The sequence below is a fragment of the Mustela erminea genome, chromosome 7 (assembly GCF_009829155.1).
Source record: "Mustela erminea isolate mMusErm1 chromosome 7, mMusErm1.Pri, whole genome shotgun sequence".
NCBI classification, from domain to species: domain Eukaryota; kingdom Metazoa; phylum Chordata; class Mammalia; order Carnivora; family Mustelidae; genus Mustela; species Mustela erminea.
In genome coordinates this window covers 95,591,717-95,735,895 of record NC_045620.1, presented here as the reverse complement: position 1 = coordinate 95,735,895, position 144,179 = coordinate 95,591,717, and positions in this window count along the sequence as shown.

Here is a 144,179-nt window from a genome sequence, read left to right as displayed (position 1 = left end):
AATTGGAGATTTTCAAGTCAAGATTTTAAAGTATCTAGCCATATGTTATTTACAAGGGCCATCCCATATCTTCTAATAGATCCAACTGCAGCATTCCTAGCAAGACTTGCGAGCTTGAGGCTGTACGTTTCCAAGATGGCTGTTTCTGCTATTTCCAATCTAACTACTCATGTCAAAGGCATATGCCAGAACCAAATTAAATCAGTCTATGGGGCTAAAACTTGGTAGACAAAACCAACTAAACATACCTAAAGAAGATTTAGCCCAACGTGGTCTAGTATTAGCTGGGAAAAACACACACACACACACACACACACACACACACACACACACACACACATATATATATGTATGTTTTATATTTGATATATATGTATGTGTACGTGTGTGTGTGTGTGTGTGTGTGTGTGTAGGACAAGATCCTCCTGCTCTGATCCCAAGGTCTTACCTGCTAGTAATAACTGGTTCAAATCCAAACTTACAAAGAAAAACTGAATCTGTTCCTGATTTTAGGGACCCTCTGGTCTAGCCCAAATTTGTAAGAGATATTCAGGTCTAGAAGAGGGAAAAGACATCCCACTGTCCTCTCCAATTTTTGTACAAATATTCAAAAACTTCCAATAAATGGAATCATGAAAAATCAGGACATCACCTGGCCTTCTGCTTCTTTAAGTAAGTTGCAGGAGTTAACAGAATATTTGAGGATAGAACTGATCAAAGAAAGTGAAAACTCCAGGTAAAACTAATGGTTCTCTAAATTAGACTATTAGATAACTCATGAAATAAAAGTTAGCCCACATGTAAATGAAAACGGGTAAAGGTATTTGACAATATTATAAGGAAAAGTACTCTTGGAAAACTAATCGCCCAGCATTTGTTCAATCACATGGAAAAAGTAAACAAAATGATGCCTTTTTCCTAAATGAGAGTCATCCAAAGAAATAGTATATCCTCTGTGTCTACAATTACCACTATCTTCTAAAGGGAAAATATCCAAACAATTAAAGGGACAAAGGATCCCTTTCCTAGTGGACAAATGAGCAATAATTCAGTCACTAATCCTACCACCATTCTGTCACCTCTTCCTTAAGGTAATTACACTGTGTTAGCAGAAGCAATTTCAATCATTCCTCAAAAACCTTTATCACATCCTTTTCTGTTTCCTTAAGCCACTCAAGTAGTCAGAATGGTGGGAGATTTGTTATCTACATGAGGTGCTGTAAATGTGAGAATATGGTTTCTCTCTGGAAATACCAGAAGAATCCTCAGCCATTTGATGACACAGATTGATTACCCACTTTCTGATACTGTCTCAGCTGGTATGTTAGACCTTAAACCTGTCCCACATAGTCTCTGAGACAAAGATGCCCACATGTGGGATGTATACACAAACTTCTGAAAGTCTCAAATGAACTGGTTGTGCTTTTGTGAAAACTAGTCCCATACTCACTCTCTTTATACCTCCAGAAAGGACTCACTGTCCTCTGTGTTATCTCTAAAAATGTTACTTCAGTCTGTCAAATACGCAAATGGGTGAGGTGATTGCTCTGCACAAGACTTAAGAGGTATTGCTATGTTTGTACTTCTTTACTTCCCTGGAGTGCCAACCCTCATATCATCCTCATATCATCATATGTACATAGTAGGAATTCACCATTGTATATAGACAGTACTTTCATAAGGGTCTAAGAAGTGCTCTCTTACTTTTTTGGCATAATCTTAGAGACAAACTCCAGTTTTGTCACACTCAAGTGTATTACCTCGATCATGGCAGTATGCAAGGGAAAATGGAAAATGATGACTGGATATGGCCATCTCAGGTAAGCTTATCTCCCATTCATAACTTACCTGAGATGGCCAAATAATGTATAGGGTTAATTTTTCATGCTCAAGTTTATAATTAACAAGTACAGGCAACTTTTCTCCAGGATAAACTACAGGAACTACTACATGCCCTTCAGCTTAGAGATTTGGTTTACTAGAAATGACACCATCGTGCAAATACTCTTAACCTTATGGAAACTGATAAACATAAATACTGCAGGGAATCTCCAAAAAACAGAATCTTGTCACATTCCTCAGTTAAAAAGACATTTGTAGACCTCATCAAAATTAAAAATGTTTGTTCTGTGAAAGATCTTATGAAAAGGATGGATTGACAAGCTACAGATTGAATAACAGTATTTGGAAAACCACATGTTCAACAAAGAACTTGCATCTAAGATGTGTAAAGAACTCTCAAAATTCCCTAGTAAAATAAATAAAAACAATCCAATTAGAAAATGGGCAAAGATGCAATAGCTTGGGTGAATCTATAAGAAATTATGTCATGTGAAAAAAAGTCAATCTAAAGATTATATCAGGGAGATCATATGATAGTTGTCTTTCTCTGCTTGACTTATTTCGCTATGCATGATATGCTCTAGTTCCATCCATGTTGTCGCAAATGGCAAGATTTCATTTCTTTTGATGGCTGCATAGTATTCCATTGTGTATATACTGTACTTATCATATATGTGGGTCTATGTAAATATATGTAAATATACAAGTTACATACACATATGTATGTAAATAGGTACTATATAATTTCACCTATATAACATTCTTGAAATGAGAAAAAAATATAAAAATGACTATTCAGAAATATAGAAAATATATTAGTGACTGCTACAGGTTCAGACCGGGTGAGTGGGTAGAGTGGGTATGGAAGTAGAGAACTGTCACTACAAAAAGGCAATGCCAGAGATCCTAATGGTCACAGAACCCTGACTGTATTAATATCAATATCTTAGTTGTGACTTTGTACTAGAGTTCTGCAATATGTTACTACTGGGAGAAACTGAGTAACAGGTACACAGAATCTCTCTGTAGCATTTCCTACAACTGCATGGGAATAAACAATTATCTCAAAAAAATATTGTTTTACATATTGCCTTGAAACTGTTACCATGCTACATCTTAGAAATATTTTAATCTAATTTTTGATTTTACCCATATTCCAATCAAGAATTTCTCAAGCCAGTAATTTAGGAGTCTTGAAATAAGATGAAGGCAAAATTGTCTACGGAGATTGAAACTTAGACTGTAATTTCAGCTATGCTTATGGTCTGATAATTAATGGGGGCTGTTAAATTAAGCAATTAATTATGGCTTTAGAGACTTATTATTAATAATCTCTGTTCAGTTCCAGTTCTTTATTATGGGCAACAGAGTCATATTTAAGTGTTTTGGCTGACCTTCCTTTTTATTTAGCAGATATAAGGTTATTAAAGTAGTTATGAAGAAATATGACATCTTTAGTTGATCTGATAATTCGTATCTTTGATTCGCTAAAGGAATAATTATGCCAGCTGACATTCAGACCAGTATGCAAAGGAAGAGGGAATCAGTACCCTTACAAAAGGGTAATGCAATGCTATAGAAACAAATTATCTTGTTTAGGGGGACTATAAACATGACTGGATGGCTAAGGATGTAGTGACATTTGTGGTTTGATAGAAAGAATGTGCTTACTTCTACCATTTAAAATATAGGTTCAAATTATCTCTGATCTTTCTGATATTAGGAATTTGAGAGGCAGGGTGGGGGGTCGCAGCAGGTAGAGAGGGAAAAAATGAAACAAAATGGGATGGGGAGGGAGACAAACCATAAGAGACTCTTAATCTCAGGAAACAAACTGAGGGTTGCTGGGGGGTAGGGGGGAGGGATAGGGTGGCTGGGTGATGGATACTGGGGAGAGTATGGGCTATGGTGAGTGCTGTGAAATGTGTAAGCCTGATGATTCACAGACCTGTACTCCTGGGGCAAATAATATATGTTAATAAAATAAAGTAAAATATAGGTTCAGCTAAATATCAAACTCTGAAGGAATTTCTTGCATAGAGAAATGCAAAGGCCAAAAATAGCTAAAGCAGTCTTAGCATACAAATATGGTAAGAGAGCTTACTCCACCTGTTACCAAAACTTACTACAAAGCTACTACAATTTAGACAGTTTAAGATTTGTACACAACTAGACCAAAAGGGAAGGCATCTGTGTTGAGTATACAGCTCTTTTATTCTCCTTTTTCCTCAACGGCTTCTTGCTTTCTGCCTTCTCTACTTTCTCATCTTCCTTATCTGTGAATATTGAAGCACCCTGTCATTTAGACTTGAGACACTTTTTCTACACTCGTTTTTAGATAATTTCAGTTTTCTGGCCCTGAAAAAAAACACCCCCAATATTAACAGTGGTTTTCTTTACTCATAGGTTTAAGATAATCACTTTTTGTTTTTATAATTATTATAATATAAAAATAGTTATTTAACCAAAAAATGAATATCATTCATAACAATGACAAAAAAAGGAAATGGAAAGGTATTTTGGTTTGATAGTTCCAACCTAAGAGGAATACAAATGGTTAATAAACACATAAAAAATACCCAGTTTTCCTTTTTTCCTGCTTTTGTTTTAATCCTAATTTTTTTAATTTAATTTTTGTTCCTGTATCACTGAGGACATTTGTTCTTGCATTCTGTTGACAATATTAAATTGTTCTCTAAAATACTCTGTAATCATATTTACAGGTACTACTCTTAATCTTCAAAATTATTCTCCTTTTCCTTATAATGTAGTTTCTGCATGCTGACTTTTCCTGTTTATTCACCTTCCAGCAGAGAGAAAGAGAGAGAGAGAGATAGAGAGAGAGAGAGAGAAAATGAGCGAGAAATCTATCCAGACCATATAGTGGCCAAAAGAAATTGTGTGGCTTGCCCTTGGCTTCTCTCTCTGTGCATTTGGCATTATTCTAATCCTCTTCTCAGAATTACAGCCAGGAAACAGCTAGATATAGGCACATCCCTTAGCTAGTTTCCAGTTTCAAGGCAAAAGCAGAGAATCTGCCAGACTTTCATCTAGCATAGTCTTAGTGACCCAAGACAGATCTTCTCTTCCTTACGCTCTAACTAGGGCATTCTTAGCAGTTAAAATACATTAATAAAAGCAAATAATCCCCTCAAATTTAGCTTCCTTATGCAGTATTGACATGATTCATTTTTTGTTCTCTATTACTGTTAGATTTTATTATCAGATTTTTCTTTTGATTATTTTCAGTCTATTTCAGCTGTAATACACTTGTAAATAACTTCTTATCTGATGTACAGGTATAAGTGGAAACATTTTTTTATTATACAACACTCAAATTTAAGGGTATTTTTTTCTCACTACATTTGTGTTCATAGAATGGTGATGTCATTAGATTTACTTATGGAAGTATTTCTGTAGAAATATCAGATTTAGTTCATTTTATAATCAATCAATACCATTATTCACTTCATTTCCCCCCAATTCTTTTCCGACTTTGTTACAGAGCTATGGGAGATGAGAATGGCGCAGTAGTTCTGGGGCAACAGTCCTGTACTTGTTTCTCTCAAATGCCTGGAAACATTCTTCCTCCCTTTGCTAGCCTCTGGATTTGGAGCCATTATAGTACAGCAAAAAGAAAATGACTGTTCAAAAAATTGTAGCTGTGCCACTTGGTCAGCCTTCAATGGGCAGGCTATCTACTTTTTCAGAGTCTGTTTACTCATCTGTAAGAGAGAGATAATCCCTTTGGGGACTGATGAAAGGATTACTTGAGATGGCAGCTAGGATCCAATGAATATAATTTTCATTTTTTGATTCCCTGAACATCCAAAACAGCTCATTGTCTTAAAATGTGAAAGTGATTAGAATTGGAAAAGGATAAGCATTAGTGATCCTTTATTCTTCAACCTTAGTATTTGCTTTCCAAAGAGATGGGCAGAATAAATGTGATAAACAGGAGCAAGAATTCACACGTGTACTATTCCCTTTTCCTTTCCCAGTTCCCCTCCTTGAACTGGCAAACATGTATTTGCCTCTGAAAACTGCTTAACGCTTCATATGCCAGCAATGAAATCTTCACTGAGTGCCGAACATGTACAGCTCTATAGTAGTTTTAGGGGATTTTGAACAGTACGCAATGTTCAGCACAAGTAGTCATAATCTCTTCCTTATTGAAGACAAATATTGAATGGGGAAATACACGTTAACCCAGAAATTACACACACAAATATAAAATTACAATTTTGACAAGAGCTGAAGAGAGGTTCGTGACCTTTTAAAAACTACAGTTTGGGGATATGACCTAGTGAGAGAGGTATGGGAAAAGTTTTTTTTAAGGAAGTGTTTTTTGCCTTGAGATTTGACTGTTCTGAAGATTTAAAGACCAAAATTCAAAGAGGAAAAAGAGGCAGCAACATGTTCAGTGGCTCCATGGTGCAAAGGAGCATTCCAAATTAAAGAGCCAGAAGGATTGACTTTACGTCTAGAAAGGAGAGAAAGAAGAGGAACATGATATTGGATGAGGCAGGATAGCTTTTTAAAGAGCATGTCTTACAGGCACTTTCAGAATGTCACAGTTACCTATCACAGTGTAACAAACCGCCCCATAACTTAGTGGTATAAATCAATAACAATTTTATTATGTTTCAAGATATTCTGTATCAGTGATTCAGAAAGGGCACAATGAGAATGGCCCTCCTCTGCTATGTTATACCTGGGATGACCTGACTGAGGGCTGAAATGGCGAGGCCTAGAGGATCCACTTTGAAGACAGTTTCTTTGTTCCCATATCTAACATCCTGAGCTTGTACAACTGAAGAATGGCTGAGCTGGAGCTGTCAAATGGTGTCTAAATGTGGGCTCCCTAGTATTAGCAGTCATAGAATTGTCCAATTCTAACTTATCACCCTCGTACTCGAGAAGCAATTGTTCTACCAACAAGAAAGCTGCATAAGGTTATATAGCCTAGTCCTGAAAGTCACACAATATCCATTGTAATGTATTTTATGAGGTGAAAAATCACAATCTTATCAAGGGCAGAGAATATATACTCCAGTTCTTGATGGGAGGACATCAGAGTATTTGTGGCCATTTTAAAAATCACCACACAGGGCATGTTAAGAACTCGTTTTTATCCCACAGACAGTGGAAAGAGTTTGAAGGATGGGATAATCATGGTCAGGTGGGTGTTTTTAGAACTTTGGCTACAAAGCAAGAGACAGATAAGAGGAGGGCTGGAGTGAAGGTAACTGGACAAGATGGGTGTTCAAGGAAGCAGTACAGGCAAGAAATAGTTCTGGCCTAGACTATAGTGGTATTGGTGAAGATAGAGAAAACAGGACTCAGAGATATTTCAGAGGTTAAATCAGAGAACTGGATGGTGAATTAGGTAAGAAAGGTGAGAAGATGGGAAGTGACAAGAAACTACTACGCTTTTTGAGATGTACCGAACTGGATAAATGACAGGTCCCCTTCCTGAGATGAGAAACAAGACTTAGCAATTGCATAATATTACTTGGATTGGTTATCATTTTGGTGAAAGCATATGATTCAGATGTTGTTCAATGACACACTGAGTATTTTTTGAGAATCTACTATGTGAACACCAGTGTAGTAAGACAGGAATTATAGATAAACTTCTAATTAAAAAATTAACATGTAGTTAAGATGTGGACATGAAATGTTCAGAAACACTAAGTCAAAATAATCCAGTGAATATTGTAATGTAATGCTTGTGTAATCGATTGGAGTGGTAGGAAAGTCTACTATAGGCTACCAGGAGTAGATAAGTCCAGTTCCAACTGGTCATAATTATGGGACAGGTTAGGGCACAGATGTTCAGTGATACACATATTATGTAATAAAAATGTAGAAAATCTTCCAAGTAAATTGTTATTACATATATTTTCATAATAACATGACATTATTGTAAACAGTGTGCTTCTGTTTACTATTAATAAAACCAAGTGCTGCTTCTAGATTATCACAATTCTCTCCAGTATAACCTCTCCTTATGATCCTTAGGTCACTTTAGTTTATGGCTGGCACTATAAGAGAAGCTCTTCAATGGGGATTCAGTATACTTCCAATCTTGACCTTTCCCGTAAAATCAATCACACTTTCTAGAGATTTCTGAAATTTTATAAATGACCTTGTGACAGAAAAGTGCTATATTAAATGCTTTTACTAAGTGGAAGATGCAGATAATAAGGTCTAGAGCAGTGCATGTTGTGTCACGTTATTGGGTCATTAAGTCAAATTAGTGAGCCATGGCCAATACTTAACAAAATGAAGTAGAATATGAGAGAATAAGAAATAATAACAAAAATGGGTGCAAAATAATAGAATATATTAAAATGTGTTGCTATTTCTACTATTCACACAAAATGTTTTCAAAAGCTGAAGTTGATATATAAACCTTGACTCCATTAAAAACAAAAAAACAAGCTCAACATTTCACCAAATTTCCATTAAGCATTGACCTTATGTGTCCCAGGCTGGATTAATTTATAATTCAGTTAGTCCCACCAGATGCATTAACAATCTTTCCTAATATTTCATATGATTCATATGGGAACTTCTCTCTAAACTTTGTATTTAATACTAATAAACTAATTTTCTATTAATGTTGGTAGGTTTTAATTTTTTCATACACTGTAATGGAAAGCATTTTTGTAGAACATATCAATATCCTCAGAAAAATGGTGTTATTTCAGGGCGGGGAATTTATTTAGTTTTATTTGTATACCTAATACCCAGCTGAGGGCATGATGAATTGTGGTAGTTTAAAGCATGTTTGTTAAGGCCATTGAATAAGTGGATTGATTCATCAATAACATACTAGGACAACTATCATTTTGTATAATCTTTCAGCTTCAACATAACAGAAAGAAGCTGGTGCTTAAGGGGCCTGGCATGCTTTTGTAGAAGCTCTTCCCCTCTGTGATGACAAATAGGTTAAGTCTGGCTGTACGGCAACACATTATTCTCCTACTTCAAATCACCTGCCCCAGGATTCAGACTGTCCCTTTGAGACTATTATTCCAGTCCTCTGGTTCACCAATTTAGAATGGTGTCACTATTTTCCAAGTGGCTAATGATACATATTAACCAATGAACTTGTTGGTATCTGGTCTGAAACTCTCTAGAGCAATCAAGCTGTGTTCAGAAACCCATACTTCTACCTAGTGAGTCAAGCTTTGTTCACCTCCACTGCTCTTTAGGAATGGGGCAGCAATAATGAATCCTCAGGTAGACACTACACTGAGTTGCTGTGGCCAGTGGTTTTTGGAAATCAGACTGCAGAGAAGTATGCAGCACCAGTCACAGTGTGATCTGCAGGCTCCCGAGGAATTCTATCCACCCGGACTGAATTACGTGGCCTGCTATTCCATGGCAGTTTCTCAGCTACACCAGCCCAATAATCCTACCTGAAATCTTATCGTCACAGTGACTTCCCATATTTAAGTATTAAATTCAGGAAATTTCTCTAAAATGTCACCTTTATAATGAATGCATCTACCATTTGAGAAGGATCTAAACTTCACTGTCTGGTTTACCTGCTTAAAGACTTCATCAAATTAACCACTTTTCATTTTGGAAACAAAGATGAGAGGCTGGCTAGGTGAGAGTCACTGGAGAGAAACTTGTGCTTGTATTCACAATAAAGAAAACCAGATCCTCCATATCTAAATATCTCAAAAATACTCCTCCTGCCCTTCTGGCCTTATTCTGAACTCAAATATTAGGGTTTTGTTTTTTTATACTGGAGTTGTTTCTTAATTCTCTTTCACTGACAGATCAGTTGTTCAGAGACATCATTAAAGACTTATCTATAAATAATGCTGCAGAGAACTTAGGTCTCTTTTAGAAGCCTGGATTCCTGCAACATCAAAAAAAATGATTTTATTTGGGGAGATGGAACTACAGAGGAGTTGATTTATCTAAAAAATTTATCAGAACACACACTGAAACGATACCTTTTGAGATGAGAAATAAGGATTTGACATTTTAATTGGTATTCCTTGTGTTCATTGGGTTAACATTTCTCAAGATATCAATCTGTTTTAGTGACAGAAAATTCAACTAGATCAAAATGACAGGGTTTGCAGCAGAACTATAAATCTGGCAGTAGTTATGTTCGGGTTCTTTCCGACAGTGGTAGTAATTTGCTTTTATGTCAGACAATCTCAAGGATATGGTCATAATGGGGTTCTAGTGAGTTGTTGGGATTCTGTGCGGCAAAATGGAACATGAATTAGCTGATATTTTCTATGCTGAAAGTATCATTCTTATTTGATAGAATGTTGATGGATTGGCAAGGAAGACACAGCTGGGCTTTTGGAACTGTAGATGTGGTATTTCGCCAGGCTTCTTCCTTTACTATCTCTTTGACAATATCTTGAAGGAGACTGGCTTCTAACAATTAAATTATTTAGGACAATGCTTGATTGGATTGAAGTCCTAGGGATTAATGAATTTACAGAGGGTATATCAGTGAACCTTGAGCTGCAGGGTGCATTTCTTCTATTTTCTGAATGCTGAAATGGCATTTGGGAGACATTATTTTTGTTGAGCTTTAGAACTTCCAGTAAAAAAATAAAAATCAGAAGTTTTATTAGATACCTTAGTATTGTCAAAATTCAGCCTCAATCAGAAAAAAGTGGAATGAGTGGGATGTTCTTTAAAGAACTGGATATAATTTTAGATGTTTTTATTTGTCTATATTTTATACCAATATATTTAATAAAATATTATTTCTTAAGTCTACTACACACCTGACAAGATAAAGGGTCTTGAGATTTTGAAAATAATCTATTTTCTTTGCATGTATTCCTACCAGTAACTTGAGGCAAAGGGTAGAGAGGAAAATGAGTAACTTATAAATCTCTCAAGGTCTGTTCAGTATTCTGCTCTGTAAGGTAGTTGTTAATGTATATTTTATTTATTATGATAGAGTTATCTAAGGGAATTTTCTTAATTGTATGATTTTCATCCATCATCATTCTTAGAAAAGTCTCAACTACATAGTGAAAAGTTAGCATTTGGTGGGGCAAAGATTAATATGTGATTATGTGTATTTTTAAAGGAGATTTTGCTACAGCACTTGTTTCTGCAGAATATAAAGATGAAAGTAAACCTGTTGACAGAAAAAAATCTAGAAAGAGAGTTTAGGAGACACAAATTTTTAAAAATGGTTGAAAGTGAACTGAAACTCTAGTTAAAGATGGGGAAGACTGCACAAGAATGTTTAGAGCTTCTCCTTTCTGACACCTGCTAAATGACAAGGGATTTTTTAAGTTACATATTCTCGAAAGACTAAAAAAGGTGACTAAAGACAATCCCAACCACAAAATGTCAGAAGCTAGAAAACAGATGCATAGTGGCAATTACTTAGTAGAACTGAAAAAACTGAATCCCATGCTTGAAGTAGGGAAATCTATTAAGCAATATATATCTACAATGGGTTAACCCCCCAAAGTGTGATAAACTGGAAGGACCAGTTACCTTTGGAAATGGTGATAAAAATGGGATGAAAAAAAAATGGGGTGAAAAACAGGAGGGCTGGTTCAATCTCTGTTTTAAGAAACAGATCCCCCCTGGGACTAATAATACATTTTATGTTAATAAAAAAAATTTTAAAAATTTTAAAAAAAGAAACAGATCCCATGACCCCTTTCAAATTCCACACTGCCCAGACATTCCCTCCTAAATCTCTAATTCTCTGAAAAGAATAAAACAACCTGCATGACAGATTGGAATAAGTTATTTGTATTGTCTACAAACAATCTTGGGGAAACAGTAAAAATCCAAAAGATCTAAATTAAAATTGCAAATACAGAGCAAATAATTTGTCATAAAGGAAATACCAGAAAGTCCAAAAACAAATAGATGTACTACTTTATTGGTTATTGGAAAAATACAAATTAAACTAACACTCAGATACCACTTCAATTTTATTTGGTGGGAAATATGATGGTTAACTTCTGGGGCAGTAGTAGAGAAAGTACTCTTAAAATGCTGGTGGGATTGTTAATGAGTGTGGTCAAGTAAAAGAGACTTCCTTCCTAGATTACAAAATACAGTATTCTCAATTCTGCCCTATCTCTGTAGCCAAAGAGACTACAACATTGACGCACAGAGGCATTCACTAGGTATCTGTTTTGGACTCGTTCTCAGTAGTTCTGAAGTCAACCTTGGTGTCTATCACATGAAAAATGGAATGTATATTTTGACTAGTTTATATTCATGATATAAGTGGGATCATATAGTATTTGTTCTTCCGTGTGTGGCTTTTTTCACTTAGCATAACATCCTCCAAGTTCATCCATGCTGTCACAAAGAACAGGATTTTTTTTTAGGGTTGAATAATATCCCACTGTGTATATGTGTGAACACACACATGTGTGTGTGTATCTCACATCTTCTTTATTCATTCATCTGTTAATGAACACCTCAGTTGTTTCCATGTCTTTGCTATTACAAATTATGCTGCAATGAATATGGGAGCATTAATTATGTGCAGCTCTTTCTAATTAATCATACCTTAATAAAAATAAAAGTGGAATATGCCTGTCCTTGAGTATCACAGAGCTGTCAGAAGAAACTAAGTAAATCCACCTTAAACATTATGGAGAGTGAAAAATAGGAAACAGAATGAGACATACAGCACAATACCAATTACTACACTAAAACATATGTAAACCTAAAATAATACTAAGTACAGCATTTCCATGGATTAAAAATACACATGTATAAACAGAGAAAATGTGCCTGTACAAGAAGAAATGGTGAGGTTAGAAATAGGACTGCAGGTTCAGGATGATTGAGAGAAACTAATATATGATGATATTGTGTCATTCAAAAAGGATGATGACTAGCACAATTCTCAGTTCCTGGAATCCTTTAGCAACAGTAAAAAGCAAACCACTAAATCTCACCAGAAGCAAGGGGAAAATGCCCAACACAATAGTTAACACATAGTTGTTGCTCAATAATTGCTTCTTCAATTGAATGAATAAATGAATTTTTGAATGGACAAATAAAAATGAATAATATGCAGTCTATATGTTATGCAGCTTATTATATTAGATAGGAAGTAGGTATAAAAATAGAATGCAATCAAAGAACACTTCCCCCTCTCCTACACAATCCAAGCAGATGTGTGCTACAATGATTGATCATTGGTTTGGACTAGGGCTTAGTTATGATTATTTATGAAACTGAAAGAAACATGCAGAATTGATTCAGATGATGCCGATTGTGCTGAAAAAGCATGAGGCTGGTTGGAATTAAATTCATTACATGAGTTTCTGACCATCCTAGGGGCCCTTAGGTCTAATCATAAGAAAAGGAGACGATGATCAATTTAGAAATCTCTCTAAGGCAAACATATTTCAGTGGGAAATACATTTTCCTATCCACAATGTTTAGTTCAGCATAATTAACATGAATAATTCAGGACAATTTCCTGATACTTATTATATTTGAGAGCTTAGCTGGATCTTAACTGCCCTCAAAATGTAGTCAGAATGTAAATTTCTCAGGAAAGAGTGGGAAGTAGGTAGTTTGATTAAAATGTAATATGTATTTAGAATTAACAATATTCAGGGTCTCAACAAAATGACCTTAACAGTATTATTTTACAGAAATACATTTGCATAATTGTTGCAATGACATCTCCCTCTCTTCCCAGCTCGTCCCCCACATCTCCTTACATATTCAATTTCTCCCCTGATCAATAGGCTCTCATGGAAAGGAACATGGCTTATTTTATGGTTCATTTTAAGTTGAATGCCAACTAAATGAGGGAGTGTGATTTTAGCTCTGCTTTTCTAAAAATGAGAACATTGAATCAATTACGTGTACCGGGTCATGTCTGCCATATTTATTTCATTTTACCAGACACCTTTGTGAACATCCAAGTTAGTTCCCTCTTACTGTATGTGAAACCCAAAAAGAGGCATTAGATCATAAGATAGGTTATAAAAGAATAGAATTTATATGTTAACATGAGATTTTTAAAATTTCAAGCTCTCTGAATCAACTTGAAAGCTTTTCAGTATGAAACAAAATATCTGAATAGAAATTTTGACAGCTGATAAATGGGAGCAGAGCTACAACTAAGTGTTTTCTCTGATTTAAGGATGAAGAGATTTTTCCTTCACTGCCCTCTTATATTTTGTGTGGCAACAGTTAAACATTGCTTTGGCTTCAGAGAATTTATCTTGATGTGATTTTGGAGAGCCAGAGAGTAGAGTCTGGGGCTCTGTGAAGGTGGACATTGCAGATGGCAACCATAGGGTCAAAGAAAGGGGGAGGAGCCAGCGGCCAAAGTATCAGCTGCCAGCCCATTCATGATCAGCTAAGGATAAGATACTTTTTAATACCACTAATACTTTAGTTAAAAGTTATTCTTAACTACTATATTTTCACTCCCTAATATATTAGGTATTTCATACTCTTGGGTATAAATGTAGCTAGCTACATAGTTCCCCTAGAGAATTTACTGTTTATATTTGGTCTTCTTTTTCCACCTGGAGTTCATCTTTTTCTTTTTAATTTAGGAGAATTGTTTGCATGTAATATTATCATTAATTATTCCCATACATATTGAAAACATGTTTCTCAGTTTATATTTTACCTTTTTCTTTACCGTATTTGTAGAAAGACTGGATGTATTTGAAGTGTTATATAAAAATATTTATGGTTCTCTTCATTGTATTGGTCCATGCTTACTCCTGGAACTTCTGTGGTTTCATTTTTATCAATAAATATCTCACTTGTTTATGGTAAGTTATTAGTTATGGATTTAGTGGGCTTGAAATACAATTTTATCATACAAGGTCTTAAAAGAAATCTCTGGAATAATTTTAGATTTACAAAAAATATCCAAAGGTGGTGCAGAGAGTTCTCATGATATACTTTGTTCAGTTTTCCTTAGTGTTGACATCCTATATAACCATTAGTATACTTGACAAAATCAAGAAATTAACATTGGCACAATATTTCTAACTAAATTATAGACTGTTGAGACTTCTTCGGCTCCATCTTTATATTTTTTACTCTCTTGTATGTGTCTGTCTACTTCTGTATCAACACTAATGTTTTCATTATTGGTAATTCATAAATCATTTTATTGTCTTATGGAGAAAAAATAAATTATTCTTCTTGACAAATTTTGCTTACTTGTTCTGAATAATGGGTTTATTCTTCCAAATGGACTTTAAAAATACAGAGCAAGATTTAAGAAAATGTAATACTGAACTTCAACTTTTTCCCTAAAGATTAATTTTGGGAGGATTAATATCTTTAAATGTTTTCTTAATGTATATACTTTGAGCCTCTTGGTACAGCAAACCCCTGCTTAGGTGTGAAATAGTCTCTTTTCTTTGTTTTCTGGAGTCCAGTCCTTCTTGTTCTACTATTTTATGGAGGAAATGCCACTGGTCCCTCTCCCTATAGCCTACGAGCTGACTCAGCTCTATATCCACCAAGGGGTTTCTTAAATCTCTGCCGCTTCTCCCACACATTCATCTTATTCTAATGTGATGGTTTTCAGTGAGTGTCTTTGATGTCACCTCTGGACCTTTCTATATTAAGCAGAATATAATCAGGTCCAAGAGACAGAACTATGGAAAATAGCCTCTCTTGTTTACTTTATAATAAATCTCAAAACAGGTGGTTCTACAATTATCACCAAACACCCAGACTCCTAATTTACCCCTTTCAGTACTACTGTCTTCAGGGTCTGCATACCCCTTCATTGTCCAAGACGGATGCTGCAGTTCCAGTATGTTCACACTAATATCCCAAGCAGGAAGAAAGGGAGTATCATTTTTTTCTCATTGGTCAGAACTTAGTCATACAATCATTCCTAACTAACTGGAAAACACTGGGAAAAACACTCTTGGAACAGGGACAGTATCTACCATGATTAGCTTAGATAAACTGGGGGTCTGGGAACAAAAAGAATTCTGTTAACAAGTAACAATAGGAAGCAAGAGGTGTTGCATAAATAATCACCAATGCTATTAGTGTCTCTGAACACACACGCACATACACACACACACACACACACACACACACATTTTTAAAATATTTTATTTACTTATTTATTTTAGAGATAGAGAGAAAGAGAGAGACGTGAGCAGGGGAGGGATAGAGGGATAGAGGGAGAAAATCTCAAGCAGACTCTGTACTGACTGCAGAGCCTGACAGAGGGCTCTATCTCACAACCCTGAGATCATGAACTAAGCCAAAACCAACTGAATCAACTGAACCACTCAAGTGTGCATATATATATATATTTAATGACCATTCTATACAACAGAATGAAAAACTGTCTTACAATATAGAGTTTCTATTCCATTTCTCCTTTTTGCTCCCAGTTCATTCTCATGACATCTCACTTGGGGATTCTATTTTAATCTAGATATAATTTTTTCAGCTTCAGCCTAAAGTATCTTCGTTTGATACTAACAAGTTCTTTGGGACATCCAAATTGTGATTAATTATAATTTTTATGGGTTCACTTTTCTACTGCTATAGAGGATTAAAAGGATAAGATTTTTTACAATACCAGTGCTATAGCCATACCTTTTAGAGTAATGAAGCCTGTAGAATCAACTATAAGCTTACATTCTAAGTGTTTTTTATTGATATTAGGAATGTATACTTAGACTAAATCCCTTTGCATTTGGAAGGTGCCTCCAATCCCATTAGGAGAAGCAGAAAAGAGAGCATGGGAGCACAGCTCGCTTCCTTATGTCCCTTCTGTCTGAGAAGTTACTCATTTATTACCAATCAAGACTAATTTTGAGGAAATGGCTTCATGTGAGATTCAACTGCACATCTTCGAAACAAATTCCCAGTTTAAGCAGAATTACTGATCCAATCACAAGCAATGTTTGGCCAGAGCAGGATGCTTCACATGGGCAGTAGAGCCTACTAATGGAAAAGGACGCACCTTTATCCCAAGAGAAAGGAGGCAAAAGCTGACCCAATTATCTCCATTTATTACTATTAACAGTGCCAAAGAAACCGCCTCATTTCCCTGGAGTAGAAAGAGTAAGGGCACGGTAAGGGCAGGAAATACACAAAATCAATCTGGCTACTCACAGGGGGAAAGTATTAGAGTACAGGAAAGGACTTCCCCTCCAAAATTTTATAATTTCAGAGGCCAGGCTCCTCCCTCTTGGTGGTACATTTCCATAAAGTTGCTATTTCAAAAGTAAGGTATGTTATGTACATATCAGGCATACATACACAATTGGTCTGGCCGTTAATTGAATGAAGGCATCACAGTATCACTAAGATGGCTTTTGATATTATCTACTCCAAACTCTGAAGTTTACATAACTTAAGGTCCATAAGCTTACCTGACCATCTGTGTCCCTGTCTCTCAAACTGACTTGCCAATCAGTGCAAAACCTAGACCAGGACTTGTGATCATTCCCATGGTAGTGCTGTCTTCACTATAGAATACAGAAACTGTTTTGTTTTGTTTTGTTTAGGAGGCAGGTGGTGGGGGAGACAGGAGGGACAAAGGGAGAGAGAATCTTAGGCAGGTTCCAAGCCCAGCACAGAGCCTGATGTAGGGCTTGATCTTGTAACTCTGAGATCATAAGCTGAGCTGAAATCAAGAGTCAGATGCTTAACTGACTAGGCCATATAGGTATCCCTTATAACTATTAATAACTGTCTTTAAAACAAAAATGTGAATGATTGTTTCAAATTAGTGCTACTATTTTCAGGTTTTATTCTTTTTTTGTTAGTTTCTTGAATATGGTCATATATTTATCTATACTTTGCTTTGTATTGTCTCTATGAGAAAGACCTGGTGTGTATCAGATGGCCAGTACTGTTCTCCAGGACTGTGAAACTTTTGTGCAGAAGTCTTTTTTTTAATCACAGTTCTGCTTAATATTGTCTAACCCTAGGAAATAAGAAAATAAACTATGGGATGACCCTTTTTACTACAAAAGCAGTTTTGACTAAAGTAATCTCACACTTTTAAGAAACATCTAGTACTGAAGGAGCACCTGGATGGCTCAGTCGTTAAGCGTCTGCCTTCCACTGGGGTCACGATCCCAGGGTCCTGGGACTGAGCCCTGCGCTGGGTTCCCGGCTCGGCAGGAAGCCTGCTTCTCCCTCTTCCACTCCCCATGCTTGTGCTCCCTCTTTTGCTGTGTCTCTTTCTGTCGAATAAATAAATAAAACCTTTTTAAAATATCTGGCACTGAAATAGTGGTATATCTAATACTGCTATAACTTGCTGAACTAAGATTGATTAAAGCATTTGGAGCAATGATATAGAAGCCCACAATTCTAATATAGCAATCTTGGAAATCACTGAGACAACAGGAAACAATTCCTTGTTTTGTAAATAAGCTGGTGGTAAGCAGGCCCCAGCTTCGGAAAACACGAAGAGAGGAATTTATGGCAAGAGGATGTAGGCTAGTCATAGTTTAGGGCTGCTGTGGTCTTCATGCTACTAATTCCAAGGATTCTTTAGGAATTTATAATAAAAACATAAGTGACGTGAGAGCCTAGAAGCAGGAAGTCTCTCTCAAAGGAATCACGAAGTCTAGTCCATCCTGAGCTTACACTGACGCTGTTTCTTGCCCCTCTGTCTACTACACCTCCAATAAAATAGGGTTTATCTAAAAAAGCCTTACTGACAGAATGACTAACTGGTGCCTATTCTTCTCCACTCCTATCCATCTTCTTCTCCCTTCCCTTACCATATTGCCTTATTCCATGGAGCATTTGATCTTCACCGAGATTCTGGACTAAATGCCTATCTCTTGCCTTTTTAGTATTAATACTCAGATCCCTGGAGCTAATACAAATTTTACCAAACCTTCACCGAGAAGATATATGTTCCATTTAGTATGTTTGTGAATGTGAGTAACAGAAACAGAAACATAAAACAGAGTGTTCTTAGCTCACATAAACACATGTGGAGAGATGAGGCAGATTTTAGAACTAGGTGATTGATGGACTAAAGCACATCCTTAAGGTCTCAGGTCTCTGGTGTCACCTGCCACTCTGCTATTCTGCTTCTTGTGGTTCTTGCTAATGAGTAAGAAAGAACTGTCCCTGAAGAATACACTCAACTTCTCCTTTTAAGTCAGTAGCCAGAATTTAGTCATATGCTCATTCCTAAACCAGCACCTGGTAAAGAAAGATTAGGAATCTCTATAGACTAAGATTTCTCAACCACAACACTATTGACATTTGAGCCCAAATACTTTCATTTTATGGGGAACCACCCTACATGTGGCATAAGGATTAATAGCATCCCTGAATGCTACCCACGAAATGCCATACCTATGTCCCCAGTGTGAAACACAAAATATCTCTAGACTTGCCAAATAACCCATAAGGAAAACAAAACAAAACAAGACAAAAACTGTCCCTGGTTTTTAGGAAGTGCAGCTTTTGACTAATAAAACTCATTCCAAGAATTAAAGATGAACTAAATTTCCATTGTAGCACCCAGCTCTGTGAGAGGGAGATGACTACTCTACCCAGGGCAAGATTCTTTTAGAATAAAAGAGAAGAGAATGCTGAAATGTGGATAATCACAATGTAAGCTACATGTTTAAAGTAAGTCTTGCTTTAATAACACTGACGATCGACCTGCCCAGTCAGGCTGCTATCCTTTGTCTTACTGGCTATCAAAGAGAAAGGCCCATAATGATCAAGAACTAGATGGAAAGAAGGAAGCCTTAATATAGAAGGAAGCCTTGCTTTTTACGAAAGATCTCATTTCTGTCACTGTCCATATCTGCTCAGTGGGACTACAGCCTACAGCTCCCTCCTGCCTAAACAAAGTAAGCAGTTGTCAGTTATCTACATTAACACATGACTGTTAGCATCTGAGATCTGTCAACAGCTGCAGGATTTTCAGAACACTGGGATGAGTTTGGAATAATGATAAAAATTGTATCCTTTGAACAAACCGGATCACTTGGTACTTGAACTGACCTGTCCTTTTGTGTTTCTATCTGACCAAATATCCACTAGCAGGATCTGTCTTGAAGTCACTGTGAATCTTTTGCTGTGCCCCTCATTTAGGTGTGAGGGTGTACCCCTCTCCTCAGGAACCCATGAACAATACATAAGATGTCCTCTAATTTAATTTACCATAAAGATGACAAGTAGATGATCCATGCTAGGGGCTCCTGGGTGGTTCAGTCAGTTAAGCATCTGACTCTTGGTTTCAGCTCCGGTCATGACCTCAGGGTCCTGAAATTAAGCCCACCTCGGGCTCCATGCTCGGTGTGGTGTCTGTTTGTCCCTCTCCCTCTGCTCCTCCCCCTGTGCTCTCTCTCTCTCACAAATATATATATATATAAAATAAAAAAATATATAAAATATATATAATATATATTATATATATGTAAAATATATATATATATATATTTTTAAGAAAATACATGCTTCAAAACCCTCAGATTGTTTTTCAGAGTCCATAGTCTCTCATGGTTCACCTCCCCTTCCAATTTCCCCCAACTCCCTTCTCCACTCTAAGTCCCCATGTCCTCCATGCTATTTGTTATGCTCCACAAATAAGTGAAACCATATGATAAGGTGGGAGGTTGGGGTACCAGGTGGTGGGTATTATAGAGGGCACGGATTGCATGGAGCACGGGGTGTGATGCAAAAATAATGGATACTGTTATGCTGGAAATAAAAAATAAAAAAAAATAAATGAATAAATTTAAAAAAAAAAAAAAAAGAAAATACATGCTAATTATTTTGGTGTTTGCTGGAACATAGTTCAGGATAAACCCCACTCACAACCTGTGGAGCATTATTACACACTGGCATTGTGTTCTTTTGTGAGCCTTTCTTAGGTACTGGACTGAATACCTGGGGCACAGATTTCTGCTTTAATGTTAGCAGATGCAGTTATTAGGCTGCTTGTCTCTGGACTTATTGTCACTTGAATCTCATGTTGATGATCCTGTTATTTTAAAACAAGTAATAGTCTCAGTTAAAGAATGCTTTTGCATTGTTTTAACAACTGGAGTTGCAAATTTGCGCATTCATTTATTCATTCACTCATTTATCACATATGTATTTTGTAGGCACTGTGTAAGTTCCTAAGGTTATATTGATAAAAGCATGATCTCTGCTATCAAGGAACTCAGGGTCTAATGTGGTACAAAGTGCATAAATAAATATATGATTCAAAAGTGTCATAAGAGGAACCAACAAAATATTGTCAGAGGACAGATGCAGTAAACCACTAAGAGCCATGTGTAATTCAAATTCCTAGCAGGAAAGAGGGCATATTCCAAGAATTAACTGAAAAGAATGTAAGAGAAGTGACTATTTTCAGAGACTTGGACTGGATTTGGAGAAACAGAATACAATGGTGAGGCATCCAGGGACTAGCAACGGTGGAAGCCAAAGGGCCCAAGAGGAGGGAGGGAAATGTCACTGGAACTCACAAACACTGAAAACACAGGAAAGTGACTCCCACAGCACCTGAGGCCTTGAGCAGAAGAGCAAGAGGAAGGCACCACTATCCAAACTGTGGTCCAGGAGGGACACAGGTGGGTGAGGGGGCAGTGGTAGAATAAAGAGTCTGACCTTTTGCACTTCCTATGTTGATTTTATGTTGCTGCCTCTCATTGGCTATATCCTACTAGAAAAATGAGAGCATCATGATATTTTTAGAAATCAGCCTCTTGGCAGACAGGGAAAGAAAAAAAGGCAAAAATAATAAATCTGTTGCATGCCAGCAGGATGGGATACATGGAGAGGATGCCGCTGGTTGGGCACAGGCAGCTGAAGCCAGGTTGAGAAGGGCTCTGGGCTCTCATTTCACTTCATTTACTAGAGATGAGAAGACATTGGCAGAGTGAAGAAAATTTGGTTTCTTCCTTCAACTTTTCTCCCTCGTTACACAACTAACCTCAGCAAAAGATTGTATGTATATACATATGCATGTGTGCATTTTACTTTCTCATTTGCATTAGGAAAGATTTTTCAGAAGTTAAGGTGATTTTTTTTTAAAAAGGCTTTTTTGAGAAGACTTGTAATATTATTTCATAGAAGCAACTAATATATCTGCAAAGAAAATATTTTTAATAAGCTAAAATGTAACTGACCAAGATAAGTAAGTTTATAATCATACAAAAATTGCTTTATTGACTTTCAGGTTCCTAGAGAACTCATAAGAGATTAGTAAGTCTAATATCAATGCAGATCCTGGTTTTCACTTCCTCATATCACATATTAGGTTGATCAGAGACGCCCAGATGTTTCAGGTCCTTATTAAAATTACAGAGGCTTAGTGTGCTTTGAAACATGCTATTTTGCCCCCACTCCCATTTCATCTGGGCTCCAGACAACTGAGGTTTTTTTTTTTTTTAAATGCTTAGAATAATTGCCCAAATACTTATGTATTTCTATCAGTTTTTATAATTAGGTTGGCTTTTTTCCCTCCAAGCTTAGTTGGAAAAATAACAAAGGATGAGCTGTTTGTGTATCATTAATCCGTATCCTCATTAACTAAAGTAAGATCTTTAGTCAACAGGAAGCGATTGGGCTAATGATGGTTTCTGGCTGTTTGATTGTTTATCACTCTTTCTGTCATTTTTCACCCTCTACATCCCTTTGATTGAGCCAATTGTGAATATAAGCAATCAATAAAACTCCAGGTGCCATGATTTGGCACTTCTCTTGCATATATTATGCGAAATGGGGGAAATGAAACTGTAGTATAGTTAATCAATAAAGAGTTTAAGAAAAAGAAACACAACAAAACCTCTGACATTTTCCAAGCCAACATAATGCAGCTATATTTTGTGGGTACGTATCTATACAGAATTATGCCTGGAGCATTATTTTGGTAGAAAAAATACGTAATATAAATTCAGAAGAGTTCTACTTTAGTCATATACAGATTATGTATCCCATTAGCATCAATTTCATCTAGAAGTCATGTGCGTATGAGCGTTTTTAGCAATTGACGAGTTCTGAACAGTTTCAATAGATCTTATTCCTTTTCACATACTAATGAGGAAAAAATAGTAACATTTATTTTGGTACCTAAGGTATCAATCAGCCAGTAAGTATTTGCTAAGCATGTTACCCACTAGCTTATATGCAATAGAAAAATAATTTTCTTTCATGATTCCTCTCCAAAAAAAATGTATTACAGAGGCAATCTGAACCATTAAACTCATGCAAATGCTAGAAAATATACCAAATTATTAAATATCTTGAAAATTCATTTTTAACTTTATTTTTAATAAAAAACTACATATATTTAAGTTGCATGACATGGTATATATATATATATATATATATATATATATATATATTCATTGTCTAATAATTATTACTGTCAAGCTAATTAACATATCCATCTCCTCAGATGGTTACTTTTTCTCAGTGAGGGCACCTGAAATCTACTTTCTTAGCCAATTTCCATATCCAGTAATTATTCACTTTAGTTATCATGCTATACACCTATACAACTAAAACTTTCTGTCCTTTGACCAACATCTCCCCATTTTCCCTACCTTCCCACTCCTGGTAACCTGGTAACCACCATTCTACACTACACCATTCAACTTTTTAGATTCCCCTCCTTATCTGTAGCTTCACTCCAAAGTTTTAGCTACCCTCAATCAACCACAGTTCAGAAGCATACGATTCTCCTTCCAACTTATTGGCAGAAGGTCAATAGTAGCCTAATAGTACTAATAGTACATCACAATGTCTGTTATTCACCTCATTTCGACTCAACATGTAATCATTTTATCATCTCACATCATCACAAGAAGAGTACAGTACGATAAGATATTTTGAGAGAGGGAGACCCCACATTCACATATTTTTATCGTAGTATGCTACTAATATTTATCCTGTTCTATTATTAGTTATTGTTGTGAGTCTCTTGCTGTGACTAATTTATGAATTAAATTTTATCATAAGTCTGTATGTAGAGGAAAAAACATAGTATATATAGAGCTCAGTGCTATCCATGGTTTCAGGCATCCACTGGGGGTCTTGGTACATATCCCCTATGTATGTTACTATTGTAACAGCCAGTTCCTAAATTAAAATGGTTCAGCCTAACATTTTTTTTTTTTTACTTTATGATAGTGTGAAAGTGATACACATTTAATAGAAACTCTATAGTGAGTTTTGAATTTTTATCTTTTCCCAGGCTATGGATATATAGTACAATAGTCTCTCCTGATACTAGACAACTATGGTGAGCTGCAGGTCCCAGTCAGCTACACAATCATGAAGGTCAACAACCAATATACTTACAACCATACTGTACCTATACAACCATTCTGTTTTCCACATTCAGCATAGTATTCAATGAATTACATGAGATACTCAACACTTTATAAAATAGGCTTTGTGTTAGTTGATTTTGGCTAATGTAAATGTCCTGAGCACATTTAAAGATGATCTAGGCTGAACCATGATGTTCAGTAGGTTAGGTGTATTAAATACATTTTTGACCTACAATATTTTCTACTTACGATGGATTTACTGGGATATGACCCCATTGTAAACTGAGGAAGATCTGTATCAATGGGATAATGCAGTGTTTTGTTTTGTGTTTTTCTTTCTGGCTTAGGACAATATCTTTCATGTTCATCCACATTGCAAATGGTAAACACATACAATGGAATATTATTCAACCTCCAAAAATAAAATGAATTTTCTTAACTTCAGGTATAACACGGTATGAAGGTAGTTTTAAATGAGTGCTAATAAATAACTAATAAGACAATGAAGAGAAAATCACCAAAGTTACATAGTGTAAGGTGAACATAAACATCTCTTAATATATAGTGATTAAATTTTGGAGCTCAGCAACGAAAGATGTCAACAGGAATATCAGGGGTGCATCCTTGGTTTTATGATCTGAGCTTTAAAAACTTAACCAGTTTTGTGATCAGAAGTTTTTCACTTATAAATAAACCCTTTAGATTCAGAAGGGAAGAAAACATTTTGGTCTCTGAGTCAATTAAAAGCCTGTAACCTGTAACTATATTATGACACTGTCTGGAACACAGAATTTAGAGTCAAGGTTGAGTGTTAAAGTCTGCTAATCTGACACTCAACATCATCACTGGCACCTCTGTGGCTTCTTGTCCCTCTTTACCCTACAGAGTAGAGAGCTCAGTTTGAGAAATGGTGTCACTGATATGGATTTTTTACACCCGGCCCTGTTAAACTTGAAGAGCCCACCTGAGACCTGCTCCTGAGTAGTGACTCTGTCACCATCGCTGTGTGAATGACAAGGATAATAGAAAGACACTGAGAAAGCAGATGTTGTTACACTGTCCTTGCTATGTGACTTGGAAGCAGGGAAGAAAAACAACCGAATAGCAGTATCTGCTGAGCACCTGGGGTTGATCTTGATTGTGCCCAAGAATCCTCTCTTCACTGCAATATAACTGGGACAGAACAAGCCAAAGCAGCCTGTTTCCAGTCAGTTCTGCTTTAAAGGGTTCAGTGAGCTGTGTTCTGGAGTTCTGTTTCCTATTTCTTAGTGAGCCCCAAATGTAGACTTGTAAGATTATGTAAGAATCTTTTAATTATGTGCCTACCTCCTTTCTTGGTTTTTCCCTTCTTCCTTTTTATCCCCCTTCTTTATCTGTTCTACATCCAAATTATGCTGTGGATTAGAAACTGTAAAAACACTAGGGATTCAGAGGTAAATAAAATAAAGCCTCTGTCCCCTTGGAGCTAGTGAGAGGAAATAAACCATGTAACAAACAAATAAACGTAATATAGTGATATGCATTAAGGAGAAAAATAAAGGAGATGAGGTAATAGAAAGTGTAGATGAGGTTGCATGGGCTTCCTAGGGTTGCTATAACAAATTACCACAAACTTGGTGGCTTAAAATTACATAAATGTATTTTTCCATAGCTCAGGAAGTCAGAAATCCTAAACCAAACTGTTGTCAGGGCTGTGCTCCCTATAAAAGCTTTAGGGGAGAATCTTTCCTTGCCTCTTACAGTTTCTGCTGACTCCACATGTTCCATGCTTGCATTTGCATTACTCATATCTGTCTCCATCTTCCCAGGGACTTCTCCTCACCCTGCTATATATTCTCCCCTTCTATCTCTCTTAGGGACACTTATCACTGGGCTCACTTGGGTAATCCAGAATGATTTCATCTCCAAAGACGTGTTTTCCAAGTAAGTTCACATTCACAGTTTCTAAGGATTAAGATGTTGACATATCCTTTAGTGGTGCCAGTGTTCCACCCACATTAGTGGTCAAGAAAGGCCCATCTGATAAGTTGGTCAAGGAAGGGCTTTCGGAAGAGACCAGGATAAACTGAAGAAATTAACCCAAATGAAACAGTATGAAACAGAAAATATATAAATCTCATTGTTCATTCAAGAAGAAATTTATATCTTCACTGATATTACAAAACATCTTTGAAATATTCCAAAAGGAGTTCTATATTCTCTTTTAACTCTCACTTTATAAAAATAAGGGATTATTGTTCAACATTCATCTACAAATACTTTTATGCTAGTTTCTAGAATTTATCGTGGGTTACCACTACTGAATTAATTCCAATAATATATTAGTTACCTGTCTAAAGCATTAACAATTCCACCTACGGGGACCTGGAGTAAATGAAACTACTGAAAGTTCTTGAATTTTAATTTGATATTCAAATTTTAATGCAGTTTTCTACCACAAGAGGACTTCCCTCATGCTACCTCCAATCCTATGCTTAAAATTTTCTTTTTGCATATTAATATCATCATTCTTCCAAAAAATGCATGTTTTCTTCAAAAATCCATGAGATATAAATGTAATGTGGAGCTACCAACGGAAAACAATTAATAAAAGGTGGAAATGTTCAGGGGGTTACAAGGGATGAGAACAAGATGAATGAGCAGAAGGACCGATTATTTTCCAAAATAAAATTAACCAACTTTGAAATGTGACTATGAACTGACCACGACGACTGCGGATTTGAAATTCTGGTGGAAAATGTCTTGCTAAATTCAGGGAGAAAAAAAAAAATATATATATATTTAAATATATTTTATAATATATAATAAAATATATATTCAAATAAAATATTATATATTATATAATAAAATATATTATTATATGTTATATAATATATTTATTAATAATATATATTTATTGATAAAAATATTATATATCATTACATAATATAAAATATATATTTATTATATATATTTATATTTAAATATATTTTATATTTATATATTTATATATTTTATATATAATAGTATATTATATATAATATATATGTAGTATATATAATATATATTTATAATAAAATATATATAAATAATATATATTATGTATTATATTTATAAATATATATCTAAATTTATTTAAATTGAATTTATTTAAATTTATTTAAAATTATATATAAATAAAATATATTATATTTATATTTATATTTGATTATTTAATTAATTTATTATTTATTCAATTATAATAATTCATATTAATTATATTTATTTATAAATAAATAAATGAATGAATTTTAATTAAAAGGGATTATCATTTCTGCTTTCTAATAATTTGTCATACTGGAAGCAGAACAATTTTCTTACATGGCAGAAAACAATAGGAGGCAGATTGGTTTTAGATTTTTCAAGAAAGTTTTTTTACTCATTGAAATAATATTTTACCCCTGACCCAGCTGTAAGGCATAGATATAAGCAGGTTGGTTAACTCTTGTCCTTCCCTTTTCACAGATTCTGCAGGTCAATGTCCCATGCACCTGCTGCTTCAGGCAGCCCAAATTGCAATAAACAGTATTCCCAAAGTGAACAAGACCATAGGTTTTCTCCCCTAATTCTGGTATTTTAAGTAGCTGATAACACACAATGTTAAAGATAGAAGGTACCTTCTACAATGTGTATTGTAGAAAGAATACATAAAAGAATAATAAGTAAATAAAATAATAAAAAATAAGAAGAAAAATAAGTTTGGTATTCAAAAGTCAGAAACTTTGACTCCTAAATATGTTTCTGAAATTCAGTTTCCACAACTGTAATGTGGCAAATATTTATCTTCACAGATGTGTATCAATATACTTTTCCTATTAATAACATTAAGGATAAAGATAAACATTTTCAATGTATTTTAGTGCTGAGAGCTCCCTAAATGTTGAAAGGCTTCTCAACTTTCCATTTCTCTTTCATTATATCTTTCTTTTTCAATGATTCCTGGATGCCCATTCATAAATCATGCTCATTTTTATTTTTTCCAACTAAGTTAATGTCCTTAACATTGATTAGAATTTGTGATTGTTAAGGTCATCTAGGTGAACTGTGGATATAATGATTGGCATTAAGGACTGAGTTCTATAGATCTTTAATGCAGTTTCATTAGCCAAAAGTACTCTGGAGAAGAGCAAAGGACCAGGCACCTTGGAAGACTATTAAAAAGAATCAAATAGGGGGAGGAGTCAAGATGGCGGAGAAGTAGCTGGCTGAGAGGACATCAGGTTGCAGGAGATCAGCTAGATAGCTTATCAAACCATTCTGAACACCTACAAATCCAACAGGAGATCAAAGAGAAGAAGAGCAGCAATTCTAGAAACAGAAAATCGAGCACTTTCTGAAAGCAATGGTCACAGTCGCCAAACTGTGGAAAGAGCCAAGATGCCCTTCAACGGATGAATGGATAAAGAAGATATGGTCCATATATGCAATGGAGTATTATGCCTCCATCAGAAAGGAGGAATACCCAACTTTTGTATCACCATGGGCAGGACTGTAAGAGATTTTGCTGAGTGAAATAAGTCAAGCAGAGAGAGTCAAGTATCAGATGGTTTCACTTACCTGTGGAGCATAAGGAATAACCTCAAAGACATTGGAAGATGGAGAGGAGAAGTGAGTTGGGGGAAATCAGAGGGGGAGACCAACCATGAGAGACTGTGGACTCTGAGAAATGAACTGAGAGTTTTGGAGGGAAGAGGGGTGGTGAATGGGTGAACCTGGTGGTGGGTATTAAGGAGGGCATGTATTGCATGGAGCACTGGGTGTGGTGCATAAACAATGAATCTTGGAACACTGAAAAAATAAAATTAAATAAAAAAAAAAGGAATCAAATAAATATACTACAGTATTAATAACTATAATCAACATGCTATACATTAGAACCCCAGAACTTACTCATCTTAAAACTGGTATCCTTTGACCAATATTTTCCCATTTCCTCTAATCCTCAGCCAATGGCAACCACAGTTCTAGTGTACTCTGTTTCTGTGCATTCTATTTTTTTTTAATTAAGATTTGACATATAAATAGTACTATATAATATTTGTCTTTCTCTGTCTGACTTATCTCATTTAGCACAATGCCCTCAAGTTTCATCCATGTTGTCTCAAATGGCTGAATTTCCTTATCTGTAAGTGAATATTCCATTACATACATGTACATGCACACATACACACATTATATACACATACAATTATATGATTACATATAATATTTTCCTTATCTACTGACAAACACTCAGGTTGTTTCTATGTCTTGGCTATTGTAAATAATGCTACAATGAACACAGCAGTGCAGTTATCTCTTTAAAATAGTGATTTCATTTCCCTAGGATATATACCCATAAATAGGATTGCTAGATCATATGGTAGTTCTACTTTTAATTTTTTGAGAAAACTCCACACTGTTTTCCATAATTTTAAATTCAAAATAATTCCACAAATTGTTATAATTTACATTTCCACTTTTTCTCTATATCCTTTGCTAGCATGTGTTACCTCGTATCTTTTTGATAATAACCTTTACCAGGTATAAAATGTTATCTCATTATGGTTTTGATTTGAATTTCACTAATGATGAATGATTTTGAGCACCTTTTCTTGCACCTGTTGACCATTAGGGTATCTTCTTTTGAAAAACATCTATTCAGATCCTGTGTGTGTGTGTGTGTGTATGTGTGTGCGTGTGTGTGTGTGTGCGCGTGCACGCTTTTTGAGTTGTATGAGTTCCTTATATATTTTGGATAGTAAGTCCTCATCAGATACACGGTTTCCCAATATTTTCTCCCATTCTGTTGATTGTCGTTTCATTTTGTAGATTATATCCTTTGCTGCCCAGAGCTTTTTAATTCCACTTATTTATTTTTGTTCTGGTTGTCTGTCCTTTTGGTGTCATATCCAGAAAATCATGGCCAAGAAGAATGCAAAGGAAATTTCTCCCTATGCTTTCTTCTAGGAGTTTTATGGGTTTTTTTTTTCAGTCTTTTTTTTTTTTTAATCCATTTCAAGTTAATTTTGGTGAGTAGTGTAAGACACTGGTTCAATTTCATTCTTTTGCCTATGAATACCTGGCTTTCCCAACATCATTTATTGAAGGGACAAACCTTTTCTTATTTTATATTCTTGGCATCTTGTCAAATATCATTTGATCATATGTAAGGGTTTTTTTGTTTGTTTTTTATTTTTTATTATTTATTTATTTATTTATTTTTGGAATCTTGACTCTGTTCCATTGATTCAGGTGTCTATTTTTTTGCTAGTAGTAAAACTGTTTTGATTACTATAGGTGTGTAATAGTTTGAAATTAGGACTCTGAGATGACTCCAGCTTTGTTCTTTCTCAAAAAAGCTTCAGTTATGCAGAATTTTTTTTGTGGTCCCATAGAAATTTTAGATTTTTTTTTTAATTTCTGTGAAAAATGCCATTGGAATTTTGATAAGAATTGCATTAAATCTATTAATTGCTTTAAGAAGTATGGACATTTTAATAATATTAATTCTTCTGATCCACAAACATAGCATACCTTTCCATTTATTTGTATCTTCTTTAATTTCTTTCATGAACGTCGTATAGTTTTTGGTGTATTTTATGTTGTATGCTTCAATTTGTTAGGAGAATAGATCTTAAATATTTTCAGTACATATACAAAAGGTATCTAGGTGAGGTGACAGGTTTAATTTTCTGGTGGTAATCATTTCATTATATATATAACAAGTCATTTTGTACAATTAAATTTATACAATTTTATTTGTCAACAATACCTCAATAAAGCTGGAAGAAAGAGTCAAATGTACAATCATTGAGAAATGACGTTAGTCATTGAGTTGAAAGGAGCAGATGAAAGTAAAAGCTATGAGGCTATTTTAAAACAAAAATGGGCAAGACGACAAAGAAAATCACCTGAAACAGTATCATCCTCAATTCAGCACTGGGGCGGCACTCCATCTTGGAGGAAATTCTGGCTGAGGTTCTCAACTTACAAAGGAAAAAAAAAAAAAAAATTCATTCCAGATAGCTGCTTCTCTTGCCTTTTTGGATTTACCCTAAATCAACTATACTGCTCTCCCACCTAGTGGCTTTTGTCAGACATCAAACACTCTTCTATTAAAAGCCTTGATTAAAAAAAAAATTAAAAAGGGAATCTATGAACAAAGTGGTAAAGAGTCTACAATTATCTATTAAAAATTAAAATTTTTGATCAGCAGAAGATTGTCCATACAAATCATATTTATTTAGTCCATTCAGTCCAAAATCACTTGGACTGAATTAGGCTTAAAATTTACAGGCCTGTGTCTTTTTTTTTAAAGTATTTTATTAAGAAATAATTTTAAGTATCTATTACTACATTTAATATAAAAAAATTATTGAAACTTCCTACTAAAAAAGGGCTTGATGATACATTTCTTACTGTCACCTCAGTTCCTATGCTGATTTACAAAATGAGGAGATACAAGAAAAGTTTGTGGTGGAAGCCAGATGAGAGTCATCCAAATGGCAGTGACTTTCAGAATTTTTTTATTCTTGACAGAAACAGATTACAGAAGATGCATCATGGCTGAAATATAATTAATCATCTTGAAAAGAAGTGTCACTTTAAACAAAGTAACTGGAAGAAATCTTGACCATGAGAACTGATCTTCACCCCAACTTCACCCAATACAATCCCAGGAGTTTAGGGGATATAAGGCTAGAAGCAAGAACTAAAATCACACTTTTATTTTCTAATATTAGGTACTAAAAAGTAATGGAGCATCAGCAAAATTTTGAAAAGAATCTGTGACCCCAGAATTCCATACCTAGCCAAATTATCATTTACATGTGAAGACAGCCAAATGAAATTTTCAGAAATTCAAGTCTCAAAACATTAAATAACTGACCTATCCTCTCTGAAAAACAAGGCACCCTCTGAAGTACTACAGGTAAGTCTGGTGGTGGATATTAAGGAGGGCACGTATTGCATGGAACCTGGGTGTGGTGCTAAAATAATGTATCTTGGAACACTGAAAAAATGAAATAAAATAAAAGTTTAAAAAAAGAAACCAATAAAAATAAATAATAATAGGAAAGTCATGTTATAATAGGCCAAGTCTTGAGAGATGAACTTTTTTTTAAAAGATTTTATTTATTTATTTGACAGAGAGAGACACAGTGCTAGAGGGAACACAAGCAGGGAGACTAGGAGAGGGAAAGAAGGCTTCCCACCAAGCAGGGAGCCTGATGAAGAGCTCTATCCCAGGACGCTGGGATCATGACCTCAGCCAAAGGCAAACACTTAATGACTGAGCCACCCAGGTGCCCTGAGAGATGGGACATTTAAACATAAAATAGGTACAGGCTTTAAATGAGAGAAAATAAAAAGTATTATTTTCTTCAACTTACATATAAAGAAATTAATAAAGTTCATAGTGTTCTGATTGATTTGCCAAAAATATGTACCCTATTTTGAACATGTGAATAAAAACAGAATATAAAAAAGCAGAATTCATGACAAAAACAGTGAGAAAAAGAGTAATAATTTATTGATATTAGGTACAAACCATAATAAACTCTGAAGTCATCTGAGTATATTTAAAGAAAATGTGATATGAGTACAATTTCCAAGCAGCAATACTTGGAAAACATGGGTGACTTAAATGAAAATGCTCACGTTCCATGAAAGAACCATCCCTGTAGAAGTATTATACCCCCCCCCACATAATCTTGATCTGCAATATAAAAATGTTAGAATATACAAGGTAAGAACTAAGGCAAGAGAAAATGATAACAGCACAAGATGAAATTGGGTGCTGTTGGCGACATGGCTGGGAATAAATGCTATTTTTCTCTGAGAAGTGATTATAAAACAAGGCTGACCTGGATGCCATCATAAGTAACCAACCTGAGCCCAGGGTAACCAACCTGAGCCCAGCACTGAAAGACCTGAAAGGATCATGTGGGAGCATAGGGAGGGGATATGGGAGTTCTCAAATAAATAAATAAAAATAAGGAACGGACTCTATCCCATAAGTCTGAAAGACAGATAATAGCCTATAAGTCAATTATTATTTAAGGCAGCTTGGGTTTAGTGTGTGAAACATACTATCAGATATACCAGCTTATCTGAGGAGAGTTATCATTTTTAACATAATCTACAAGGTTTATAAGATCTGCCTCATGCTAGCTAATTCTTCTAGGTCACCTCACCCTAGTTGGAAGTTGCCCTTGCCTTCTTTCAGATATTCACGAGTATCTCTCCTTTCTACCATACGATCTTTTTTTTCTTTTTCTTTTTCTTTTTTTTTTTTTTAAAGATTTTATTTATTCTTCAGAGAGAGAGGGAGAGAGAGCGAGCACAGGCAGACACAATGGCAGGCAGAGGCTGAGGGAGAAGCAGGCTCCCTGCTGAGCAAGGAGCCCGATGTGGGACTCGATCCCAGGATGCTGGGATCATGACCTGAGCCGAAGGCAGCTGCTTAACCAACTGAGCCACCCAGGCGTCCCCTTTTTTTTTTCTTTTTTAAAGATTTTTTTTATCTATTTGAGAGAGAGAGCATGAACAAGGGGGAAGGGCAGAGAGAGACATAGAAGCAGACTCCCCACTGAGCAGGGAGCTGGACACAGGGCTCTATCCCAGGACCGCTGGATCAAGAACTGAGCAGAAGGCAAATGCTTAATCAACTGAACCTTCTAGGCAGCCCTACCATACAACCTTTATTTTAGTAAATTATTTATTTATTTATTTATTTATTAACACATAATTTATTATTAGCTTCAGGGGTACAGGTCTGTGAATCATCAGTCTTAACACAATTCACAGCACTCACTATAGTACATACCCTCCCCATTGTCCATAACCCAGCCAGCCTATACCTTCCCTGCTACCCCTCAGCAACCCTCAGTTTGTTTCCTGAGATTAAGAGCCTCTTTCAGTTTGTCTCCCTCCCTGGTCCCATCTTTTTTCATTTTTTCCCTCCCTGCCCGCCATGACCACCAACCCTGCCTCTCAAATTCCTCACAATAGAGAGATCGTATGATAATTGTCTTTCCCTGATCGACTTATTTCGTTTAGCATAATAGCCTCTAATACTATTCGCGTCATTGCAAATGGCAAGATTTTTTTTTGATGGCTGCATAGTATTCCATTATATATACCTTATATACCATATATATATATATATATATATATATATATATATATATATACCACATACACACACACACACACACACACACCACTTCTTCTTTATCCATTCATCTGTTGATGGATATCTAGGTTCTTTCCATAGTTTGGCTATTCTGGACATTTTGCTATAAATATTAGGGTCCATATAACCCTTTGGATCACTACATTTGTATCTTTAGGGTAAATAGCCAGTAGTGTGATTGCTGGGTCATAGGGTAGCTCTATTTTCAATATTTTTTTTTAAGATTTTATTTATTTATTTGACAGAGAGAGATCACAAGTAGACAGAGAGGCAGGCAGAGAGAGAGGAGAAAGCAGGCTCCCCGCTGAGCAGAGAGCTGGATACAGGGCTCTATCCCAGGACCCTGGAATCATGAACTGAGTGGAAGGCAGAGGCTTTAAACCACTGAGCCACCCAGGTGCCCCTATTTTCAACGTTTTGAGGAACCTCCATTCCCCTTTCCAGAGTGGCTGCACCAGCTTGCATTTCCCCTAACAGTGTGGGAGTGTTCCCCTTTTTCTTTTTTTTTTTTTTTTTTAAGTTATTTATTTATTTATTTATTTTTTAAATTTTTTTATTTTATTATTATTATTTTTATTTCCAGCATAACAGTATTCATTATTTTTGCACCACACCCCGTGCTCCATGCAATCCGTGCCCTCTATAATACCCACCACCTGGTACCCCAACCTCCCACCCCCCGTCCCTTCAAAACCCTCAGATTGTTTTTCAGAGTCCATAGTCTCTCATGATTCACCTCCCCTTCCAATTTCCCCCAACTCCCTTCTCCACTCTAAGTCCCCATGTCCTCCATGCTATTTGTTATGCTCCACAAATAAGTGAAACCATATGATAATTGACTCTCTCTGCTTGACTTATTTCACTCAGCATAATCTCTTCCAGTCCTGTCCATGTTGCTACAAAAGTTGGGTATTCATCCTTTCTGATGGAGGCATAATACTCTATCCCCAGGGGTACAGGTCTGTGAATCACCAGGTTTACACACTTCACAGCACTCACCAAAGCACATACCCTCCCCAATGTCCATAATCCCACCCCCTTCTCCCAAACCCCCTCCCCCCAGCAACCCTCAGTTTGTTTTGTGAGATTAAAAGTCACTTATGGTTTGTCTCCCTCCCAATCCCATCTTGTTTCATTTATTCTTCTCCTACCCACTTAAGCCCCCATGTTCCCCTTTTTCTGCATCCTTGCCAACATCCATAGTTTCCTGCCTTGTTAATTTTAGCCATCTGACTGGTGTGAGGTGGTACCTCATTGTGGTTTTGATTTGTATTTCCCTGATGGCAAGTGATGTGGAGCACTTTTTTGTGTGTCTTTTGGCCATCTGGATGTCTTCTTTCCAGAAATGTCTGTTCATGTCTTTTGCCCATTTCTTGATTGGATTATTTGTTCTTTGGGTGTTGAGTTTGAGAAGTTCTTTATAGATTTTGGATATTAGCCCTTTATCTGATGTGTCATTTGCAAATATCTTTTCCCATTCTGTTGACTGTCTTTTGGTTTTGTTGACTGTTTACCTTGCTGTACAAAAGCTTTTGATCTTGATGAAGTCCCAACAGTTCAGTTTTGCCCTTGCTTCCCTTGCCTTTGGAGATGTTTCTAGGATGAAGTTGCTGCAGCTGAGGTCAAAGAGGTTGCTGCCTGTGTTTTCCTCAAGGATTTCGATGGATTCCTGTCTCTCATTGAGGACCCAGGACCCTGGAATCATGAACTGAGTGGAAGGCAGAGGCTTTAACACATCCATTTTGAGTCTATTTTTGTGTATGGCATAAGGAAATGGTCCAGTTTCATTTTTCTGCATGTGGCTGTCCAATTTCCCAGCACCGTTTGTTGAACAGATTGTCTTTTTTCCACCGGACATTCTTTCCTACTTTGTCAAAGATTACTTGACCACAGAGTTGAGGGTCTATTTCTAGGCTCTCTATTCTGTTCCATCAATCTGTGTGTCTGTTTTTGTGCCAGTACCATACTGTCTTGATAATGACAGCTTTGTAATAGAGCTTGAAGACTGGAATTGTGATGCCACCAACACTGGCTTTCTTTTTCAACATTCCTCTGGCTGTTTGGGGCCTTTTCTGGTTCCATATAAATTTGAGGATGATTTGTTCCATTTCTTTGAAAAAAATGGATGGTATTTTGACAGGGATTGCATTAAACATGTACATTGCTTTAGGTAGCATAGACATTTTCACAATATTTGTTCTTCCAATCCATGAGCATGGAATGTTTTTCCATTTCTTTGTGTCTTCCTCAATTTCTTTCATGAGTACTTTATAGTTCTCTGAGTACAGATTCTTTGCCTCTTTGGTTAGGTTTATTCGTAGGTATCATATGGTTTTGGGTGCAATGGTAAATGGGACTGACTCCTTAATTTCTCTTTCTTCTGTCTTGCTGCCGCCCTACCTTACAACCTTTGATCATACTGTTTCCTCTGCATAAAACCACATTTAATGCTGCTGACCTCCTACTCCCCCACCTGGACCTCTTTAGCTCACCCCTACCCATTCACCATTCCAAAATAAATGCCATTAATTCCCAAATAAAGACTTCTTTCACCCCCAAAGGAGACCAGGTCTCATCCCTCCCTCACATACTCCTTATCACCTTATATTTAGGATAACTTTATGGGTATCATTACTTTCCTTACCTTTATAGTATTCATTACTTTCAAAATCTCCTTCTCATCAAATTATACATAGGGACCATATACATTGGATGTAATTTAATCTGTACAGCTTAGAAGAGGGCTGGTACTTACTAATCACTCTATAAATACTTGTTGGATGATAAAGAACAAATAAAAATAAAGTTACAGAGAATATGCCTAATGTAATTATTCATGTCAAGTAAATAGGTTCAATTTAAACCTTCCTTAAAGAAAAATATACATTTGTTCCCTCAGTGATCAAGTAACATTTTAAAGTTTTATCAAATTAAAGCCAAGAAGAAAGCCTCCATAGATTCTGAAAAGCAGAAATGACAGTCCACATTTCCCTATCACATGCTAACAAAGTTTTATCAAAATTGTTGGAATTTCTTCAATGAAGAAGTGACTGGGAAGGATTTAAATAATATGACTGTACTTGGATATATCCATCAAATGCCACATAAAAATCAGTAAATATTTCTCTGTAGAAAATTGCTATTCTATATTTTCTGACCACAGAGAGTAATACAACTAAGAAAAGGTTAGTTGTAAAATAAGGAAAAATACATAAACATTAAAAAAGAAGAAAAAAATACATGATAATACAATAAAACTTCTAGAAGATAACTTTGGAAAGTATTTGCATAATTTGAGCCAGCAATGACTTTAAAATAAGACCAGAAACCACTGACCATAGGACAGACTGATAAATCAGATTATATTAAGATTAAGGACTTTTATTCATCATAAGAAATAACCAAAAGAATTAAAGACAAGCCACAGAGAGAGAGAAGTTATTTTCAACATATATAATTGACAGGAGCTTATACCTAGAAAATATTGAAGAATCCCACTAATGAGAGAAAGACCCAAGCTTTTTACAAAAGAAGATATACAAATAGCTAATAAACATAAGAACAAAAAAAAGTTGATCTCCAGGGTAATGCAAATTAATAATACCACAATGAGGTAACTCTGAATGCCCTCCAAAATGGATAAAATTAAGAAAACCAGTAACACCAACTTTTAGTGAGGATGTGAAGAAATTATAGCTCTTATACATCATTGGTAGGAGGGAAATTTGGCATAGTAATTGTAAAAATGAAGCAACATTAGGGAGTTCAACATATGGATGTCTTGTGGCCACACTATTTCACTGCTATGTAAATACCCATAAGAACTGCAGCAAATGAATGTGCCAAAACACATGAATAAGAATGTTCAGAAGTGCCTGGCTGGCTTAATTGGTTAAGCATCCCAAATCTTGATTTTAGGTAAGGTCATGATCTCAGGGTTACAGGTGTGAGACTGCCTGCAATCAGCTCCACACTGGGTGTAGAGCATGCTTAGGATCCTTTCTCCATTCTCTCCCCTTTCTATTCTCTCTTTCTAAAAAAAAAAAAAAAAAAAAAATAGAAGAAGAAGAAGAAGAATATTCATAGTCAAACTATGTGTAATAGCCTAAATTAGAAACAACTCAGATGTCTGACAATCGGATATATAAACTGTGGTACATTCAGACAATTTAAAACTATGCAGCAATGAAATACTCTCACCCGAAACAATGTAAATGAATCCCATCAATATGGTATTGAGCAAAATAGCATACACATACTTTAGATCATATGATTCCATTTAATAGGAACATAAGTGTGTTCATTCTGTTATACAGTTTATACATACACATATGAATTTCATTATTCTTAGTATTGCCATATTTTATTTATTTTTTAAAAGATCTTATTTATTTGACAGAGAGAGAGAGAGATCACAAGTAGGCAGAGAGGCAGGCAGAGAGGGGGGAAGCAGGCTCCCCACTGAGCAGAGAGTCTGATGCGGGGCTCAATCCCAGGACCCTGAGATCATGACCTGAGCTGAAGGCAGAGGCTTTAACCCACTGAGCCACACAGGTGCCCCAGTATTGCCATATTTTAAATTAAAAAGTTAATAAAAGAAACATGCATACTTTTGCACACAGACACCCTATGCAAATACAGAACTCCTGGAATTCATGGTGGAGATTGCAAACCTTTTAAAAATTATGAACAACAACAAAAAATTAAACAGCAAAACCTATTCGATAAAACTAAAACTGTCTTCAGAAGAAAATTCAATTCTGTTAAAAAAGATAGTTTAAGAATAAACTTGGCGGGATGCCTGGGTGGCTCAGTTGGTTAAGCGGCTGCCTTCAGCTCAGGTCCTGGGATCAAGTCCCACATCAGGCTCCGTGCTTAGCAGGGAGCCTGTTTCTCTCTCTGTCTCTTCCTGCCACTCTGTCTGCATGTGCTCGCCCCCTCTCTCTCTGACTAATAAATAAATAAAATCTTTAAAAAAAAAAAGAATAAACTTGGCAGGGGCATCTGGGTGGTTCAATGGGTTAAAGCCTCTGCCCTCGGCTCAGGTCATAATCTCAGGGTCCTGGGATGGAGCCCCACATTAGACTCCCTCTCAAGTGGGGAGCCCGCTCCCCTCCCGCGCCTGACTCTCTGCCTACTTGTGATCTCTGTCAAATAAATAAGATAAAATCTAAAAAAAAAAAAAAAAAAAAAAGAATAAACTTGGCATTAAATTCACACAAAAACATGAGAAATCAAAATATTTTAAATCATTGATAATATGTCCAAAAGCTGATTCTATCAAAAGACTATTAAAATAGGGACGCCTGGGTGGCTCAGTTGGTTAAGCAGCTGCCTTCGGCTCAGGTCATGATCCCAGCGTCCTGGGATCGAGTCCCACATCGGGCTCCTTGCTCAGCAGGGAGCCTGCTTCTCCCTCTGCCTCTGCCTGCCATTCTGTCTGCCTGTGCTCGCTCTCTCCCCCTCTCTCTCTCTGATAAATAAATAAAATCTAAAAAAAAAAAAAGACTATTAAAATAGATAAAACTTAAGAAAATCAGTGAAAGAATATAGAGAGGTATCAACATCTGCTTCTACATTCAGAATTATTTGTATTATACAATGTACCCTGCATTTTGTGCTTGTTAGGTTTTGATTTTAGGAATATGCTGGATTTATAAAAAGAAGGAGGAAATTTTATTTGGATTAATAGAGATTTTAAATTAAATAAGACAATTTACATGTAAGTAGAGACTTAAATTTAAATCAAAGTTTTAAATTAAATAATAGCTTCTACTTGAATAGAATTGTAAGAAGTACTAAGTCAATGTATATTAAAATAACTCAAAAAATATATAAAAGTACACTCACACAATAATATCATTAACATTCCTACACTTGGAAGAAAAAAGAAAACCATTTTCATCATTCAGTGATTGTTTTTCTAGATGTTTCTGTTTGCAGATATACACATAGTGTACATGTATGAGTAGAGACAGAAATTGCCTAAACAATACAGGAAAACTTCTATAGCTTTGCACAGACATATTTGTATCATAGGAAAAACGCAGTTTCATGTATTTTTCACAAAGTACTTTAAATTTCCTGCTGCTTAAATTGCAAGAAGTAAAACAAGGCAAAGTTAAATTTAAAAAGAACTGCTGAAAAAATATATATATATAAATTAATATATAACTTATGTATTTATATATAATTTATATATAAATATGTAGATATTTATATATATAATATTATATATAATTTATATATAAATATGTAGATATATAAATTATATATAATATTACAACAGATAATACTACCAAAATATCCATATAAAATTCTAAAAAGAATATGAAACTAAAAAATATGAATCATGGTTTTAGCTTTCCAACTTCACATTTTAAAATTGCTATATCATAACTTAATGAAAAAATTAAGAAATTAGCATTCTTACAGTCTTTGCACTGTTTTTGCCATCTACAGGTTTTAACTTTTCCTCATGATTTTTGTTTTTTAAGGTTTCTACCATTTTACATCCCACTCTGTAACTATACTTACCACCAATATTAAGACAATTCTATATTCAATTGTACCTAATTATACCCAGTTATACCCAGTCCTTTTACCTAGCTCCTCTATTTTCAATTTTATTATCCCAAGTCTTAACTCAATATCTGTATTTTGCTGTTAGTATTTTTAAAAGAGTTTACAACAGTTATGCTCTTTTACATACCACATGCTAAAGAATTCCTATAACATGTAGAATGACCTCTTACATTTCTCTATTTGAACATTACAGGGATGGTTCCACTGTTTTCTGTTATTAATCTTTGACCCAGCTTCTCAGCTCATATTCCCTTGCTTGGTTTTGCTGATGACTAGGCTTATTAAGATGGACACTTTATCTCCTGAATTTAATTTGCTTCTGTTTTTATTCAACTTAAAAAAAGTAACTTGGTTAGTGTAATATTTTGACCACATTTTCTTTCCATCAGCGCTTTCTACATACTACGTCTAGCTTAGAAGTTGCTCTGTGAATGTCTATGCTTTGGAGATGTCCACAGAGTAACTATTATCCTTGGGTAATGACTTAATTTTCTGCCTTGATGCCTGGTTTTCTTCTTCTTTTCCTCTCTGGATTTTAATAATTTAACCAAGTATTTATCAGTGCAAACTGGTCTATATCAAGTTTTATGTAATTTAGTGCCCTATTGATAGGACTTATTTATTTGTTTTTTCCTACTATATATTGGTATATTTTAGGTGCTACTTGTTGGGTTATTGATTTAGGAACACCATTTTTTTTTTCTGTATCATTCTATTAATGCAATCTCTAATTTTTTATAGTGATCTCATGTCTATTATTATAATCTCCCTGTGGCTATGACAAGCATTCTTTCTATGGGAGTAATTCAATATTCAGTCTTAAGCTGATAGAGTAGGCAATTAGTTAGACATGCGGTAGAGGTAAGGATGTTGAGTAAGAGGTTACATAACAGGAACCTGGGGGCACAGCATCACACATTAGATTAGGAGCACAACATTCTGACTCTGTGGCTTTTAAGACCCTGAGGCTAACAGACCAAAAGCCAGAGGTGCGGAACTAGACTGTGCCCCTCCTCTTCCACCTCTGCCCCAGGGTAAACTCCAGATTCATTATAATGCATTTGCATTGCTATGTAGCCTGGCCCACTGCCCCTTTCCTGCTATGGGGAAAGCTATCATTATGGTTCTAGTACAAATTTTGTGGGGTCAAAAACTCCCCCTGCCAACCTATGGAGGAATCCTCCAGATGATTGGAAGCAGCCTCCATTAGAGACCATCCTGTCCATGACCCTAGACTCCACTCAGATAAAAGGAAATGACCCCTGTAGTCTGAGGGCAGCAGCCACCTCTGGGCCTGCCAGCTCTCCCACCTTGAAAGTATACGGTCCTGAACAGATTGCTTTGCTGTTTTCCTTCTGGCTATCTTATTTGAGTACAGATCCTCAGATAAATCTTTTGTGGGGAATTTAAGAACCAAGACCTTCATTCACAGAACACAGATTCTCCCGTAGTTCAATTTAATTCTGTATCTTTATACTATCCCTTCTCTCTTCATACTGTTGATTTATGATCTCACTTTTTATTTCTTTTACAAAATTATTCAAGTTTTCATCCATTTCTTCAAAATAATGACACTTGTAGGGGTGTATCTCCATTCCTCAGGTTATAATAAATTCCAAATACATTTTGCTACTTTCTTCTTTCATTTTCTTCAATCTTAACCACTTTTTTGGTATAATTTCCTAGTCTTAAATTACTGTGTTTATTTCTCTGTAAAAGGTATGGTAAAATTTTTAATTTCTGTGTTTATTTCTTTTCTCTGTTAAGAGATAGTCCTAAAGTCCTAAAGCACTTTGTGCTAAAAGTCCATCTGTTTTACTGGTTTGATCAAAGTACTAGATCTTGGGTCTACTCGTCTTTGCATTTCTCACTCCCACTCCCACCCATGGTCACCTCTTCTATTGGATCTTGCACAATTTAAAAAATTTTACACTTCTCTATTGCCTTCGCATTGCTTATTTCTCCTCCTTCCTTTCTGTGAACAGTTTCCTGATCTCTAGAGAAGTGAAATAAATATTTGAAGAGAATCTGTGCTCTTATCTTCACTGCAGCATTATTCATGATGATGAGGGAGCAGAAGGCTGGCTGAGGACAAAGCAAAAGTTGGCACCTTGCACCCCCTCTCCACCAGCTCCCCTCGGTAATATGTGTGACATTCCTCAGGCACCTTTGGCTACCCTAAAAGAAAAACAAATAGTTAACTTGCAGAGATCACAACCCTGCAAGGCAGGAGTCTCCCTTGGTTTACAAATGTCCTAGAGATTTACAACAAAGAAGTTACCTTATCAATAGCTCAATTTCCAGAGACACATAACTCAGTTCCTCAAGCCTTAATGTTGCCCTCCCCTCCATAAAAACTGAAGGAGGCTGAGGCAGAAGGAAATGTAAATAAAGTTAAACTTCTAAACCTAAATCTCACTAACAAGGACGCTTGATAGCAGGAATGTGACATTCTACCAGGAAACTCCCAATTGTCCTCATGTTAGTGCCTCATTAGAGGAAAAACGGCCTTGACTTGATAATAACCAGACCTTCAATATCCTGACAGTCTTCTTTACCCTCTTAGCCCTTCTGAACGCCCTCTTTGTCTTCAGCTACCCAACTCCTGTGTATATACTCAGCCACTCCTCAGGATAGCGGGTCAGCAGCTCTTTTTGCCCATGAGTCCTGTCCCTGTGCTTTAATAAACCACCATTTTGTACCAAAGATGTCTCCAGAATTCTTTCTTGGTCATCGGCTCCAGACCTCACCCCACCAAACCTCACCTAGGTTCTAGAACTTCATTAATGATAGCCAATGAAAACAAACTACATGTCAATGATGGATGGATAAACAAATTTCCTTAATGGACTATTATTAAGGTTTAGAAAGAAGATATGGTCATTTGTGACAACACGGGTGAACTTGGAAGATTATCACTCTAAGTAAAAAAAAAAAAAGCCAGACACATATAATCAAGATTTGATTATATGTGGAATGTAAAAAAGTTGATTCATAGAAGCAGAGAGTAGAACAATGATTACTAGAGGTAGAGAGCTGTTGGTCAAAGTTTACAAAATTACAGTTATGTAGAATGAATACGTTCTAGTAATTTAATGCACAGAATGAAGACTATAGTTAGTATTGTATTATATACTAAGAAAGTAGATTTTAGGTGCTCTTACTGTAAGGACCTATTTAGCAAGAGGCTTTCATTAAAGTTAAACTGTCCCTGCTCCCCATTCCCCAGGGGATTCACTTAAAAACAAGTCCGGGAAACCAGCTCCAGGTAACAAAGCCCAGATACAAGGGTGGGTGAGGCCAGGTGGAGACCTCCGATTAGTGAGGGGATACATACTGTCTCCCTATTTACCAAGGAATATGGGCCCCGCCCTTTGGGAGCCCTTTTGGCACCAGTCCTAATCAAGGTGAAATAGGCTGGTTCAAATGTCTACTAGGGTAAATTGTAACTCAATTGGTCACCTAGCATCACTGTGGAGTTTCCTGTGTGTGTTACAATCTCATTGGTCACCTGTGCGTGGCCAGGCCCAACCGCATGGCCTTTGCCCTTAAAAGCTAGTCTGTGAAACAGAGAAGGGTTGCCCTCTCTTGTAAGAGGTGCATCCCCAAACGTTCCATTAGATTCTTGAGGCTTGGTGCGAAATAAAGCTTTGCTTGACCTTCGCTTTATATCAGTCTCGCTCCTTTAATCACAGACCCATTATTGGGGCATAACATTACCATAGGCACACAAAATGGTAACTGTAACTAAGTAAGGAGATGGATATTTAATGACTGTGACTATAGTAACCATTTTACTATGTATATCAAAACATCATGTTGTACACTTTAGATATACACAATTTTTATAAACGAACAAACAACATAAATATATATTTTTTAAAGTTTCCTTGATTTCTCACTTTAGCTGCCTGGCAGAAGCTATGAAATGGGGATTCTCTCCACTGCGCAACAGACTTACATTTCTATTACAAAGGAAGAGGTGAGCTTTCTAAGCTGCTCCTCTCTAGTGTACCTCCCTGTCAATCCAACTATTGTGCTTATGGGACATTGCTCTTAGCTGTATTGCAAACCATAGTCTCTCTCCTAAATTTTTTGCATCGTCCTTGAAACATTCTCTGTTTTCTACCTTAAAAAAAGAAAACCGAAGTATTCGTTGCATCACTCACATTCTTCCTTGACATTATCATTCAGCTCTAACCTTCCCTTCTAGTTTGTTTTACCTACTCTTAAAGTCGAATTTTTCTTTTTTTTTTTTTTTTAAGATTTATTTATTTATTTATTTGACAGACAGAGATCACATGTAGGCAGACAGGCAGGCAGAGAGAGAGGAGGAAGCAGATCCCCTGAGGAGCACAGAGCCCGATGCGGGCTTGATCCCAGGACTCTGGGATCATGACCTGAGCCAAAGGCAGAGGCTTTAACCCACTGAGCAATGCAAGCACCCCAAAAAGTCGAATTTCTTGAAAGAAAAGTCTATATGCATTTTATGTGTCTCCCTACTTCCTATTCATTATCAAATGCCACTAATCTGGCTTCTGTCTTCACTGATCCTCTAGAAACTTCTATTTTTAATGTCCACCAACACTCATGTTTTAAAATTCAAAATCAACTTAAAAAAAAAAAAAGATTTATTTATTTAACTGTGAGAGAGATCATGTAAGCAGGGGGATGGGCAGAGGGAGAGGGAAAGAAATCCTCAAACAGACTCCCCGCTGAGCACAGAACCCAAGGTGTGGCTCAATTTCAGGACCCTGGGATCAGGACCTGAACCAAACCAAAAGTCAGACCTCAAACTGACTGAACCACCCAGGTGCCCCTAAAAGCAACTTTTTAAACTGTTGCCCTGCCCATTGTCCTTTTATTAATGTCTTCCCTTTGTATGATTTCTCAGATATCACACCAATTTCCTTCCTAACCTTTTTGTTCTACTTCCTCTAAATCACCATTTTCTTATGTCCTTCTTGTAGTCCTTAAATAGCAGAGTTCATCATTGTTTTGTCTTAAGTCTTCTTCTCTTCAAACTTTACACACTTTTCCTAAGTCATTGCATTAATCCCAGTGTTGGTAACTACTGTGGCTATGCTTAAAACTCTAAAATTTCTTTCCAACTTGAGGATCCAATAACCACTTTATATTGATGTCCCCAGTTTTATGAAACCACATGGTTCAGGTGCGGCATAACTAAAATTACACATCATCTCAAAACCAAATTTTTCTCTAAAGTCATGATAGTCACTAGTATGTTTTCATCATCTATTAATTCCTTATAAACATTCAATACAGTGCAGGCCATCCTCTGCCTATGAAATCAATAACAAAGTCCTCTGGATTCTACCTAGAATAACTGGAGGCTTTATATATATTTTTCTACACACAATAAAAACTCTAGTTTAAGTCTACATAGGCTTTCACCTAAAATATTGCAATAGCCTTTTTTTTTTTTTTTTTTTTTTTCAGATACAATGTCTCTGTAAAGTTCATTCTCCTTACTGAAGCAAGAGAGATGTTCCAAAAATAGAACCTATATCAGTTTGGGGTTTCCTTTTGCTTTTATGTTAAAAAACAAGCCATTCCCATGCCCACAAGATGTTCACTGCTGACTACTATAGACATGCCTCCCAAATCTCAGGGTAGCTTCTTCCTTGTTGCCCTTTCCAGTGACCTTTCTTTTCATCTACTACAACATGCTCTTCCCCTCTTGAGATCCTTACATAGACTCTTCTTTTGGCTTACAGTTCTCTTAAACCATCCATACATAACACACACCAAAATTAAACCCCTTTTCACTCCCATTCAGCAAGTTAAAATCAGTGCATTTGTCAAATCTTACCTTCAGCCTCACATATTCAGAGAGCATTTATCTGCCCATCCTGACTAGATGAGCCCTCCTCATTATGCTCTTCCACAGCACACTGTGACTTCTAGAAGTTATCCCAGGTCTAGTTAAATGTAATATAAAAATATGTTTCGTGTCTGCTTCTCAATTTAGACTATGAGTTACTTAAGAGGAGAAACAAAGTCATCGTCTTGGATATATTCTCAGTACAAAGAAGAGCATCTGAAAGGCAGGCATATAATATGAATTTGTGAAATGTAGAAATAATAATTTAGTGTTTAATAGATAGCCATCACTTTCCTGCTTTTGGAAAGCAAGAATACCAGCAGTGTCTCTCTACCTTCTGGAAATTACCCTCTACTCTTACCGTAGGCAAAGCTTTTCCATTGCTATAAAGGTCAATAGTTAAGGCATCATTCTAGTGTTACTTGCCATTGGATTTTACTGTTATTTCAACAAATCAATACATTCTGATATAATAAAGAATGCTGAATTAATTAATTTTCCATATAGACTCTAGGCAGTGGAAAAAGTCAATTTCTTGTAGTAAAAAAAAAAAGTGGGGGAGGGGGGTATTACAGACATGGAAAGCTAGAAATATATGTCACTTCAATAGCTGAATAGTTATTTAGTTTTAAGTAAATGAAAATACAGAATCCAATGGCTTAATTACTTAAAACACTTAAGGCAATTTCATTACTTTTCCTAATTTATTTATAATCAAGTTATTTGCAATCCAATTTTATTTAAAAGAAACACATCGAGGATTTTTCCTCTATCCAAAACTAAGTTTTATAAGACTTCATCTTCAGAAGGAAGATTCAGTGTTAGTAGATATATAACATTTATATATTAAGCCAAAATGATGTCTACTCTCTCTCATTTTACTCATTTTCAGTTAAAAGCCATTTTTTTTGTTTTAATTTGATCAAATTGTTAACATTGGTTTCACCTTCTCCAAATACATTAACCTGGCATAAATAGTATGTCTTTTAAATTGATGTTGCTTCAGTTAATGATAGGGACTATTAACAACTACAGTTTTAAGAAGTGCCATTAGGTAATGAATTGGTCCTTTTCTCGGTTTTAGAAATGGCCTTGGGAAGGCTTATCATGATGAAGTCAATGATTTCTTCTTAGAATGAGGATTAAAGAGTAATGATAATTTTTGAGGATAATAAAGACCCAGAAAAGTATAATAATAATGTAAAGTAACGACAATTTTTGACAATAATAAAGTAAAGACCCAGAAAAGAATTTATCTGTAGAAATATTAGGAATATAAAGAACAACAGAAGATCCAAATAGTGTAACAAGAAACTGTAACAACGGGTAAATTAGGAAGAGAAAAAAAATCAGTGGGTTTCCCATGACTGTAGAGTAAATCACTCAGTGAGCAGAATTTATGACACCCCAGACTCCATTGCTAACCTTTTTAAAAGGCAAAATAATCTTCTTCTTAAATTTGGGGAAAATTTACATCTTTAAAAGTTTAAATTTAAATTTGTTTTCTCCTCTGACTTCTGTTTCATTAGTAAAGGTAATGATAATTAAGTTGCCAATCTGTCTAGTTTGGGTGACATATACATATAAATTCTTATAGGTATAAATATATCACATATTGTATTTCTATCAAGAAATTGTATTATTTCTTTATATAGGCCCTAAATAAAGTATATAAGATGGTAATGATATTAGGATGATAATAATGGTAAGAGATTAACATCCATAAAGAAAATATTGTTGTTAAAAGTTGTTCTAATAGAAACCCTAAATCATTTGATTCTTACAATAAGCTTATGGGGAAGGTAACATTACTATTCTCATTCTTTTATATGAACACCTAACTTCAAAGATATGCCCAAGGTCAAGCAGCTGTTAAGTATACCTACAAATACATTCATGTTCAATGAATATTTTTAAATGCCTATGCTGTGATATGCTATGCTATATAAGTTCACACATTGTCTCTTTTTATCCTCTAATACACCAAAGAGGGAGATAACATTTAATCCTGACTCTTCTAACGATGAAATTGGGGTATAGAAACATTTAAGCAACTTACCCAACAAAGACTAGAGGGACCTGAACCCAACATCCAGACTCAAAACCTGAATTCTTACTTATTACTATGCAGCATTGTCTCCAGATATATTTCAAATAGTACTGGGTTTTCTAAAGTGATGAAACACTAGTTATCACATTTTTGTTACAGTGAAATCATATTCAATAGTATTTAATGATCTACATAATGATTTTCTGCTCAACACATGCTAAAAGAAAGCAAAGGTTTTAGATCTGTTCATTAGGTAGGACCATTGCTATATAATTCAAAGGTTCAAAAAGAAAAGAAAATCTCTAATCATGATCTGACTTTTTATTTTTCAATATGCCATGAAAGTTGGCCTTAAGAAATCTGTTTTAAGGCAAAGAATCAAAATGTTCTCATTCAGTGTTTTCTTAGTTTGTTCTTTAAGTTTTAGATAGCTTTTAGCAGTTCAGCAGAAAAAAGAAATTATAATATTTGGGAGTAAAGTTGCTAAACTGTCCAAACTACAACCCTGTGTTATCAATGAACTGGCCCTGAATTCAAAAATTTGAGAAGAGGTTCTATCTGGAAAGGATTAGCTGAGGCCAACTTCGTCAGTCATTGCACAGTCCCACATGTGCCTTATGTTGATCGGAATTAAAGAAGAAAGTTAAAGGAATGGTGGCATGGAATGGTAGAATCATGGAGTAAAAACAGCATTTGACTGAGTATTCCAATTCTGGTTCTCCTTCTAACATGGTCTTATAAACTGTCCAGTCTAAATTTCCCCAAAGGCTAAAACCCAAGAATCCAAGTAGACTGTATTTAAGGTCACATACTGCTTAACAAATTATGTTTCAATAGCAATGTCTGTATTATTGGAGATGAGATGGCTAATTTCCATCCTTCCAGCTTTAAATGAAAATGGACAAGTAATCTGACATATGTAGGCTTCAGTTTTCTGGTATGGAATGTAAGAAGTAAATCCAATCTCTCGTATGCCTCTCAATCGAGCTGTGCAGTAGAAATATAACATGAGCCATCGCATGGTTTTTAATTTTTTAGTAGCTACATTAAAAAAGAAAAAGAAACAGGTGAAATTAATTTTTATAAGATATTTCATTTTATTCAGTATTATCATTTCAGCATATAATCAATATAAAAATACTGATGATATAGTTTATATTCTTTTTATGACACTAAGTCTTTGAATTCTGATATATATTTTACATTAAGTCTCATCACAATTCAGACTAGCCACACTTGAAATGCTCATGAGCCACATGTGACTACTGGCTACTAGTGGCTAGAATTAACTATATAATCTATCACAGGATGTGACAGAGATAATAATGCAGTTAGTATTATAATTGCTTTTATAATCTGCCATATCTTATTTATACCCTTTACTACTATGGCATTTAAAGGAAGAAAACACAAAAATAGAAATGATAACTACAGCTTGGAGTTTACCATTTTAAATTAAACATAGGTATAATACCACACACTGAACGTGAGGGGCAATAAGTAGAGAAGATGGAGGTTAGGCTTTAAAATCTGAAAAACCTGAAACAAGGCCAACCTTCCTCACATAGGAGCTGCGTACATGTATGCATATATTTGTGTGCATTTCTTTCATACAGTACTCCCTCTCTGAACTATATTTCTCTCATTTGTAAAGTGAGAATAACAACATTTTACATGCAGGAATGCTATAGTGATTGCCTGGCATATAAAAAAAAATTCTCCTCAAATATGATTCTCTTCCCTCAGCATACTGTCCCATCTCTTGCATTTGATTCAATCTTTGTCACTCTCCAGGATCTTACAGCTGCCTACAGAGATACCAAGCATAGTTCAACAAGTATTATATCACAAAATTTAAATACATTGGCACTTTGTTTCATGTAATTTAAGAGCTGACGGGTGTCCTTTATTTATATATAAAAATCTATGTAACTCCATCAGCCAGTTAATTTTATGAACTGCCAGAGAAGTTAGCAGTAATAACATTGATACTGATGCTAATCCTTACCAACACTGAAGGTGTACATATCTATATCTATCTGTCTACCTACCCACTTACATACCTACGTACAACTCTATATTGGGAATTTTGCAGACATTTCATTTGAATCACAAAAATAATATGGTGATATGACTATTGTGTTTTCATTTTATTAAGTCAAAAATGGAGTTTTGCACTTTGTGAATTTGCTAAATAACAAGTCTGCCTCTGAGCTTGTGAAGTTTGAATTTCGTCATGTTGTGTCTCAAAATCTGGACAAGAATTGCATCAAAAGTATCTTACTTTTTCCTAGAATCATAGAATGCTGAGGGGAAGATAGCCTAAAAGCTCATTTTACTTCAATTTCTAATTCAATAGTGGAATCTACCCTTCAACATTCTGGACATTTGGTGATCTAAGAAGAGCCTAAAATTATTTTGAAATCAGACGAGGAAGGTCTTGTACTAACAGCTATCTATACAAATATTTTATAATGGTTACAGTCCTTTCAACAGTATGCCTGATACTAGTACATAGATTAAAAAATTAAGAATATAATGCATAATCAAGAAACAAACCCAAGGAATATATGAACTTAATACATGCTGAAGTTAGCAATTTGAGTCTATGAGGATAAAATGGGTTTTTGATACAGGGTATCTCTTGCTGGAGATTATTATTTGAACACTTCTGCTCAGTCCCAGGCATTTTCTATGCATTGTCTCATTTGATCTTAACAATGACCCTAAGGTTTTAAGTATGAATATTATTTGAAATTTACAGGTCAGATGAACAGCTTGGAAAGGTTGAGTGACTTCCTCGTTCTCATGAAGATAAAAATTGCAGAGCTCAGGTCCATACCCATATCTCTCTGATAATAATTTTTTTTTTTTAAATCAGTGAGATTTCTTCCTTATGTCTTAAAGAGAATTCTGACTGCCCCTTGATACATAACCTTTTATAGGCCACTTAATTTTCTGCTTCTTTTTTAAAATAAGTTTTGTTTCTCTTTCTCTCATCTCTTCCTCTTCACTTCTCTTGTATTTCTTCTCCTCCTTCTTTTCGTTCTTCCAATCAATCTTCTCCCTGAACATGACTGACCTCACCGACCCCATCACTTCCTGTATCTCCTACAGAAGTTAAGGGTTTTGGTGGTGATGGTAGTTGGTGTTAGCTGGGGATACCTTCCAGACATCCTAGCTATGTTTTTTTCTTTCTGTGTGGTAAACCACATGTTGGTAGTTTCCCTCCTCCAATCAGTCTTGCTCGTATTTGCCCGAGATATAAATATGAAGTTTCTGGCATGAAGATGGTATGCTACATTGTATTTACTGAAAAGGACCACACGTTTGTTTTTTTTTCCAGTTCATATGCAAATCCAGAGTCTTGGTGAGTCCCCTAAAGACGGGAAGGTTATTGCCCTCCAAGTGAACCTGGATGCATTTTTCTCATTATTCTATGAATACAATGTGGCATAAGTGACTGTGTGAGACGTCTGAGAACTGGTCTTAAAAGTGATACAGTTTCCAACAGACTCTCTCTATTGAGATAGAGCCTTTGAGGCTTTGAGCCACCAAATAAAAATTCGGCTGCTGTTCTGGAGAGAAAATGTGGAAAGAACACCCAGCTAGAAAGGGGTTTATTAAAGAGGCCTCAGCTTTTCCAGTTTAACCGGCTGATTTTATCTTCCCATCCCAAGTATCAGAGGCATAAGAGAGAGAGCCTTCAGATGAGCCCAGCCCTGCACTGACTGCAAACACATGAGACCCTGAATGAGGACTACCTAGCCGAGCTCGTCAACTTGAGAACTATGAGACATAAAAAAATAAAATGGCTGGTATTTGTTTTAAAGCTCTAAGTTTGGAGTTGATTTTTTTTATGAACCAATAGATAACTAGAACATATAACAACTTCCTAATATTCATGGTGGGATATAATTTTTAAAATATATATAAATTTCCCATTATTATTTCCATGGAAATTTAGGAGAAGTGGAGTTCTTTCATTTAAGGTCCACATTTTGTACTATAAATCTCTCTGGTTTATTTTGTTAATTAGGTTAAAAAAAAAAAGCTACTGATGCATTTTTCATCTGGCTGTCATTGAATGGTACTTTGCAGACTTTGCACAGCACTCATGTGGTTTCATAATTAAGCTTTTTAAATTAATTAAGCCAATAAAAACAATTAAATCACAGAAAGACTTCCTGGGTCACTTGGTCCGAGTTCCTTCCCACATTAATAAAGTTTTCAGAGAGAAGGCAGTGACCACCAAGTGTCAATATGTTCAGGAGATTTCAAGGTCTTGGAAAGAGAATGAGGATCTTAAATTATGCCACCTAAACTTATGAATTCTTCACAATTTGGGGGACCTACCATGTATACTTTTTCACTAAAAAGTATCATAAAATATTGAAGATGAAAGGTGATTTTTATAAACACATGTGTTTATGAAATCCAATGGAGTCATACATTTATTTTTAAGTCAAAGAGACTAAGAGAACAAATCTAACATTTCTATTCAGGTTGGTGCAAAAGAGTAACTATAAATGTTTTCTGATCCTGGCTAATAAATGACAGGACTTCAAACTTCCACACAGTGAGTACTAAGTATCCTTTTCACCCTTGATCTGCAGCTCCAACTCCGTGCTTCCCACTGGACATTCACAAAAATAGAAGCCCCTGCATTTTCATTTACGCTTTGTCTGCTTAGGCTGCTTTATTCATACAAGTGTAGCACAAGGCCTATTAAGTAATACTCAGGGAATGTTAGATGATGCTGATAGTTATGATAACAGCTATGATGATAATAGAGTGTTTTTCTTAAGTCTTTAGAGTTTTAAGAGTATAATTTATCTGGTTCATTTTTTAATTTTCAAGGTAGATGTTCGGAATTTATAGAAATTTCTCAAGCTGAAAGAGCCTCTGATGTTCAATTTACTTGATGAATATTGCATAGAAATATAAGATTGTACATTAAAATATAGTAAGTTATGTAATACATAAAATATATCTGGTAAAAAGTGTACAATGAAATATCATTTTCTCTTATATAATTTCACTCATCATTCCAAATACTAAGGACATTCCTCTATTCGACTATCCTGAGATTTTAAACTTGCAACTAAAAAGACACATGCATTAAGCTGTCCAAGAATTATCCATTAATAGATTGAAAGAGACCACAGTTCTATGGGTCCCAACAGTTTCTGAAGTGTGCATAATGGATGCCAAGACTAAAAGACTGTCCTCTGACCTAAATAAACCTGAAGCATTAATTTTAATGGAAGTTTCCACTACAAATAAACAACAATGAAGTGAAGAAAGAATGTGGCCTTCTTTAATTATAAATAAATTATAACTGAATAATGCAGACTAAATTACACAGGCAAAAATACCTTTTCCCAAGAAGAAAAAATACCTTTGAATACTGAAGTAAGTATGGATATAGTTCCCAGGAATGTTAGGACAGTCACAAAATTCCTGCTTATAACTGCAACTTTAATGATCGATAAGCGTCCTTTTTTTATCTATCATTTTTTATATCTATCAACTGAGATAATTAAATGATCCAGTTTACTTTTCATTTCATTTCCAGCACATTTCATTTATATCAATATTCAAACACCATACAGTACTAAAATGATACACCCTTAATTTAAAAGCCAACTATAGCTTGCCTTCAGCTCAGCTCAGGTCGTAATCTCAGGGTCCTGGGATTGAGCCCTTGGTTCTTGGGCTCCTTCCCTAGGGGGGAGTCTGCTTCTCTCTCCCTCTACTCCTCTCCTATCTCGTGTGTTCGTGCACGTGCACTATCTCTCTCAAATAAATAGAAAAAAAGAAAAAGAAAAGATGAAACTCATTATTTATCAAGAAAACTACAAAAAAAGTTCTAGGAAATTATGAATGTGATTAGCTAAATCCTTTAGTTTGACTCAAATATTACCCAATACAATGTATTTTATAGAGCCTGAAAAAGAATGCTCAATTCTTTACACTTCTTCCTTATTCCCACAATTTTCAATTAGACAATGCCTGTTTTAAAAGTCATTTTAAAATTTTAAAATTATTTTTTGTAAGGTTTAAATCATCTATTTGAACCCTGAACATTTCTAATATTCTATAAGCATAATATTTAATAATAGCTTAATTTAATTAAGTTATTTTAAAAAATAATGTTATTCTTAAGATTAATTTATGGACAGAATATTCAAATACTCAAGTGATTCATTCCAAATAACTCTGTCTAATGGAGCCAAAATAAAGAATTATTGAATTTTTGATGTTTTCTAATTATTATTTGCTGAAGAGTAGATGATATAAAAAACAATTTATCAAATGGTTGGGAATAATTCACTAGGTTAAAGAAAAACAGGGAAAGATAATATAAGTACAATGATCTAGTTTCATCATTAAGAACAATAACCCTTATTAGACTATACAGAGAGTAGTATAATCTTAGAAGCTTTTAAGTCTCATGAGTGAGAAAAAATGGTATCTGCTAATGCTTATATACGATGGACCCTAGTGCCACCAGGGTCTGTGTGAGGATAAAATTGTTTACCAGAAAAATTGTGAAAATCTGTATGGTTCTAAAATTTAAAGTCTAAATTTCAACTTCTATTTTACTCAATGTTTCCTCCTGATGGGAATATGGATAGAGTAAAGAAGGAAAATGAGATTAGATATATTTGATATGGAGAATGTCTAACTTATAGATACATAAACCATTCACTAATTCAACAAAGGTTATTGAGAAACTATTACATGCAAAAACTGCATTAGAATCTACTGAAAATATTTCTTTCCATTAACTGAACCCAAACATCCTAAAACTCATGACATTTTTTCTTGGAAACATCTAATAGAGATCATTCTTTCATTTCCTGCTCTTCGTGCACTAGGATGAAGACACAGTTTGCTTTTTATGTGAATTCAGAACACTATCCTATGACTACTGCTCAACATTCTTTCTTTTCTTCAAACTCAGACCTACTTATTTATTATAACTGGTGATCTCAACAATTCAGTCAATAACCTTCCTATTTTCCTCTCCATTCTATTCGTAATTTCTCAGCAACACGTTAGTAACTCATTTCTCTTAACCTCATCATTATCCGAGTGGAAAATTCAGTAATACTGCATTGTTCTTTTTCATCACATGTCATTTCTGCTTCACCTTGGATCTACTCGGCATGACTATTTTTTATAAAACATCCTCCTTTCCTTTCCCTCATCCTCTACAGTTACTGAAATTAGTTTTAACCTCATTGAACTCTTTATTTTCTAAATCCATCAGTTACAATATAACCAAAAGTCCTTATATCTCAGCAATTTCTTTGGCTCTTATTTTAATTCTGCCTTCCTAGATATTCAGAATGTACTAAATCATAGATTTTCACAATGCCTGTCCTGATAATCTTCAGATCTAGTGCAAGCTCACTTCTCCTTTCAATGCCAAGCAGTAGTGTTCATGGCCATAAACCTTCTATTTCATTTATCTTTGCCCTTGCTAGTGCTCAGAAATGTTTCACTTCCTCCATCACACAAAAAGCATTACATACAACTAATCAAAATGAAAAAGACTGAATTAGCTCAATTAAATATTGGTCTAGATGGTCACCAAATTGGGCTAAAGTTTGGGCAAGATGTGGGCGCTTGGGTGGCTCCATTGGTTAAACCAGGGCCTTGGGCTCAGGTCATGATCCCAGAGTCCTGGGACTGAGTCCCGCATAGGGCTCCCTGCTCAGCAGGGAGTCTGTTTCTCCCTGACCCTCTCCCCTCTCTTGTGCTCTCTCTCTCTCTCTCCAATAAATAAATAAAATCTTTTAAAAATATAAAGTTTGGGTAAAGTGCAATGAGACAGCTAACGAAACAGACAAAAATATATACTTTAGCTGTTATAATCTCCTTGTCACCTTATATAATCTCCTACTCAAATTAAGCTTTCTAATTGAATATATACTCCTATTTCTTATCATTAGAAAAATCCAAGCAGAATTAAAGAAATTCTATCTGGAGCTATCAGATGCTAGACCACAAAGCCTATGTTTTAAATAAGGATCTTAAGTCAGGGAAGTTGAAGGATCTAGTCAACCTGTATTTGAAAGACACTGCTCAGGGAGACAAGATGAAGAATGCTGTCTGCCAGGTGAAACAGGAAAGACAGAACTAGTTAGAAAATTCACAAAAATACATACGGAAGTGAAGATTAACCTCTCATAAAAATGACAAATTATGAAATAAAATATTATTAATTACATATAAATATATGCAAATACCCTCACAACTACTATATAAAAGAATATCTGTATCTTGATCAAGAAAATCCAAAACTTTAAATAGTATTAATTAATAAGCTAAAACATATGCACTCCTCCAAATGACACCACTTGTCTCATAGGTTAGTTTAGTAAATTTTCAAGTTGATCATCTTCTTATGCAAATTTTTCAGGGAACAGAAAAAAAGAAAACCTTCACAACTATTGCATTTCACATATCCTAAGATTCACTTTTGTTTATATGAAATATTTTTGAAATTATGATGCATCTTACAACTGATGTGATTAAAAAAAGTATTCAAAGCTTAAATGACATGAGTTCATTTTTAATAGTAATAAAATAATGGTATATCTTATAATTAAATGACATCTTAGGGTCAACAAAATAATCATAGTGCTATAAAAGCTAATATAATAATTATACTTGTATTTTCCTAATGTTATTCCTATTCCTGTTAGTTTGAACACTTAATGACTTCAAGCAACATGAATTTAGTATTTTATGATTCTGGAGGTCAAAATTCTGAAATGGGTCTCATAAAGCTAAAATCAAAATTTTAGCACTTCTGCATTCCTTTATTAGAGATTTTAAGGAAAAATCTATTTCCTTGCCCCTTTTTTTTTTTTAAATTTTATTTATTTATTTGAGAGAGAGAGAGCGAGAGAGCACGTGTGCAAGTGCATGCAAGAGTTGAGGGAAGGGGAAGAGGGCCAAGCAGACTCCCCCTGAGAAGGGAGCACAATGCTCAGCTCAATCCAAGGACTGTGAGATCATGACCTCAGCTGAAGTCAGATGCTTAATCAACTGAACCACCCGGTGTCCTCATTTCCTTGCCTTCTATAGCTTCTAGAGGCTGCCCACATTCCTTGGGTCCTAAACCCCTTCCAACCTCAAAGCCTATAATGCCTGGTTGAGTCTTTCTCACATTTCTCACATTCTCACACTCTTCCACCTTTCTTTCCCATGTTTTAAATACGCTGTGATCCAGGGCCCACCTGGATCACTAAGAATAATTTTCCTGTCTTAAATTCAGATGATTAGCAGCCTTAATTCCATCTGCAACCTTAATTCTTTCTTTCTCTGTGACATAATATGGGTATATCTTTTAGGTATTAAAACATGGGTATCTTTGGGAGAGCAATTATTTTGCCTACCATAACACACAAATTAGATGGAATAAGAAAGTGTTGACTTGCACTGTATGAACACAGGAGCAAAACAGCAAATATAGTATTACAAATCAATTTAGAACTCTATAATATAGAGTTATAATATCTATATATAGTTCACATATATACATAATCACGAATGTGTGTGTGTTAGGCATATATCATGACTAGTAAAGTTTATTCTAGAAATGCAAGGATATGTCAAATAATAAAATTTATCAATATAACTTCCCACCATTTAAAGGTTCTCAAATACATGGAAATTTTAATAAATTCAATCAATTTATTCAGGAAAAATAACACAAATTCATAATTTTTAAAATTATGCCTGCTAATTAAAGGAAGACATAGTTAATTCTTATCAGAACTACTACATGCAACCTAATTTTAAAAGTGTACAATGTGAAGAAACAAGAAGTGTTCCTCTTAGAAGTGACAGAGTGCATTATGTGGGTAGACGTTCTTTTTTTTTTTTTTTTTTACTCTTTAAATTACACTAAGAGCTGGCAACAAGAAATTTTTTAATGCAGTAAAATGAATCTAGCATCAACCTAATAGCAAATATTCCATTTATGATGAAGACTTTAGCACAGAGAATCATCAACAAAATGAGATAGATGTCTGCTCTCAAATCAGTTACTCGGGTTTAGTAATGCAATTACAAGAGAAAAAGAAATAAGATAGAAGAAACAGTAACCTTCAAAAACTCCTGAAATCCACAAAATATACCCAAATGATTAGAATGTTGTATTAGAATAATAGATAGGAAATATTACTATTTTAATAATGTTTATCATTCCTATTTTTTTCTGCAAGTTCAATATAATTTTTAAAATTTATCAAAATAAAAAACAAAAATTATCAAAACAAGGAATTTCATGAAAACTGAAAAATGATCCTAAAATTCACATGAAAGAGGCAAGTTCCCAGATGAGCTCAGATAATTTTGAAGAGTACATTGAGAATAGATATCATATCAATAACAAAACTAATGACAGACATAACTGCACAGTTTGGTATCATCATTGTTACTGGTATTGGTATCAGTGATAGATAAGTAGATCAGTGGAACAGAATTGTGAAATAAGAGGGAGTCACACATGTATGGAAATAACATATGCCAGGGCTGACACTGCAAATTATAGGAGAAGGAAAGTGTAAATATCAAATTCTCCAAAAAGCACCCTACTTAGGAATGAAATCTTCAAATATTTCCACTAAAATGAAAAATGAGATGGGATGCCTGCTAAAACTGATTTTACCCAACACTGTAATGCAGGATTTAGAGCCATGAGAAAAGAAACTAAAGGATAAAGGAAAGACAAAAGAATTAGAAAGAATATATCTCATTTAATAAGCAAATGATAGGATTTGCTGAACAAATAGTTTAAAAGTATTCATATTTGGGGCACCTGGGTGGCTCAATTGGTTAAGCCAATGGCTCAGGTCATGATCCCACGGTCCTAGGATTGGGCCCCCTGCTCTGCAGGAAGCCTGCTTCTGCATGTTATCTCCTCCCTGCTTGTGCTCTCTCTCTCTCACTATCTCTGTCTATCTCAAATAAATAAATAAATAAATAAACTCTTAAAAAAAAAAAACTACACGTATTTTTAGAATGAATAATAAAATTCAGCAAATTTTCTATTAATATAAAAGAAAATGTTAATAGTTATAAAAGATACAAGGCATCTGGCAATAAACATGATCAAATATGTGCAAGATTTACATGACAAAGTATTAAACTTTATTGAAAGATTTTAAAACATAAAACCAATGGACAGATTCACCATATCTGTGTTCAGGAAGACTCAGTCTAGTAACGATATTTATTCTCTCCAAGTTAAATGTGATTTCAATCACAACCCAACAGAAGTTTTCATGCAAATTAATAAGCTAAATCTACAATGCGTGAAAAGTGCCAAGAGGCAGAATTACCATGATGCCCCTGGAGACAAAACTGAGTTAAGGACACTCATCATTTTAGATCTCACAAACTTTACAAAAGTACAGTAATAAAACTACGATATTGATTTAAGTGATTACTTTAGAAATATATTGGAAAATAAGAAATGTAGATAAATATACACTTGTACAAACACCCATATATGAACATTGGTTACTGTTTCACTTAAAGTAACAAGAAAAAGAAAATGTCTAACAGCAGATGTTTGGTTTAATAAACTATAATTACATGATACAGAGATGTCATTTAAAATCAAGAGGTACCCTCCTTATACACAAACTATGAATCATGGATTACTACATCAAAAACTAATGATGTACTATATGGTGACTAATATAAACATAATAAAAAATGTAATTAAATAAAATAAAAATAATAAAATAAAATCAAGAGGTAGAATGAAAGTTTTAAATCATAAGATATTGGCCATAATATATTATTTAATGAAAATATGATAAATATTATTGCATTTAATTTTTGAAATATGAAATGTGTGCATATCTATATGTCCATATATCTATATATCTATATAGCTATGCATAGAAATGATCAAAGATACACAAATTGAAACATGTACCCATTTTCATGTCTGTGTCATGGGACTGAGGTGCTATGTGGGCTTTTAATCTACAAGATTACTTTTCAAGTGTTCTCTTTCATTTAAGAGTAATTTTATTACTCTTTAATGAAAATTTTATTTTATTTTTTATTTTTTTTAAAGATTTTATTTATTTGACAGAAAGAGAAGGAGAGAGAGCACAGCAGAGGGAAGCATCAGGCAAAAGGAGAGGGAGAAGTAGGCTCACAGTGCTGGGAGCCCGATGTGGGGCTCAATTCCAGGATACCAGGACCACGACCCAAGTCAAAGGCAGACACTCAATGACTGAGCCACCCAGGTGCCCCCCCAAATTTTATCATTTTGATAAAACATTTAGTGTCATGGAAAAATGCTCAGCCTTTGAAGTCTTCAAAATATACAGAGAACAATATGGATCTTATTCAAATTTTAATATAAGCAAAATTAAAATATGTGTATGTATGTTGGGAGTTTAATGTTCTTTTTATAGTTCTCTTCTCTATGATAATTTTAACTTACACATTTTTTTCTTATTTTGATTGTTACCATAAATGAACTTTGGTCAAGAATACCTGTTGACTGCCTGACAAAATGGGCTGCGTGCATTTATTTTCAGCAGGTTCTTTGTTCAGATGATATCTACAATGACTAGGTTCTGAGAGAAGAGGCAAAATGCACTAGAGAGAGCAAAGGCAAGGAGGGTGACCAAATTAGAAACGCCTACTAAACACTAGCATATAATTATGAAGTTTTCATTCTAGAACAAAAAAGAAGGAAGACAATTATATATAAGTCTGCTTGACTTCAAAAATTATTCTCTATACTTGTGGCCATGTATAGCTTAAACCTTAATCACATTCATAAAGCGGCTTCTTGGCTGCTTTTAACACTTTAATGCTGTTACATTCCCCTTTGTTTAGAAGAAATTAAAAGCAATGTAAAATGCATGCTTCTTTTGGGCATAATAAAGTGAACTCATGAAGCTTAGCCTTATTTCTCTGTTTTGTGAACTCTGACCATTTTATCTAATGATAGCTCAACCCTATGCAGAAGGCTATTTAACAGGATTTTCAGAGAACCTCTCCTTTCCTACTTTGTGGTGGAGTATCATGTGGCTTGGACTTAGACAAGTAATTAACTCCAACAGAAAACCGTGGTAACATTTCAAGCTGTTTTGCATCAGCGCCATGAACCTTTTCTCATACTGGGAGGAAAATATTACCCAGATCAAATTTTGCTACTTGGAATCACCCTCCCTAAGTTGAGAGAAACAGGTTTAACTGAGTGAAAAAAACAAAAACAAACAAAAAATTCTAAGAAATATGAAGTCTCCAGTTTGCAATAAAAACCCTAAAGAATCCAAATCCTTGAAAATATGCAGCCACATTGCTTATCACTGCAGTACAGGCACAGGTTTTTTTTATCTCATTCTCTAAGACTATTGCTCTATTTTTCGCCATCAGCTTTAGGAGATCCGTACATCATACTCTTCAGCTTCTGCCAGGTTTTCTGCTGAGCATAACAGTCCCTCTAAAACCACAGCTTGGTTATCTCACTTGTGCTGCAGCCTTAGTAGTTCAAAGTCTTCTAATGTTACATATCAGTTTGCTTTGCACATTTCCGCGGTTAGGGAAATATTCATAGTTCTATGTCATTACATTATTTTTAAATTCTTTTCCTGGTTCTTCCTTGAAGACAAAACAAAACACAGAAATATGCTGTTCCTTATCCACCCAAAATTTATGTATTATGATTAAATTCCCTTTGCCACACTTTATCCTAAAGCTTTACTAACACTCTTCACCATTAAAAGGCAAATGCACAGGTACCTTATACCTCTGGGAGGAGGGGAACATAAGTAGGAGAGAATACCTCATGTTCTAAATAAATTTAATACTTATTTCAATACTGATCAATCTGATATCAATCTAATATAATCAAATCTATGCTATTCCACATGTAGCAATATTCTTATTTCAGAGGTAAGAAAACTGAGACTCAGATTTCATAAATTATTCAAGGTGGTGAATGGCACACCTAGAATCTGAATAATTTTCTTAATTATGAATTGGTTATCATAATCATTAAATAAAGTGATGGATATTTGGTGCCAGGGGCTCTCTCAAGATTGCCTGGTACCAAGCTAGCTGGGATGTGTGGCTGTCTCCTCGACAGAAAGGGTAGCTCACCACCTTCTCTTTACACAGAGCCACAAAATGCCACATTATTATATGGCTTTCTGTTTGCTCATGCTCTAAAAAAGTTGAGAAGCAAGACTGTAGAGATCTCTTCCTAGAGCATACCCCAGAGTATACAATACCCTTCCCTCAGCCTGTCTCTCTGGAAGATGATGCCAGCTCAGGGGACTGGGACTGACTCCATGTTCCACCTTGCTAACCCTCTGCTTTTGAGTTTCTTCAATAAAGTCCATTTCTTTCATCTTTTCTTTTTCTAAGGTACTGTTTTTGCCTCTAACCCCCAGTACATAGTATGTGAAGAATTTGGTAAGTGCTTGGTGAATACTGGCAGTGATTGTTGTTATTATGCGTTATCATTATCAGAATGAACTATCAACTGGAATTTTTTTTTTTTAAGATTTTAAGTATTTATTTGAGAGAGAGAGAGGAGAGCACAAGTGGAAGGAGGGGCAAAAATTATGGGATAGGGACAAGCAGACTGCACTGAACATGAAGCCCAATGCAGGGCTCCATCCCACCACCCTGAGATCATAATCTGAGCCGAAATCAAGAGTTGGACACTCCAATCGGAGAAAGACTACTATCATATGATCTCCCTGATATGAAGAAGTGGAGATGTAATGTGGGGGGTTAGGGGGGTAGAAGAAGAATAAATGAAACAAGATGGGATTGGGAGGGAGACAAACCATAAGAGACTCTTAATCTCACAAAACAAACTGAGGGTTGCTGGGGGGAGGGGGGTCGGGAGAGGGTGGTGGGGTTATGGACATTGGGGAGGGTATGTGCTATGGTGAGTGCTGTGAAGTGTATAAACCTGGCGATTCACAGACCTGTACTCCTGGGGATAAAAATACATTATATATTTATAAAAATAATAAAAAATTAAAAAATAAAGATAAAGAAAAAAAAAAAGAGTTGGACGCTCAACCGTCTGAACCACCCAGGAGCCCCATTTTCCCATGTTCTTTGACTGAGGAAGGCCTCCTTGCCTTTCTGTCTCCAGAAAACTCCTATAATACCTTTAAAATAGTTGAAATTTCACTTTCTCTCTGACTTGCCCAGGTGAATTTAGACACCTAAATTACATATGGCTGTATATATGTCCTAAATATACTGCAGCGTTATGTGTAAACACATGACTCCTCCACTAGGCTGTGAGCAAGTAAAGGTGCAAGGTCCTTCCATGCGGATTAGAAATAGAAAGGTAGTCTCTAACCAATATGCTGTAAACATTGTTTTTTCTTCTTTTAGGCCATTAGTAATGTTGTTTAACTATTTTTTAATCTGGAATTTTTTTTCCTGTATGTTACACAGTAGAAACATCTAAGAGCTGATTTATTGATGTCAGTGTGAATCTTCTCTTCTTATTGTTTTGAATTTCCTAAGACTTAATGTCATAAAACAGGGCTCTGTAGTTACTTTAAGGATGCCCCATGAAATTCTTTTTAGTGATCCTTCAGAATAAATATATTTTCCCACAAAATACAAAAGTCAAGTCACTTTTTTGGCATGATCCTGGGGAAAAAATAATTATGTCTGGAATAATAAATATAAAATGTTTAGATCTGGGCATACGTTATGTTCTTTGCCAAGGCTCTGGCATAGCATTTGTTATCATATTGATTTTCCTCAAATCCACTCATACCCCCAGTACTCTCTGCAATATATTCCACCTTTTTGACAGAACAAAGAATTATTTCTAACTGATGGAAATCAGGTGGAAAAGCATTTGTCTTTTTATTATTCTGAATAAATACTCAGGATTCTAAAGGAAGAAATTTAAAAATAAAATATATTGGGTAAATTGCTAAATATCAAATCATCTTCATTTAGATGTTCAATACAGATAAATGATAAATAATATGTAAGTAGTAGACAGACAAGAATGACTGACAGTCATAGACGTTTTGGTATCTCAAATATGATAAGGACTGCCATTGGAATATGATTTTTTTTTAAATGGTGAAGAAAATCATGTTAGATTTTTCTGAAAGCAAAGTACAATATTCCTTAGTTTTATATGGTAGTTGCCTTTCTGAAAATTCAATGTATATTAAAACAACACAAAAATATTAATTGTATTTATGTAATGGAGTTAAATTCCATATGCACCTTTGAGTGAATTTTTTAATGCTACCCTTTCATTCTAAATACATGTGCCTCAGCCAGGGCACATGGCTTGGCTGGACTTTGGCTTTACTTGGCCCCTTGGCCAGGTATCCTTGCCCTGCAGAAAAACATTTGCAGAGGTCCTTGTTTTAGCTTCTGATAATAGTAAAAGTTTCTCACTTACTTTAAGACATAATAAAATAGTTTAGTAAGCTGAAGAATATTTCATTATTTCTTACCATAGGCTAGAAAATTCTTCATTATGTAGAACTTTTCTGTTCACTGTAAAGCAGCTACCATCACTGACCACTGCAGATTTAACTTCAGTAGCTTCTACATATGCCAACTTAAACTGATACACAGGTCTCTAAAACACACTCTACAGGGTGGCAACACACCCACTGAGAACCACTGCTTTAATCTTCACCTCACTGGTCTTCAATAGGAGAAACTATGCTCTCATATACTTTGGCACACCTTGGATTTTTAAAGAATTCTGTTTTGCTTGTTCTTGAGCCTCACAATATTGCAGGCAACTGACAGAAGAGACGTTTTTATTCTCAATTTATTTATTTTTATTTTTTTTTAAATATATATATTTTTAAAGATTTTATTTATTTATTTGACAGAGAGAAATCACAAGTAGATGGAGAGGCAGGCAGAGAGAGAGAGAGGGAAGCAGGCTCCCTGCCGAGCAGAGAGCCCGATGCAGGACTCGATCCCAGGACCCTGAGATCATGACCTGAGCCGAAGGCAGCGGCTTAACCCACTGAGCCACCCAGGCGCCCCTTTTATTCTCAATTTAAAGACAAGAATGATAAAGTGATTCTATAACTAAAGAGTTTAGAAAACACGGTAAGACCCCTGTTGTCCTGAAGGGGTATTTTCTTTCCTTTTTTAAATTTTATTTTATTTTTTTCAGTGTTTCAAGATTCATTGTTTATGCACCACACCAGTGCTCCATGAAGTAGGTGCCTCCTTAATACCCACCACCAGGCTCACTCATCCCCCGCTCTCCTCCCTTCCAAAACCCTCAGGTTGTTTCTCAGAGTCCACAGTCTCTCATGCTTCATCTCCCCCTCCGAATTACCCCAATTCACTTTTCCTTTCCTTCTCCTAACTGAAACAGGAAGAAATGGACAATCTGAATAGACCAATATCTAGTAACGAGATAGAAGCAGTGATTAAAAACCTCCAAAAAAAACAAAAGCCCAGGAACTGACAGATTCCCTGGGGAATTCTACCAAACATTCAAAGAAAAAATAATGCCTACTCTCCTGAAGATGTTTCAAAAAACAGAAACAGAAGGAAAGCTCCAGACTCTTTCTCTGAAGCCAGCATTACCTTGATCCCCCAACCAGGCAAAGGACCCATCAAAAAGGAAAATTTCAGACCAATATCCCTGATGAATACGGATATCAAGATTCTCAACAAGATCCTAGCTAATAGGATCCGCGACACGAGTACATTAAAAAGATTATTCACCGTGACCAGGTGGAATTTAACCCTGTGATGCAAGGGTGGTTCAACATGCGCACATCAATCAATGTGATAGAACAAATCAGTAAGAGAAGGGAGAAGAACCACATAGTCTTCCCAATTGATGCAGAAAAAGCACTTGAGAAAATTCAGCACCAGTTCCTGATTAAAACTCTTCAAAGTATAGGGATAGAGGGAACATTCCTCAACTTCATAAAGTCTACCTATGAAAAACCCACAGAGAATATCATTCTCAATGGGGAAAAGCTGAGAGCCTTCCCTTTGAGATCAGGAACATGACAAGGATGCCCACTCTCACCACAGTTGTTCAACATAGTACTAAAAGTCCGAGCAACAGCAATCAGACAACAAGAAGAAATAAAACGTATTCAAATTGGTAAAGGAGAAGTCAAACTCTCTCTCTTCACAGATAACATGATAACTTTTTATGGAAAATCCAGAAGATTCCACCTCCAAACTACTAGAACTCATACAGCAATTCAGTAATGTGGCTAAAAGGGTATTTTCTTATACAGTACTTTCTCTTCGGCATATGGTTACATCTAATTACTTTAGCCAGAGATTTGAGTTCTTGGCTGACCAGAATCATTACAGAGTATTTTGAATTCAACTGTTCTCTAGTTTTAAGTCCTATTCATAAGTGTTTTAATCCGATCAACCTAGCTTGCTCCTTTATAAACTGATATTCACAATTACTAATACTTTAATGAACTAATGAAGTGAAAACTGTTCTAACTTTTGGATTTCAAGGAAAGAGCAGCTGTAGCTGCTACTTTGCATTTTGGCTGATGAAAAATGAGAAAGCTTGATTTGATCTAGTTAGAATAAGTTTTATGACCCCATCCTTGTCTTAATTTCATAGTCCTCTTATGCCAAATCTTGCTTTAAAAATATTTTCTCTTCCATATCTGAATTGGTTCATTGCTTACTCACCCCCCCGGAGGAATTAATTAATGTAATTATTTTTTCATTCACTCAACAGCTTTTTTTTTTTTTTAATTGTAATCCTCCTGTGTAGCATTGTGCTGGAAAATAAGGATATACAATGACCAAGATACAAGACCAGAACCCAAAGAAAGTGTGGTCCTTGGGAAAAGAGAGAGGAATAAACAGTATTAACCGTAGAATTGGCACTTAACCTGGTTTGGGGAAGTTGAGAAAGACTTCTCAGAAGAAATAACATCTACCCTGAGACTGTAACAATGAATCAGCTTTATCCTGATTAAGATGATGAAGGATATTTTTAATAAGATAAATTAAGGGGCGCCTGGGTAGCTCAGTGGGTTAAAGCCTCTGCCTTCAGCTCAGGTCGTGATCCCAGGGTCCTGGGATCGAGCCCCACATCAAGCTCTCTGCTCAATGGTGAGCCTGCTTCCTCCTCTTTCTCTGCCTGCCTCTCTGCCTACTTGTGATCTCTGTCAAATAAATAACTTTTAAAAAAAAAGATAAATTATTTGCAAATGTGTAGTGTGTGCATCGGATGGATTCCAATTAGCTCAGTAAGACTGAAAAGGAAGAGTGAGAGGTAAAGCTTAGACACTAAACTGGACCCATAGCAGGACTGGTTTCATATGGTATGTCAAAGAATTTAGACTTCATCCTTAAGCCATGGTGACATGGTTATGAAATGGTCAGATTTCTGTTTCATAAAAATCTGGCTGGCTAGATTGTGTAATGCAGAAATTTGAGTTGGAGGAACAAGCCTAAAAGCCACTAAAATAATACAAATAAGGAGTGATAGGAGACTGATAACAAGAGCCTTAGCAGATATTATGAAGAGAGAAGCAACAGGATCTTGTGTTTGATAAGATGAAGGCTGAGATATTGAGTAAAGGGAGAAGGAAGAAAGAAAGGAAGAAAAACAGATTTTTGGAGTGACTAACAAGATTGAAAGGCATACCTTCCCCTGATATAAGAAACCCAAGCAAAACTGGTAAGATTAGTATTGAGTTCAATTTTGATTATGTAAACTGAATTTGAAGAACCTGGAGAACATCTAATCAGTGATATCCGGTAAACATTTAGGTGTAGGATGTGGAGTCCAAGAGGGAGGACCTGGCTAAAGATACAGTTTTGAGTCATCAGGATGTAGAGAATATAAATCAAGGTTCATGAACTCAGTTATGAGCACAGGATTTAGACCCAAATGGCTTACGTTCAATTCATGAGTCCCTTCTATTTTTGTGACCTTGTGCAAAATACTTAACTTTTCTCTGCTTCAGTTGCTTCATCTGTAAAACATGTATTATATAATATCTACTTGATGGCTGTCTTGAGTTATTACTCATAATACATTAAATAGTACCTGGCTTATGGTGAGGATTAAAAACATTTTTTATGTACAAGAAATGTAGCTTTCCGTCTTTATAACTCTACTTTGGTTTATTTATATATCCCCAGTGTCACGAACAGTGTGTGGCATGTATTAAGGGATCAATAAATAATTGTTACAAAATAAATAAGCCTCTTTCTAATACAAAATTCCATTCTGGAATGGTGGCAAAAACCTAATCTCTAGCACATCTCTCTCCAACTTCATTGAGGCAACACTTAAGTTTCTTGGGAGTATGTAGTACTAGGACATCAAAGCAGAGGCGGTACAAGACGATAAAAGCAATTACTCCTCCAGAATATGTGCCAGAAGGAACACACTATCTGGTCTATCTTCCTGCCTGACCTTTTTTTCCCATTGGATTTCCATGAGACATATCTAGTTCTCACCCATATTACTCATTTATTATATAGCAAATATTAATTGAGCATCTAATCATGTGCTTGACAGGTTCTAGGAGCTGGGGAAATAGAGTAGAACAATGCAAAGTTCCTGTCCCTGTGGAGCCCATGTTTATATGCCTCCTCCTATTCACATGGTCACTTTAGAGTCGGAAGCTCCCTCTGCTACTCTGGTGTCATTCTGGGGTTGCATGGGGCTACATTTGGCTGCTTCTGCAATATTCTGGTACCAGGAATCTTCGTAGGATTGTCCATGGGCCCTGTACCTGGAGGGATCAAGCAGACATTTTCTCTTTCTGGATCATTCCACTCTGCCCGGTGTCATGCAGGACTCTTCTGCCCTTTCACTTACAGGCACCCCTACAATTGACTTCTCAACCTCTTTGATTCATCCCTCCAGCTAAAGAGACTTTTTTTTTTTTTTTTTAAATCCCAGTTGGAAAGAAGGACCAGTCTCTTCCCACTTGTTGTCCCAAACATTTTTTTATACTGAAAATACTCTCTACGTTTCTCCGAAGACTCACAGGCATATCTGCTGGCGGCCTCCCTCATGTCTTTTGAGGAAGCACACTCGGAGACACCCTCTACCATACAGGGCAGGAGGAAAAGATTAAAAATGACGAAACACACACCAATTTATACATCAAAATATTATTGTCACAAGCCTGTAAATGACACCTTGAAAACGATAGATGACATTATTACTTCATTAAAAATTCAAGGTTACGAAGCCGCTAATCAAATTCATTTACTTTTACTCATTTTCTTCTTAAAGGCTCATTTCCTTTAAGTTTAGGCATTAAATGCCAATATCTCATCACCATAACTTGTAAAAATATTTTTTCGCTTACCTCTTCTTCCTTCCTTCCTTCTTTCCGCCCTTTCTTTTTCCTAGAGTTTCACTTGGCTGGCAAAAAAAAGTCCCGGGATGAACAATATACACCTGGGGCCCTGGGGCCAGAGATTCCTGGTCCTTGAAACCACCAGGGTCTGGTCCATGCCACCTACAAAACAAACTCCAGTCCTCCGGGACGTGCTTTGCCTTTCCCACTCAGAGTCAAAGTGCGGTGGCACCCTCTCACCCCGGGTGCCCGGGGGTGCAGCGTGGCTGAGTTATAGCTGGAAAAGCTGCTGGACGTGGAGACTGCCCCAGGCCGGCACGGGGGAATGCACTGCGCATGCGCTGGCAACTCTCTCGCCTACTCGGATACCAAAGACCGCCTACTTTTTCGTTAGAGCGAATGCAAGTATTCTCGTTAACTGGACCAATTTTCTTTTCCCTAATGCCTTGTTTCCCCAGCCCCGCTCCCAGGTTTTCCACTCATTGATAATTCTGAGTAAGTTGAGTCACCTAGCAGGTGAAAGAGCATTTTTAAGAGCATTTAAAATTCTTTTTTTTTTTTTAACTTTATTTATTTATTTATTTTTATTTGACAGAGAGAGAGATCACAAGTAGGCAGAGAGGCAGGCAGAGAGAGAGAGGGGGGAAAGCAGGCTCCCCGCCAAGCAGAGAGCCCAATGTGGGGCTTGATCCCAAGACCCTGAGATCATGGCCCGAGCGGAAGGCAGTGGCTTAACCCACTGAGCCACCCAGGCGCCCCCAAGCATTTAAAATTCTTAATCTCTCCATCCGCTATTAGTGGATTGTCAAACCAGGTTCTGGCATTTGTTACAGCCTGAATTTTCAGGAGGGTTTTCACTCCTCCCTGCCCCCTAGAGTCATCATTGAAGAATGCCAAAGCAGCGTTCAAGAACTCGTTTATAGGATTTTCCTTTCATAAATGAAATTATTAAGGTCAGTAGGCTTGCCCAGAGTTCTAACCAGTTGTAGTGAAAGCTGGAACTACACCCCAGGTCCTCTGCTTCCCCTTGAGGATCAGCTCCTGTAGGCCCAGAAAGTCATAGGTAAAATGACTGAAAATAAAGTTACAGGCCTCCCCTTTGTGGCACATATCAAAATTTTATCTAGGTTAACAAATCTTGAAATGTTAAAAAAAAAAATGGGAGTACAGTTAATAGTAATGGCACCCCATACTTCCAGCATGTGAACTGAAGCACCGTCTTGTGGCAGAGGCAAACAACTATAGTGATGGTTTGTGGAGGTATGGTGCTTACTCCCTGTTGTCACTGTTGTACTCATGTACGTGCAGCCCTCAATCAGATTGAGAATGTAATTCTTCTCATTTTACAGATTAGCAAACTAAGGCGCAGAGAGGGTAAAAACAAGTTCGAGTTCACACACAGGCAAGGCATAGAGCTAGAATTTGAACTCAGACTGATTCTAAGCAATCCTTCTATGTTCCACAATACCTCATCATAAGAGGGCTTCATTTGCAAAATGATACAAAAACTACTACTATGTTTACTTGTCTTTAAAATAATATTTCAGGGGCACCTGGGTGGCTCAGTAAGTTAAGTCTCTGCCTTTTGCTCAGATCATGGTCTCAGGGTCCTGGGACAGAACCCCCATAGAGCTCTCTGCTCGGGAGGGGGACTGCTTCTACCTCTTTCTCTCTCTGCCTACTTGTGATGTGTGCGCGTGTGTGTGTTTGTGTGTGTGTGTGTCAAATAAATAGATAAATAAATCTTTAAAAAAAAATATTCCAAATTATAGATTCAATTCCTGGTGAGGAAATATAAAATCTATTAAACCACAAAGCAACAGTAGTTACCAGCTAAGTTAGTTGGTTATAAACTAATTTCTATTTCAGTGCTTGCTAAAGGAGGGATGGTTAATAAATCAGACTTCTTTTTCTTCACTGTAGTCTTTTATTATCTAATCACACTAATGCCAAATAAAGGTAGTTGGACACTCTTTAAAAAGAATTATGTGGGTCAGGGGGAGACTTATTGTAAGGGCCTATTTAGCCAGAACAATTCCATCCGATTAAACAGTGATTTTGTTATTTATTCAGTAAAACTTAAACTGACCCTGCCCTCCCCTCCCCACCACAGAACTTACTTAAAAGCAAGTCTGGGAAACCAGTCCCAGATAACAAAGCCTAAATATAAGGGCAGGTCAGGCCAGGTGGAGATATCCAATCAGTGGGGCAGGCATACTGTCTCCCTAGATACCAAGGAGTGTGGGTCCTGCCTTTTGAGCACCAATTCTGACCAAGGTGATAGGCTAGTTCAAATATCTACTAAGGTAAATTGTAATTCAATTGGCCACCCATGTGTGACCTAGCATGACTGTGCAGCTTTCTCTGTGTGTTACAATCTCATTGGCCACCTGTGTGTAGCCAGGCCCAACCACATGGCCTTTGCTCTATAAAAGTTAGTCTGTAAGGCAGGGAGGGGTTGCCTCTTTATAAGAGATGGCCCTGGCCGGTCGGTTTGATTCTCGATTCTTGGCGCAAAATAAAGCTTTGCTTGACCTTCGCTTTGTATTAGTCTCACTCCTCTGATCACAGGCTCATTATTGGGGGACCTAACACTTATGTCGGGGCACCTGGGTGGCTCAGTGGGTTAAACCTCTGCCTTTGGCTCGGGTCATGGTCTCAGGGTCCTGGGATCGAGTCCTGCATCAGGCTCCCTGCTCAGCTTCCCCCTCTCCCTCTGCTGCTCCCCCTGCTTGTGCTCTCTCTCCTCCTCTCACTCTCTGTCAAATAAATAAATTCTTTAAAAAAAAAAAAAGATTTATGTCATCTAAGACATTTAAGACTTGTGGAATCCACTATTTAGGCATTTTGGTAGAAGACAGTATCCTATAGCATAGGACAGCAAGAAGCCAGAACCTGGCTATCTCTAGGACACAGCCATATGAGAGCACTCATCCATGCTTCCATCCTGGAGGCTGAATGCCAAGAGAGTGACGCAAAGAAACAAAGATAGTTCAATTTGGTGAGGCTAGTGTTGATTTCTAGGTTTCTCCAATGGGATGCCTCTTCCTGCGAAGTGATTCTGGCTCTGTTCTTCCATTGTGCAGAGCTACCCCATACCCTTCTAGGAAATATCTTTTCTGATTAGAGTAGCTAGAGTAAATTTCTGTTGTCTGTAACCAAGAACTATGATTTGAACAAGGCATATAATCCTTGCTTACTGAACAACTTCTGGTTTATAATATGGCCTTAGGACCTGTATATCTCACTGCTTGAAATTCAGGGCTTAGGCGCTGTGAAATATTGGCTTTCTTTTTTGTCACTTCAACAGTAAATATAAGATTTGCATGTATATGTTTCCCAGAAGATAGCTTTAGTATATCATAATATATTTCCACTTATCACCTTTATTCGTATCTTATTTCTTGAAAGTTGGTGAGGACTCAGTCAAAAATTGTTAGTTTAACTCAGACCAAACAGTTCAAGAATAAATAAACTGTTTAAAAATAAGTCCTATATTGAATCACTAAATACTATACCTGAAACTAATAATACTCTGTATGTTAACTAACTGGAACTTAAATAAAATATTGGGGGGAAAAAGTCCCTGCTAATGGTAACTGGTAGGGTTTTCTATTTGCTTATTTTTTTGTTTAAAGAGAAACTATTGGTGTACCTCAATATCATTTTCCCCCTAACACATTTACCCTGTTACAATCTCATGTTCATTCTTTCATATGAATATCTTAAAAACAAAATAAAAGAAAATAAAAAGTTAAGTAAATAAATTTAACATTTTAACAAAAATATGTCATAGCATTTGTTTATAGAAATAGGATATTCTTGGGCACCTGGGTGGCTCAGTTGGTTAACGTCTGCCTTTGGCTCAGGTCATGATCCCAGGTCCTGGGACAGAGTCCTACATCAGTCTCTCTGCTCAACAGGGAGACTCTTCCTCCCCCTATCCTGGCCTCTCACCTTGCTCCTTGCTCATGTGCCTGCTCTTTTTCTCTGTTTATCTTTCAAATAAATTAAAAAAAATAATAGGATATTCTTAAACAAATTATCAAATAATAAACTATCACACAAATTATAAATTATCATATATCAAAAACAAAACAAAACACCCCTTCTGAGGGAAATCACTTCATGTAGGAAAAGTGAAAGTCCAGGAAATTCTTCCAGAATCTTGTTTCCTGTGGTGACTTTACTTCATTTTATTTACATTTTATATTTTATATTTTTTATTTTAATTTGATCACCAAATAATGTAAAAACAATATGAGTCTCTGAAACTTAGTTTGCTTTTATACACTGCCACATTCCTTTTTTTTTTTTTCCCCTGAAGTAACAGTAAACATTCTCTGCCCAAGTTTATAATCCTGTCTAGGCTACACAAACAAATACCCAGGAAAATATAAATTTTGCTTGATCTGTATAGATAACTCATTGAAAAACAAATTATGTCATCACAGTTCCATCTCAGTAAGTATGGGGGGTCAAAATGTATTTCTTATTTTATGTTTGTGTCTTCTATTTTGACTTATAATTGTTCTTATCTTGGTAATTGTTTTTCATAATAGAAGCTGCACTATGAATAATCACATTTTTGGACTTATTATGCTTAAAAATTAATACATATATTTCAATTTACTTTAACTAATTTCATATTAGAGCTGTCATTTTTAAGTCTTTGATTGTCATATATTTGCAATACCTGTTAGATTTTTAACATTACTAAAAAAGTGTACTAAGGAAAAAGTAAGACACTGAGTTATGGTTGATAGTTCACATGGGTTTTTCACTTTATGAGAGAAAGACCTCCATCTCTCATTTATTCATATATTCAACAAGCATTTAATGAGTTGCTTGTGTGCCTCGCTTTGTTCTATGCAATAGTATGAATAAACAAGTGTTGTGAAAATTTCATTTTAGTGGAGACTGAAAATAAATGATAAACACACAAATAAGTAAATAACAAGTTTACTAGGAGGTGATAAAAGCTATTGGCTGAAGGGGGTTGGAAGTGCATTGGGAAAATGAGCAGCTTGCATTTTAAACTGAGGTAGTAAGAGTTGAGTTGAGTTGTAACTAAACCAACATGAGTTCACTCATGTGTGTCAGAAACTGCACCAAGTTGAGTTGTCCACAAAGACAGTTTATTTGCAGGAAATAAAGAGATCACAGGGAATGGCTTCCAAAGCCATGACTCCCTGCAAGGGAATGAATGGGTTCCTATTGTTTAGAGTTAAGATGAATATTTAGGTAGGGAAGCCTTGTCATCATATGAAGATGCGGCCATAAGGTCATGCATGTACCTTAAGGAAACATGCCTACACATACAGTAGAATGTTATGTAGATGAGGTCAGTGTTCCTCCTTGGATAGAGATTTTAGTAATATTTTGAAGTAAAGGTGATTGTAGGTCAGTAGAGGTCACTTCACAGTCCCTCTATGCAGGTTCCAATCAGGTTTAGCTGAAAGGGTCTGGGTGATCTGGGCCAGTGGGAAGTCTTGTCAGGGCAGTCTATAACCTTGGGGGGTAGTTTCAGGTTTCATCTGACTGAGTTAAGAGGAAAGCCAAAAGAAAAGGTTAGCAGGAAAATGTTTACCAGCAGGAGTGCACTAAAAGCCAAGTCCTGGGGTCTGGTTGGCGGTACAATGAGAAGGTAAGATTTTAGTGTAATTTGAGATAATGCAGAGTTAGACGTGGTAGTTGGGATAAGAGTAACTTAGCTCGGACAGAAGAAACAGGCTGTATAAAAGCATGAGGGCATGGATGTATGCAAGGACTAGCAAGGGGAATGGTGTGGTAGAAGCAGAGTGGAGGAGGAGAGATGAAGGGAGAGGGAATGGGTCATATCACACAGAGTTGCCAGTGACATGATTGAACTTACTGATATGGCTCAAATTTCTAAAAGGAGACTTTTTACTGTGAGAATACATTTTTGGACAAGAGGAATTCCAGGAGCAGGGAGACCAGTGAAAAGGCTATTGGAGTAGTCCAAACTAGAGATGATAACTGGGACAGGTGATGGAAAGTAATCAGATTTTGGACATATTTTGAAATTGGAGCCAAGAGGTTTTGCTGATCACTGACAGTGGGATGTGAGAGAGATGTCAACTCCAAGGTTTTTGGCCTGAGCAAGAAATAATACCTCTTAGATACTCTTTAAGGGAAGTAGATGTAGACGTGTTACATTCATTTCAAGAGCCGTTTAATGTGCCATAGTAATTGTATATCATACTTTATCTATTTTCTTACCAATGGACAGTTGGTTACTTTCTAACACCATAAATAATGCTTCAATAAAAAGTTTTTACGTGGTTTAAGGAATTCTTCAACCTTTAAAAGTACTTGTCACATTATCTTTATTTATACAGTTCCTGAGGAACATTTGAAATGTGACTTAGTTTCTAATTAATAATTTTTCATTAGCTCTGAACAGAGAATTCACTGACCAAAATGTCTTTAACGTTTTCTTCAGCTTGATTAATCGTCAGCCAGGCTTCTTTCTGGCTATAGACTTCCTGGCTCCCCCTTTCTTTCTTTTTTTCTTTCTTTTTAAAGATCTTATTTATTTATTTAACAGACAGAGGTCACAAGTAAGCAGAGAGATAGGCAGAGAGAGAGGGGGAAGCAGGCTCCCCGCAGAGCAGAGAGCCTGATGCAGGGCTTGATCCCAGGACTCTGGGATCAGGACCTGAGCCAAAGGCAGAGGCTTTAAGCTACTGAGCCACCCAGGCATCCCGGGCTCCCCATTTTTCAAAGCATTTACTTTAAGAAATTGTCATTGCGGGGTGCCTGGGTGGCTCAGTGGGTTAAGCCTCTGCCTTCTGCTCAGGTCATGATCCCAGAGTCCTGGGATCAAGCCCTGCATCAGGCTCTCTGCTTGGCAGGGAGCCTGCTTCCCCCTCTCTCTCTGCCTGTCTCTCTGCTTACTTGTGACCTCTCAATGTCAAATAAATAAATAAATAAATAAATAAATAAATAAATAAATAAATCGTCATTGCAAGTCTTTTCTCTTCCCCCATTGAGATGCAAATCTTTTTAAAAGCCTCTTGCCTGGCACCTGGGTGGCTCAATCATGATCTCAGGGTCCTGGGATGGAGTCCCACATCGGGCTCTCTGCTCAGCAGGGTGCCTGCTTCCTCCTCTCTCACTCTGCCTGCCTCTCTGCCTACTTGTGATCTCTATCTGTCAAATCAATCAATCAATCAATCAATCAATCTTTAAAAGCCTCTTGCCACTTTCACAACTCTGGAATGTCTTTCTCCTTGAAGACCTAAGAACCATCTCTTTGAAATGTAATCATCAAGGAAACAGCACTCCTCTCTCCCAGTCTCTGTGGGAGAGTATGAGCCTAAATTTGGTAGGGGCCACGTTTCAAGTTGTAAAACCACCTCCTGCCTGAGGAAAGCACATAATGTACTTTACTTTTGTTAAGGTCAATGAGTGATTTATGATACCCTCATTCCAGCTCCTAAAATCTCTCCACTCCTTTCTTTCAGTGGTATTGAGTTCAAACTTTAGTTCTAGTCTCTCTTCTTTATTGCAATAGCTTTGATTAAAAACTTCTTTAAGTTATGCAAATCAAGACTACAATTAGATATCACCTTACACCTGTTTGGATGGTTTTTACCGCAAAGACAAGAAATAACAAATGTTGGCAAGGATATGGAGAAAGGTAACCCTTGTACACTGTTGGTGGGAATGTATATCGGTATAATCATTACAGAAAATTATATGGAGTTCTCTCCAAAAATTAAAAACAGAACTACCATATGATCCAGCAATCCCATTTCTGAGTATATATCAGAAGAAAATAAAATCCGTATCTTAAAGACATATCTGTGCCCCCATGTTCATTGTAGCATTATTTACAATAGCTAAGATACAGGAACAACCAAAGTGTCTGTTAACAAATGAATGGATAAAGAAATTGTTGTGTGTGCTCCCCCCACACATACACACACAGAAATACTATTCAGCCACAAAAAAAGAAGAAAATCCTGCCATTCATGAACAATATGGATGAAACTGGAGGACATTACAGTAAATGAAATAAAATGACAGAATAATACTGTACGGTATCACTTATATGTAAAATCTAAACAAGCAAACAAAAGTTGAACTCATAGGAACAGAAAGTAAATTGTAGTTGTTAGGGCCTGGGGGGTGGGGAAATGGGGAGATAGTGGCAAAATTTTAGTTAGAAGACAAAGAAATGCTGTGAACCTCATGTATAGCATGGTAGCTATAGTTAATAATGCTTCATTATATACATCAAATTTGCCATGAGAGTGGATCTTAGGTAATCTCATTTTTTAAAAAAATGAGATGGTAATACACTAATTTTTTTTAATTTAATTTTATTTTATTTATTTATTTTTTTAAATCATCTATAATTCTATTTTGGTAATACACTAATTTAATTGTTTATTGTGACAATCATTTCATAATATAATCATTATGACACATATATCATGACACTATACACTTTAAATAGAGACAATTTTATTTGTCTATCATGCTTCAATAATGCTGGAAAAATATTCAAAAAATAAAAATGTCTTTGCCTGTTTAACTTTGTCCAATGAAATCATGCATTTCTCAAGGTCAAAGCTGAGAGCTTCCTCAGAAAGAAAATATTACCTTAGAATTAACACCCTCCCTTAATTGTTCCACTTTCCATCTTTTCCTGTGCCATCTCCAGGAAATGATATTGAATCATATTGATCATATTGAATACCTTCATTAAAAAAGAATTATGAGTGTAGTATAATCTATGTTTATATAGTTAAGAATAGCCTTACATTATAAAGTTCCTAAAAAAAAAAAAAAATCAGTGTCCAGAAATGATTATTCAGCAAATAGGGTGAACCAGGATCAGAATTTCTGCTTCAAGAGTGATAATTAATTATTTCATTATTATTTTTAATTCTCAACAATGTATATATCACTCCCTTGTTAATGCTTTGAAAGTAAAGCTAAGATTGCCTGGAAATATTATTTAAATGTATTCTCAAACTGTATTGCTTAAAAGTAGCATTAACTTAGAGCATTAGTATCTATACAGTTTACTCCACTATTTTGGTGATTGGAAAAAGAAACATACAAAATCTTTATATAAGCTCTATAGTTTTAAAATATTAAATTTTATATGTAATATGTTGTAGAAATTTTAACAGAAATAGTAGAAATCATCTACCACCATTGTTTAAAGGCAAACTGCTTCTTACTTTCAAAGGTCATAAGAAATTAAAGTTTCATTCTTATATTTTATATTATTCACTATACTACGTTGTAAAATATGGCAGTCCTATATATAATAAGTTGCTTTTAGATATTATTTACAAGTTTATTCTAAAAGAGCTGTAATAAAGTGACTCCTGTTTTAAATTTCAGAGTACTTCATGTGCATACGAACATATTCTGTAATTCTTTTATTTGTGGGAGGAAGAACTATTCTCTAAGAAATAAAAATCCATAAGAAAGTATAAAATAAAAAATTAGAGTTCCAGAAATGATTTTTTTTACCCAACTGGGTACTCTGTGCAACCAGCCAAGTAACACAATGTTAAAACCAAGGGTCCAAATTGCTTTTGCTCTTTTAAAGTAAAGGTTACATTTGTAATCATTGTCTCACAGTATTTTTATAAACTGGAGTTGTTAAATTGTTTCCTAACAAAACTCAGGGACCTTTTACACAAACAATAAATGTTTTGTTTTCAAAATACAAAGTTTATTTTTGAAGTAAAGGTTTATGTTCCATGAAGTCTCTGAGCCTGAGAATGCTTTCAGCTTGGAAATTCTTATTGGAGCCCAGAAGTAGCTACTATAAGCATTGAAGTACCCTCCTGGGTGTGACATTCCCAGCTTGATAACTTGATGGTTTAATTTACTTATATGGTGCTCTTCAAAGTGATTTTGTAGCTTTGGGTAGGAAACTGAAACCGGAGTTACTGAGCCTCAAATAAGTGGAATTTACACTTAGGAACACTGAAGATTGCTATAATCATTTTCAGGGTGAAAAAATTTAACCACTGGCATCAAATCAAAACTTCAAATGTAGAAAGAAGTTTTATTCTGTGATTTAAAAAAAAAAGCCAATGAATGAATTGAGTTCAGTTCATAGGAAGAATTATTGGCAAATGATTTAAGGTCATGTTGACTGTCAACAATTAAAATAATCTGCTTAATTCGAAGGAAGACTTCCTAGAATAATAACATTCCTACTTTCTTTGCTTAAAAGCTAATTGCTGATTTCGGCATTCAAATCTGTCCAGTGACTTCCAGTGGCATTTCATTTAAAATCTCGCTGGATCATGCAGGTTGACACTGAAGGAAGAAAATACAAAAGACTTTGAAGGAAAACACTCAGAGATAAAATAATTACTGCTAATTATGGAGCAGAATTGAGAATAGAGCCTATTCATTCTTCTGCTTTTGGTATCACCTGGCTTTATTATTTGAAATAGATAGAGATTGGAAAAGTATCAGAAAGCTGGAGCTCTCTCTCTACCTATCCTTTGGGGGCTCATATGTAGACTGGAACCATGGAGAGAGTGTCGCTGCCTCCACCTTCATTTTGCCCTCACAAAAATGTATACTGATACAGAGACTCCAAATTGCATGCAATTCAAAAAAGAATTCAGAGCTGTAAATGCTAAAAATTTATAGGTTAACAAGGGGGAAATATTCTATTAGAGTAATATATACACTCATAAATAGTATGTCATATGAGAGAATAAATATAATGAATACAAGAATTTAGGAAGAGATAAGTCAAAAACAAACAAACAAACAAACAAACAAAAAACCCAAGGCAGAGGAATAGATTAGATTAAAGCAAATTATTTAGAAACTAGGATAATTTAATTGATTATCAAGTTTTCTCATATAAAGATTTATGAAAGATAAATTTTCTTCAAGTAGTATGGTAAACAGAGAAACTGAAGTGCAAATATGACCTTAGTAATTAAAACTAAACTTAAAATCTAATTTAGAAGGTACTGCAAAATGCACTTATTCTAATAGTTTGGGATGTTTATGTGAAATAGATTTTTGTAAGTATCATCAAATTTATCTACAGAAGCAAAAGAGCTCTCAAATAGGTTTCTATTTCATAGATACCTTAAAAATTTTAAAGAACTATCTTTGAAATAGATAGTGTTGTTGGAAAATTCTGTCAAAACTTTGAGGAATACAATATTGATTGCTTATGCAAACATTTTATGAGCTGCTACATAAACAGAGAAATCCTCATAGTGCCATTTCTGAAACTGAACTATGTATAAGGTTTGACTAAAGTACCATAATGAGAAGTTCTAAGTAACAATTTTTATTTTGGAGTCCTATCCTAAATAATGGTAAGTTATATTTCATAAAATAGTGAAATAATAACACAGCATGACTAAGTAGAGTAAGGAGGTTTTATTTCTCTGAGAGGGTAATGTATAGCAGAGGGCTAGCCAATTTCCAAGAACTTGGTGTTTGTAGTTATAAATTACTTAGGAGTCAGGAGTATTTGTAACTGTTAAAAAAAAAATAGCCAGTCTTATATGTGTGATACCCAATAGAAGACTATGGAATAAAATTATAAATCTTCAACAAGAATAAGCAGATAAATTAATCCATCATAGTGGAATTCTAAAGGCAGTTTCAAGTATCTTTAAAATTTTAGTACAAAATAATCTTAATACTTTAATGTTAAAAATACTTTTATATAATTAAGAATATTGAGCCAAAAGACCTACCATTTGGGGTGGGGGACCTTGAATCCTACTTTGTTCTTTAATATTCTAAGGGTAAAAAAAAATTTAAAAATATTTAAAACCCTATAGCATAAAAAAATTTCAGGTCTTTGAAAGGTGCAGGTCTGTCAAAGCATGACTCCACACATGACAACTGACTCTATATTTGACTCCACAAAAATTTTTTTAAACCCCTTGTATTAAATTAATTTAAAATACATTAAAAAGTTCGTGAAAATCTGTGAAATACATTTGCATGAAGGTCAATTTACTTGTATTTTTCAAAATAAAATCTTATCAAATTCTTGCTAAGTGCCACTGTTCTGAGAACTTTACATGGCTTATTCCAACTAGTGATCACCTCAGCTAGCTGACCCCTCAGTCCCCTCCCCAAATATTCACCAGAGAAAACTGGAGTTCAGAAAGATTTAGTAAACATGCTAATGCTATCCAGCCCATTATTAGAAAAGCTAAGATTCAATCTCCAGTAGCCAGCCTATCTAGATCCAAACCTTACCTGTAGGACCAGCTTCATGGGCATGTGACCTGTGTCACTGCACAGGGTTCCACACTCAGAAGAGCCCTGAGTTTAATGTTCTGCTGCTGCCATCTTAAAATTCTCAATTTTTGAACAGGGGAAGCTTTATTTTCATTTTGCACCAGACCTTGCAAATTACGTAGGTGATCTACCTTCACTTACCCATAATACTGTATGTGTGCATGGGCTTATGCTTGTGTGTGAGTGTGTGTGTGTGTTATAAAATACTTCACCAAGATGGACTCACTGTTTCACTTAGGTTGTCTAAACTTTATACAGGCTTTGTCTTCTTGCCTCAGGCCCAACTTCCCTTTTCTTAGAGCATTTTACCTCAGAAGACTTGTAATGGTAAATTCTCCCTGCCCATTTGAGATATAAATCTTTTAAAAAGCATCTTGCAGGTTTTATAACCCAGGAATGTCTTCCCCAAGGACCTGGGAGCTATCCACTTGAAATGCAGTCATCAAGGAGGACAATACCCCTACCTCCTAGTTTCTGTGAAGGGTAGGAGGGAACTTGCTCCAAGTAATAAAACTACAACTGTTGTGAATATAAGAGAAAGTTTACTTTTGTTTTAGGCAAAGCCATTTAGGAACACAGGCAGCCTAAGTTTCTCCATTCCAACTCAAAAACTCTCCTGCCTTTTGTCTTGTCAGTGTTGTTAGGTATCTAGATTTGGTCTCTGCTTTCTCCCCTTATTGAAGCAGTAGTTTCAGAATAAAATTAACTTCTTTGAATTATGTTGTCTGGTGCCATTTTTTTTTCTTCAATATATTCTATGTGTTATTTTTAAGCTAAACATTTTGGTTAATGAAACCAATGTTTGGTTTTACCAAACAATGTTCAGTATTCCCATAGTCTATCTAATGCAAAGAATATCAATAGCAAGACCATCATTAAAACACACACACACACACACACACACACACAACACTGCATATCATTTCATGATGGGGCTAGATAATAATTTATGTGGTAAAGTTTATACTGTTGAGTGTCAAAGATTTTGGAATTGTATCAGTTTGAATAAAATTGTCATAAACTTCTGTCCTAATGAATTCATATGGAATAAAATGTGGGTAATTTCTAAAAAAAATAAAATGTGGGGATAAAAATATTAATAGGATTTTCCAGTTTGTTTAAAAAAATACCATAAGGGCGCCTAGGTGGCTCAGTGGGTTAAGCCACTGCCTTCAGCTCAGGTCATGATCTCAGGGTCCTGGGATCGAGTCCTGCATCAGGCTCTCTGCTCAGTGGGAAGCCTGCTTCCTCCTCTCTCTGTCTGCCTCTCTGCCTACTTGTGATCTCTCTCTGTCAAATGAATAAATAAAATCTTTTAAAAAAAACCATAAAATTTTATTTTGAACTAATTTATTTGTGACTATGCACAAATCCTGCTTCTCATAATATTTTTGTGACTTTAAGAACCACTGCTAATTCTAGAATGAGACAATTACTAATGTAAAGTTTGCCAAATGGTAATTTTTTTGTTGCCATCATTCATTTTAAATTTATTGTTAGGAATCAGAGCATATAAAAATTTAACACAATCCCAGTTAAAAGAACTATCAGTTTTTCTTTCTCCAGAAGTTAGGTAAGTTAAATATAAAATTTTTTTGTAAGAACAAACAAGAAAGAATGGACAGGAAAATCCTGAGAACAAAAAAACCAAAAACCAAAAACCAAAAACCAAAACAAACAAACAAACAAACAAACAAAACAAGAAAGAAGAGGTTTCTAGCTTTGTTATACATTACATTATACCATGAAGACTATAATATTAGTAATGACACAGACTCAGAAAAACTAATGGAAGAGAATAGAACATTTGGAAAGAGATCTAATTACACATGCAAATTTACTAAATGATAAAGATGTCATCCCAAATAGTGGAAGGAAAGTAACTTTTTACTAAAAAAGCATATAAAAATACATAATTGGATCTAGCCTATGTATAATATACCACTATAAATTCCAAATGGATTAGAGATTTAAATGTAACAAATTATACCGAAGCAAGAGAGTGGGGTTCTTGTCTCATGAGTCCAAAGAATGAATCTCAGAGACAAAGGAGAGCAAAGTGATAGAGTTTTATTAAGCAGGGATAAGAAAAAGCTGGCAGGAGCGAGAGGGGTCCCAAGCAAGTTGTCAATGAGGGTTTTTAATTTCTGGCCTTTCTTGCCGGTGGTTAGGTCAGTGGCCTAGAAGTTGACATAACACTTAAACATTGTGTGAGAGTTTTTGTTTCTGTAACGTCTATGATCTATACATATGTATTGCTAGGTCAGGTTAATCTTTATAGTGAACTTTTCCTCTGATCAGTTTTTGTGGTTATTTTTATGTTCTGTGTTTACAATGTAATTATTACAAAATATTTTAACCCTAGTAATTGGGATAGTGTGGTCTAAGTTTTCCTGATCTCTGTCTTTGTTCTGTCTCAGCATCTGCATACCTGAAATACCTTCCTAACCTAGTCAGGGCCTCCTGTCTCTCCCTGCCTATATCTTAACCCTTTCCCTATGCAATACCACAAAAGTATTATAAGCATTATAAGAAACCTCTATAAGCTGGAGGGGGAAAACTTTCCTAACCATTTTACTAAATCCAGAGTGGGGAGGATATTGAAAAATAGGACAATAATCACAAAAGAAAATTTTGCAAGTGTGCACACCCACATAGAATAAAAAAATTAGTATTAAGAAAAAGCATTTCAATTTACATTAGATTCAAAGTTTGGTATCCTTAATATACAAAGAACTTCTTAAAAAGAAGAAAAACCAAACAACTTTTTAGAAGAAATAAGTTAGAGATATGGACAGAGAGATCATAAAAAATTAAATGCAAATAGCTATTAACCACATGATAAAATGATCACCCTGGCACATAGCAAAAGCAATACAAAGTGAAATTACAGGGGAATAACATTTTTAACCTATTAAATGGGCAGAAATTCAAAAATTTGACAACATACTCTACTGGCAAGACTGTGGGGAAATAGGCACTCTCATAATTGCTGGCAAGAATACGAACTTGTACAACATCTAAGAGGGAAATTTGGCAATATCTAGCAAAATTACATATGCAATTACACTTTGATTAGTGATTTTACTTTGAAGAGTCCATTTAAATGACATACTGGTTAAAAAGTAAAAAAGACAGATGTACTATTTGTGATAGTAAAGGACTGGAAGCAACCCAAACATCCATCAGTAAGAGGCTAATTGAGTAAAATATGATACAGTAACTAAATGACATTATATGCAGCTGTAGAGTCAGGTATCTAGTTATATATTTTGATGGAAAGGTCATTAAATAAAATATTTTTAAATAAAACTAGCAAGAAGAGGAAAATGTTATGACATGCTATTTTTAAAAAAACTTAGAAAATTTAGAATATATTTATGTATTTGTGTGTACATATATATGTGTGTATATATATATATATTTAAATGAAAGGACAGTTTATATAATTGTTTAAATAGTTACCTATAAGATGGAGAGAAAGAGTGGAACATACAGAAACAGAAGGTAAATAATTTATGTAAATATAAAACAAAATTATATGGAGAAAAAAACCCTAAATAAAAAAAATGCGAGCAAAAATAAAGAAGAACCTAAGTGTGTATCTCGTTGGTGGAATGAGCTTACATAAACTATTTCAAGTTACTTTTAAAACAAGTATTTGAACAAAAAATTTTCTTTTGGGATATTCTCAGGATAAAAAGTGGGAAAACAGGGGTGCCTGGCTGGCTCAGAGGGTATAGCATGCAACTCTTGATCTTGGGGTTTGGAGTCTGAGCCCCACCTTGGGTGTAGAGATTACTTAAAAATAAAATCTTAAAAAAAAAAGAACTGAGAAAACAAAACACTGTATCCTGTTTTGTTGGTTTTGTAATTTGTTGGTTTTGTTAGTCAAATATTATGTGGGATACATTTGAATTAAGATTACCAGTAGGAGCTCATGATATATTTTATCTGTAAAATATTACCAACCTTGTACAATGAAAAGGCATAGAATCAATTGCACTTGTGATGCCCAGATTGAGTTCTCCAAATACCATTTTCCACTAACAGAAAACAGGACACTTGGGAGAAATTATGAAATCCATGTCTGCGGCAGTAAATGTACAAGATAAAACTAAAAAGTGTACCAGTTCCTTCATTTATAAAATGGGAATAATGACAGCACTTTCTCTTGGACTCAGGAGAATTGAGTAAGTACTCCCAACTTGTAAAAAAATACAACAGACTCAGGCTCAATGTAACACTACAACATAGTGTCTTCTACATAAATTCACAGAAAAACTGGAAGTATATAAATAAAATTGCCTTAGGTGTTAAGATTATATTTAATATTATTTTTTAACTTTTAGTTTTCTATAATTTTCTGAATGTTTATATTAATATATGATGATTTAGTATAACATTTAATATATAAATGGTAAAAGTAATGGTGATGTTAATGTAAAAATGAGAGAACCAATTTGAATGCACAAGAAAATATGGGTTGCATGTATTTTCAATATCTTTGCAAGATAGAAGTGGAGGGAAAGGATATGTGCTGCAAAATCAAGAGCCGTGGGTGGCTCAGTCAGTTAAACGTTTGCCTTTGGCTCAGGTCACGATCACAGGGTGCTGGGATAGAGCCCCGAGTTGGGCTCCTTGCTTGACAGGGAGCCAGCTTCTACCTCTGCCTGCAGCTCCCCCTGCTTGTGCACTCCCTCTCTTTCTCTCTCTCTCTCTCTCTGTGACAAATAAATAAATTAATAAATTTTTAAAAAAAATCAAAATGGGTTTAAATTTTAGCTCAAATTGTTGGCTTGCAAAGTGGTATTATGCAGGTCAGATGTCTTCTTGGGGAGTCATGTTTTCTACATGAATGACTAATTTTTATTTTTAATGGTGACAGTGTATCAACATCACAAAAATGTTGTCAAGAATAACAAAAGAGGGAGGGGGCGCCTGGGTGGCTCAGTTGGTTGAGCGACTGCCTTCAGCTCAGGTAATGATCCTAGAGTCCTGGGATCCAGTACCGCATTGGGCTCTCAGCTCCACAGGAACTCTGTGGAGCTCTGACCCTTTGACCTTCTCTCATTCTCTCTCTCTCAAATAAATAAATTAAAAAAAAAAAAGAATAACAAAGAAGGGAGAACCCAGAAGAATTCTCAGCACATAATAGGACATAAGTAAAAACAGTTATTTTAAATTTTTAAAATAATTTTAAGTAATGCTTTGGAAATTATAAGTTTTTTGAAAAATTATAAATCTTGCCAAATAAAAAGATATTAGTATTTATATATATATATATATTTTACTTATAGAATGTTCTCATTTCTATTCATCTTGGTTTTATTTTCCCTGAGAAAATAAATTTGTATAGGCCAAATTTTCTATTACTTTTATCTTTATAATCACTCTGCTTATAAGAGAAAGCAACAGCAGTAAAAGCAAATGCAGCCATTAAATTGTTCCTTTTCCCCTTCAAAAAATGATTGCTACTTAAATGCTATACATTTTAAAAAATAATTTTCAAATGACCATCCCAGAAATTATTTTGGCTTTTTCAAAAATATTTGTCCTCATCACATTTGCAAGTTCTTCCTCTACAGTATCTGGCATTTCAATATGTTATTATTCATCAAGGACCAATTTTGGCCCAGTTATAGGAGGCTGCTAGTGCTCAGAATTTTCTGTCCGATGGTAGCAAAATGGAAAATTAAACTGGAAAGTTTCCATGGCCTAACCTTTTCCTATTAGCATTTTTCCCTCTTTTCTTGTTTCCTAATACCTTGGCATGCCCTGATCCTTTCAGCTAATGGAGCTGCTAATACAGAGGGGAATAAAATGACTAGGCAATTTAATCTTAAAGAAAAAATAAGTGCATTTGCTGATACTAGTATATGACTCAGAATTAAGAGAAAGTCACACACACACACACACACACACACACACACATACACCAATAAATTAAAAAAAAATAATAATAATGCATGATTCCCTTCAGTGTAGTTTTACCTGAGAACTGATCATGAAATAAGGGTAATTGTAATTGATCCTGAAATGAATGAGCGTTTTAACATTGGGGATGTAACTTTTTTTTTTTTTTTTTTTTTTTTTATTTCCAGCATAACAGTATTCATTATTTTTGCACCACACCCCGTGCTCCATGCAATCCGTGCCCTCAGACCTGTACCCCTGGGGATAGAGTATTATGCCTCCATTGGGGATGTAACTTTAAGACTCTGGTTCTTCATTTTGTAGGTCATGACATAAGACAAATTTGTTTTATTCCTTTATTTTATCCAGAGTTGCTAATGGGATACATGGCAATGTAGGAATTAAGAGTAAACCCTTGACCAAGGGCAGACTTAATGGTTCTGGGGTAGATAGCTCACCCTGCAATAGAACTCTGAAGTCTAATACAGCTAGAAAGCAAGAAAGTGCTTTTTTCTATATTCTAGTATTGTCCCACCCTTGATTATTGTGGCTTTATAGTAATTTTTGTATTCAGTAATATAAGTACTCCAACTTATCTTTGATTTTGCGGAATTGTTTTAACTAATCTAGGTTGTTTGTATTTCTATATAAATATTAGGATAAATTTATAAATTTTAACAGAGATTGTGCTGAAACTGTAGAGCAACTTGGGGAGAATTCTCATCTTCAAAATGTTGATTCTTCCAATCAGTGAACATGGAATGTCTCCATTCATTAAGATCTTTTTAAAATTTTGCTCAGTAAGCAACAGAATACACATTCTTCTCTAGTGCACATGGAACATTCTCCAGAATAGATCACATCCTCGGTCCTAAATCAGGACTCAACCGGTATCAAAAGATTGGGATCATTCCCTGCATATTTTCAGACCACAATGCTCTAAAGCTAGAACTCAACCACAAAAGGAAGTTTGAAAAGAACCCAAATACATGGAGACGAAACAGCATCCTTCTAAAAAATGAATGGGTCAACCGGGAAATTAAAGAAGAATTGAAAAAAATCATGGAAACAAATGATAATGAAAATACAATGGTTCAAAATCTGTGGGACACAACAAAGGCAGTCCTGAGAGGTAAATATATAGCAGTACAAGCCTTTCTCAAGAAACAAGAAAGGTCTCAGGTACACAACCTAACCCTACACCTAAAGGAGCTGGAGAAAGAACAAGAAAGAAACCCTAAGCCCAGCAGGAGAAGAGAAATCATAAAGATCAGAGCAGAAATCAATGAAATAGAAACCAGAAAAACAATAGAACAAATCAACGAAACTAGGAGCTGGTTCTTTGAAAGAATTAATAAAATTGATAAACCCCTGGCCCGACTTATCAAAAAGAAAAGAGAAAGGACCCAAATAAATAAAATAATGAATGAAAGAGGAGAGATCACAACTAACACCAAAGAAATACAAACTATTATAAGAACATACTATGAGCAACTCTACACCAATAAATTTGACAATCTGGAAGAAATGGATGCATTCCTAGAACATATAAACTACCACAACTGAACCAGGAAGAAATAGAAAGCCTGAACAGACCCATAACCAGTAAGGAGATTGAAACAGTCATTAAAAATCTCCAAACAAACAAAAGCCCAGGGCCAGACGGCTTCCCGGGGGAATTCTACCAAACATTTAAAGAAGAACTAATTCCTATTCTCCTGAAACTGTTCCAAAAAATAGAAATGGAAGGAAAACTTCCAAACTCATTTTATAAGGCCAGCATCACCTTGATCCCAAAACCAGACAAGGATCCCATCAAAAAAGAGAGCTATAGACCAATATCCTTGATGAACACAAATGCGAAAATACTCAACAAAATACTAGCTAATAGGATTCAACAGTACATTAAAAGATTTATTCACCACGACCAAGTGGGATTTATTCCAGGGCTGCAAGGTTGGTTCAACATCCGCAAATCAGTCAATGTTATACAACACATCAATAAAAGAAAGAAGAAGAACCATATGATACTCTCAACAGACGCTGAAAAAGCATTTGACAAAGTACAGCATCCCTTCCTGATCAAAACTCTTCAAAGTGTAGGGATAGAGGGCACATACCTCAATATCATCAAAGCCATCTATGAAAAACCCACCGCAAATATCATTCTCAATGGAGAAAAACTGAAAGCTTTTCCGCTAAGGTCAGGAACACGGCAGGGATGTCCATTATCACCACTGCTATTCAACATAGTACTAGAGGTCCTAGCCTCAGCAATCAGACAACAAAAGGAAATTAAAGGCATCCAAATCGGCAAAGAAGAAGTCAAATTATCACTCTTCGCAGATGATATGATACTATATGTGGAAAACCCAAAAGACTCCACTCCAAAACTGCTAGAACTTGTACAGGAATTCAGTAAAGTGTCAGGATATAAAATCAATGCACAGAAATCAGTTGCATTTCTCTACACCAACAGCAAGACAGAAGAAAGAGAAATTAAGGAGTCCATCCCATTTACAATTGCACCCAAAACCATAAGATACCTAGGAATAAACCTAACCAAAGAGGCACAGAATCTATACTCAGAAAACTATAAAGTACTCATGAAAGAAATTGAGGAAGACACAAAGAAATGGAAAAATGTTCCATGCTCCTGGATTGGAAGAATAAATATTGTGAAAATGTCTATGCTACCTAAAGCAATCTACACATTTAATGCAATTCCTATCAAAGTACCATCCATCTTTTTCAAAGAAATGGAATAAATAATTCTAAAATTTATATGGAACCAGAAAAGACCTCGAATAGCCAAAGGGATATTGAAAAAGAAAGCCAACGTTGGTGGCATCACAATTCCGGACTTCAAGCTCTATTACAAAGCTGTCATCATCAAGACAGCATGGTACTGGCACAAAAACAGACACATAGATCAATGGAACAGAATAGAGAGCCCAGAAATAGACCCTCAACTCTACAGTCAACTAATCTTCAACAAAGCAGGAAAGACTGTCCAAAGGAAAAAAGACAGCCTCTTCAATAAATGGTGCTGGGAAAATTGGACAGCCACATGCAGAAAAATGAAATTGGACCATTTCCTTACACCACACACAAAAATAGACTCAAAATGGATGAAGGACCTCAATGTGCGAAAGGAATCCATCAAAATCCTTGAGGAGAACACAGGCAGCAACCTCTTCGACCTCAGCCGCAGCAACTTCTTCCTAGGAACAACGCCAAAGGCAAGGGAAGCAAGGGCAAAAATGAACTATTGGGATTTCATCAAGATCAAAAGCTTTTGCACAGCAAAGGAAACAGTTAACAAAATCAAAAGACAACTGACAGAATGGGAGAAGATATTTGCAAACGACATATCAGATAAAGGACTAGTGTCCAGAATCTATAAAGAACTTAGCAAACTCAACACCCAAAGAACAAATAATCCAATCAAGAAATGGGCAGAGGACATGAACAGACATTTCTGCAAAGAAGACATCCAGATGGCCAACAGACACATGAAAAAGTGCTCCATATCACTCAGCATCAGGGAAATACAGATCAAAACCACAATGAGATATCACCTCACACCAGTCAGAATGGCTAAAATCAACAAGTCAGGAAATGACAGATGCTGGCGAGGATGCGGAGAAAGGGGAACCCTCCTACACTGTTGGTGGGAATGCAAGCTGGTGCAGCCACTCTGGAAAACAGCATGGAGGTTCCTCAAAATGTTGAAAATAGAACTGCCCTATGACCCAGCAATTGCACTATTGGGTATTTACCCTAAAGATACAAGCGTAGTGATCCAAAGGGGCACGTGCACCCGAATGTTTATAGCAGCAATGTCCACAATAGCCCAACTATGGAAAGAACCTAGATGTCCATCAACAGATGAATGGATCAAGAAGATGTGGTATATATACGCAGTGGAATACTATGCAGCCATCAAAAGAAATGAAATCTTGCCATTTGCGACAACATGGATGGAACTAGAGCGTATCATGCTTAGCGAAATAAGTCAAGCAGAGAAAGACAACTATCATATGATCTCCCTGATATGAGGAAGTGGTGATGCAACATGGGGGCTTAAGTGGGTAGGAGAAGAATAAATGAAACAAGATGGGATTGGGAGGGAGACAAACCATAAGTGACTCTTAATCTCACAAAACAAACTGAGGGTTGCTGGGGGGAGGGGGTTTGGGAGAAGGGGGTGGGATTATGGACATTGGGGAGGGTATGTTCTTTGGTGAGTGCTGTGAAGTGTGTAAACCTGGTGATTCACAGACCTGTACCCCTGGGGATAAAAATGTATGTTTATAAAAAATAAAAAATTAAAAAAAAATTTTGCTCAATAATGTTTTATAGTTTTGAGTTTTTAAATTCTATAGTTCAGCTGTTTGAATTTATTCCTAAGTATTTTATCTTTTTGATGCTATTTTAAATGGATTTTCCCCTAATTTTATTTTCAAATTATATGTTGCTAATACTTTGAAATGTAATTAATTTTTGTATATTGATACTTTCTACATATGGAAATCACATAAACTATGAAGAAAGACATTGTCACTTCTTCAGATCCAACCTGCACCTTGTTAATTTTTTTCAGTATTTCACTGTCTAGAACCTCTAAGGCACTGTTGAAAATAAATGATAAGGGTGGACATCCTCAATTTGCACACCCTGCCCCCAGTTCCTGTTGGGCAAAGAACATCCTAAGCAGGGATGACAGTTGAGTGTCCCATTTTCTTATTGTTGTAATATCTTGTGTTTCATATCTTTGCATGGCAATGATCCATGTATTGGGTATATGTTTTGAATTTGGAAATTATATCCAAACATGACTAAAGGCTTAAGAACATAGATGACACTGGAATATTATGCATTTTAAAGGAAAATCTGAAATCATGGACAAAGAGAAAGAAGAAAAGGGGAGAAAGGAGGAAGGAGGGAGGAAGAAAGAGGCCCTCAAATAAGACAGAACTATTTCAAAACAGAAAATTACTTTGTCTAGTCATACAACTTTAGAAAATTTATTTGTTTCATCTGCAAAATGGGGGCTTATAAAAGTAATGATCTCATAGTCAAAATTAAAAGATTATTAATGAGATGTTTCACCTAGAAATAGAACTTGATGAATTCCTACATAATTGTTAGCAGTTATTATTGTTAAGCCAAGACATTACCAAGTAATCACATTACCAATTCTCTTTTAAGAAGCAATACTAAAAACTTGCTGTTTCTATTTATTCTTAGGCTTACATACATAAGAAGAAAATTCTTACTAAATTTAAAGAGAATTTCCACTTGTATTTATTTCAAATTTGTATGGGTCAAAGTAATATTTTTTTCCATTTTATATTGACATATAGTTGACATGTAACATTATCTTTGTTTTAGGCATAGGACATAATCATTGGATTATTTGTATATATTATGAATTATAATCACAATAAATCTGGTTAACAGCCATTACCACATACAGTTACAATTTTTTTTTTCTTTAGAGGACAAATTTTAAGATTTATAATTTTAGGAACTTTCAAATATATATAACAGTAGTATAAATTGTGGTCACCATGTCATACATAATATCCCATGACTTATTTAGAGTAATACGGTTTTTATTCTGGGAAACACACTTAAGCTACATCAACAATGGAAATAGAATGTGAGTTTGGACTTTTTAAGAATTTGCAAAAGCAAACATATTTTGAAAGTTAATGAATCTATTTAAGTGGCCTTTGCCTAAGGCTATTCAATAAATCTACTCTTAATTTGCCACTTGTGTATGATATTTATAAAAATATATTATTATTTTTAAATGACTTTTTAAAATATGTTAGTTTTTGAGAAAAAATGTAAAAACAGTAATTTGTCTAGTCTAGTCAAGAATAACAAGGGAGGGGCACCTGGGTGGTTCAGACAGTTAAGCATCTGCCTTGGGCTCATGTCATGTCAGGATCCTGGGATTGAGTCCTGCTTAGCAGGAGTCCACTTCTGCCTTTCCCTCTCTTTCTGCTCTGGCTCCATGCTCATGCTCTTTCTCTCTCAAATAAATAAAATCTTAAAAAAATATAAAAAAAAGGAGGGGTGCCTAGGTGGCTCAGTGGGTTAAAGCCTTTGCCTTTGGCTCAGACTATGATCTCAGGGGCCTGGGATCGAGCCCTGTATTGGTCTTTCTGCTCAGCAGGGAGCCTGCTTCCCCCCTCTCTCTTCCTGTCTCTCTGCCTACTTGTAATCTCTCTCTCTCTCTCTGTTAAATAAACAAATAAAATCTTTAAAAAAATAAAAAATAAGAAAGGAATAACAAGGGAAAAAAGAAAAATCAAAAAGACAAATTATGACATAAGAAAGTTCATATAACAATAGTTATGGAAAATATTAAAATGTATAAAATAATTATACATCCAAATTTGGCTAAAATATACTAAATCATAATTTTAAAAGTCTCCTAAGTAACAGAAGAAGAATTAGGATATTAGCTGATCTGATGAAAAAAATCACAGAATACACTTAAAAAAGTCAAAGAATTACCTCTAAAATGTCTAGTCTTAGATGGTTTTAAAATGAATTTATTTCAGGGGCACCTGGGTGGCTCAGTGGGTTAAGCCACTGCCTTCGGCTCGGGTCATGATCTCAGGGTCCTGGGATCGAGTCCCGAAGCGGGCTCTCTGCTCAGCGGGGAGCTTGCTTCCCTCTCTCTCTCTTCTGCCTGCCTCTCCATCTACTTGTGATCTCTCTCTGTCAAATAAATAAATAAAATCTTTAAAAATAAATAAATAAAATAAAATGAATTTATTTCAAAACTTACAGAAAATTTTTCTTTGATATGAGTTATTCCAGAATACCAATGGTGAGACAGGCATGCCTAGACAGTTTTTATAATGTAACAACTTCTAGTAACAACATCTAATAACAGCAGCACTCTTCTAAACATACACAAGGCACAGAAGGTGAATGATAATCTGGGTTTAAATGAATAATCAAGATAATATAGATACTCAGGGCCCAAATTTGGTTTTGTTTTTAGATTTTTTTATGAACTCAGGCCCATAATTTTCACTAAGTACTCAAATGCCTCCACTGAACATTTATACTTTTTGTAATTTGAATATATAAATGATTATGAACAAAAATAAATGCCCTAAATAGAATGAAAATAATTGGGGATGAGAAGGCAATAAGTTATTTTAAACATTTCATAGAGTGCATATAAATCTTACTTCCAGAATTATAGCACCTCTCATCACAGTAATAGATGTTTCTGTCATTTTGGCGATGGTACCAAGGAATTAGTAGAGTGATGAATGTCAAATATAGGAACCACAACATTCAAATTGAAAATGTGCAGTTAATAATAAAATTTGATCATTGATTTTAAAAAAATAGTTGATCTGTTAGTAACAAAGAATAAGTGACAAGACTAGAAACTACTACTCTAATTTTCAGGACTACTTGCTTTTTAAAAAACGAGAATTTTAGAAAGTTCAATGTCTAAACCAAAGGAATAAATCCCAAATGTGCAGTTTCAGGAACTCTGTCAAAGAGTGGACAAAATCCGTGAAATTTGTCTTGAGTGCCTCTCAAATAAACCTATTTAGATGACTACCTAATCCATGTATGTGTTAGACTGCCTTGCTTTTGTATTTATATGATAGAGTAAATCTGAATCCTCATTTGGTTCTATTTATGACACTACGTGAGGCCATTTTTGAAATTTGTTATGACAATCTGAATAGTCTGTGTGGTAAATGTGATTAACTGTAATGCCCATTTTTAATCATTCAGGTGATGAAAGATAAAATGATGACTGATAGAGCAATTGGCAAACATTGGAGACATAAAAAGTAGCAGATCTAAAAATCTGTTAAATTCAGTTATTTCACCCATTACCATATGAAAACACTTAGTACAAACTGAGGCTTAATGGTTGTTGCTTCATCCTGTCAAGAGGTTTGTATAAATAACACACGAGGAGCAAGTTATTAATTACTTCCCTCCCTTCCATTTTATGATTATCTATAAGAATTCACTTTGGTATGGCAGTTTTCTTCCTTTCATTATGCATATATAGATACATACAAAAATTATGTCATAGCAATCACAATCTGTTTTTTACATTTTATTGTGAGCTTCCCATAGTCTGAATGTTTTGAAAAATGAATGCATAAATATTTTATGGTTCAGTGCAAAGTCATTAAGGTGTTAAAAAATTTGAAAATATTGTTTTCAGAAGGGCAGTTTGAATTTTATTTTTTAGCAGTTTGAATTTTGTGTTGCTTTAAACATCACAATACAAAACAGAATGTCACTGAAGAAAATCAAAAGGTAACAAATAACATAGACTTTTAAAATGTCAGTGATTTGTATCTAGCAGTAGATATTTATTTTTTCTAAGCAGGTAAAATTAGCTTTCATGCAAAACAAAGCAAACAAACAAACAAACAAAAACCTAAACATTAATTCCTTTCCTTTTTATTTAAGCTCTGACTCTTTTAAACACAAATTGATTCATTGCACTCACTAAACCTAGGATCATCTGGCATATACAGTGTGTGATAAGATACTAAATGTCAGATGAGATGGTCACTGGAAAGACTTCCTTCTGCATCAGTATTATATTTGAAATTTACATTATTTAACTAGAAGTCTACATTATTTCATTGGATTCTGCTATCATTTCCATTCATTTTGTCTTCTTTCATCTATCAACTATCTATCAACTAAGTTTTTAGATACACTATACATTAACTAAGTTAACTATATTACACCATATTATACTGTATGCTATCATATAGTGTAATATTAGTTTTAAGAGTAAAATCCAGTGATTCATCACTTACATATAACACCCAGCACTTATCACAACAAGTGCCCTCCTCACTACCCATCACCCATTTAATCCATCCCCCATCTTACTCTTCTTCGCAACCCTCAGTTTGTTCTCTATAATGAAGAGTTTCTTATGGTTTGCCTTTCTCTTTTTTTTTTTTTCCTCCCTTCCCTTATGTCCATCTGTTTTGTTTCTTAAATTCCATATATGAGTGAAATCATACGGTATTTGTCTTTCTCTGACTGATTTATTTCACTTAGAATATTAGACTGCAGCCCCATCCACATCATTGCAAATGGCATGACTTCATTCTTTTTTTATGACTGAGTAACATTCCTTTGAATGTGTATATCACATCTTCTTTATCCCTTCACCAGTTGATAGATGCTTGGGCTCTTTCCATAATTGGCTATTGTTGACAGTGCTGCTAATATCAGGGTGCATGTGCCCCTTTGAATCAGTACTTTTGCATCCTTTGGGTAAATACTTAGTAACAGAATTGTTGAGTCATAGAGTATTTCTATTTTTAACTTTTTGAGTAACCTCCATATTGTTTCCCAGAGTGGCTACACAAGTTTGCATTCCCACCAACAGTGCAAGAGGGTTCCCCTTTCTCCACATCCTTGCTAATATCTATTGTTTCCTATGTTGTTAATTTTAGCCCGGTGTGAAGTGGTATCTCATAGTGGTTTTCATTTGTATTTCCCTGATGATGAGCGATGATGAAAAGCATCTTTCCATGTGTCTCTTAGCTATTTTTATCTCTTCTTTGGAAAAATGTCTATTCTGGATGCGACTATTGCATGAAATTAATTCAATTATGAAAGAAGGGGAAATAATTTTTAGGAAATTAACAAAATATTTTGTCAGCAAAATATTTACTTTTCACCCTTTTTATAAATCTAAAATCTAAAATATTTTAGAAACCCCAGATTAAATTATGCACTAAATTAAATTATGCATTAAATTATGCCTAAGCCATAGCTTTTTCACTGTTGTGCTGTTCACTTGGACATGTATAGATAATGTTTCTTTTTAAGCTTTTATTTATTTAAGAGAGAGAGAGAGTGAGCGAGAAAGAGAGCACAGACCAGGGCAGAGGCAGAGGAAGAAGCAGACTCCCCACTGAGCAGGGGACCTGATGGGGACTCAATCCTAGGACCCTGGGATCATGACCTGAGCCGAAGGCAGATGCTTAACTGACTGAGCTCCCAGGTGTCCCTATAGATAATGTTTCATAGACAACAAAATGAGGTGAATTTTAAGATCAAGTAGATTTGAATTTTACAATTTCTTAATTCCTTGGGGACTCAGTTTCACATCGTCCAAAATTAAGATACTCAACTTTTTTTTTTTTTAAAGATTTTATTTATTTATTTGACAGACAGAGAGATCACAAGTAGGCAGAGAGGCAGGCAGAGGGAGGGGGGAGCAGGCTCCCTGCTGAGCAGAGAGCCCGATGCGGGGCTCGATCCCAGAACCCTGGAATCATGACCTGAGCCGAAGGCAGAAGCTTTAACCCACTGAGCCACCCAGGCGCCCCGATACTCAACTTTTGATTCCTAACCTTCAAAATGGGGATATTAATTTCTGACTTTAGCAACATGGAATACTAAACTAATCCACTACAACCATGGAATACTGGGAAAGTTTGTCAATTTAAAGCATATACAGCAGAGTTCCACAACATCAACAACAGAAATACACACATATTTGTGGGGGCTGATTTTCAGGATTGGAAATGGAGGGGATCTCAAAGTCACAGTGGGAACTTCTTTCATTGTTTTTTTTTTTTTAAAGATTTTTTATTTATTCATTTGACACAGAGAGATCACAAGTAGGCAGAGAGGCAGGCAGAGAGAGAGAGAGGAGGAAGCAGGCTCCCCGTGGAGCAGAAAACCCGATGCGGGACTCGATCCCAGGACCCTGAGATCATGACCTGAGCCGAAGGCAGCGGCTTAACCCACTGAGCCACCCAGGTGCCCGGGAACTTCTTTCTGATGATTCTGTGGGTGCTAAATAAATGTTCTGTGAGCAGGACCTAAGGTATTATTAATCACTAGAGAGCTGAGATTCCCAAATAAAGTCAAGTTCTTCAAGGAGAACTAAAAATAACTTTTAGAAAACTAGGAACCAGAATTAAATATCTCAATCTGATAAGTGAACCTATAAAAATTCTAATTGATATTGTGTTTGGTGGTTAGAGACTGACTGTTTCCTCCCAAGATTAAAAATATGGCTCTCATCACTTCCTATTCTGCAACACACTGAATTCCTAGTATTATAAGGCAAGCAAAATGTAAAAGGCATATAGCTTAGAAAAGAAAAAAAAATGAAGATATTTATCATCAACATGATTTTGTATTAAAATGGAAAAGCTGAGTTCTTCCATACTATGTGTTTCTTCCCTGTGTGACTCCTCTGTTATTCACGCAAAACACTTCATTGCTGACACTCTGGTCACCAAATGTGTGAAAGTTTTTCCCCATATCAACAAACAGTTCTTGGGTACCAGCAGGGCGCCCTGGAAATTCAACTCAATTCTGACACTATCTTACTGGGAGGGAGCTTTAGATCCATAGGTTAAGGACTCACTCTCGAAAGACTGCTCCCACTGCACTGCAGGTGTCAATCTTAAATAGTAGGCCATAGGTTACTCACAGCTTTTTTCCAATTTGGCTAAAAATATGAGGTCCCACATCCAAATCCCAAATTTAATTAACTTGCTAGAGTGGCTTACCTAGGGAAACACCTACTTATGTTTACAGTTTATTGAAGGATATGATAAAAGATACAGCTGAACAGTTAGATAAAGAGATACATAGGTTGAAGTCTGGAAGGATCCTAAACATAAGAACTGTCCCCCCGTGGAGTTGGATAATGTCATCTTCCTAGTGTGGTTGTGTTCACCAACCTGGATGCTCTCAGAATCTCCTACCACTTAGATTTTATGGAGGTTTACTCACATAGGCATTATCAATTATTAACTCCATTTCCAGCCCCTCTAGCTTCTTTCAAGTATGGTGGGTGAGGCTGAAAATTCCAAGCTTCTATTTTTTTTTAAATTATTTTTATTAAGATATAATGTATTATTTGCCCAAGGGGTATAGGCCTGTGAATCGTCAGGCTTACACATTTATCAGCACTCACCATAGCACATACCCTCCCCAATGTCCATAACCTGGCCAGCCTATCCTTTCCCACCTAGCCCCCCAGCAGCCCTCAGTTTGTTGCCTGAGATTAAGAGTCTTTTATGGTTTGTCTTCCTCCCTGGTCCCATCTTTTTTCATTTTTTCCCTCCCTGCCCGCCATGACCACCCACCCTGCCTCTCAAATTCCTAATATCAAAAAGATCATATGGTGATTGTCCTTCCCTGATCGACTTATTTTGCTTAGCATAATACCCTCTAGTTCCATTCACGTCATTGCAAATGGCAGGATTTTGGGGTTTTTTTATGGCTGCATAGTATTCCATTGTGCATATATACCACTTCTTCTTTATCCATTCATCTGTTGATGGACATCTAGGTTCTTTCCATAGTTTGGCTATTGTGCACACTGCTCCTATAAATATTTGGGTGCAGGTGCCCCTTTGGGTCACTGCATTTGTATCTTTAGGGTAAATACCCAGTACTACAATTGCTGGGTCATAGGGTAGCTCTACTTCCAACTTTTTGAGGGACCTCCATGCTGTTTTCCAGAGTGGCTGCACCAGCTTGCATTCCCATCAACAGTGTAGGAGGGTTCCCCTTGCTCTACATTCTCACCAACATCTGTCCTTTCCTGACTTGTTAATTTTAGCCATCCTGACTGGTGTGAGGTGGTATCTCACTGTGGTTTTGATTTGTATTTCCCTGAGGCTAAGTGATGTGGAGCACTTTTTCATGTGTCTGTTGGCCATCTGGATGTCTTCTTTGCAGAAATGTCTGTTCATGTCTTCTGCTCTTTTTCTTTCTCTCTTTCTTTCTTAAAATATTTTATTTACTTATTTGACAGAGAGATCACAAGCAGGCAGAGAGGCAGGCAGAGAGAGAGAGAATCAAGCTCCCCAGTGAGCAGAGAGCCCAACATGGGGCTCGATCTCAGGACCCTGAGCCGAAGGCAGAGGCTTAACCCACTGAGCCACTCAGGTGCCCCTTCTGCCCTTTTCTTGATTGGATTATTTGTTCTTTGGGTGTTGAGTTTGATAAGTTCTTTATAGATTTTGAATACTAGCCCTTTATCTGGTATGTCATTTGCAAATATCTTCTCTCATTCTGTCAGTGGTCTTCGGTTTTGTTGACTGTTTCCTTTGCTGTGCAAAAGCTTTTGATCTTGATGAAGTCCCAATAGTTCACTTTTGCCCTTGCTTCCCTTGCCCTGGCAATGTTTCTAGGAAGAAGTTGCTGTGGCTGAGGTCAAAGAGGTTGCTACCTCTGTCCTCCTCAAGGATTTTGATGGATTCCTATCTCACATTGAGTTCTTTCATTTTGAGTCTATTTTTGTGTGTGGTGTAAGGAAGTGGTCCAGTTTTATTCTTCTGCATATGGCTATCCAATTTTCCAAACACCATTTGTTGAAAAGACTGTCTTTTTTTCCATGGGACAGTCTTTCCTGCTTTGTCGAAGATTAGTTTGCCATAGAGTTGAGGGTATATTTCTGGGCTCTCTATTCTGTTCCATTGATCTATGTGTCTGTTTTTGTGCCAGTACCATACTGTCTTGATGATGACAGCTTTGTAATAGAACTTGAAGTCTGGAATTGTGATGCCACCAACTTTGGCTTTCTTTTTCAACATTCCTCTGGCTATTCAGGGGCTTTTCTGGTTCCATATAAATTTTAGGATTATTTTTTCTATTTCTTTGAAAAAAAATTATGGTATTTTCGATAGAGATTGCATTAAATGTGTATGTCGCCGCCGGCACAACAAATCGACCAGAAAACGTGAGGGTAAGAGGATGGTGAAAAGAAATTAAGAGACAAAGAGACAGGAGGGACACTGAGGATGATGTCCAACAGTGCTGATTTTATTCTACATCTTACAAGCATTTATAAGGCAGACCACAATAGAAGGAGTAATACATCAGTACCTAGTCAGATGACCGCAAGTTTCTATAAAAAGTTTACATCAACTACAAGCCAAACCTCGTGATGCCAGGTAGTTTCGGCTAAAGCTGTTAGCAAGACAATCAACCAGGGAGTGGGTTATGGGAGGTACAGGAACAGCAAGGACCAACTAAGAATTCATGACCCTGACCACATTATTCCCTTCTATAGGGAGAGCATGTGGGAAGTCACGTAGGTGAGTGCACGATACATAGCACAGACCCTTTCTCAGTGTTACTCAACTTTCTTGTCCTTGACTCCTTATCAAGGTGTCAGGACTTTAAAGGAGACACAAGTCAGGGCCTGGTTTGATCCACGACTCCAACCATGCCGTAGCCTTCAACATGTGTAGATTGCTTTAGGTACTGAAAATTAGTAAAATTACTGAAAATTGCTTTAGACACTGAAAATTCCAAGCTTTTGATCATGGCTTGGTCTTTCTGATAACAAGTTCTCATGCAGTAGTCATCTAGGAACCCAACCCAAGTCACCTCAGTAGAATAAAAGATACTCTTAGCTCTTTCATCACTTAGGAAATGACAAGTTTCAGAAGCCCTATGTCTGCAGCTGAGGATAAAGATCAAATACATATTTCTTAAAAAAAAAAGATTTATTTGTTTATTTGAGAGAAAGACAGAGATAGCTACAGGGAGCACAAGCTGGTAGGAGAGGGAGAAGCAGTCTTCCCTGAGGGCAGATGTGGGACTCAATCCCAGAACCCCAGGATCATGACATGAGCTGAAGGCAGACTCTTAACCAACTGAGCCACCCAAGTGCTCCCATATTTCTTATTATAAGTCAGAATATCACATCTATGTAGAAAAATCCCAAAGAATCATCAAGAAAACTATTAGAACCAATATTAGTATTAGCAATGTTGTAGGATACAAGGTTTATATGCAAAAACCAAGTTTAATGAATAATTACAAACTGAAATTAAAAATTAGTACCAAAAAACAGTACTAAAAATTAATACTAAAAATTAGAATGCTGAATTCTACAATACACTCATGAAAGAAATTAAAAGATTTCCTCAACAAATGGAGAGATATACTGTGTTCATAGTCTGGAAAAAATCAATATTGTTAAGAAGTCAGTTCTCTTCAAGTTTACTGATAGATTTATCAGAATTCCAATCAAAATCTCAGAATGATTCTTTATGGAAATCAGAAAGCTGATTCTAAAATTTATGTGGGAAGATAAAGGAATGGGAATAGTCTAAATAATTTTGACAAAGAATTACAAAAATGGAAGACTTACAATTAGATATCTATATGAAAAAATAGAAATGAAAATATTAATACCTTGTTTTTTTTTTTTTTTGACTGAAAAAGAAAACCATATTTTTATATTGAGGGGAGGGAGTAGAAAAGAAACCCCTATGCTAGGCCCTATTCAGTGTGAAGGCCCCTCTTCCCTCCATCTTACCTCAGACTATGTCCTGGAACACTGGGGCGGAGAAAGCACCACTTTCATTCCTGCTTCTTGAGATTGTTGACGGCCATGTAGTGATAGAGCGCAACAGGCCCAGAATGTTGGCGAAGTTGGTGAGCTGATCACATGTCTGTGATCAACCTGATCAGCTGGGCTCCCCACAATCTAGTCTGCATACTAGCTGGAGATAGAAGTCCCCTCAATACTTTGTCTTATATAAAATCAATTCAGAATGTATCATAGCCCTAAAAAAATCCCTAAAACTATAAAACTTCTGGAGAGACACAGGAAAACATTTTTGTTACCCTGAATTAAATAGTTCTTCCATATAACAACAAAAAGAGACCCTTAACAGAAAAAGTAAGGAATTGGATTTCATCAAAATTATAAACTGCTGCTCTTTAAAGGAAAATGTTAAGAAAATGATGAGATAGAACATGAGCTGGGAGAAAATATTTTTAATAATTATATATAATAAAGAATTTGCAGAAAGAAAATATAAAGAACTCTCAAAATTCAATAAAGTGATATTCAAATGAATACCATGTGGCAAAATTTTTGAACAGACACTTCAGCAAAGAAGATATCCTGATGCCAAATAAGCCCATGAAAAGATGCTCAGCCTCAGTAGTCATTAGAGAAAAATGAAAATTAACACAATAATATGTTATTCTACAACTTTTATAATTGATAAATAAAAACCAAACCAAAGCAAACAAATGAGCAATTAAAGAAACAAATAGATACAAATATAACAAAGCAAAAACTATCCAGACCAAGTATAGGTAGGTATGCCAAAGGAATTCCTGTCCAGTTTTGGTGGGAATGTCACATATTATAGACAGTTTGGAAAACCCTGGAAATTTTTTATATAGCTAAATGAACTTACTATCCATGAGTTAGACTTGGGATTTTATCCCTTTTCTCTGGGTACACATGACTGGTCAAGATGGATGTAGGGAAACATGGGTTTTGCATGGAAAAATGCTATGGAATCTGAGAAGTGAAGTTCATACTAAATAACTAGAATTAATTAATAAGAAATAATAAATGAAAAATTAAAAAATAAAGATCAAGTAGTTACAAATCAGAACTAATTGGAAATATGTAATATGAAAATAGTTGAAAAGAGCTCAAATATGGATGCATAAGAGAATGAACATAGCCAAAGATTAAATTGGTATACTGTACCATCAAAATGAGGAACTGTACTACAAAAAGTTAGAAGTCCTAATTTTAAAAAAATAAAAATTTAAGATAAACATAGAAAATTTAACTATGAATCCAATAATGGGAAAAAATAAAACAAAAAGAAGACTGATTTGAAGAAATGATGACCACAAATTTTTATAAGCAAAGAAATATGAAAAAAATCAGACAACAATAAAAAAACATAAATTAGAAGAACAGCACTTTAATAAAAGCCTTGGTTAAAAGAAAAAAAAAGTAAAGTTACATTACATTTTCAAAAGGAAAAGAACTGCATGCTACTATCTTATAAGTACATCACTATCTTCAAAAAAAAAAGATTGAAATACAGTATTTCAGATATAGAAGACAGGAGAACAAACAGGAAAAGGTAGAAAAAGAAACAAAACAAACTATATAACAATCCCTCATCATATTCTTATATCCATATACAGGACTAAAACTCCATACTCAGTTAAGGCACAGAAACAAGGACATGAGCGTATACAAAGGGCAATTTGTTGTTTAGGGAAATATTGTAGATATTTAAGCATGGATAGAGGAAAAATAAATGCAAGTGTGATTGTTAGGGGAAACATCAGATGAATAGAGATGAAATGATTAATTTTCAGCCCAGCAATTACAATTCATTTTAACTAACTGAAAGTAGTAAAGAAGGGGGAAAAAAAAAAAAAAGAAAGAAAAGGAGGAGGAGGAAATGAAATGTGCAAAGTATAAAGCATGAACCAAACACATATATCCCAATATAATAGTAGTCACAAGAGATTAAGTGGGTTAAATTCAACAAAGTGGAGATATTCTCAGACTGGACAATCAAATGAGATTCAATAGTTTGTAGTTTACACTAACAAACTTTAGGGGTGCCTGGGTGGCCAGTCGGTGAAGCATCTGCCTTTGGCTCTGGTCATGATCCCAGAGTCCTGGGATTGAGGCCCGTGTGGGCTCCCTGATCAGCGGGGAGCCTATTTCTCCCTCTCCTCCCTGCTCATGTTCTCTCATTATCTCATCTCTCTCTCAAATAAATAAATAGATAAATAAATAAATCTAAAAAACAAAACAAAACAAAACAAAACAAAAAAAACCCAGCAACTAAATAAACTAACAGGCTTTAAAAACTGTCCAGAAAAAAATAAAAATAAAGGATTAATAACATATGGGCAGTGAGAAGAAAGCTTGTATAAAACATTAGTTTCAGAACAGAATTTAAGATGAAAAGCACAAGAAATAATGAATAATATTGTGTTCTGATCAATTAATATAATGAAGAAAGTATTGCAATGGCTCACAATATGCATCTAGTAGGCTTCCTTCAAAATAATAATAGCTAGCAAACATATATCAAAAAAATATAAATCATAAATAAGCAAAATGTAAATCAACATTAATTTTGGGATTTTGATCATTGTTAGAAAAAAGATAAAGCCCCCCCAAAAGGAAAAAAAGACTCCATATGTGTGTATGTTGTGCGTATAAAACAATAAGATCCTGTCAGTGGAGACAGATAGATAGATCACTCAATCAATCTTATATGAGATGTAGAGAAAGCCCTGTCTTCTTGAACGACAGGATCATTCATAAAAATCAGCTATATAAGAGGCCAAAAAGAAAGTCTTGGAAATATAATGAATATAAGAGTGTACTCAGAACCACAGACAGGTTATTTATTTTTATTTTAAATGTGTAGAAATGGCCTCCATTGTTGAGAGTATTCTAAGAGTTGTGATATACGTACAACATTTATAACAAACACTGGCATAGACAATCGGACATACGTATTTTGGGAGTCAAAAACTCATGAATCATTTTTAGATGATTTTTTTTATCTGTTTAAGCAAGGACCACAGAGTCAGCCCACCTGATAACACCATTTTCCTGTGTTTCCTGAGAGCTGCAGTCACTGAGCACTCTTCTCCAGGGCTTTCTTCTGGCTTCTGCTGGCTCAGGATGGTCCTTCCTTCCAGGAAGCTGTGACCTGTCTTGACCCAGGAATGGTGTGCACCCCCTTAGTAGCCCTATACCTCTCCTGCTATTTCCCTGAGCACCAGTATCTTGCACTGGATGCCATGAAGGACGATGGAATGGCTAGGCCAGACTCTGGGGACCATGGAAAACAAAACAAAGCAACCCATTATAGATCATGACAACTCAAATCTTTCTTTATATTAATAATTTCATCGAGTGTAAATAGAACACACCTCACAGGACACATTTTGCAACAGTGTCTATATTTTGTTCCATTTACGATGATAAAAGAATCTTCAGTTAGCACATGAAACTATTCGGATACTATCAGTCACTTAGCTTGGGAGGATCATGCTATTAAGGACGAGTTCATTTTGTGTCGGTGAACAAAACTGTGTTATGTGCATGTAAAGAGAAAGAAAAAACATAAAGATAAGGAATATAGGGAAGGATAGTTCAACGGAGTGTGAGTTTAGTCACTGCAGCTAGACCTAGCAGAAGAAATACGTTGTCTATGTGCTAAGTAAAGAGTTTTGTTACCAAAAAGAAAGCCATAGGAGACAGAACTTAAAAGATTGTTATTATCTACCAAAATGTGCTTTTCAGTTGCACTGAGCCTACGTAAGATTTACTAAGAGCAAGTCTCCTTTCACAAACTTGCCATTGACACTAGTATTTTTATGAAAGAAGAATGAGTCGGATGAACAAGATAGCACTCTTGGATAATCATTTCTAGAATTTTTATGTAATAGTATTTAGCGTTTTGGAAAGGCTTGATGGCCTCACACTGTATTTAGGGAGCAAAACGGGTTCAGATCAATACCACTTGGCTGGAGCTTCAGAGATTGTTTCTTGGGTAAATCAGAAAAAGCAAGAAAAAATGTGACAGAAACTACCAGCACAGGGAAACACAGGTAAAGTACAATCAAGGATATTTCAAATTTTGTTAATGAGCACAACTCTGCTATTCCCTACTGTGTCCCCCACATAGAATGTTTTCGTCATTATATCTCAAAAAAAGGACAGCTTGGTTTGAAACTTTATCAACCATGTATCACTAATGCAGGTCACAGAGTAGCTCTTTCAAATACTATCTTATTAAAAAGAACACAAGTCTTCATTTACACAAGCTGATATTTTTGTGGTTTCAGTTGTTGCTGATATTATAAGATGCACCTTATTTTTTCTGTTTGGTGGGATTATTTTGTTGCTTAGTAATGAGAAGAAGGTGATTTGTCTTCTGAGTTGAAGGCTGGTGCAGGAATACAAATTTTGATTCCCTAAAAAAATTTAATGTTCATGTGTTCTTTTCTTTCTAACAAAGCAGAGTTGAGGGTGGCTTTGTCTATATTTAGGAAAGAGATTAAATAGCCTCTACAATCCGTTCCAGGATTTACCAATTGTATCTGACGAGTTTCTCCTTTTAATTAACCCTAATCACAACTCACTGTCTTTATTTCAGAGATGGAGAATGACCAATCAGTATTTTTCAGCCTTTGTTTTCCTGATTTAACAATTGTGGTTTTTACAGTTTGTCTCTGAAGCTTGCAAGAGAGTATTTTACCCTGAATTTCCAGTCTTTCTCAGAAGTATATCAAGTAAAACTTGATCTTTTTTTTTTTTTTTTTTGAATATGTTTCCCTGCCAGTCCTTTTAGAACTTTCCTTTTAAATTTTTAGCTCAGATGTTACCACCTTTGTGAAGTTCCCTTGACTACCTCCTGGCTTAATGTGTCTTTTTCTATGACACAATTGTACATTGAATATTTTTCTATTTTTTAGAAATTATCATTTATTCTCAGTGTTCACATATTTGTCTTTGAACTCTGTTGTAAGCAAGTTACTTGGGAATAGTTATCTTCTCCCCCTAAAACCTCTTCCACCCATCCCCTTCCTCACCATCTTGGGGTTCCTTGGGCTTAGAATAGGATAATCATTTAAATATATTTTCTAAAGATTGAAGAAAGCACAAGAAATCAGTATTCCTTTCTTCTCACATTCCCTGTAATTGTGTTTAGAACTTCTCTTACCCTACCATAGATTCTTCACTTCTCTACACATAGCATAAAAAAGACAGTCAAGACTCTCCTTAACTAGGTAATCTCTATGCTAAGTCTGGAAAGCATTTTCTGATGCAGAGATGGAGGTGGAATAATGTACTTCATCATTGCTCTGAAAACATCTTTACAATTATCGATGTTGCCACCAAGGAATCTATAATTAGATATTGTAACAACAGGGTTGCTGTGTATTCAAAGCATATTACCTAAAAATTGAAAGTCCAGAGGAGATATACACAACTCAATATGTGATTTAGCAAAAATTATTTTTTCTTCAACGATGTCTTTTAAAGTAATTCAATAAACAGATTAACGGAGTATGTAAGCTTAGCGAGCTTTTATGATTTGTAGTTTAAACTAAAACTAAATCAGCTGTGTAAAAATGGAAAAGATTAAAAACATTTTATCTACAATGAGAAAAATATCAACTTTGTTTTGTCTTTGAGAGGCAGAGTAAATGAAACTATTCTAATAGCCACTATAAGATGTCAGAGGAAAGCTGAATCTAAAATTAACAAAATCCAGCAAGATTGAAAATTTAACTTGCTTATATTGTTACTAATACTGTGGAGCATTATTTTCTGTAACATATCACTTTTCATTCTCCTAGACTCAAATATGGAGGGAGTAGAATAGGGAGTTAGAGGATAGATACTTATACTTGCCACTCAGTGATAAATCAGTGACCACTGGTTTGAATTATCCTTTTAATTGAAGTCTTTCCCTTTTTGGTAAATACTGCACCTGTTAGAAATCAAATTCTTAGAGTCTTCCCTTCCTCCCTCTCTTCTTTCATAATATGGCACCTGGATATAGTGGAGATCAGTCTTCATAGTGACTGTTGGCAGGAGAAAGGAAGTACAAACCCTGCATTTCTCTACAGGACTTTTGTCTACACTGACTTCACCTGTGACCTACCAGGTCCTGTCGGGGTTTTGGGTATGTGTTGCTGACAACTGACCATATATTTGTCAATCTTTTGTCATTGTGTTTTCAACATGTAGCAGCCTCTCCTTCCTAACCGTAGGTCTCTGGTAGTTCTGTACATGTTTTTCACTGTTCTACAATCTGTGTACAAACAATAAAGAAGCAGCTGTATTATCACATGTGACTTAAGTCACCTATCCCCTCTACCAACCATGCTTATTACTCTGGTACCATTTTAAACAAAGCACTAAGTAAAAATGGAACCTCTCCTGAGACTTGTAGCTCACCCAAACTTCATGCAATACTTAGGACAATAGGCTGCTGGGTCTAGTATTTTCAGAGTCCCTAAGTATCTCTGGATATTTTCACTAGTTACAATTACTTCTCCTTCCCACCGTCTCGGAGGCAGCAAAGGTAGAATTTTTGACTTTTGGATTTTTCAGCAATTTACCTTCTATCATATTATCACTTAACTCTATCATCACTTATCATCAACGCTCTTCATAGTAGCTGTACTCAGTATTTATTGTGCAGTAGAACCACATGGAGTGCTTAATGAAACAGATTGTTAGGCCTCACTCCTAGAGTTTCTCATTGAATAGTTCTGGGAAGAAGCCCAAGAATTTGCATGTCTAAAAATTCCAAGATGTTGCTAATGTTACTGGTCTGGGGCGGGGTCAAGGGGCAGGTGGACTAGGAAGCCCTGTGGGCCTTCAGGCCTTTGCCCAGCCTATCACTGGGATGTCTCCATAGGTTCCCACTAGAAAGAATTCAAGGACTAATCAGACATAAGAAAAAATTCAAGGATAGATCAGACGCAATGGTTTAGCATATCAGTGGGAACGTTTTTCAGCAAGAGCACGTGCTTGAGATGGGAGAGAGGGCAAGCTGAAGGAGAGTTGCACACCCAGGGATTTGGGTCTCTACCTTTTATTGGTAAGTGTTAACTAGGGGGTGGAATATTTATTACTTGGGGAGGGAATTTCCTTGGGAGCAGGGTCTCATTTTTCTCCTTTACTTGGTCATGGTTTCTGACCTTCTTTGTCTTGGGCCTGTCTGATTTGATCCTGTTTCTGGTGTCTTTGTTTTTGGAATGTTGCCAGGACAGGTCTCTAACTTTCAATAGCTAGCCATGACTCCTCCTTTGCTGGCCTCCAGGCGATTCACAGACCTGTACTCTAGGGATAAAAATACATTATATGTTTATAATAAACAAACAAACAAACAAACCTAATAAAGAGGGATGCCTGGATGGCTCAGTTGGTTAGGTGGCTGCCTTTGGTTTAGGTTGTGGTCCTAGGATCCCCGGAAGGAGTCCTACATGGGGAATTCCTTGCTCAGCAATTCCTTGCTTCTTCCTCTGCCTACTCTGCCTGCCATTTCCCCGTTTGTGCTCTCTTTCTCTCTCTCTCTGATAAATAAATAAATAAAATCTTAAAAACAAACAAACAAACACAAACCTAATACTGAGGCCCTATTTTGAGAAGCCTTGACTTACAGACAAGATGGCATTCAAGTTCATAAGTATTACTTTTTTAAAACAACTTCATTGAGGTATAGTTGATTCTGATATTGCTATTTATAATAAGAAAGATATATTTGGTCTTTATCCATCATTTCTGGCACGGAGCTCCTAAAACCTTTGGAATATTTTAAGTGAGGAGAACAGTTAAGGTGTCTTTGTTATGCTGCTCAAGTGACTTTTGGAAAGCACCTCTGGATGGGGTCTGGTTGCCAGGAGAACCAACCATGTGATTCGAATCAACCATGTGACCTCCAGGGAGTGGGGGAGGTGTTGGGGGTTGAATCACTAGCCAATGGCCGATGATTTAATCAGTCATGCTTATTTGATTAAGCCTCCATTAAAACCCAAAAGAATGGGTGTGGAAAGCTTCTGCTTTGGTGAATACATGGAGACATGGGGAGAGCACTGAAGCTCTGTATCCCCTCCCACGAACCTTGATCTGTGTATCTCTTCATCTGACTATTGGTTGGCATTTTCTAAAAGATTTTATTTATTTATTTGACACACACAGAGAGAGATAACAAGAGAGGGAACACATGCAGGGGTAGTGGGAGAGAGAGGAGCAGGCTTCCCACTGAGCAGGGAGCCCAGTGTGGGCCCCATCCCAGGACCCTGGGATGACTCAAGCTGAAGATGCCCAATGACTGAACCACCCAGGTGCCCCTGATTGGTATTCTTTAATATCTCTTATAATAAACTGTCAATTTATTGAGTAAACTGGTTTCCCGAGTTCTATGAGCCACTCTAACAAATTAAAGGAAGCCAAAGAAGGGGTCATGGGAATCTCTTATTTATAGCCAGCTGGTCAGAAGCACAGGTAGCAACTTGGGCTTGTGATTGGCCTCTGAACTTGAGGGCAGTCCAGTGGGATTTACCCCTTAACCTGTAGAATCTAGTGCTATCTCCCAGTAGATATTTCCAGAATTGAATTGAATTGTAGGAACCCAGATGATGTCTGAGAGTTGCTTGGTGGTTTAGGGGAAACACCTCACACATCAGAATTGTCAACCAGAATTGTATTGGTGTACAAAAAGACTACATATCAACAAAACCTGACTTTTAAAAATATCACCTTGCAAGGAGTTAAGAAGAAAAACAGTTGAGAAATGAATTTGTTTCTCTAGCTGGTAATTCATCCTTGCTTTGCAGCATTGAAATCCATTGATTCAAAGGGAGGGAAGCCAGAGAGCAAGAGAATTTTCAGAGCATGAAATATTATAAAAATTATTATCCTTTCTAAAAAATGAACAAAGAAACTGAAGATGGAGACTATCGAACAATACCTACATTACTGGAGCTAAGGAAGGGCCACAGTCCTATGCCATAATCTTTTAAAAAGTAGTGACCAGGGAGAGAGAGAAAGAAAATAGAGCTATAATAAAGCAGTTTCTACTTAGTTTTCCAAGAAGCAGTGCAGAGAAGCTAATGGGACACAACCTCACAAATGCTTCACATTTGGAAAAAAGCAGACTGAGAAGATGTTGAGGCAGCCAGAAGGAAAGACTTGAAACCCCCTGATGAATGAAATCCTTCTCAATTACCACAGAGTTCATCATGCAGAGAAATTTCCAAGATGTGGATTTTCCACATTCCGTGAGGGAAATGAGAGAGACACCAACCAGTATAAATGTGATCCTTCAGAGATAATTTCTGCTCAAAACAGGCCTGAACATAAAAATGAAACTAAGCAGGATGTGATCTATGGAGGAATTGGGGAGCCCCGAGGGAAGAGGGGCCCACAAATAAGAGTGTGGTCCCAATTTTCAAGTTCTCCTTGTCTTTTCTCTTAAGCTACTGTGTGGGAAAAAATGGAGTGAAACAAAGGTTGAAAAATGGAGGAAGACTAGTGTGTTAGTTTTATATTGCTGGGTAATAAAATTGTCACAAACCTAGCAACTTAAAATAACTTGAACAAATTAACCAAAATGTTTGGTAAATCAGGAGACATGGCTTGTTGACTCCTCTTTGTTTTGGTGTCTCAGTCTACAGGGCAGATGTTGACTAGCTGCATTTTCATCTGGAGGCTCAACGAAGAAGAGTCCACTCCCAAGATCATCCAGGTTGTTGGCAGAATATGAATTCTTTGTTACTGTGTGACTGTGGGCTTCGGCTTCTTGCTGGTTGTTGGCTGTAGTTTGCTTTTAGGTGTCCACAGTTCCTTGTCATGGGGGATGGCTCAAACATCCACTTACTTCATCAAACATGCAAGGAAAGTTTCTGGCTCTAGTGGGCTAAGATGAAATCTCATATAGCAATTCTTTATCACATCCTATCTTTATGACATCCTATCATCTTTGTCATATTCTATTGGTTATAGGCTAGTCGCATGTCCTGTTCAAATTCAAAGGAAGGAAATTTCTCACAGAAGTATCAAGACGAGGAGATAGAAATTATTGGGAATTGGGGAACCCACGTGGCTCAGTGGGTTAGGCCTCCACCCTTGGCTCAGGTCCTGATCTCAGGGTCCTGGGATTGAGCCCCGCATCGGGCTCTCTGGTCAGCGGACCAGAGATGTTGGTCCCCCCCGCCCCGCCTACTTGTGATGTCTTTTTCTGTCAAATAAATAAATAAATAAAACCTTCAAAAAAAAAATTACTGGGAATCACCTTAACATATGTCCATCTTAGCATATATCTTTTTAAAAAAGATTCCAGAACCCCACACTGCATTAAGTAAATAGTGTAGGACCCAGGCCCAACATCCTCATTCCTTAAAAAAGAAGATACTCTACATCCTCGTGTGGTGTGAAATGTTTAAGAAATTACAAAAGTCATATCTCAGCAGCTGCCCACTCTCCTCAGACACTGTAAAGGTGAGTATAACAAATAATATTTAATTCAAACTCAATGTCTTAGGAGGAAGAAAACATGGTACTCAGTAATGTGGAACAGAGGAAATGAAATTCAGATGCACTATATTGAGGCCAAAAGGAGGTCTAGAAAAATCAAGCATCCATTCTATGAGAAAATATAACCCAAGAAACAAAACAAAAATTTTTGCTTACTGAGGGCTTTGCCCTATGGGTGATCTTAAAGATAGCATTACTAGGGTGAAATGAAAAAGGAGTGAAGCAGAGAGGCAAAGACTAGGGCATTGCTTCTCAAATTTGAGGAGGTGTCCAACATTGCTCAGGAGCTTATTGAAAACAGATTGCTGGCTTGAGTAAGTCTAGGGTGGGACTTAATCACATGCTCTTCTCTTAAATGATGCTGATTCTGCTGCTATAGGACAACACTTTGGGAACCATTATAATAGGAGTGGGTTACATTTTTCAGAATTGTGTTTTATATTGTAACAAGACATCTAATACCAGTTTTCTGTCATCTGTATCAGTTTGATTCTGTAAGTTGTAGCTGGTTTGAAATACTCTGCATGTTATATTCTGTTCCTGGTCATTTAAAAATTTTTTTGGTCCGTTTTTCTCAATAGTACACATGTTGGGTATAGTAAAAATACCTGATATATTGGGATACAATTATATGAGAGCATATATAAGTATATTTAGAATAATACCTATTCTAATAATACCTAGAATAAAATAATGTTTTATTTCCTTATTACCTGACCAAAAGAAGAAAGAAAACATATATTGTTTATCTGAGGCCAATTATTGCAATATTGACCCATGTATAATTTTATCGATATCTAAAATTGAGATCTCAGAGTTTACCAAAAATTTTGTTAAAACACATTTTCTCTAAGAATATGTGCCTTTCCTTTCAAACACCCTGTGATGCTCTTTTATGGTTAAATATGTGGAACAGAAGTCCAATTTATATTATTTGTCAGAGAATGTGTCAGAGTAAGTAAGTAAAATGACTTAATGACAAAATTATCCATTAGCAATTTTAGGATAGGTCCTATTTCTGCTTATCCTGGCCATTCCATCATAATTTAATTTCTGACACCTTTCACTATGATTATGTAATTTCTTCTACTTGTCCTCAAACTAAAGTCACACCAGATTCAGCACTACCACCAAGAGCTGACTTTAAAATAAGTAACAAATCATAATACAGATGAAAGTGTGTAAGTAATAATACAACAAAGTACTGAAGATTTTTCCATGAACAGCCTTGTACCATCATCTTTCTCTGCTCTTACTTGAGATAATTGGTTGAGAGTGAAGACAGTGATAATAAGGAAGGGAGCTTAATGAGCCTTAAGATTTCTAGGAGTCTACAGAATGAGGATAATGAGATCTTTCCTACCAGCACTACAGGATTTTTGTGTGAATCAAATAAATGATGTATGTAAAGGTTCTCTGAAAAATGTAAATGTCTGATTTTTAAATAATAACTCTATAAATAAACAAGAGATTCTCAGTATACTTCAGGAAGAACTAAAGGTCTACAAAGGGTTTCTCAATTTAATAGCAGAGACTAATATGACATTAGCAGAGACTAATATGAAAATAATATGATATTGAATGAAAGAAGGAAAAAGGACGTTAGAACAAAAGAAATATTCGTAAAATATGAGCACAAAATGATGAATTAGACTCATTTAATTTAGACCAAATATGTAAAATCAAGCTACAATTGTAAGGGAACTAAATTTCATTTTGTAAAGCAAAATGGATGTATTCTAAGAGGTGGCTCTCTCATAAAGAGAGGAAAATGCAAAATGAATGGATAAGCAAAGACAAGTCAAGAAAACTATAGTAAAAGGAGGACATTAGAATCACCATATCATCAGAGGAAAGTAGAATTCTAAATAGCGTGTATCAAGAAGGAATGAGACATTTTATATATGAGAATGGCTCTGTATCTGTATAGTCTCCTACTGTTGCTGTAAGAAATTACCACAAATTTAGTGGCTTATGACAACCCAATTTCTTTTCTTATAGTTTTAGAGGTCAGAAGTCTGAAAATGGTCTTACAGGGCTAAAAATCTGCATGGCTATATTTTCTCTGGAGGTTCTAGAGGGGGAAAATATTCCTTTGCCTTTTTTTTTTTTTTTTACCTTTGAAAGCCTCCTGTATTCCTTGCTTGTGGTTACTTCCTCAAACTCAAACTTAGAAGAGCAGCATCTTCCAATCTTCCTCTCTGATCTCTGTCTCTGTTATCATATCTCCCTCTGCCTCTGATACCCCTGCTTTCCTCTTAAGAACTCATGTGGTTAGATTGGGTCCAATCAGATAATCTGGGTTAATGTCCTCATCTCAACAGGTGTAACCTTAATCACTTCTGTATAATCTCTTTTGCCATGTAAAGCAACATAGTCATAGGTTCCTAGGGATTAGGCTGTAGACATCTTGGTGTGCCATTTTCCAGCATACCACAGTGGGGTAGATAGAAGCTATCTGAATGTTGCTTTCATTCTCTGCATATATTCTGGATATCTTGTTCTTCTTGGACAGTGAAAGTCAGTTGATTTACATCTCCCTAATTTCATCCATAAGAGTTTGTAGCCACTAGTAAAGGGTTCAATCCAAATACATAAATAATTGTTATAAATCTTTTGATGTCAAATGATATTAATTAATTTATTTATGAAAAGCAAATGATGGAAATACAAAAAGTGACTGATGTGGAGGCCAAAAAATATCTCTTAATTCATGGTTTTCTTCTGCAAATAGAAAAAACAGAACACAATGAATAATAAAGTATTAAAAAATATTTTTATAGTAGAAATAATCATGTAATCATATATTATGTACTCTGATAGCAAAACATAGGATAATGGAAAGAGAGCAATAGGCATGGGCAAGGTTGGTAATAGGGCTACCATAGATAGATTGCTAAGATATGGCCTCTCTCTGAAGGTGACATTTGACAAAATGTCAAAAGTATGTGTGACAGCAAGTCATATAAATATGTGAGTTATATGAGGAAAGCATTTCCCAGGTACAGTGAACAGCAAAGACAAAGACCCTCAAGGACAACAGTCCTGGTTTATCTGAAGAACAACATGCCTGAGTAGCTAACAAGGTGAACAAGGAATGAATGGTAGTGAAGGTCATGAGTGACCTTGAAAGGTATTATTATTATTATTATTATTTCTTTTTTCTGAGTGTTATAGAGATCCACAAGAAAGCATTTAGTGTAAGAGTGTGTAAGAAGAAAACCAACTAAGGACAATAAGCACAAGGTTTTATAAGATTTTGCAATGTGAAAACAACTCTTAAAATGAGTGCTCTGGGAGACTATAGAGCTTAAAGATTATATAGAGTAGATTAGGGAGGGTCAAATGTTTAGTTTCTTTGAGAATTTTGTTACAGCTAAAATTCTCAAAAGGTATGGGAAATTTTATATTAAGTTAGTAATGGGACAGGATGTAGAGGTGGAAGACTAGGGTTCTGGTTTAGCAGCCATTGGTGGACAATTTAGGTTTATTAAAGATGGAGAGGAACAATAAGCTAAGGTCCAGCGAGGGCTACCAAGGAAAACCATTCTTTCAGAACCTTTCCCAGGAGAGACATTATGTACTTTATTTTCTAAAAGTACTTGTTTTATCCGTGGATAACTGGTTGGAGAAGGCTGCAGAGTGGAAGAGGAAAACCAACTGGGAGGCACTTCAGTGGTCCAGGTGAGAAATAATGGTGGCTTAGGCTAGGAAGTATTGACACAAGTGCAATGACACAGCAGTCCCATCCAGTTGCTGTTAACTTACCTTCTTTTACAAATGAAACAAACAAACAAACAAACAAACAAACAACCAAAGAACCATGTATGACTATGTGAAAATATTGCTAAGGTTTTCCCGGGGTCAATGCAAGCACAGAGCTCTTACATTTAAAATTTATGAGTTTCATTGCATATACATCTCTGTTGAGAATAGTTTAGTAATACGATGAGGATAAAAGCCTGATAAGGCTAAGAGAACATAGGACAGGAAGTGAAGACAACAAACTTAGATAGCTCTTTCAAGGACTTGACTTCAAAAGGGAGCAAAGAAATGGACTGAGAGTTAGTTAGTTGGCAACATGGGAGAGAAAAAGCTTTATTATCATTATTATTACTATGTGCTTGGAGGTGTAATGACATGTCTATCTGCCTCTGGGAATGATCCAGTAGAGAAGTAAAAATTGATGATGTGGTAGAAAGAGAGATGTTAAAGGTATCAACCTTTAAATAAAGTCTTCGAACAGACTATCTTTAAAGCGAAGTAGGGATACACGTTAATTGGCAGGTAAATAAAGACAGAGTATGGGGTTATAAAGTCAAGGAATTAGCATAGTAAGATAAAGAAGTGTTCTTCTAAATGTTTCTATTTTCTAAGTCAAATACCCATATTTGAGATCATCCTCTGAGAGATTTCAGGACCGAAAGTGATAAAATGGCAGTCTGGAAAATTGAGAGAATGAATTGATAAAGAATATGTAATGGGGGAAAAGAATAGAATATGTAATGGAATCACTGAAATTACTGAGGACCCAGTTTTTTTTTTAATTTTTTAAATTTATGTTTATGGGCATAAATTTAAAATGAGATCTGTCATCTTGATTTTGGTATTTCTCTAGATAGATTCAGCTGCTTGTGTATAGTCCCAGAATTAACACAGTGGTGGATTTAACCAGGATTTGGATTTTTTCATGTGAGAACACTGGATGGAAGTGTGTGCAAGGAAGTAGAGGGACTATGTAAGGATAAAATTACTGAGATGAGCTGCAGAATCTAAGCTGGGTAAAGAAGGAAGTGAATTTTTAGGCAGCTTATGAACAATGCAAAACATAGCAGGATTAGCAATTGGAAGGCATTGGTGAGACCAAGTAACCTCTGAATATGGTTTTATGAAAAATTGTATATAGAAGGGACTGATGAGCTGTCACAACTTTGCCAAACTTTGTAACTAACAAAAATCATGTGCATTTTTAGTGTTTATAAAATATTAAAAAATTCATACATGAGTCATAAAGAAAACTTTAATAAATTTTGAAATTAAAGAACTGACAAAACAGATTCCTTGAATAAAAGAACTGCATTAGAATAGAAAATAAGGATAAAAGTTAAAATACAATCCTACTAGTTAATGGTTGATTTGTTTTTAAATTTAATACTGTCTTTGGAATCATAGGTGTTTTTAATTTTGATGAGATTGAATTTATCACATTTTATTTTATAGTTAGTGTTGTGTCCCAAGAAATATTTTCCCACTTCATGATGGCAAAGATGTTTTCCTCTGTTATGTACTAGATTCTTTATAATTTTATTTTATTTTATTTTATCTTTTTTAAAGATTTTATTTATTTGACAGACAGCGATCACAAGTAGGCAGAGAGAGAGGAAGAAGCAGGCTCCCTGTTAAGCAGAGAGCCCAATGTGGGACTTGATCCCAGGACCCTGGGATCATGACCTGAGCTGAAGACAGAGGCTTTAACCCACTGAGCCACCCAGGCGCCCCACAGACTCTTTATAATTTTAACTTTAACTAATCTTCGATTAATATTATTGTAGGATGTGAGGTAGGGCCAAGAATCCCCGTATAATCCCATATAAATATCCAGTTGTTACATTCCCATTTGTTGAAAAGACTATCCTTTCCCAATTGAATAGTTGTGGCACTCTCCTTAAAAATAAATTGACCAGGGGCACCTGGGTGGCTAAGTGGGTTTAAGCCTCTGCCTTTGGGTCAGGTCATGATCCAGGGTCCTGGGATCCAGCCCCACATCAGGCTCTGTTCAGCAGGGAGCCTGCTTCCCTTTCTCTCTCTCTGCTTGCCTCTCTGCCTACTTGTGATCTCTCTCTCTGTGTCAAATAAATAAATAATTTTTAAAAAATGACTGTGTTGATTTTTTTTTGTTTCTTTATTCTACATACTTGATGTATTTGTTACTCTTTATAGCAATGTTACTTTGTTTTCAGCTTCATAGTAAGTCTTGAAATCAAGTAGTGCAAATCTTTCAATTTTGTTGTTTTAAAAAATGTTTTATTCTGTTCCATTGATCTATGTGTCTGTTTTTGTGCCAGCACCATACTGTTTTGACCACTACAGCTTTGTAACATAGCTTGAAGTCTGGAATTGTGATGCCTCCAGCTTTGCTTTTCTTTTTGAACGTTGTTTTGTCTCTTCAGGGTCTTTTGTGGTTCCATACAAATTTTAGGATCATTCTGTCTCTGTGAAAAATGTTGGTATTTTGATAAGGATTGCATTAAATGTGTAGATTGCTTTGGGTAGTATAGAAATTTTAACGGTATTTGTTCTTCCGATCCATGAGCATGGAATGTCTTTCCATTTGTTTATGTCATCTTTAATTTCTTTCATTAGTGTTTTATAGTGTTCTGAACATAGGTCTTTTACTTCTTTGGTTAGGTTTATTCCTAGGTATTTTATGGCTTTGTTGAAATTGTAAATGGGACTGATTCCTTAATTTCTCTTTCTGCTGCTTCATTTTTGGTGGGTAGGAATTCAACAGATTTCTGTACGTTGATTTTGTATTCTGAAACCTTACTTAATTCATTTATCAGTTCTAGCAATTTTTTGGTGTAGTATTTCCAGTTTTCTATATAGAGTAACACGTCATGCAAATAGTAAATATTTTACCTCTTCCTTGCTGATTTGGATGCCTTTTATTTCTTTTTGTTGCCTGATTTCTCTGGATAGGACTTTCAGAAATGAACCCACAACTATATGGTCAATTAATCTTTGACAAACAAGAAAGAATATCCAATGGGAAAAAGATAGTCTCCTCAACAAATGATGTTAGGAAAACTGCACAGCAACATCCAGAAGAATGAAACTGGACCACTTTCTTATGCCATACACAAAAATAAATTCAAAATGGATTAAAGACCTAAATGTGAGACAGGAAACCATCAAAATTCTAGAGGACAGCATAAGCAGTAATTTCTTTGACATTGGCCCTAGCAACTTTTTCCTACATATGTCTCCTGAGGCAAGGGAAACAAAACCAAAATTAAATTATTGGGACTTTTTCGAAACAAAAACTTCTGCACAGCGAAGGAAATAATCAAAAAAACTAAAGGGCAACCTTCAGAATGGGAGAAGATATTTTCAAAAGACATATCTGATAAAGGGTGAGTATCCTATATATATATATATATATATAGTATATAATGTAATATGCTGTATATAATGTATCATATATATAGTATATACTGTATATATACACACATTATATAAATATATATTTATATATAATGTATATATTTATATTATATATTTATTATATAATATAATGTACATATTATATTTATATTACATTTATATTTTATATAATATATAATATATAATATTACTTATATATATAATATATATATAATATATATAAATATAATGAAACTCAACACCCAAAGTATAAATATTCCAATTGACAAATAGGCAGAAGAATAGACTTTTTTCCAAAGAAGATGCACAAATGGCCAACAAACACATGAAAAGATTCTCAGCATCACTGATAATCAGGGAAATACAAGTCAAAACTACAATATTACCACACACCTATCAGAATGGCTAAAAATCAATAACACAAGGAACCACAGGCTTTGGTAAGGATGTGGAGAAAGAGAAACCCTCTTGCACTATTAGTGGGAATCAAACTGGTGTAGCCACTCTGGAAGAGCATGGTGGTTCCTCAAAAAGTTAAAAATAGAACTACCCTATGACCCAGCAATTATACTACTAGGTATTTACCCAAAGAATACAAAGATTCTAATTTAAAGGGATACATGCACCCTGATGTTTATGGCAGCATTATCTATAATAGCCAAATAATAGAAACAGGCCAAGTGTCCAATGACTGATAAATAGATAAAGAAGACATGGTGTGTGTGTGTGTGTGTGTGTGTGTGTGTGTGTGTATACACACACACTAGAATAATATATATGTTTATAGTATAAATACACAAGTCATATTGTGTATGTATGTTTATTGTATAGTATAAATACACAAGTCATATTGTGTATATATATTTATTGTATATATACCATATGACTTGTATATATATATACATATATATATATATATATAAACATACATATGTGACTCAGTCATCAAATGAATGAAATCTTGCCATTTGCAACAATGTGGATAGAGTTAGAATATATTATGCTAAGAGAAACAACTCAGTTAGAGAAAGACAAATACCATATGATTTCACTCATATGTGTAATTTAAGAAACAAAACAAACCACCATAGGGAAACAAAGAAAGGGAGACAGAGGCAAACCAAGAAACAGACTTAACTACAGAGAACAAAATGATAGTTACCAGAGGGGAGAAGTGTGGGATATGGGTTAAATGGGTGATGGGTGATGGAGTGCACTTGGTGTGATGATCAACAGGTGTGTATGTAAATGTTAAAATTGTACACCTAAAACTAATATGACATGGTATGTAACCAACTGGAATTTAAATAAAAACTCAAGAAATTGTTTTGATCCTTATTTTTCCTCTATAAATTTTAGAATCAGTCTGTCAGTTTCTAAAAGAGGAAAAAATGTGGAGGTTTGATTAGAATTATATTTAACCTATAAGTCAATTTAAAGAATTGTTATTTTAATAAGATTGATTATTCTAATTCATAAGAATGATATATTTCTTTATTCACTTAGGATTTCTCTAAGGTCCCTCTGTAACATTTTGTGTTTTTTCTATGTATAGATTTCACATATATTTTCTAAACTAATTACTAATTATTTTATGTTTGATACCAAATTAAACAGTAATTTAAAAAATTTTCCTTCTCAAATTGTTTATTGTTAGCATTTAGAATACAATTGATTTTTGTATATTGACCTGTTCTCTGCCAGATTGGTAAATTCACTTAATAATTCTAGTAATTTTATTTTTGTTTTATTTTTTGAAGATTTTATTTATTTATTTGAGAGATAGAGAAAGTGTGGGCACAAGTTGGGGGAGGAGCAGAAGGAGAGGGAGAGGAACAAGCTGACTCTGAGCTGAGGGCCCAACAGGGGGGGTTGATCCCAGGATTCTGAGATCATGACCCAAGCTGAAGTCAAATGCTTAACCTACTGAGCTACCCAGGTACCCCTGTAATACTAATAATTTAAAAAATAGTTTTCTTAGGATTTACTACTTAAACAATCTTTCTACTTGCAAAAAAAGACAGTTTTAAAACCTTTCATTTTTTCCTTAAATTACTGTTTCAGCTAGGGCCTCTAGTGCATTGTTGAAATGGAAGTGAAAAAGTGGACATCTCAGTCTTTTTCCTGGTCTTAAGAAAAAAGCGTTCAAGTCTTTTTTTTTTTTTTAAGATTTTATTTATTTATTTGACAGGCAGAGATCACAAATAGGCAGAGAGGCAGGTAGAGAGATAGGAGGAAGCAGGCTCCCTGTAGAGCAGTGAGCCCAATGCAGGGCCCGATTCCAGGACCCTGGGATCATGACCTGAGCCAAAGGCAGAGGTTTTAACACACTGAGCCACCCAGGCACCCTAGCATTCAGTCTTTTAAAAGTATGGCCTAGTATAAAGTAAAATTAAAGGGCCCTCACATTAAAAAAAATAAATATTTCCAAACAGCAACTGCATTAAACAAAGTTCTGTAATTTCTCTTTTGTCAAGTTTTTGTCTAATTTTGGCCTTGTGGTTATACTGGCTTTATTAAATGAGTTGAGATGTTTCTTCTATTTTCTGATTTTACATTAGGTTGGTATAATTCATACATAATAGTTTAAGACAATTCACCAATGAAGCCATCTAGGCCTTGAGATTTCTTTGTGGGGAACTTCTTAAAATTATTATTATAATTAAGTTTTAATAATTAGAATTATTATTGCTATGAATTCATTTTCTTTAATAGGCTTATTCAGGTTTTCTATTATTTTTAATTGTTTGAATCTGGTAAATTGGTGTATCTCAAGGAATTTGCATTATTCAGCCAAAGTGGCAACCTTTCTCCCAGAAGGTTTTAGCATTCTATCTCTGAAATTCTAAGATCTCTGTTTTTCAGCTCAGATTCTAGACTTCCAGTCAGCCAAAAGACTGATCTTATCGGAAGTTGAGTTAATTGGGTATTTGGTTATAGTTTCCAGAATTCAATTCAGCTCAGATTCTAGACTTCCAGTCAGCCAAAAGACTGATCTTATCGGAAGTTGAGTTAATTGGATATTTGGTTATAGTTTCCAGAATTCAATTCATTTTTGGCTTCAAAGTCTTTGAAGGTGGATTTGGGGTCTCTCTCCCTCCAGATGAGCCCTGAGACCCAATACCCAAGGATGCTGGGTCCCTAAACCACAAGAAGTCAAGTAGGCTATGTCTCATACTGTCTGCTAGATTTACAGACACTCCCAACCTGGGATTCCTCTCTCTGCTTTTCAGCCTTGCCTCAGCTCTATTTATTTTGCAGAATTCCCCTGAAAAAAAGCACTTGGCAGAGGTTATCTTTGCTTTTTCTCTTCTCTAGTTTTCAACCTGAAAGGCCAATGCACAGATTTCTAAAGGTTTCTCTCTTTTGTCCTCTGAGAGACTGTCCTTCTATGAGGGCTTATTTCTTTCTACACCTGCCTTAACCTCATCAACTAGCCCTAGATGTGGAAGTATCCCTGATCTTTTGGTCTGGAGGAAGGACTCATAACTCGAGAGTTTGGTTCTTTTAGTTTCCTTTGAATCCACAGCTTATCGCTGGTTGTATAACAAATAATGACTGGTTTTTCTGGTAGCTTTCTCTTGTTTCAGAAAAAGTGAAATCATTTGTGTTCTTCTATATCCTGATCAGTAATGAAACCTCCTCCTTCATATTGTTGATATCTTTTTTCATAGCGGTGACGAGTTTGCAGAAACAGTTCTAGAAGATTTACATGGAGATAAATTTTTTTAAAATGGAAGATTTTTCCTTTTTTAAAAAATATATTATTAATTAATTTTCAAGAGAGGGAGCGAAAGAGAGAGTGAGATAGCAAGCATGCATGGGGGGAGGGGCAAAGGGAGAAGCAGACTCCCCACTAGGCAGGGAGCCCAATGCAGGATTCGATCCTGGGACCCTGGTATCATGACCCGAACAGAAGGCAGATGCATAACTGACTGAGCCACCCACATACCCCAAGATATTTTTTCTGATGATTAAAACTTTTTAATCATGCACATGACAGAGTCACATCCAAAATAAATAATAGTTATTTCATTTTTTTGGCATATCACTACCTGTTAAATAATTTCAGAAATTCTCCTTATTGTGAAATCACTAAACATAAGAGCACTGATAATGCCATGATTAAATCTGAAGCAAGTGGTCTAAAATACTATAAAAATATCTTATGTAATAAAGTTGTATCTGTCATGTAATTGTGATATTTCCCTTTACTTTAGTATTTTTTTTTAAGATTTTTTCTTTATTTATCTGACAGAGATCACAAGTAGGAAGAGAGGCAGGCAGAGAGAGAGGAGGAAGCAGGCTACCTGCAGAGCAGAAAGCCCGATGTGGGGCTCGATCCCAGGACCCTGGGATCATGACCTGAGCCGAAGGCAGAGGCTTAACCCACTGAGCCACCCAGGTGCCCCTTTACTTTAGTATTTTGACATCACTGTTTGTACTTCCAAATATCATTTTAGAATAATTTATAAGAATGACCACATATTCCATCTGTTGTAATAAAATACGTACCATCAACTTTTAATATGTAATTATGGCAACTGATCATTTCTATATTGTCATGATGCTGTACAAATTTAAATTCTTCTCACGCTCATATTTTTATTCTGCATCTTCCATTATTATGATAGTAGGAAGGTGCTTAATTATAAATATTCCCATGTCATTTATTAAGATGGTTTATATGATATTGAAACTTTGCTGTTTTCAATTCTTTACTGAATTTGTGTAATTCTTCATAAATGCAAGGTTTTTATTATATATCTGGAATAAAGAGTAAGAAGAATGTTTATCTTTTACTGTCTTTCCATTTGCTTTCCTTCTCTATTATGTGTAGGTTTTATAAATCCACAGAGACTGGAATAATTAGGCTTCCTGGACAGCTGCAATACTAAACTTTCCATAAACTGTTAGTGGAAAGATTACTTCAAAACATTTCCTTTCTTTTACCTATAATTTCATCTTACAGTTTTCTATAAATCCCTCTATAAATCACATGGGTTCTGCAATTTTTTTAGCACTTGCTGTTTCTCCCCTTTGTTTAGTAAAACTGCCAACTACAGTGTTTCTCAAAATGTGGTGAACAGCAGTAAGAATCTCATGTATGAATACAAAACAGTCTGGGTTCTCAGCACTCCCAATGACCAGGTAGAACTAAGGGAGTTCTGATAAGTTGTCATGCAGAGTAGGGCCTATTGCCACAAGTGTGTGAAGGAAAAGCAAGCAGATGGTCCATTTAGTTAAAGCTCCATGTGTTAAGATTGTCAACCAGGCATCAGAAACATCACAAGCAAGGTGATGCAAATTATCATTGTTGCAAATAACCTTGAACATTTTATTATACAGGAATGTTTATAGGTAACTGTACTACTTAATCTACCATAAATCATATTTTTATTAATACCTTAAAAGTTTAGTTAAGTAAACTGCTGACTTTAAAGATACCTTGTAATAAGGCTGAGAAGTAAAAGAAATGATTTTTTTTCCAAAGCTTAGTATTTTTTTCAATTGGAACAGTATATATATGTGATATATACCGAAATATATATCTCCTATTGCCTCTCTTTATCCAGAAAACTGACTAAATCAGACTCCAGAAACAGCTTGCCCAAAATAACTATTTCTTACTTGTGGCAGGATAAACACTAGCCTCCCAGATATCCTAACCCCTGGAATTTATGACTATTATTTATGACCATTACCCTTTACCACATAAAAGTTCTTGAAGTGTGGAGATATCATGGATTATCTGAGTGGGCCTTAAATGCTGTCACATTTATCCTTACTATAGGGAGACTGAGGAAGCTTTAACAAGAGGAGAGGGACTGTGATCACAGAGACAGAGATTTGACTGGTTTTATACAAGCTAAGGAATGCTGACAGCCACCAGATGCTGGAATATACAAGGCACAGAATCTGCCTTAAAGCATCCTGAGGGAGCACACCTCTGCCAATACCTTGATTTTTACTCGGTCGAACTTATTTCAGATTTCTGGTCTCCAGGACTGTGAAAGAGTAAATTTCTCCTGTTGTAAGCCACAAAGTCTGTGGCAAATTGTTAGAGCAATCATAGGAAACTGCCATTATACTCACCATTAATATGGATCTCCCTTTATGCTGATTTCTCTTTTCTCTAGAGTTATTGATGGACAGAAGGGGCGAGAATGGGGAAGGGTATTACTGTTTGTTGGGTACTCCTCTGTGTCTAGGACAATGCGAGACATTCAAAATACAGTGTCTCATTCCCTCATCTTCCCTGAGTATCTTGCTAACATGACAAAAGAGCAATCATGGAAATTCATGCCCCTTTAGATCATCATGCTAACACAATGACATCATTAAATTTCTTCAGTGGCTATCTAGAACCCCATACACACAATCTATTTGCCTTTGAATAAATCTGGCCAAGGAGAATTTTGTTGGTTAGTACTGTGTATTAAACTCATTTGAACTTGGAGAATTTTTAGCAAGAAATGAGCCAGGTCTCCAGTAGTTCACAGTTCCCGCTACTCAGTACTGATTACTACTGCCAGCTACACAGAATCTGATTTTTACTCTGGCCTCTGAAGACATTTCAATGTGCAGTTCTTTTCTAAACAGTTCAGCTCAAACTCCTAAAAATGTCCTACTACCTCGTTCATGATTTGTCCCTATTTACTGGTCAAAACATGGCTTTTTCTTCTTACATTTTTTTTTTCCTGTTAAGCGGTTTTTATTTATTTATTTATTTATTTGCTTTATTTGGGTATAACTGACAAATATATATTTAAGGTGTACAGATGATGTTTTGAATTACATACATACTGTGAAATGATTTCCACAATCAAGCTGAGTAATATATCATCTCACAGTTACCCTCTTTTGTGTGTCAAGAAAACTTAAGATCTAGCAAAGTTTAAATATGCATTATTATTGACTATAGTCACCATGTTATTCATTCAATCTTCAGAACTTATTATCCTTAGTGAGTTTGTATACTTTTCCTTTGTGTGTGTGAGTGCGTTTGTACACGTTGATCAAAATCTCTCCATTTGCTCTCCTCACCCTGCCCGCCATTCCCTGGTTGTCACCATTCTACTTTTTGTTTCTGTGAATTCAACTTTGTCTTAGATTCCACATGTAAGTGAGGTAATGTAGTATTTCTCTTTCCTGTGTCTGGTTAATTTTACTAGCATAATGTCCTACAAGTTCATCCTTGCTGTAGCAAAAGGTAGGATTTCCTTATGTTAGAGCTGAATGATATTCCATTATATACACATACTGCATTTTAAAAATTCATTCTGCCGCCAATGGACATTAAGGTTTCCTTATCTTGTCTATTATAAATAATGCTGAAATGAAAACAGAATACAGTTGCCTCTTCAAGGTCATGATTTCATTTCATTTGAATATATATACCCAGAAGTGAGACTGCTGGATCATATGATAGTTTTGTTTCTAATTATTTGAGGAAATATCAAACTGTTTTCCATAGTGGCTGTACCAATTTATATTCCTAACAATAGAGTACAGGGGTTTCTTTTTCTTCATACTCTTGTTAACACTTCTTATATTTTCACTTTTTTTTTTTTTTTTTTGGAGAGGGAAGGGGGCAGAGGGAGAGGGAAGAGAATTTCAAGCAGACTCCCCACTGAACACAGAGCACCATGTGGGGCTCCATCTTAGGACCCTGATATCATGACCTGAAGTGAAACCAAGAGTCAGACTCTTAGCCAACTGAGCCACCCATGTGCCCGTTTTTACTCCTCTATCATTAAACTCCTGATAGGTGTGAAGTGATATCTCATCATGGTTTTGATTTGTGTTTCTATGATGGTTACTGATGTTAAGCATCTTTTCATATATCTCTTGGCCATTTGTGTATTTTTTTTTTTTTGGAATAGAAATGTCTATTTAGGTTCATTGCTCATTTTAAAATCAGATTATTTGTTTTTTAGGAGTTTTTTATGTATTTTGGATATTAACATCTATCAGATATATAGTTTGTAGATATTTTCTCCTGTTCCAAATGTTGCCTTTTCAACTTGTTTTCTTTCCTACGCTGTACATAAAATTTTAGTTTAATACAGATCTACTTGTTCATTTTTGCTTTTGTTGCCGGTTCTTCTGGTGTCATTTCTAAGAAATTACTACCAAGACCAAAGAGCTTTTCCACCATGTCTTCTTTTTGGACTTTATGGATTTGGATCTTAAGTTTAAATCTTTAATTCATTTTGAGTTGATTTGTGCGTATGGTATAAAATAAGATAATTTTGTTCTTTTGCATGTGGATAAACAGTTTCTCTAACACCATTTATTGAACAGACTATCCTTTCACCATTATGTATTCTTGACGTCTTTGTCAAAGGTTAATTGACCATATGTCTGTGGGTTTATTTCTGGGTGCTGTATTCTGTTTCACTGGTCTATGTTCCCGTTTTTGCTGGTAGATGTTTTTATGCTATCTTGATTTCTATAGCTTTGTAATACATTTTAAAATTAGGAAATGTTGTGTCTCCACCTTTATTCTTGCTAAAAGTTGCTTAAGCTATTTGAGGTATTTTATGATTCCACACAAATTTTAGAATTTTTTTTCTAATTCTGTGGAAAATGCCAGTGAGATTTTGATAGGAATTGCATTGGATCTGTGGATCATATAAATATTTTAACACTTAATTCTTCCAATCTATGAACATGGGATACCTTTCCATTTACTTGTGTCTTCTTCAATACCTTTCATCATTATTTTGTGGTTCTCAGTGTACAGATCTTTCACCCCCTTAGTTAAACTTATCACTAAATATTTTATTCTTTCAGAAGCTATTGTAAAGCTTTATTTCTTTTCTGGATACTTCATTGTCAGTTTATAGAATGCAACTGATGGTCATATGTTGATTTTATATTTTACAGCTTTACTGAAGGTGTATATTAGTTTTTACAGCTTTAGGATTTTCTCTATGTAATATCATATCACTGGCAAACAGAGGCAATTTTACGTCTTCCTTTTTGATTTAGATGTCTTTTCCTTCTTATTCATTTCTAATTGCTTTGGCTAGGACTTCTATAATTTTGCAGAATTAGAAATGGTGAAAATGGATACCCTTGTCTTGTTCCTGATCTTTAGAGGAAATCCTTTCAGCTTTTCAGGGTTGACTATGGTGTTAGCTGTGGGCTTGACATATGTGGGCTTCATTCTAATGATGTACATTCTTTCTGTACCTCTTTTTAGAGAGTTTTTATCATAAATATATTGAATTTTATTATTTTTTTTCTGCATCTATTGAGAGGATTATATACTTTTGTCCTGCATCCTATTAATGTAGTATATCATATTTATTGACTTGAATGCTGAAATATCATTGCATCCCAGGAATAAATCCCACTTAATCATGGCGTATTTTTCTTTAAATGTACTTTTATATTTGGTTTGCTACTATTTTTTTGAGGATTTTTATATTATTTTCATCAGGGATATTGGTTTGTAATTTTCTTTTCTTGTAGTATTCTTGTCTGATGTTGGTACCAGAGTAATCGTGGTCCTCATAAAATGAGTTTGAAAGTGTTCTCTTTTCTTCAAATTTTTGTAAGTATTCAAGAAGAATCAATAGAAATTCTTTATTAAATGTTTGGCAGAATTCAACAGTGAAGCCTTCAACAATTCAACAGTCTTGGACTGTTTCTTTGTTGGGAGGTTTTTGAATCCTGATTCAATCTCCTTACTCATTTTTGTTCTGTCCAGATTTTCTATTTCATTATGATTCACTCTTGGGAGGCTTATGTTTCTAGACATTTACCATTTCTAGGTTATCTGAATTTTGGTGTGTATTTGTTCATCGTGGTATCTTCTAACCCTTTGTATTTCTGTGCTATCACTTGTAAAATTTCCTTTTTCATTTCTGATTTTATTTATTTGACTCCTCTTTTCTCCACTTAGTCTAGCTAAAGCTTTGTAAATTTTATTTATCTTTAAAAAAAAAAAAAACCTAACTCTTAGGTGTGTGTGTGTGTGTGTGTGTGTGTGTGTGTGTGTGTGTGTTTTATCTTTTATATTGTTCTCTGGTTTCTACTTCATTAATTTTTGCTCTTATATTTGTCATTATCTTTCTTCTACAAATTTTGTGTTTATGTGTTCCTTTTTCAGTTCCTTAAGATATAATTTTAAGAGTTTAGCTGAGATCCTTCTTTCTTTTTAATGTAGACATTTACTGCTATAAAATTCCCTTTAACAGCATCTCACAAGTTTTAAGATGCTGTGTTCCTGCTTTCATTTGTCTCAAGATATTTTCTGATTTCTTTTTTGATTTCTTCTTTGACCCACTGGTTGTTCAACAGTATTGTTTAATTTCTATGTATTAGTGATTTTTCCAGTTTTCCTCTTATTATTTCTAGTTTAATACCATTTCATAGGGACATATGCAAGAAGCTGGCCATGGGAAGGGGCAAGGGTAAGATATGTGGAATGTTTGGGGGTTACCTATGGGCCATTTGGAGGGTTAGATGAAATATTCCATATAGCTTGTGGGTGGGAATCCAGATAGAGTTCATGAGGATGTTAATAAGGTCCATGGCAATTTGCTGAGTTGGGAGTACTTTTTGTTGTGGAAGTCCTCACCTCCTTCCTTGATCCCAGTCTCTCCCAGCTGTTTACCTTGTTGATCTTCTCAGTATTCTGGGAGAGTTTAAATTTAAAAAAAAAAAAAAAAAAAAAGTGGGCCTCTTAGGGAACATCCTACACAGTGGAAAATGCCAGGAACTCACTCACTATGTTTTCACTTTTTACATAAGATAAGTCACAGACAAAGGAGTCTTGGCACTGAATTATGTTGCCTTGGGGGAGAGGTAATGTAGGTAAAGTAAAACTGTTCTTCTTAATTTCTTCAGTATATCTATTCTTGGACTGTTGCTCTAAATGGTGTGCTGGAACTTCTCCTCTCGACTCCTGGATTCCCACAAACTTACATTAGTATATGGATAATTGTCAAAATTTATGTTTTCTGGGAGTATAATGGCTGAAAACACTTAATCTGCCATCTATTCCCCTCTCACACTTAAAAAATACATATATATATATATATATATATAATTTATTTATTTACTGATTTATTTATTTGAGAGAGAGTGAGAGAGAGAGAGAGAGAGATCATGAGAGGGGAGAGGGTCAGAGAGAGAAGCAGACTCCCTGCTGAGCTCGGAGCCTGATGTGGGACTTGATCCTGGGACTCTGGGACCATGACCTGAGCCAAAGGCAGTGGCTTAACAAACTGAGCCTCTTAGGTGCCTCACACTTTCAAGTGCATATTTGTTCAGCTATAAAAGAAAATCATATTTCTGACCTACACAATGTCTCACATGCTGCTTCAATGGCATAGAATATCTTCCTTGCTCCTGATTCCAATTCACGTCAGGACTCAGTTTAAATTTTATCTGTACTATAAAGACATGTTCCGCTGGCTTCTACCTGAATTATATGCCCCTTCTAAATGCTCTCATAACATATATCACTATATTATAATTCTTAGTATTATGTATAGCATATAGTAATTATTTATTGTATAGTAACAAACAGGAAGCTATTTAAAGCAGGGATTACATCTTATTTGTATTCCCAACACCTATCATGGTATCTAGAGTATATGGTGTATTCAAATTTGTTGAATAATTTTAGTTCACATAATAACCCATAAGAGGCAGATATGATGTGGAAAGTTTCCTATTTTATATGTGGCAATGTTCCTATTTGGTATATGCTACCGCATTGAGTCCAGTAAATCACATTCTATTCACTGTGATTGGATCTTTATTTTCAATGGTTAATTATACTTTTTTTTTTTTTGTGGAAACATATAAGCAGTCATGGAAATTCATGCCTCTCCAGATAACAAAGAAATTGGAAAATTCCAACTCTTAAATATCTTCTCTCTTCTTTCAAGTGTTCTCTGGGTAAAATAGCCATATTCTCCAAGTAGTTGACCCAGAGTTCTGGATGTGGGAGTAGGAGGAGAGGAATACTCAGATTTAGATGACAGGGTAATCTATGCTTGGATGCAGGGTATTTTCAAAGTCCCAATTTGCTGCAGATGCCATGTTGAATAAAGTTGAAGACATTGCTGTGGCTGGCTTCCAGGGGAAGCTATCATATTTTTCAACATTTATATTCTTATGAAATTTGGACTTCTATCACTAAGGCAGAAGAAATGTTTTGTATAGTAATGAAGTTCCTACTGTACCACTTACTCTTTCAGTAGTCCCATTCTAATACATAGGCAAATGGACTTAAATTCTAAATCAGGAGTTGGCAACTTTTTCTGTAAAAAACAAATAGTAACTATTTTCAACTTTGTGGGTCCACATCCCAGGCTGTATTGCAACTACTCGACTCTGTTGTGGTAGTCCAAAAGAACACACAGACCAATATACAAATAAATAGAATGTCTGTGTTCCAATAACACTTTATTTGAAAAACATGTGATATGCGATTTTTGCCTGCCCACAGGCCATAGTTTGCCAACTCATGGTTTAAAAATATCACAGAAGGGGCACCTGGGTGGCTCAGTCATTAAGCGTCTGACTTTGGCTCAGGTTATGATCCTAGTGTTCTGTTTGAACCCCATATTGGGTTCCTGCTCTGTGGGAAACCTGCTTCTGTCTCTCCCGCTTCCCCTGCTTGTATTCCCTCTCTCACTGTCTCTCTCTTTCTGTCAAATAAATAAATAAAATCTTTTAAAAAAAGAGAAATATCACAGATATCAGCTTTTTCTTGTTGCCTTTCTCTAGGACTAAATACTCTAAACACAGGTCTGCAATATCTATAAACTAAAATTATCCCAAACCCAAATCTTCTAAAATAATTTTTTATTTTTATATTTTAAAGACTTTATTTATTTATTTGACACAGGGAGAGAAATCACAAGTAGGCAGTGTAGTAGGCAAGGAGAGAGAGGAGGAAGCAGGCTTCCTGCTGTGCAGAAAGCCTGATGCAGGGCTCTAGCCCAGGACCCTGAGATCATGACCTGAGCTGAAGGCAGAGGCTTAACCCACTGAGGCACCCAGGCAACTCAGACCCAAATCTTGAACAAAAACCAAAACATATTTTTTTTAAAAAAATGTGTAAATAGCAAAACAAAATAAGAATTTTCAATATTAACAGATAGATATCAAATAGAGTCACTCTGAGAAAGCAAAGCAAATATTATCTAGTTAAATAATGTCATTGCAAGAAAAAACCAAAAATATACATTTTGATTCTAAACAAAATTGATTAGAAGACTCCCACAAGTAAATATCATAGTCAAATTTCTCGACTGTTGTGAATGGAGCAAAAAAAAAAAAATCTGCAATACTATAGGATTAAACAAAATTAATTAATGTTGTAATTATTCTACAGCATTATGTCATAAAATAATGAAAAACATTTGCAGTGTTTTAAGAAAACAAGTTCACGAATAGATTTAAAAAAAAAATAAGGCCAGTTTATAATTTTTGTAAAAGACTAAAGAACAGGAATTTCTGAACTACTAAGCCCTCCAAGTATCCTTAACTGTTTCTGGATGTCAGCAAAATGAATGAGATTATCAGTAAGATACAGTATAAAAGAAAGTATAGTAAGTAGTAAAATCAGAAACATTACCTAAATAATTTATGTTAATATAGTTATGAAAATAATACATATATCAAGTTTTTTTTTTAAAGAGAAAACATATAATGTCATAAATAGCCATCCAGATTAAAAAATTTTGTTCATCAAAAATACTGGAAATGGGAATATAAAAGGATAAATAAACCTGCAAAATATATTTCCCCAAAGAACAATAAAGTACAATAATCATCATATAATGTTATAGTCTTAAGATTCTGATAAAGAACATGAATCTCAAAAATCTTTATTTTAGGTTCATCATAGTAGAATAAAAATAAAATTTATAATTTCCAAATAATTTGAGAAAAAATGCATTCATCCAAATTGTATAGTAAAAAATTCTCTCAAATTATTTGTCAAAGTAGAAATAAAATCTGCATGTAGGGACACCTGGGTGGCTCCATTATTAAGTGTCTGCCCTCAGCTCGGGTTATGATCCCAGGATCCTGGGATCGAGCCCCACATTGTGCTCCCTGCTTGGCAGGAGGCCTGCTTCTCCCTCTCCCACTTCCCCTGCTTGTATTCCCTCTCTCTCTGTCTCTCTATCAAACAAGTAAATATATAAAATCCTAAAAAAATCTCCACATAGAGAGTAAAATATGTGAATAAGACAATCTATCTAAAATTATGAGATGAAGTACAACCAAAATAATGGGCACAAGGTAATTTACAAAAAATAAGATTCTTAATATTCATTCCAAGAGCATGGTAAAATGAGGTATTAAATAATCCAATAAAACTAAGATGAAAAATTAATAAAAATGGATAAAGTCAACATTAGGAAAATGCAGAAAAGTAAATATGAGATCTGGTTCTCTTATTCATAAAGGGATTACAGAGATTTCTCAAAAGACTAAGCAAGAAAACTGACATAAATTAAATCTTAAACACAATATATGGGACTTTGTATCCTCTTCATGTGACCTATTCTTAGAGTGTTAGCTGCAAAGATGCTTCCTCACCCCTCCTCCCCTATCTATGTAATGTGAAAGATTAAAGTAGATTTCTCTGCAAATTGAAATGGAATGTCCCTAGGGTATAAAATATCCATGCAATAGATCACCCACAGTAGAAAGAGACTAATTCATTATGTGTCTTCTCAAGTGTTAAGCTCATAATGTAAATTTATTACATGATTAACCAGATTTCATCTTCATATGTTTGCCCAGTTTTCTCTTGTGTTATTTATCTTCCTTTTTTTTACTGAATTGTAGGGATATTATATATTTAAGATATTGATCTTTGCCTATTTTATTTATAGGAATGCTTTCCCGGGTTAATATTTCTCCATTTACATTTTTTTATGACCAGAAGTTCTTATTTAAGAAAAAAAAATGTATATATGTATATATAAAATAGCAGTCTTTTCCTTAATGATTTTTTCTTTTGTTGATGTTTAATAAATCTTTTTTTACTCAAAGGAAAAAGTATTCATTTAGGTTTACTTTTAAAATAGTCAAAATTTTGCTTTAAAAATATATATTATATTTTTAAATATATATTTCATTGAAAATTAGCAAAAATATTTTACAACAAAGTACACTATTGTGAAATGCCAGAATCACAATTGAAAAGAAGACTTAAACATGTTTAGAGAAAACTTAAAAAAAACCCTAATATATTACATAAAGGAAAGTGAACTCAAAATAGCATCAGACTCCTAAACATCAACTCAGGATGCAAAAAGACTGTAGAACAATGCCTCAAAATTACTAGGGAAAATAATTTTCAGTCCAGATTTTTTTTTCTCCTCTCATTCTATTCAATTTTTGTCTATTTTTAAATTTTGTCTATTTAAAAAAAATTTAATTTGTTTTCTTATTTTCTTATTATTGTGATTGAAAGTTATTTTTATATTTTGGATGCAAATATTTTTTATCAGACACATGATTTGCAAATATTTTCTCCCAGTCTGTGGCTTGTTCGTCATTCTACTAACAGTGTCATTTGAAGAACAGAATTCTTATTTTGATGAAGTCCAGTTTAATCATTTGTTCCTTGGGGGAAATTGGAAGGGGAGGTGAACCATGAGAGACTATGGACTCTGAAAAACAATCTGAGGGTTTTGAAGGGACGGGGGGTGGGAGGTTGGGGTACCAGGTGGTGGGTATTATAGAGGGCACGGATTGCATGGAGCACGGGGTGTGGTGCAAAAATAATGAATACTGTTATGCTGGAAATAAATAAAATAAAAAAAAAATTTAAAAAAAATCATTTGTTCCTTTATGGATAGAGATTTTGGAATTATAGCTAGGATATCTCTCTCTAATTCAAGTTTACAAAGACTTTCTCCTATAACTTTTTCAATAGGTTTATAGTTTTGGTTTTATATTTGTACTTCTGATCCATTTTAAATTAATTTTTATATATGTTATGAGGTATGAATTCAAGTTCATTTTTTCTGCCTCATTGTTTCAGCACAATTTATTGAAAAGTTGGTCAATTATCTACTGAATTTCCTTTGAATTCATTTAAAATTGATTAAGCACATATATTTATCTTTGTTCTGTTAATCTATTTATATAACTATTATTTAAGACCATACAATATTGTTAACAAGCTTTTTAATTCATCTTGAAGTAAGGTGAAATTAATCTTCTAAATTTGCTTTTATCCTCAAAGTTGTTCTAAGTCTACATTTTTTTTAAAAAAGTTCAATATGAATGTCAGAATCAGTTTATCGATTTCTACAAAATCAAGATTTCTTTTGCATGAAACCTGCAGGTGAAATTTGGGACTCTTAACATCTTAACAATGTTGATTATTATACCCGTGGAGTTTTGCCTACTTTTACAATTCATATTACAAATCAAACAGGGTATTTTACTAAGTGACTCTAAAGAATAATGCACTCCTATCTTACAATGTTAAATGTAACTATTTGGTAAGACATTTATCTCTGTGGCATATTTATGCTAATTAATTTCTTGGAATTTATGAATAAATGTTTAAAACATACATATTTAAGAAATTTTATGTATTTCATTTTGCTTCAAGATAACATACTAGGGCACCTGGGTGGCTCAGTGGGTTAAAGACTCTGCCTTTGGCTCAGGTCATGATCTCAGGGTCCTGGGATAGAGCCCCTCATTGGCTCTCTGCTCAGCAGGGAGCCTGCTTCCTCCTTAATAAAGAAAAAAAAAAGATAACATACTAAATAAAAATTAGAGTGTTGTCATGACACTTGCGTTTGAAACTTGAGTCTATCCCTTAACATCTCAGTGTAATTCCCAGTGACTCAATTCTAAAGATCTATTCCTTAATATTCTTAAGTGGATCTTTTTTTCAAGTTTGACAGCAGGGCTCAAATGCATTTTGTTGTCGTAATGAAATATTGTGCATAGGTAGAAAAATTACTGTTGTTGCTTGAGATTTTACACCAATTGCAATCATTTCGAAAGAATTGACAATTTGCATCATGTAAAGTAATCATGCTCTATGAAGCTGCGACCTATTAAAAAGTTTTACTAGATGCTACTTTTTTCAAAACCCTTTTCAGTGGTGTCTCGGGTTTTGATGTACTTAAGGGAGGTTATTATGCTAAAAATAAATGCTCAGTTAAAATGTCTACTTTGGGAAAATTGCATTTGAAATAACTAAGTAAAAATTTCTGGCCCAGGAACAATCTCAGCATATTCCTACTTTCTCTCACCTCCATCACCATCAGAAACTTAGAACTGGAACGGGTTATTGAGTGAGAGCAGAGAAGTGAATTCCAATTACTCTTGTAGCTTGGGTCCTGATATTGGATATCATTTGAATTTGTGTCACAATAGATTTTATTTAGCTCCTGAATTGGAAACAATATATAAGTGACCCAAATGCTGTTTAAACCCTGATGTATTTGACAGAGACCATAAAATTGTTCAGACAATTTTATGGTCTCTGTCAAATACATTCTGTACCTCTGGTCTCTGTACAAATACACTCTGTACCTCCCATCTTCTGAGCCTTACTTCCATTCTCAATGGGCTATTCACCAACGACTGCCTTATCTCAGCCTCGCTGACTCTGCACTTCTATTTACTTTCCCCAGTTAAAAGCTTAAGCCTGTATTAGTTTGCTATAACAAAATACCATAGACTAGATGGCTTACACAACAGATATTTATTGGTTCTGGAAGCTGGGATGTCCAAGATCAAGGGGTCAGATCATTTGATTTTGGTAAGGACTCCCTCATTGGCTTGTAGATGGCCACCTTCTCACTGTATCCTCACATGGTGGAAAGAGAGCAATTCTCTTCTTATAAAGATATTCCTTTATATAGCTTTATAAGAAGCTATATCATAAAGGATAAAGCATATACTTTACATAACTTTATAAAGCTATCATAAGAACCCCACATTAACAACTTTATCTAACTCTAATTACCTCCTTAAGGTACCATCTCTAAATACAAATACATTGGGGTTAAGGCTTCAACAATTCAGTCCCAAGTAAAATTTTTGAGATGAGACTATACTGAATGAAGGCAGATTTGCCTTGTCCTCTTATTCATCTCGTGACTGGCAGACTGGCTCTTTGGGCTTCCTCTCTGTCAGTTTAGACCTAACAGGCACTTGTTTTCTTGTGCTTGAGGAGATATACTTGTTTTGTGCCAAGCGCACTGGTATATGGTATGCTATATGGTGTTATACGATAGTATATGGTAAGTGTTATTGTGATGAATTTGACACAATATCTAAATGTCCCAAATGCCATATCACACATAAGAAAACAAAACAAAACAAAACTAAAATTAGTAGCAGCAAATCATGTATTAATCCAATCTCTTTAAAACTACTTATTAGCAGCTTATTAACACTGTTTATTTGCCCATTTAATCTCTACCATTACATTATGAGCAAAGGGTGGAAAGTGAAAAAAATTATAATCCTCACTTTCAAGGAATTTAAAGTATTCTGTAAAATTAAGCATTTTAAATTAGAGGGAATCAAATCTCACAAGAAAAACATAATCATAGTAAAAACAGCTAGAATTTATTTAGAGCCTAGTAAATGGCACCAGTAATAGCGATTAAAAATTTTCCTCTTTGAAGCTCTCTCAAATCATATGGTAGAGGCATTATTGTATCTACCTTTTCTAATAAGCTATTGAAAAAAGGGCAGTTGAAGCACATAAGGAGGTCACATATGAAAAATGATGAAACCAGGATTCAACCATGCATATTGTTTACTAACTTCCACAGCTTAACTTCTTCTTTGTTTACCATTTGTGCTATGGAATAAAAGAGATTACAAATGTGAAAAATTTACTGAAATACTTAATTTATAGAAACATTTATGATTATAATTCTTTTACTAGTATCATATATTCTTTGGTTACGAAGTTAACACCTTAAAATAAATGTATCATAAATGCATTAAAATGCCACTATTGATTCAATTATGATAATTTACTCTTACCTTCAAGTATGATGCATTATTTGCTGTTCTTTGTTGCTTAAATATTTGAATATAGAATACAAGAGTTCACCTTTAGCAGACAATTACAGAGAACCTAGGTTGCATCTGTAGCAATACACTAATGATTTTAGATATATAAAAGGACTATAAAAGGAAGTTTTTGGAAGGAATTGAGAGTAACTCATTGGAACGATAAGACTTTAAATCACAAAAACAGAATATAGGAAGAGAATTTAGAAGTTATCCAGTGCAACTTTAATTTTACAAATGGGAAAACTGAAGCTCAGATGTATTGATCATCTAAGATTAGAGTCAGTAGTGATTGAGTTTGGACATAACACAGGCCTGCTAATTTGTAGTGAAGCTTTCCTTCCATGACTCCATTTGAAATAAAGATCAATAAAAATTATTATGATGTATAATAGCTTTACATTTGTTAATTATCAGAGTCTTTCCATTCTAATTTGTACCATATCATTTTCACTGGTAGCTTTCTCTTCACTATTAATTCTGTGTTCACAATAAAAAACTACTATAATGCGATGCTTTATTTAATTATTTATTTTTGATGGCTGTTACAATTCTCATTTAAAAATCCTTGTGGTTTATAATAAAAGTTTTGTTTTTTTCTTAAGGTTGTAATGCCAGTCTGTATAATATGTAATAAAACTCAATTCATTTTTTTGAGTGGAAGTTGTATTTGAATTAAAACACATTATTCCGGGACGCCTGGGTGGCTCGGTTGGTTAAGCAGCTGCCTTCGGCTCAGGTCATGATCCCAGCGTTCTGGGATCGAGTCCCACATCGGGCTCCTTGCTCGGCAGGGAGCCTGCTTCTCCCTCTGCCTCTAGCCTGCCACTCTGTCTGCCTGTGCTTGCGCTCTGTATCTCTCTCTCTAACAAATAAATAAAATCTTAAAAAAAAAAAAATAAAAAAAAAATAAAACACATTATTCCATCTTGTCACCTAAACTAAAGCAAGAATTTAAAGAAATGCTCATAAAGGACAGTTTCTGTGGATATAGCTACATTGTTGCAGATTGAGCCCCTTGCAAATATTTAGCCCTATATTTTTCCACAACTACTTTTTTTAGCTTTAGATTTTTTTTGAGGTTTTTTCCCTGATAATACAAGTAAAATTGCTCTACATGATTGTTAAAAGATTCCTACATTTCCCCAAATAATTCTTCATCACATATGTAAATTTCAGAAGCTGTGAAAATGAATATAAATTAGAACATCTGAAGAGAATGAATTATGTAAAACAATTCATTAAACATATTATACAAAATTGCTACTTTCTTTGGAGTTTATAGGAAAGATGAGGGCATTTCCTAGGTCTCCCATCGATTACATGGTTAAATTTATATCCTTTTAGGGAGCTGGAGTCACTGTCTTCTGTTGCAAAGCCAGGTATGGGTTATTATAATTACTGGCATCACAGATTTATTTTTAATTATTCATAAAAGTGATCTAAACAATGAAATCCCCAAATGAAAACACACAGTGCTGTTTTAGAAGCCATCTGTGACTGTTTGAAGCACCAGTGAGATGCCAGTTTTGTTTTTTATGCCAACACAGGAACATATCAAATTGATGGGGTATATATTTTTTAACATACGACTTTTTTTCCAGCAGGGATATTTAAACATCGTACGTATAAGATATACGATGTTGCCATGATGTGTTAATGGGAAGCAAACATAATGGAGACTTCGAAAGGAGGTTAATATGAACTCATTTGATGTAATTCAGCAATAATTATCCTCCACTCCACGTTTGAAATTGGGGAAACATGGAAAAAGAATGGCTCAGTGTCTAAATAATCAACTGGATGCAAGTTATTTCCATATACTAGATTTCTAAGAAATGTAGTATTAAGCATTTCTTAAATTTTGAGATTATTTATTGATGGATTGACTTTAAAAGGAATAAGCTTTTCATAGTTTCTCTATGACTGATATTTATGCCATATCTTGGTATTTGATCTCAAAATTTCTATTCATATTGAATGAAGTGTGGGATGTGAGCTAAGTCTGCAAGGATATCCAGTGGGGACGTTTTTCTCTGCAGTGTTTTCCTTTGTTCCTTGAAACACTTGAATCAGATTTCCGTATTTTTTTTTCCTTTTTCTTCTTTATTTGTTTGGTCTGGATTTTATACCCCACTTACAATGAGACTATTTTTACTATTATTATTATTAAACTTACAGCCACAGAGAAATCAGCCTCATTCTATTTGACATTGCTAGATTTGTCTTTGGGTTTTCCATTGCTACTGACTTTAGAGCAGAGAAAAGAGATTCAACATGAGAGATCTCAATTTGCCCTATGGCTTACCCTGACCTCTGAAATTAATGATTGTAATGGAGCTCTACCATAGTCTCCTCTATTGATCTCACACCACTCAGAAACACCATATCACAGTTGGAAGCCAGGAATCATTTTAATATTTTCTTTTTGGTCTTATTGAATCTAAGACTAAAAGAAACTGGTTAAAGCAGATTCTGTATGTGGAATCATCACTTAGGTTTTAAAAACTACTCTGAGAATGTATCCATTTTAACATACTCCTTTGTCTCTACCAGTATTTGGGAAAAGAGGATTTAAATGCTTGCCCTCAAGTTGTCATTTTTCCTAAAGTATAATTTATCTTGTTTTGAAGTCATCATCAAATACAAACATCTATTATTGGACTGTGCCATGTTAATACAGTGACAGTCCCAGGAGCTATTAAGGTTTATAGGACTATTTTATCTTTCTATAAATTGTCCCAGAGCAGTGTGCTTTTCCAGGCTTCTAGGCTGTCACTTCTTAGTACTCTTATGTCTCTAGATACCAGTCAATCTCAGCCTCCTATTTTCATGATTCTAATATACTGAGGGATTAGACAACACCTATTAAATTAGTCTTTTCTTAAAGAGAGTTTCACTAAGACTCCTCTAGAATAAAGAGCATTTTTAACCTGCGAACTGTTATGTCTGTCTCAGTTGGTTTTTAATAAGGCTTGGTTTTTCTTGGTTGTTGTCGCATGAAGTTTTGACCAAAGACTCATGCCTAGTTTGGTTAAGTATTCTTCTATAGTTTTTAATTATGATAGGGTCTCTTATACATAAACATTTTCAACTAGTTTAATAAAAAGTCTTATAATTATTTATTATGCATTGTCATCTGGTCACATTTTGCTAGATAATGGGGACAGAGAGACAAACAAATTATATCTACGTTTTATGAGAAGCTCAACCTTTAATGCCCTCTCTTCTCCCCTACTGAGAAGGATAATCTACCTTACTGGGTCGATGGGTTCAAATGCTAAGCTCAACCAGAAATGCTACCCAAGACATACTTGACACAAACTTTAATCTCTCCAGTTGACATACAAAATTAACCAGCGTGGATACATAACATTTAGGTAAATGTAATGGGATAAGCAATGAAAATCCAAACTGGGACATAGATAGCAAGAAATGATAAATGAGGAAGGCAATGTACTATTTTTTTCTTTTTTGAACTTAGCGGTTGACTAGAATTTCAATGTTTTAAATAGAAAGGAGATATTTAAGCAGTGTAGGGAGACCACTTGGATAAAACTGAGCACATAGATTGGGACGAATAGAATGCTGGTATCTTTAAAAGTTTCTTAAAAAGATAATTCTGTGCTTTAGAATGAGCATGAAATATATCAGTGAAAGTGAATTATATTTAGTATAGTAATATGGTAAAAACAAACAAACAAAACAAAACACCCTACTAAG